The sequence below is a fragment of the Aegilops tauschii genome, chromosome 3 (genome assembly GCF_002575655.3).
Source record: "Aegilops tauschii subsp. strangulata cultivar AL8/78 chromosome 3, Aet v6.0, whole genome shotgun sequence".
In the NCBI taxonomy this organism is placed as follows: domain Eukaryota; kingdom Viridiplantae; phylum Streptophyta; class Magnoliopsida; order Poales; family Poaceae; genus Aegilops; species Aegilops tauschii.
This window is the reverse complement of record NC_053037.3, coordinates 5,829,760-5,970,975: the sequence shown is the minus strand read 5'-3', so window position 1 is coordinate 5,970,975 and position 141,216 is coordinate 5,829,760. Positions and strand designations below refer to the sequence as shown.

Below are 141,216 nucleotides of genomic sequence, written 5' to 3'. Positions count from 1 at the left end.
CGCCGCACTCCGTCTGTTTCCCGTCTACTACCTTCGGTTTCACACTAAAGGTCTTGAGTCATAAGCCGAAGTGTGGGGGAATACGGAGGAAAGCCTCCTACATGATGATAAACGCCGAGACGTGGAGGAAAGAATCTGGGGCTAGATCGTGAAAATCTAGTCCGTAATAAAACATACCCCTCGGACGAAGGGATGAAGGGTGAATCCTAGCCCTCGGAGGAAGTGAGAGATAAATACGACCCTCTCGCCGGATCTGGGAGCTAGAATAACCTATCCTTGAGTAGGAAGCCTATGAGGGATCTCTGCGGTCAGGTATCTGGCCGCCCGGAGTTTTGCAATGTCCTCCTCTGTAACAGCGGAAGCCACCCATCGGCCTTGTGGGATGGGTTCGGACATGATTGGGAAGCTGGAAGCGATGAAGTCGAACCTTGGGTGCTGGAACTCAAGGATGGAAGGGCTTGGCGTAAAAGAAAGAGACGGCCCTTAGCCCCTTTATAAAGGCGATGGATATCAAATGCCTCCTCCTAAACCCAGGAACCTGCCTATTCCTAAGGAATCATGCCGTTGGACGGTAGGGTTACCCACGTTCGTGTTGATAAGAATCCCGTAATAAGGGGACATGATCTCTGCATTGACAAGACGTGCCAATCAAACCGCGTCTCAAAACGTGGAGCGGCAGGCCAAGAAACGGTTCGAAATAATGACCGCGTGGTGACGTGGCATCACACTGCAAAAAGTTGTCAGCAGATTGGACTCATGAAATATTATACTCTCTGCGGTTGTGTCTGGTACTTGTGTTGCAGATCCGGACACGTTCGTCCGAAGACTATCTTGGAGTATTCGGAAAGGGGAACCCGCCTTGCAATGCCGAAGAAAATCTGCGCGCCGGACACCTCGTCACTGAAGCCTGGTTCCGGGGCTACTGAGGGAGTCCTGGATTAAGGGGTCCTCGGACGTCCGGCCTGTTGGACATGGGCCGGACTAATGGGCTGTGAAGATACAAGACCGAAGACTCTCTCCAGTGTCCGGATGGGACTCTCCTTGGCGTGGAAGGCAAGCTTGGCGTCCAAATATGAAGATTCTTTCCTCTGTAACCGACCTTATGTAACCCCAGATCCCTCCGGTGTCTATATAAACCGGAGGGCTAGGTCCGTAGAGACCAATACTGATCATAGTCATAGTCATACAGGCTAGACTTCTAGGGTTTTAGCGATTACGATCTCGTGGTAGATCAACTCTTGTAACACTCATATTCATCAAGATCAATCAAGCAGGAAGTAGGGTATTACCTCCATAGAGAGGGCCCGAACCTGGGTAAACATTGTGTCCCCTGTCTCCTGTTACCATCAACCTTAGGCGCACAGTTCGGGACCCCCTACCTGAGATCTGCCGGTTTTGACACCGACACTTCCCGGTTGCAATGTTGTATGGAAATTGCACCAATCCTATGAGCTATTTGAAAGCAGTCTGCAAGATTAGCTGAGTAGGGGATCCAAACTTGGATGGTTCCAGTAAAAGCTTGAACAATCTCCAATGAATCCGATTCTACAATGACAGGAACACATCCCAAGCCGTCAACAAGATTCAGGCCATACTGTAATGCTTTTGCTTCAGCCGTTGTCGCATCAAGCAAGTTTTGTAAAGGCATGCATGCTCCAGCTATAGATAGCTTCTCCGTTGCAGTTTCGCACCACTGCTCCTACTCCACCCGAACCATCACCCATGTATGCAGCATAAATATTCAATTTATAAGTGTCCTTTGTAGGTTTGCACCATTTAGTTTCCTTTGAACAGTACGTGAACATGCTGCCCCAAAATTACTCGTCAAGGCCTGAATTGCAAAAGCCGTGCGTGGTGGCTTAGCCACATGATTTCCTTTTACAAACTCCCTCCGCTCCCACCAAATATACCAATCTCCGACGATAACTAATTCTTTCAGACCAACATGACCAAGGACAGGAGATTTATTACATGGTCGTCGCAAAAGCTCCTCCAACACAATAGATCCTGATCTATCAATGTTTGCAGCATCTTGAATTACATCCGAAATGCCCAAAGAACTCCATACTTGTTTTGCTCGAGCACATGAAAACATCAAGTGTTTGACATCTTCAGGACCCATAGAGCAAACCGGACATTGTGATGTAGTGGGGATATGTCTATTTACTAGAACTGCCAATCCCGGTACTATTCCATGTAGAGCCTTCCATGCAAAAAATTTAACTTTACTAGGCACTTGTAGCTTCCATAAAATTTCCCAAACAGGATTGCATGTAGATGCTCCTTCACCATCAACCCTAGTAAGTTGGTGTCGATGAGAATGATCCCATTCAACATAGTAAGCCGAACGGACAGAGAAAGAATATGATCTAGTGTAATGCCAAACCACGAAATCATCTTCTTGATATTCACTGAGAGGTATTCGAAGAATTCTATCCACATCAATCCCATAAAAAATATCAAGAATTAGGACCTCATCCCAGTTACCTGTCATCGGATCAATGAGCTCATTTACTGTTTGCAGTAGTATTTGTCCCTTCAGGGTTAGTACCATACGTGATGCGCTTCTTGGGATCCAATGGTCCTCCCAAATATTTATCATATGACCCGAGCCCACTCTCCAAATGTGACCTCTTCGAAAAGTGTTCAGACCATTCACAATACTTTGCCAAGTGAAAGAGGAACCCTTCTTCGGACCAGCCTTGAGTAAATTACAGTTGGATAATATTTGGCTTTAAGAACTTGTGCACACAGAGAATCTGGAGTAGAGATCAATCTCCAGGATTGTTTTGCCAACATAGCCAAATTAAAAGAGTGTAAGTCACGGAATCCCATACCTCCATCTTTCTTAGGGATACACATTCTCCACCACGCCATCCAGTGCATGCGTTTCATTTCATCTGTATCACCCAACCAAAACTCAGTCATTGCATCAGTCATTTCCTTACAAAGTTTTTTGGGAATATTAAAGACTGACATAGCAAACACAGGAACAGATTGTATAACTGCCTACAATAAGATTTCTTTTCCTCCAATTGATAAAAACTATTCCTTCCAGCTTTTCAATCTCTTTATAATTCTCTCCAAGAGATGGACAAAACTATCACTTCTGTCGATCCCAACCATGGCAGGTAATCCTAAGTATTTATCTGATAATGCTTCAGACATGATGTTAAGCTCCATACAAATATTAGATTTTGTCTCAACACTTACATTTGGACTGAAATAGATGCTGCACTTTGCTTCACTTTCCAACTATCCAGAACCTGCACAGTATTGGTCTAGAACCTGTCTCAACGAGGTTGCATTAGTCATATCAGCTTTCATAAGGATAAGGGAATCATCAGCAAATAGTAAATGCGAGACTGATGGTGCATTTCTGCAAACCCTAACACCTTCAATGCCACGAACCTCCTCACTATGAGCCAGGAGACTAGACAGTCCTTCTGCACAGATCAAGAACAAATATGGGGATAAGGGGTCGCCCTGCCGGAGGCCCCTTTCAGGTGCGAAAGCATCCGTTTCTTGATTATTGAATCTGACTTTGTATGTAACAGACTGGATACAGGCCATCAAGAGATTTACAAAATCAGTATGAAATCCCAAGCAAGTCATCATACTACGCAAAAACCTCCACTCCACACGGTCATATGCCTTGTGCATGTCCAATTTAACGGCACAGTAACCCCACTTGCCTTTCTTCTTATTCTTTATAGCATGGATGCTTTCATAAGCCAACAAAATATTATCTGTGATGAGCCTACCCGGAACGAAAGCACTTTGTACAGGGGATATAATATCATCTAAAACCAATTTCAAGCCGAGGGCTATCATTTTTGAGATTACCTTATACTGGACATTACACAAGCTGATGGGTCTATACTGAGTGATTGACTCTGGAGTTTCCACCTTTGGTATAAGCACAATTATCGTATCATTCCAACCTTCTGGGATCATCTTATTATTAATAGCTTCAAGAACCTCCGATGTCAAAGTGTCTCCTAATATGTGCCAACACTTCTTAAAGAAAATAGCATGGAGTCCATCAGAACCAGGAGCCTTCATATCTCCAATTGAAAAAAAGCGTTTTCTTCACATCTTCAGCAGAATAAAGTTTCAGCAGGCTATCATTCATATCTTGTGAAACTTTGGGAACCACTTTATTTAGTAGTTCCGGGTCTGGTTCATCAATTTCTGTACTGAACAGCCCCGCAAATTATTGGGAGATGTGTGGGTTCAAGGAGGTGCTACCCTCTAGCCATACACCGTTGTCACCCCTTAGTTTCTTTATCATGTTTCTATTACGTCTCGCTGAAGCAAAGTTTTGGAAATAAGAGGTATTTTTGTCTCCAAATTGCAGCCGGTCAATCCGGCTCCTTTGTGCATGGTGGATTTCCTCTTGTTCTAACAACCACTCAATCTCATGTGCTAATTCTTTTTCTCTCTGAAGACTAGACTCATTCATGGATCCACAAACAGCCTTCTCAAATTCTTTCTGCACTGATCGGATTCTTTTTTTCGTATTTTGGAGCACTGTTCGATCCCACTTGTATAAATGGTCATGGACTATAGCCAGCTTTCCCGCCAAGCTAGTGTTTGAGCTGCGAGCGCTAGCTTGCTCCCATGCTTCCTCTACAACTTGCCGGAAGTGGGCTTCTCTAAGCCATTTTGCTTCAAAGCGAAGAACTGCTGTTCCATGACTCTCTTGGGCACCAGCAGCCTCTAAGTTCAAGAGTATTGGCCGGTGATCAGACCTACTATACTCAAGATTAGTTAGAACAGCATTTGGGAACTTAAGATTCCAGCCTTCATTTGATAGAGCTCGATCAAGTCTCTCCCGAATTGGACCACTGTGCCACGTGAACTTTTCACCCACATATCCAAAATCTGACAAATTGCAGTCATCCAAAACGTCCGGAGATGCAGGTTTTAGATCAATGACTATTGCCACGGGCAGTTCTGGTGTGGTCTGAGGTATTTCTGGAACGGTCTCTAGGAGAAAATGCTATGATAGTTAGAGAAGTTAGAAATATGGCCGTGGCTTTAGATAAAGTCATGTATAAATTTGAGGGCAGAGAACTAATGGAGATGCCCATAGCATGGCTAGATTATTGCTTGATTTAGCTCCAGGTAGACATGGTTGGTTACGGGAGCCTCCGGGCTTTGCAAAATTTCTCTATCACTGATTTATAAAGCTTGGAGTGATGCTAAAAAAGGTAAATAAAAATGCTCCTTAAAAGCTGAAGGAAAGTTCGATCCACGGTCCTAAATGAGGATTGTGATCATTTTAAGTGAAAAAGCTAACGACTGAAATCCTCTGGAGCGGGGAGGGCCTGAGCGTGTTTCCCCGCATGTAACTGAAGGGGATGCAACCCGTTTTTCTAAATAATCTCTACTACTATTAAACAAGTAAACATATTCTTCGCTCCGCGCATTACAACATGTGTACACAGAACAACGAAGATGAATTACCACCACACGATCATCTCTACTACTATTAAACAAGTAAACACATTCTTTACTCCGTGCACCCCAACACGTGTACACAGAACAACGAAGATGAATTACCACCACATGATCAGGCCTACTTAATTAGATCTAACCCTTCACATTTAAACTAACCTTCACCAAAAAGTACGCCTAGCAACTATCACGGGCGGACGAAACTCTGCCAACGAAAGACAAGTTCCGCCCGTCTGCCTCCGGAAAATTCGCGAGGAGGATTCAGCGGGATGATTTTCATACTCTGGGGATTTAGTCATAGAAGAAGAGAGGAAGATTAAACATGATGTTCCGTAATTTTAGGACGTGGGACGCCCGGAACGAATCTGGGTGTTGCGGAGTGCGGATCTGATTTCTTCACACGAATCCCGTCGTTGCGTCCCACCCGCCGTCCCTCTCTTCTGTCATCTCCCAACTACCCTCATCGTCTTCCTTGCACACGCCACCCCATCGTCGCCGCCCAGCAAGCACCCTTGACGCCGTGCACACATGCCCGCTGCTGACCAAGCGCCCCGCCTCCTCGCGCACGTGGCACCGGGGGTCAGGCCTGGCCATACACCTCCACACCCGCAGCTGCCCACGAACAGCCACGCGTGTGCCCGCGGGACGGCGAGGGAAGGAGCCAACGCGGGGGCCACCGGCAGCCGCCCATCATGCTGAAATTTGAGATGGGCTCTAGGCCCATATAGCAATTTCTGAAAAATCTCCAAGGGCCCACGTGGGTTATATGGCACTAGGTCTAGTGCGAAGTTTAGTCCCATCCCGGAAGTGGAAGAGGAGTTGGACCTCCTTATAAGGGTTTCTATTCTACATGCTATTGCAGCTTGAGAAGAGAAGAGGCCCTCGCGCACTCCTCCTCCGCCGCCGCCCGCCTCTCCACGCGATTGAGCCGAGCCGAGCTCACACCTACGCGCTTATTTTTGCCAGTCACTAACGGAGAGTTCTCTGACAGCTGGGCCCCGATCTGAGACGTCGGACGTGGGTCGAGCCCACGTCTCTCCATGCGGCTGCGCCTATATAAGTGTGCGGTGTCTCCTAACCCTAGCCGCCACGGACAGATCACATCTGCTCAACGCGCACGCCCACCGTCGTTCCCTTGCTGCTACTGCCGCCGGTGACTCCATCCCGTCCGCCGTGTACACGGTCGACGGGAGAGCAGGTCTCCGAAACCATGCCCTCCTGGTTTCTATACGGGGTGAGGGGCGAATAGGTTTTTGTGCAGCGATTACGCGACTGCTCACTTCCGATCGTCTACTTCCTCTACGTCCGCGTCGCCTTCATCATCACCATGTCCACCGACGCCAAACGTGCTGCCGCCGAGAAAACTGAAGCCGACAAGAAGGCCGCCGAGGACGCTGTTGCTGCCACCAAAGCCGCGCCCTCTGCATGGCCTACTGGAGGGCATAACTCGTTTATCCCGCTCCTACTGTTTTCTGTTTTAGCCATGCTAGTGTTATACGTAGATCTTTCTGCAATTAGCGTAGTTTGTGCTAGCTTGACTGAATATCAGTATGCGTTTATTTGTGTCAATGACATGCTAGTGATTTACTCGTGGATTAATTTAATTCAGAAATTGCCTATTTACTCAACAATCCAAAAACCTATTATGTGTAGGAATTTTTCGGCAAGTGGCTTTGCCGCTGCACTGAAACTGGATAAGTTTACCGGTACGTATTTTAAGCGTTGGCAGACTAAGACCACTTTATGGCTCACGGCTATGAACGTGTTCTGGGTCACCGGTGTCTTCACGGGAACGATTGCTCCTGAACAGGAGAAGGCGTTCAAGGAGGCCACCGTTGTGTTCCTCGGAGCAGTTCTTAGGGTGATCGGAGATAAACTGGTCGACGCATATTTACATGTGCATGTCGCCAAGGACTTGTGGGAGGCGCTCGAATCTAAGTTCGGGGCCGCCGATGCTGGGAGCGAGATGTATATTATAGAGCAGTTCCACGATTACAAGATGGTTAAAACCGTCCTGTATTGGAGCAGGCTCATGAGATAATATGCATTGTTAAGAATCTTGAGCTTCTTAAGTGCGAGTTACCGGGCAAGTTTGTCGCGGGCTGCATAATCGCTAAGCTCCCTAATTCCTGGAGGAACTTTGCCACCACTCTGAAACATCAGAGGCGTGAATTCTCTATGGAGGATGTCATTGGCCATCTGAGTGTTGAGCAGAATTCAAGGGCAAAGGACTTGCACGGAAAAGGGGCCGAAGGGACTTCTATCGCCAACATGGTGAACCAGAAGAACTTCAACTCCCACAAGCCCAAGGGAAAGAACGGTGTCCAACACAATACCGACTTTAAGAAGAAGGGTAAGAAGACCTTCAAGAAGAACAAGAAGGATGAGTGCTGCTTTAGTTGTGGTTCGGTTGAACATTGGGCCAACAAGTGCCCAAACAAGTACAAGAAGTCAGGACAGGACTCCAAGTCCGTCAACATGATTGTGGGCAATAATGAGAATGGTGCATCTGGGTACGGTAATTTATTTACTGTTTTTTCAGTGTTTAAGCCCACCGATTGGTCGGTGGACACAAGTGCAGGTGTTCATGTGTGTGCTGACATTTCATTGTTGACTTCTTACCAGGTCACAGGCCACGGCTCCGCATTGATGGGGAATGGCGCGAGTGCTTCTGTTCATGGTGTTGGCACGGTCGATCTAAAGTTTACTTCGGGAAGGGTCGTGTAGCTGAAGAACGTGCAGCATGTCCCCGCCATCAAGAAGAACCTCGTTAGTGGCTCCCTTATATGTAGAGAAGGGTTTAAGTTGGTTTTCGAGTCTAATAAATTAGTCATTATGAAATATGGACTCTTTATTGGAAAAGGTTGTGAGAGCGGAGGGATGTTCCGCCTTTCCCTCGCAGATTTTTGTAATAAAGTCGTGAACCATATTCATTCGAATGTTAATGAATCTGAAGTTTGGCATTCTCGTCTTTGTCACATTAGTTTCGGTGTTATGACGCGGCTAGCCAAGTTGGATTTAATCCCGAGTTTCACTTTAGCCAAAGGTTCTAAGTGCCTTTCTTGTGTGCAAGCTAAGCAGCATCGCAAGCCTCACAAGGCCGCGGAGGAGAGACACTTGGCATCATTAGAACTCATACATTCTGATCTTTGTGAGATGAATGGTGTGTTGACTAAAGGTGGAAAGAAATACTTCATGACATTGATAGATGATTCCACTAGATATTGCTGTGTGTATCTGTTAACTACTAAAGATGAGGCTCTACACTACTTTAAAATCTATAAGGCAGAAGTTGAGAATCAACTTGAAAAGAAAATTAAACGAGTCCGGTCAGATCATGGTGGAGAATACTTCTCGAGTGAGTTTGATTCCTTCTGTGCGGAACACGACATTATTCATGAGAGGACGCCTCCCTATTCACCCCAGTCAAACGGGGTTGCCAAGCGGAAAAATGGTACTCTAACTGATTTGGTTAACGCCATGTTAGATACATCGGGTTTATCCAAGGCATGGTGGGGGGAGGCTATATTGACGGCATGTCATGTCCTGAATAAAGTTCCGACAAAGGATAATGAGATCACTCCCTATGAGAAATGGGCAAAGAGAAGGACAACACTCTCATACTTGCGTACTTCGGGCTGTTTGGCGAAAGTCAATGTGCCGATCCCAAAAAAGCGTAAGCTTGGACCAAAGACTGTGGACTGCGTTAATTTGGGCTACGCTAAGAACAGCGTTGGCTATAGATTTCTAGTAGTGAAATCTGAGGTACCTGACCAGAAGGTCGGTACAATTATGGAGTCTAAGGATGCTACATTCTTTGAGGATATTTTTCCTATGAGAGATATGCAAAGCACTTTTGGACAGGAATCTAAGGAGACTCCTGAGCCTGCCATTCCTATGGATTATTATGAACAAACACATGATGAAAATCCTGAGGAGGATGACGAGGAAACCCTGGGTAGGGGCAAGAGACAAAGGACTACAAAGACCTTTGGTGATGATTTCTTCGTGTACCTCGTGGATGATACTCCCACTTCTATTTCAGAAGCGTATGCCTCTCGAGAAACTGACTACTGGAAGGATGCGGTCCGTAGCGAGATGGATTCCATCATGGCTAACGGGACATGGGAGGTCACTGAGCGTCCCTATGGTTCCAAACCATTGGGATGTAAGTGGGTGTTCAAAAAGAAGCTTAGGCCCGATGGTATGATTGAAAAGTACAAGGCTAGGCTTGTGGCCAAGGGTTATGACCAGAAAGAAGAGGAAGATTTCTTCGACACCTATTCACCTATGGCTAGATTGACCACCATTAGAGTATTACTCTCGTTGGCAGCCTCGCATGGTCTTCTCATCCACCAGATGGATGTTAAGACAGCTTTTCTGAATGGAGAGCTAAATGAGGAAATCTATATGCAACAGCCAGATGGCTTTGTGATAGATGGTCAGGAAAGAAAGGTGTGTAGGTTGCTGAAATCTTTATATGGCCTGAAGAAAGCACCTAAGCAATGGCATGATAAGTTTAATACAACTCTAACATCTGTTGGTTTCGTTGTTAATGAGGCCAAAAATGTGTATACTATCGCCATGGTGGGGCCGAAGGAGTTATAATGTGCTTGTATGTTGATGACATACTGATATTCGGAACAAACCTCAAAGTCATTGAGGAGGTCAAATCGTTTCTATCTCAGAACTTTGAGATGAAAGACCTTGGTGTGGCTGATGTTATCTTGAACATCAAGCTACCGAGAGATAATGAGGGTGGGATTACACTTCTGCAATCCCACTATGTTGAGAAGGTGTTGAGTCGTTTTGGATATTCGGACTGCGCACCATCTCAAACACCACATGATCCTAGCGTGTTGATTCGAAAGTCCAAAGGCATGGCTAAAGATCAATTGAGATACTCAAATCATTGGTTCACTGATGTACCTAGCGAGCGCAACGAGGCCTGGCATTGCGTTTGCTGTGAGCAAATTAAGCCGGTTTGTTTCCAAACCGGGTGATGTACATTGGCATGCTGTTGAAAGAGTTATGCGCTATCTGAAAGGTACTATGAACTATGGACTTCACTATACTAGAGACCCATCGGTACTTGAAGGGTATAGTGATGCGAATTGGATCTCTGATGCTGATGAGATGAAGGCCACAACTGGGTATATGTTTACTCTTGGAGGTGGCACTGTTTCCTGGAAGTCTTGCAAGCAAACGATCTTAACAAGATCGACAATGGGAGCAGAATTAACAGCATTAGACACATCTGGTGTTGAAGCAGGATGGCTTCGAGATCTTTTGATGGACTTGCCATTGGTTGATAAACCAGTTCCGGCTATCCTTATGAACTGTGACAATCAGACTGTCATCACCAAGGTGAAGAGTTCACAGGACAACATGAGGTCCAACAAACACATAAGAATGAGATTAAAAGCGATCAGAAAATTAAGAAACTCCGGAGTGATAGCGTTGGACTATGTCCATACGGCTAAGAATCTGGCAGATCCCTTTACGAAAGGGCTATCACGTGTTGTGATAGATAATGCATCGAGGGAGATGGGTATGAGACCCACATGAGTTGCCATGGTGGTAACCCAACCTATGTGATCAGAGATCCCGTGAAGTAGGACCTGGGAAAACAAGCCAGTGGTGAACTGAGGAGAGTAACTATACTAACCCACTCCGTTGGAGATGCAATACTCTCGATACTGTATGGTAGGATGACTACTGTCTCAATATGTTCCAAAGCTTATGAAAGCAAGATGCTATCCTACAGAGCAATCTTTGGAGGAACACACCTATATGAGCCCGACTGCTGGTCACAGTCTATGGGATTGGGGTGATCTCCAATAAGTTCATGAATAGGCCAGGAGTGTGGCTTATATGCTCCACCCGAGGGGTCAGCCTTCAGCAGCCTAGTACTAGTAAGACATGTAGTGACATTTCTTTACGCCAAACTGACAATTCAAGGCATAGTCCATTGTTCAGTTGTCAAGGAGTGTAGCTACTTGCTCTAGGTGAAGTTCAACCTTAACAGGTCTCCACTGAAACACTGGTATATCGAAACGGCAATTGGAACAGAGGACACAATGGGCCCTCGAGATCTGGTGGGGGATTGCTGAAATTTGAGATGGGCTCTAGGCCCATATAGCAATTTCTGAAAAATCTCTAAGGGCCCATGTGGGTTATATGGCACTAGGTGTAGTGGGAAGTTTAGTCCCACCCCGGAAGTGGAAGAGGAGTTGGACCTCCTTATAAGGGTTTCTATTCTACATGCTATTGGAGCTTGAGAAGAGAAGAGGCCCTCGCGCACTTCTCCTCCGCCGCCCGCCTCGTCACGACGCGCCGCGCCGCGGGTTGCGGGATTGAGCCGAGCCGAGCTCACACCTACGCGCTTATTTTTGCCAGTCACTAACGGAGAGTTCTCTTACAGCTGGGCCACGATCTGAGACGTCGGATCGTGGGCTGTCACGGACTCGGACGTGGGTCGAGCCCACGTCTCTCCACGCGGCTGCGCCTATATAAGTGTGCGGTGTCTCCTAACCCTAGCCGCCACGATACAGATCACATCTGCTCCACGCGCACGCCCACCGTCGTTCCCTTGCTACTGTTGCCGCCGGTGACTCCATCCCGTCCGTCGCGTACACGGTCGACGGGAGAGCATGTCTCCGAAACCACACCCTTCTGGTTCCTGTACGGGGCGAGGGGCGAATAGGTTTTTGAGCAGCGATTACGCGACTGCTCACTTCCGATCGTCTACTTCCTCTACGTCCGCGTCGCCTTCATCATCACCATGTCCGCCAATGCCGAACGTGCTGCCGCCGAGAAAGCCGAAGCCGACAAGAAGGCCGCCGAACGTGCTGCCACCAAAGCCGCGGCCTCTGCATGGCCTACTGGAGGGTATAACTCGTTTATCCCGCTCCTACTGTTTTCTGTTTTAGCCATGCTAGCGTTATACGTAGATCTTTCTGCAATTAGCATAGTATGTGATAGCTTGACTGAATATCAGTATGCCTTTATTTGTGTCAATACCATGCTAGTGATTTACTCGTGGATTAATTTAATCAAGAAATTGCCTATTTACTCAATAGATCAGCAGCACAACGGCTGCAGCAGTGCATGTTCGCCCGCAGCTGGGGCACTAAGGTGGGAACGTAGATCCTTGGTGGGAAGGAAGATGGATTTCGGCGGTGATGGTCCGCATGGCCGAGGTATTCCAGCCTTCTATGTCTGTCATTCACGCAGTTCAACCTCGCCTTCCTCACTACCTCGCTTTTGCTTCTGTGCACCACTTCTCCATTTGTGCAGTAACATGTTGTGCTGCAGCCGTGGTGCTCCAGGGACACCCCTCCGCTGATCAAATGCATAGATGCATGACGCTATCTTTATTAGCGCAAACACAAAGGTTAAATCCTATATGCACTTTATTTCTACTTGCAGACATCAAGTTCAGTCAAATATTGTCTCGCCCTCACATTTAAGCTCACAAAATACTTTTTGATTTTTTTGTCTATTTACATGCTTGGAATACAATTTCAGTTACCTTCATTCAAATGCTCAAGGCTTTGGGTCGAATACAATTTACATGAATAACTCAAACAGTGTCAAATAGACAAAGTACATGAATAAATTTCAAATTTACATGAATCAAGGATTCACACAGGTCGTCCGCCAAGAAAAGGCATTAACACTGAACCCTATTTAAATACTTGCCAAATACTTTATCCGAAATTCTAAATACTTGCTTAATATGTGTCTGACCGCTATCATCAAGATTATATTTCCCCTCTTGCAGAATCCTTCTACAAAAATATATGAGAAATTTCATTTCTATCTAACTTCTGGTTTTGCACACATTTATTTTATCACAGTCTGGCGAGTAAGGCTCAGAGTCGTGCCGGACAAAGGGACGTCAAGTATCCTCAGCCTAAACTAAAGATTGGGTCTGTGGCATTTTTGAGGATCCATAGTGGCGCTTATCCCCAGCTTGTTGCTTTTGACTGAGTGGCTGCAGGCAACATTTTGGCCAATAAATGCAGCACAGAAGTAAGGTCTGGGATTTGGATGACACTCATTTCTTTAGTTAGTTAGATGGAGCGTTCTAGCTGTAGGAACTAACCAAGGGAAAGCTCAGGTTATACCCTGTTATTTTGTCACTGTTTTTAATTGATTATTGTTTGATAGACTTCCTGTTTATTTTTTTGTTTTATGGAAGTTCATTACCATACACATGAAATATTAAATGATGGATACATGGAGGTATGTGGGTAACTGTAATTACTGTACATTTTCTCCTTTTCAGCTTTTTGTTTCGAATCAACATTCAGTACAAATGCTGCTGAAGTATATGGAGGAACACAACTTCTAAAGCCTTCATCTGTTTTTCGTGCTTTGTTGGATGTTCTGCGAAAGGATGACATGCAACTAATGTATCTTGTAGTTAGGGAGATTTTGTATATTTGAACATTACTGTTTTCTTGCAATGAAGATTAGCACTTTTTTGACACGCCCTCCAAAGTAAGTTGTCATATTTGATTAGTTGTTGGAGTAACGTGAGCATGAACTTGACAAAGATAGCGATGATTGATCCAGTTTGTCCATGTGATTTAGTTTGTCTTCCAGCCCGACAAAAAATAATGAGACTGCTTGTTATCTGTGTGACTCGGAAGCTTCCTACAAACTAGGAATCTGAAGCTTTTGATCTTTTTTAGAGATGTGAACTAGTTCAGTTATGTGAACGAGCGTATGAGTTCTTTTTTGCAAGGCTTTGATCAGATTAACCCATTTGTCACTGAAGGGAAACTGTAAATCAGTTTTCACAAACAAAAAGAGTCATGTAAATCGTTGTCTGACCTGCTGCTTGTTGACGAAAAAGGTTCTGGATTGCAAGGTTCCATGTATGTATATATTATCCCTGGAATGCCACATGATTCTGCAATGTATTTGAAATTTATATCAGTATCTGAAAAATTAAGACCTAGAATGACTAGGAATGTACTCCCTCCGTTTCGAATTACTCGTCGCAGAAATGGATGTATCTAGAACTAAAATACATCTAGATACATCCATACCTGCGACAAGTAATTCGGAACGGAGGAAGTAGTAATCTGCAAGCAAGAAGCAAGTTATGTTTTTTGCTTGCTACTGAAACTTAATATCATTTAGTCCATGTGGTACTTTAGACGTGCGTTGCACGTGCAAACTTACTACTCTTCTATACAAACCAACATTGAAGCTAGCATCATGTTGAAGTACCAAATTATTTTGTTTCGAAATCAACCAAATAATGTGCTGACAAAAAAGAGCATGGACAAGACGATGCCTCTGACAGCCAATCCTCTTTGATTGAGGCAACACACTGCAGAACTCTTCTCTAGTTATCAGTATATTCTATTTATATATACAGGGTAATTGTATACATTTGTTGTAAGATGTTACTATCAAAATAAATGGCAGAGTGACAGGATAAAACAAAGGTAATTTACATGCTAAATGGTCTTTCTAACGTAAGTAACTGACATATATATGGCTGATCAACATGGAGGCTAACAACTAGGATTTTCTTGAAGGATATCATGACCTCCGCACACTAAATACTTCACTGAAGGTCTCTGAAATATCTTTGTCTTCTAAAAATAATTGAAATCAACTATATGATTCCACGTTGTGGAGCCCCCCTGTCGGTGTCAAAACCGTCAGATCTCTGGTAGGGGGTCCCAAGCTATGGATCTCGGATCGATGGGTAACAGGAGACAAGGGACACGGTGTTTACCCAGGTTCGGGCCCTCTTAATGGAGGTAATGCCCTACTTCCTGCTTGATTGATCTTGATGAATATAAAGATTACAAGAGTTGATCTACCTCGAGATCATATGTTGTGGTCTAAAACCTAAGGGCATGATGAATAATGTCATAATGATCTAGCATATCCCTATCGACTAGCCCGGCCTCGGCTTATATAATGTACCAGAGGCCTAGGATAACAAGAGTCCTAGTCGAATACGTCGGTAGAGAGGAGTCCTTGTCTTGATCACCAAGTCTTGTGGAATCTTCCTCGTGTATACATCAGTTGTCCGAACTGGCCCATGAGTAAACAGCCATGGGGGTCCTCGGCCCAATCCAACTGATCGGGAGACAACGTGGTGAGTACCCATAGTTCAGGACACCGTCAGTAGCCCCCTGAATCGGTCTTCAAGTTGGGGACGCTCCTCGGTTCTTCCGAACTAATCTTCGTCTTCGGTCGTTGGCCTTGAAAACTGGTTCAACAAATCTTCCCATCTTCTATCCTGAGGATTGCCGAGCCAAATATGAAGATCTCACCCGCGGGTATCCGAGGAGCCCTTTAAGTCTGCGGCCTTTATCGATGCCTTGTTATTTTTATGCCACAACTCGGGTTTGAAGTGTTTGTCGTGCGGCAGTGTCCTCTTGCATCCAAGCTCCAACGTCGGACTGCTTCCGAGCTCCAACGCCGGAATGTATCCGAGCTCCAACGCCGGACTATGTCCAAGCTCCAACGCCGGACTGTATCCGAGCTCCAACGCCGGACTATATCCGAGGTGTCATAGATCACCTTGGTTCAAAAAAGTTGAAGGAGTTTAGCCGAGATTAATGCCGGAAATGTCCTCTATGGAACCAGCCACTTGCATCCGAGCTATATCCTGAAATTCTTTCGAGGTGGTTCAACACCTCGGTCATGGGCTGATTGTTTGCGGATTTTATTTCTGATGCGTGTAAATTTATTTGATGTCAATATGTGTAACCAGTAGCCCTCAAGGTGTGTATCGGTCAAAAACCCGAGATGCACATGAAGCAAAACATGAAACCGCTGATCCTAGTAGCCCCTGAGACTCAGGTCAATTCGCGAAATCGGCCCGAGGATCAACTCCTAGCTCGGCCGCATACGTAGGAATAGAAACGCAGTGTAATATATTAGAGGTAATAGTGATCGGCAGACGGGCCCCTGAGAGAGGGTCATGAGAAGTCGCCGTGATATATTACCTTGATGCCGGATAAGTCCCAGATGGTACTTATTGTTGTTTGAAGACGCGCTTGTCCATAGTTCGGTCATGCCGAAAACTAAGACTTTGATTTTTCTGCATTGAATAGGCAATGCAGTAGCCCCCGAGACACTGGTCGGGTGGCAACACAAGATCAGAGGATCGTTGTGCCTCTTTTAATATTTATAAATAATGAGCGCAAAGCCCAGTAGCCCCCGAGTCTTAATGTGGACACGGGTGGCCGAATTAAGGATCGATATCCGTTTGACAGAAAAATTTGTTGTGTTTAACACAAACTTCTCAAAAAGAGAATAAGATCTCTTAAAGGATCTTAGAGCTGGTCGAAATCTGAGCTCGCCAAGGTAGGCCCCAAGTGGTTTAAAAGATGGGTTGCAGTAAATGGATTTTACTCGCAATTTTTTTGTGTAATGATTCTAGGTATCCAAGTACTTTGACATCATTAATGCTCGGATCCGTATTGTATAAAACTTTGTTGACCGACCATCGGCTTCAACCTCCTCAGCCAGTAGCGGGGGAGTGTTTGTCCTACTTTATAAAGCCTTTATGAGGGCAAAGATTTACGACAAACAAGGCAATCCGGCCATACGGTTTTATAAACAAAGGTACACGGAGAGATATGTTATGTTACTATTAACGTAAGAAACATCTTCCAAAGAAAATAGTCCCGCTATCGGTTCCTTTCTATGGGTTGTCATGCTGAACATGATCATGAAACCTGACCTCCGATCAATGTGGGAGGAAAATATTGAGGATTTAGTTTGGGGAAAGTTCCCGAACTCTATGGTCTAATGAAAAAAAAATCACTTCCGTCGTTGCCGACCAATTATATCCTTTAAGATGGCTAGATTTCGGCTTCACCCAGTCTGAGGTACTAATTCGGATGACCCGGTAGTAACAATCACAGAAGTGCTTCCTTTATCGCCTAGCCGAACAATCAAGAACGTAGGGGTAAGCACAGGAGCCAGGCAACCTAGCTTGGCCAAAATCTTAAGTCAAATTGATGCATATTTATGGCTTTATAACGATGATTACGGAAGGCCGCACTTGTATACTGAATACAAATGCTTATGATATGTTCATTTAGACTCCGTTGCGACCGTTTATCAGTTGAAAGTGGCCCATCGTCGGCTTCTACCCCTTTGTAGATACTACGCAGGGTGCTTCCGCAATAACAAGACAACCCTTAGCCGAGGTCTCGGTGCCCGGAGGTGGTTGTGTTAGCGGAAACGAGGCAATCAGATATGCAGGCTTTATAACCTTCACTTAGTCATAGGAGTTTAAAGTTGGGAGGCCAGCTACTAGCCCCTGGTAGTGTTCGGCAACAGCCGAGGACAAGCCGTGAACAATTCGGCTATGTTATGAACGGCCCGTCATTTAACACGGGGTGACCTCTATTGATCTTATAGTTTAATACAATCATCGGATCGCTGACCAGTTTACGCTTATTGTGACAGTCAATTTTCGACTTTCTCCACTGAGGTGCTTAACCATGCGAGCTGGAAGCACAATCGAAGTGGTTCTCCCTTTGCACTCCTAGCCGAACAAAGCGGAACAAAGGAGGCAAGCACAGCAGCCGGGCAACCCAACTATTGACCGAAGACACAATTCGAAACCGATGCATATATAGCAATATCCGAGAATGTTTTTACCGAATCTCTAAAGGTGTCCGGCGTTGCACTGCGAGACTTATGCTAGAAACACACAAATAGTTTAAAAGTGACATAGGCTTGGAAAACCAAAAAACTTCAGTAAAAACTTGACGTCCGAACTAGATCAAGTGTTCGGTGCCAATCTGAAAATTGGTCTTAAAAAAATTGTGCTTCTGTCGTGCTTTAACATGACACATCCTATCTCAAGACTTCAAGCGGGTCAGCCTATGGTTTCAACCTCCTATCCCGAAGACGGAGTACTTCTCGTTAGGCCAGTTTAGCAAACTAAACTCTAGCGGCTTTGAGAGAGAAATTAGGCTCCTCGGCTATTGACCACACACTCGTTTCAAAAAATGGAGTGATAGAAAAAAACTTTGCAACGACTAAGAAGAAGAGGACTTATTATAAAACAACTCACATGAATTTAAGAGCCCCCAGTTAACATGGGAAAGGAAGTGTATTTAACAACCAAAGTTTGTTGACAAAATATGTTTTTAACACAAATATAATGTTTGGTCGAACAGAACAAGAATTAAAAAAAACTGAGCATGGAAGCGACTTAGCTGGTTAATGTGCTCGGTGTCGATGCGCGGCCCGAGCTTTCAGCGGGACGAGGTCCCATCCCCCAAGCCGGTCCCGAGGAGGCAGAGCGAAGGGCTCGGCGCTCCGAAGTGACGACATAGCACGGCCGATGCAGGCCGGCACTGTGACGCCGAAGTACCCAGCGTGGGTTAATGAAGTGATTACGAAGCCCCCGGTCCAGCCAAGGTGACGCAGTATGTCAATACGTCGAAGTGACAGCGCTGCCCAACCCGGATCATTTACCTGAGCACAGAAAATAGTGCAAGCCGGAGATAATAGTAATAATAATATTTTTTTTAAAGTTGCATGATTAATAATTTATGCAAAGTGAGTGATAAAAGAAATATGGCCCATGCGCCGAGCACCCGACGAGCTAGGACCCTCTTGATGATGTCGAAGTCCCCGAGGCAACAGAACATGTCGGTATGGCAATTCAATCAACAAGGTGATCATGCCAGCCGATTTATGCCAATTGAGACGACGACGTTGGCTTGCTGAAGAGACCGCGTGACACAATCGAAGTTGATCACCTACATACATAAAATAGTGCGGTCCAAAAAGAATAATATAAAATCCTTGCATAATTGCTTTTCGCAAAAAAAATTATTTAAAGGGATGTGGCCTGGCGCCGAAGTCAATGTCGATGCAGAGCGTCGGCGCGACGCTGTGAAGGCGTGGCAAATCCTGAATTCACAGGCTGGTCCGAGTTCCGGATGCGGCGTTTCGCCGAATTGTGTATGGAAACTGACCGAACCACCACGCGGCCGTCGTTAATGCGGCCACCATTTGATAGACCTGTGTACAGATGATGGAACAAACCAGAGTAATAATTCCTCAGGAAAAATAAACCTAAGCAAGAAAAAATCATTAGGATTAATAGCACCTGGTTTATCTGTTGTAGCAATATGAATAAAGGTTAGTCCAAAATTGGGACTCGATCCGCACACCCATTGCCTGATGGGCGATGAAGCGACGACATGGCGATGCTGGCAAAGGTTGACTCTCCGAGGCAAAGCCCCCGGTCCAGCTAACGTGATGAAGCTGGTCGGCTGGTGACGCCGAAGTCTCCGGAGTAGGCTGATGAAGAGATGGAGAAGCCCCCGGTCTAGGCTGAGGTAGCGGAGCGGGTCGGTAAGGAGACGTTGCCGCTGCCATGTCAGCTGAGGTGTTGAAGCAGTTCGGCGTGATGGGCACCAGCTTGAAGAAGCAACAGTGCGGCCATGCCGACGCTCATCATAACTTGTGACGCGATCAAAGCCGGATTGATGAAGTGACCGAGCGGCGATGTCGGCGCGCCTGACCCATGCAATCCGTGGGGCGATGATGTTGGTGATAATTTAGACTTCGCTATGCCGAACTCTTGTTCGGCTTGCCGAGCTGATGATCCGATAAGGCTGAGCTCGGCTCGATGAAGCAACGATCTGTCTAGTGCAGGTCGGCAGACGTGGAGTAAGGGCTGGTTTGACAGCGGCGTGACGGTGAAGATTGCCTCCGAAAAGGAGCAAATTTTGTGAGCATGTGTTCGGAAACAGAACACAATAATCTACAAAGAGATTCTTCCAAAAAGGTTGTCTAATATACCGTTCGTGGAGAAGGATGAACTCAGATCGGATTCGTATTCGCGCAGAAAACATATCCGAAAAGTGATTCGGAAGGTTTCCGGAGTTTGGACGGTCGGATCGAGCTGAAATTTTTAGAGGTGGTAGATATGGGAATTCCGCAGCCGATCAATGGTTGGATCTTCCAAAGGACGTCCGAGCTAGATGCTGGAGACGTTGCTCCAAACTCGTCCAGATTCCCGTCCAGATTCGACAGGGTTCCGATATATCGGAGATCGGCGGAGATTGCTCCACCGGAACGCGACGAAATTTTACAGTGTTGTTGTAGACTCAATTCCACACAATTCCACCGAAGGAATCGTCAAAGCAATGCTCGAGGCAGTGGTGGCAGCGGATACAAGTTCACCGTCCGGAAAAACAGCACGGTGGCTTGAGGGCAATGATGACGTTGAGCCCCCGAGCTACATGGATGATTCCTCCATGATCTTGATAGAGATCGGAGTTGCTGTTGATAAAGGCCCTCGCCCGAACATGATGATCTGACGTGGAGCACAGTTCTCGGCCGAACCAAGGTGACCAGTCGGGCTGGTGACGAAGATGCCGACGTCGAAGTTAATCTGCGGACGAGCCATTGATCCTTTGTCGATCTCACAGCGGAACTCTCAATGAAAGCACCATTGTCGGTGTCAAAATAGGCAGATCTCGGGTAGGGGGTCCCAAGCTATGGATCTGGTATCGATGGGTAACAGGAGACAAGGGACACGGTGTTTACCCAGGTTCGGACCCTCTTAATGGAGGTAATACCCTACTTCCTACTTGATTGATCTTGATGAATATAAAGATTACAAGAGTTGATCTACCTCGAGATCATATGTTGTGGTCTAAGACCTAAGGGTATGACGAATAATGTCATAATGATCTAGCATCTCCCTATTGACTAGCCCGGCCTCGGCTTATATAATGTACCAGAGGCCTGGGATAACAAGAGTCCTAGTCGAATACGTCGGTGGAGAGGAGTCCTTGTCTTGATCACCAAGTCTTGTGGAATCTTCCTCGTGTATACATCGGTTGTCCGAACTGGCCCGTGAGTAAATGGCCATGGGGGTCCTCGGCCCAATCCAACTTATCGGGAGACGACGTGGTGAGTACCCCCCTAGTCCAAGACACTGTCACCCCCTCCCCCCCGGCTCCCTCGCGTCGCCCTTTCAAGTGCGCCGCGGGGGCGACCAACCCCTCCGGCTGCCTCCCCCCTCCCACTCGATCCCATCCCTCGCCGGTGTCGGGTCCCCCGCGCGGCAGTCGATGAGGGTGGCGGGCGAGGCCGTCGGCCGCCACGCCGCTCAAGCTCGAACCTAGGGTTTGAGGCGGCGGCTTCTTCTATTGAGGGCGGCATCGTCCTAGCGGTGGGCGGTGCGTGCCGGTGCTGTGGGCCGCCTCCACTCGGTCGCGTGGGCGACGAGACGGCGGTGGATGCGGGGGTCGCGTGGAGAGCTTGCCTGCAGCCTCACCTTCGCAAGATGTGAAGACAACGCCTTCGTGTTGTAGCGTCCTCCTTGTCAGTTCGGTTGGATCCGGTGGCTGGCTGCGCGGATTTTGGGCAGGGAGCTCTGGATCGGAGTGATTTCTTTGCCGACTGCGGTGGCCATTACGTCGGCAGCGCTCTGGGCGATGTTCCCTTTTTGAAGGCGACTTTGAGGTCCAGCTACCTCCCCCTCGTCCCCCCCCCCCCCCCCCCCCCCCCGCACCCGGGTGAAATCCCACATCCTTGGCTGGGCGGCGGCAGTGCCATGGCTCCGTCACCTTCTTGAAGGTGCCGCTTTGGGTTTGCAGGGAGGTGGGTCGGCTGCAGCGCTTTTTTCGGCGTTCTTGGTGGCGGTGGTTCTTTCTTCAGTGGTGACGCTTCGCCGTGCTCGGCCGGCTTCCTCTTCATGATGGCGTGTCCTTCTCACTACGTGGCCCGGTCTCTCTGGTGGGTTGACGCCCTCGGCTTAGGCGAGAGGGGATAGTGGTCCCCTTGACGGCGAGTTGGACGCATCGAGAATTGAGGGATGGTTTCCTTGCGGAGGTATGGCTCTCCCGAGGCACTCATGTTCAGTGGCTAGTGTCTTTGTCGTGCTTCTTGCTATGGGTTGTGGCTTGTGTCTCCGGTAGCTTGCTTGGTGTGGTGGTCCTGATCGGTGCCTCTTTCTTCCTGCTTGCTCTCGAGGGAGCAAGCCCCCTTTCCTATGACGCGACCGCATCAAGCCCCCTTTCCTATGACGCGACCGCATCAAGCCCTCTTTTAGGTCCCAAGCTGTAGCCTGTCTTCTTTGGCCGTAGCATTTTAGTCTTCCTCCAGCGCCATGTATCTGCTGCTTTGGGGTTGCATCCCCAATTCCTTTGCTTGTTTATGTTTTTGGTATTTCGTTGTAATCCCGACTGGTTGAGGGCTCTTTGTTAATTTAACGCCAGGCAAGGTTCGAGCCTTTTTTTGGGCTTGGCCTGTGGCTTTCCTATAAAAAATGCAACTATATGTAGCTTAAAATATATAAGACTGTCTCTATCTAAAGCATTGTGCAAATTTGAAATCTAACTATATAGAGTTTTGGGTGCCTACACACTGAGTATCACGTGTTTTTTTTTTGCATGAACACAGTCCAAACGAAGTCGCTCACATACACGAGCATATATTTACCCATATGAACACACGCACACACACCCTACCACTATGAGCTCCTCCGAGAGACTGAACCGGCATAACATGTTGAGATTTTACAAAGTCAGCACAGGTGCCTCGTAGTCGACCTGTACGTCTCCTCCCACTGAACGAGCATCGCCGAAAGTCTGAAATAAATTCAGAAAAATGCGGGCACCAATGTCAAGTTTAAGACTTGAATCTTGGTGGTCTGAGGATCAGATATCATTGTCCTCCTAACCATTCAACCACAAGTTTGTTAAAAAAAATCATGTGCTTGAAAATGCTCAACGTGTATACAAAAAGTTACACAAGTATATAAAAAATGTACAGCGTGTATTAAAAAACTGACATGTATTTGAGAAAAAGAAAAAAAGAAATCGATAAAGAAACACGTAGAAAAATATATAAGAAAAAACAAAAAAGGTTCTAAAGCGGTACATAGAACCATGGGAATAAAAGCGGTACATAAATGAATAAAAAAAAGGTTCACATGAAAAATGAATAAAAAAGGTTCTAAAAGGTAGAAAAAGATATAAGAAACACGTAGAAAAAGATATAAGAAAAAAACAAAAGGTTCTAAAAGCGGTACATATGCTTGTTTCGTTCATATGTACCGCTTTTAGAACCTGTTAGAATCATTTATTCATGTAAATTTGAAATTTGGTGGCGAAATTGGGTATGTACTATAAAAAACTTAGCAAAATATTTCAAAAAAATTTGGAAATTTTGTGGATGTGATTTTGACCAAATGTTTCAGGTGCTTGCAAAATTTGGTGGTGAAATGACATCCGAGGAGCGTTGTACAAAAAAAACAAAGTTTGTGTTGGAAACATGTGAATAGTAACATGGGTGCAGTGCATCATTTGCATTTCATTTTGGATGGAGATCATTTGATGTTTTTAGTGACCAAAGTTTGCAAGCATCTAAAACATTTGCTCGTAATCACATCCACGAAGTTTCAGGATTTTTTTATTTAACTTTTAATTTTTCAAATTTACTGTTCACTCCGTGGGTGCACCGAAGGTGGGTGCAACCACTACTTTCCTATTGATAAAATAGATCAAATGTATTCTGTTGTACTGGCCACATGTAAGGAAACATTTTTTATTGATTGTGAGTGTCTGAGCTTCTCTCTCTCCTCGGGCCTGTGCAAGAAAAAAGATTGAGGCACATCTTATCTTAGGTTTACTGTTTGCATTTCCTTCATTCCGAACGGGTCGATGGGGAGAAAAACTATAGGAACTTGATTCCTTTGCTTTTTCCTGTAAACCGAACGGGGCCTAAATGCAAACTTCCTGCTGGAAGTTCCAGTTTGTGGCAGTTTGCATGCACTGCCACAGACTGATTTGCAACATATTCTGTAAAGTCTACTTAGGTATTTATGATGCAATGTAGATGCTGTCTCATATGGCACAGGTGACATAAACTGAAGAAACATGACATTTCTCAATCTTTAGTGAAACATCCCTATCTTTATTTCTGCCAGCTGTGCGGATTTTCCAGAGATGATACGATTCTTCATCACCGTGACATACTCCTTAAGTACATCTCCATATAACTGAACCATACCACTAACTTTTCCTGGATGGAATGCTATTTCAAACAATAGTTGGAACATTCTGTTTATATTCAACAACGTCCGTAGTAGAAGAAAAGGAGTGTTCTTCCTTCTCTTTGTATTGCATTGTATAGTTCTTACTTTATTAATGTTCGATTTGATGACGGCAAATGAAATCAGAAATGCAGTTCAATCTCTCTTAGCAGAAGAGAGAACAGCTACCAGGCATAAACATGTAAAGAAATTGAGCAAAAGAGAGGCCCCCCTCTCCGATTTCATATAATTAAACCCACTGGTCTTAGTTACAAGTAGCATTGTTTTAACTAAGACCAGTTACAAGAATAAACAAAATCAAACTTGTAATAAAAGAGGATAGATGAAATCAAACTTGGGGAAACTGAAACCCCTAGGATTGTAGGTATTCAAAAGCTTCTTGCTCTTAGCTAGACCAAGAACACATTATGTCGGTGTACAAAAGTAGGGGCACTCCTTTGTACCCCTTTACTTGTGCACGGGCATTCGGAGCCACGCGCCACGGCCACACTTTGCAGGGCAGGGGAGGGAAGCCGGAGAGAAGCCCAAGCCCAGGACAAACAAGGCAACGCCAAGACCAGAAACGCCAAAGAGCAAGAGGGCAAGGGGGACACCCCCGGCAAGGCCCTTGGCGGGCAGGCCTCTGCGGCCCCGGCAAGAGCCTTGCCGGGGCAACTAGCCCAACACCAACAGAGTGAGCCACCCTTGAGCCCACGGGTTCCGACCCAACCAACTACGTTGGAACCAAGGCTCAGGAGGCACCTCTGTGGTGACATGCAAATCTTTGTCAAGATCATAAACATGTGAGATCAGATGAGGACCAGAAGACGGCGACCCTCAGCGGGAACCCAGCCGAGGGAATCCACAAGACCCCCCGGCAAGCGCCTTGCCGGGGACGACTGCGATGCCACGGCAAGACCCTTGCCGAGGACATCAGCGGGGCCACTGCCAGACCCGCACCAGCCAAGGCTCCACCGCCGTCCCCAAGCAGCTGCTAGCTCAACGAGCTGGGCAGGCACCTACGTGGCGACGGGCGGCCTCTACGCCAACTCAGCAAGCACCTGCGTGGTGGCATGCAGATCTTCGTGAAGGCTCCACCACCGTGCTACCTCAGCTGCCTCCCTGCCTACATGGCACCGCACGCACCGCTGGCCTGTGCGCGTGTCGAAGCGAGGCGGAGCGGCGACGGACGGGACGGGCCTCGTTCCCGTCCCCGATAAAGCTCAGGGATACCTAAGCGATGCATTAAATGCGTCTTGTCCTGTAATACGGGCGATAAGCTCGCAGCAATGTACACCTTTCCACCTCCTGTGTGCCACTGTGGCGACCCCTTTTGCCTATAAAAGGAGGCCCGAGGCGACCAGGAGAGGGATTCGGCTCTTTTGGGCAAGTTGCGCCCCGTAGCTAGCTCAAGAACACAAGAACACTCAAGTACATCCACCAAAGTAGGACTAGGGTATTACGCATCCTCGCGGCCCGAACCAGGGTAAATGATCCGTGTGCTTCCTGTTAGACCTGCTCTTCTCATGACCCTGCGCCCCGCCAACCATAGTAGGGATTCATGTGATCCCATGGGTGTCGTTTTCCACTGACATCTTTGGCGCGCCAGGTAGGGGGCACAGTCATGAGAATCCGATCTAGCAGTTAGCCTAGCGGTTCTTCATCGCCATGGCTCCCAAGAAGAAGACGATCACAGCGATCGGCTCGTCGGGAGCCGAACGGCCTGTGCCAGTGCGGACGAGCAGCGGGCCGGTTGCGGACAGAACCCGAGCCGCAGCCCGTGAGCACCAGCACCGCTCTGGCAGTCAGAGCCTGGCGAGCGGCGTCGTTCGTGCGCCAGACGACGGGCCGCGCCAAGTTCTTCGGGAACGGGCCCACGAAGATGCTCGAACTACCATCGAGCGCCGGCGCGATACACGCCACCAATCGGAAGCGGGCGGGACCCGCTATGGACCACCCAACACCGGGGGGCTCCGGCGGCCTACCTTACGAGGTGGGTTGCCCAGCTTTTACCCGTGAGCTGCGGCAGTTCCAGTGGCCGTCCCACCGCACGTTCAAGCCCGACGTCGGCGAGAAGTACAATGGCAAGACCCATCCGTCAGAGTTCCTCAGCATCTACACCATCGCAATGCAAGCTGCCGGAGCTCGCGACAACAAGGTGCTTGCCAATTACTTCCCGTTCGCACTAAAGCCCAACGTCATGTCTTGGTTGATGCACTTGCCGGCGGATTCCATTTCTTCTTGGTCGGATTTGTGCCATGAGTTCGTTGGTGCCTTCACCGGGGGCCACCAAGCTCATGGCCAGGCCAGTGATTTGCATATCATTCCCCAGAAGGAAGGGGAAACCCTGCACAAGTACATCCAGAGGTTCAGCCGAGTGCAGTACAACCTCCCTGATGTTCATCCTGCCGCCGTGATTAGCGCGTTCCATCAGAACATGCGCAACCACAAGATGCACGAAGAGCTAGCGATGAACAAGGTTAAGGATGTGGCCGAACTTTATGTTCTGGCCGATAGGTGCGCCCGGGCTGAAGAGGGAAGGAAGTACCCCGGCGAAGACGCCGGCGCGGAAACCGACTCTACTGATGAAGACACCGCTGCCCCGACGAAGAAGGGTCGGCGTCGCAACAGGAAACGCAAGGGCAAGACCGTGCTTGCCGGTGAGGGATCCGACAGCACCGGCGCCGCCAAGAAGGCTAAGGCAGACGACCCCGACAAGGAAATTGCTGGGTGCGCCGCTTGCCGGGCCTTGGCAGCTGCCGACAAGCCGGGGGGCTCCGACAAGCAGTATTTCAAGATCCATCGCACCAAGGGCCACGACCTCCAGAACTGCCGACAAGTCGAGCTGCTTGCTGAGAAGCAAAAGGCCGAGTATGAGAGGCGGGACAAGGAGAAGGGTCAGGATGGTGCCGAAGGATCCGGCAAAAAGCGTGGCGGCCAAGGAGGCCGCCGCGGCAAGGACAACCAACAAGAGAGGCCCACTCGGGGCCGCGACAAGAAGCAAGAAGACGATGATCATGACGAGGACGACGAGTCCGGCAAGCAAGAGTTTCAGAAGGCTACAGAGGCCATGTGCGTCGATGGTGGCGCCTCGCTGCATACTTCTCACCGCCAGCTCAAGCAGTGGGCGCGTGAGATCACAGCAGCGGAGCCTTCATTCGACGCTCAGAAGCCGCTGAAGTGGTCCAGCACGCCCCTCATCTTTGACGCCGAGGACCACCCTGACCACACAACTGCGGTCGGGTGATTGCCGTTGTTGGTCTCACCAACGATACGCAACCTCAAGGTGAACAAGATGCTGGTTGACGGCGGGGCCGGTCTGAATTTGATCTCACCCGTTGTGATCAAGAGGCTGCAAATTCCTGATGGAGACCTCGAGGAAATGGGCACGTTTCAAGGGGTCAACCCGGGAAGGAGCCAGCCAAAGGGAAAGGTCACATTGCCTGTGACGTTTGGAGGCTAGTTGAACTACAGGACGGAGAGGATTGTCTTCGATGTAGCCGAGACCCCCTTGCCCTAAAATGGGATCCTCGGCCGCCCGGCACTAGCCAAGTTCATGGCAGCGTCGCATTACGCCTACAACACACTGAAGATGCCTGGGCCGATGAACATCATCACCATCCCCTCCGACAAGAAGGACGCACTGATCTGCGCCGATCTACTCTACCGGGAAGGAGTTGCAGCAGCTGCCGCCAAGGCACTTGCTCCTGCCGTTGAAGCCCCGGGAGGGAAGAAGAAGACTGGCAAGACCTCTTGCACCCACTCCGGCAAGCGCACCTCTTTGGAGTGTTGTGCTACCGTTGAGGACGTGCCAGAGAGCTCCACCGGCAAGAGCAAGAAATCCAGAGCTACTCCACCAGAGACCAAGAAGGTATCCATCGGGGAGGATGGCACGGGAGGGGCTTTCACCATAAGCTCCACCCTTGACAGCAAATAGGAAAGTGCGCTCGTCGCTTTCCTGCGGGCGAATGTCGATGTGTTTGCGTGGCAAGCATCTGACATCCCCGGCGTTCCCAGGCAAGTGATTGAGCACCATCTTGCTGTCTGTCCCCATGCGCGACCCGTCAAGCAGAAGGTCAGGAAGCAAGCTTTGGAACGGCAGGAATTCATCACAGAGGAGATTAGAAAGTTGGAAGCAGCAGGCCTGGTGAGGGGAGTGCTCCATTCGACGTGGTTGGACAATCCGGTGGTGGTGCGCAAGGCAAACGGGAAGTGGAGGCTGTGTATTGACTACACAGATATCAATAAGGCTTGTCCTAAGGACCCCTTCCCGTTGCCGCGCATCGACCAGATTGTTGACTCCACGGCCGGGTGTGATCTGTTATCATTCCTCGACGCCTACTCAGGCTACCACCAGATCTTCATGACAAGAGAAGACGAAGAGAAGACAGCATTCATCACCCCCATGTGGTACGTATTGCTTTTTACGGATGCCTTTCGGGTTGAAGAGTGCTGGTTCCAACAAGTTCTTCGGTGCATTCAGTCGGCCAAGAATTCCAACAAGTTGACGCCGAAGTGGGAAGGCCCTTATCGGGTAATACGAGTCACCAGGCCCGGCGCAGTCCACCTGGAGACCGAAGATGCTGTCCTAGTGAGCAACTCCTGGAACATCGAGCATCTTCGCAAGTTTTACCCATAAGGCGCGTCTTGCCGGGCCTCCCGGCAAGCCACCTTTTGTACAAGCTTTGCCGACAAGGCACGTAACCCTCTGTACAAAGCCAGGCGCAGACCCTGAGCATAAATAAACGAAGCACTGGCGTCCTAAGTTATAGCATGCATGCTAGGTTGTGTCTCTCCCTCGGTTAGGGTTGATAGTGCTTAGCGGCGACTAACCCTAGCCTAGAGATCGAGTGTGCGTCTTTCTGTCCTCTTTGGTTCGCAGGGCACGTGGACACTTCTGCTGAGCCACTTGGAAGAAAGAGAACGAACTGGCGCTCCGGCCCCGGCAAGCCAAGGCTGCCGGGGGCTGAAGACACAAGGATCCAACCACGGCAAGCCAAGGTTGTCGGGGGCTGCGGATTCAGATAAGTCTTTCATCCCCTGTTATGCATTTCCGTATGGAACTGGGACATGTGAAACCTTGTTTATATTCTTAACCCACCGTGCTCCCCTTTTCCTGTACCCAAGGGCTATCCCCTGGGTCGGAACTTGGTCGTAGTCGCGGTGGCAAGGAAATGAACGAGGAGCCTAGCTCTACTTCGCCCTGCCTCCGCCGAGAGCGCGAGAATGGTCGACCGAAGTGGGGGGACGGCAAGGCCTGTTACTGGGCGACAATGTTTATCTTAGAAATAACAAGGACTCGTTCCTTGGCATGGGCCTCGCTCACGCACAAAGAACCCGGCAAGCACCCTTTTTCATTAAAAACGTCCCATACATGTACAGTTCGTACGGAATAAAAAACATGACCAAGGGGATTACAAGCTTTAAATCTAACAAGTGCCCGCAGGCTTACAAACTAAAAAGAGATAAGGTGCCCGTAATCCCTTTCTTGTCCCTCTCAACAGAAGGTGGAACAAGGCAGCAGCAGGGCAAAAGGGCGCCTAGGCGAGGTGCGAGGAGCAGAAGGCACCAAGAGAACATCTTGGTGTCGGGAAAGGAGCTGGAAGACGAGGCAGCGGGCCGGCAGTACGCGTTGAAGGCGTCGGTGCCCGCGTACTCCGACTTGACGGCCGCCACCCACCTTCTTCGCCTTCTCCGGCCCTCCTACGCCAGCCGCCCAAGGAGACGACAGGGAGCGCCCCGATGGATAGCTTGGCGAGGAAGGCCCTCGGCAGGGCGCGAGGCCGAGGGAGGGGCGGCGCGGTCAGTCGAAGTCGGCATCGGCATCCTGCCGCCCGACTCCCTCGTCGTCGCTGTCGCTGTCCTCCTCGTCACTCCCGCCCGAGGAGGAATCTTCATCGTTGGAGGAGCTCTCCACGCAGCACTTCAGGTGAGTTCCAAGATCTCCGAAGACCTTGACGGAGAGCAGGCCGCCCTCCATTAACTTGAAGTAGAGGGAGAGCCCAACCGTCAGGCTATGGATGCGAGCAAATGTCTTTCATCCACGACGGAGATACATGATGTGAGGAGCAGGGAAGTCAACATCGACCCGCGTGCCGCCGGTCCCGCAGCCCCTCATGTGCAATCTGAGGGTCTGGGGCGGATCGAGCTCCATCTCCTGAGCGAAGGGGGTGGGGAGACGGAGACGACGACGCGGTGGCCGGCGCAGCCTGATGAAGAGCTCGCGGGGCTGGTCCCCGACGTGACCCTCCATCGCGGGAGGCACCGCTGGCGGAGGCACGACCATCGCACCGCCTCGTCCCCCTCTCCCCTGACTGCCGCGGCGACCTCGGCCACGCCCCCTCCCCCTTCCTCTCGTGGCCGGCTCCGCCGCCCCGGGCTCGTGGAAAGGAGGGACACGCTGACGAGCAGCAACCCTCGCCGCCACCGTCGAAGGCCCAGCAACTCCTCTCGCCATGGCAAGTGGAAAAAAGGAGCGGAGGTGGAGGAGGATGGATACTGAAGGAATATGAGACGACGCCCCCCTCCCCCTCCTTATAAAGGGGCGGGGTTGAGGGTCGGCCGCCCCACTCAGCCAATCCAGCCATCGGAGGCGCAGGGAATCAGGACCGACCCGCTGCCCCAATCAGCGACGGCCCGGTTTCCCGCCTCCACCACCTGCCACTTGCATGGAGGACGCATGGCGAGCGAGCAGGATCGAAAGGACGGGTGAGGCGACCATTCCCCGCCCCGTGATTATGGGGCGTGGGCGCCTTGAAGACTGCGACCCGAGTCCATCCAGTAAATGAGCCGCGCCTCCACGCCTCCCTCTTTTTATGGGGAAGGCGCGAGCCGCCTCTTTACCATGATGTGACGCATGCATGCGGAAACCGCATCGCGCATGACCCCCATGTCACGCACGCCCCTCCACGTCGCGCGTTCAGCGTGGGTCATGGGGAAGCGCAGCGGACGGAACAGTTACTGCGGTAAAATCCGCCCCATCTGCCCGCGCACCGTTCTGGGCCTGGCCCAACAACGTGTCGCGCTTATGTGTGGCCCAGGCCCAGGGCTCCTGTCGGTGTACAAAAGTAGGGGCACTCCTTTGTACCCCTTTACTTGTGCACGGGCAGTCGGAGCCACGCCCCACGGCCACACTTAGCAGGGCAAGGGAGGGAAGCCGGAGAGAAGCCGAAGCCCAGTACAAACAAGGCAACGCCAAGACCAGAAACGCCAAAGAGCAAGAGGGCGAGGGGGACGCCCCGGACAGGCCCTTGCCGGGACAGCCTCCGCGGCCCCGGCAAGAGCCTTGCTGGGGCAACTTCCCCAACACCAACAGAGCGAGCCACCCTTGAGCCCACGGGTTCCGACCCAACCAACTACGTTGGAACCAAGGCTCGGGAGGCACCTCTGTGGTGACATGCAGATCTTTGTCAAGATCATAAACATGTGAGATCAGATGAGGACCAGAAGACGGCGACCCTCAGCGGGATCCCAGCCGAGGGAATCCACAAGACCCCTCGGCAAGCGCCTTGTCGGGGACGACTGCGACGCCACGGCAAGACCCTTGCCGGGCCCCCAGCAAGGCCCTTACCGAGGAGATCAGCGGGGCCACTGCCAGGCCCGCACCAGCCAAGACTCCACCGCCGTCCCCAAGCAGCTGCTAGCTCAACCAGCTGGGCAGGCACCTGCGCGGCGACGGGTGGCCTCTACGCCAACTCAGCAAGCACCTGCGTGGTGGCATGCAGATCTTCGTGAAGGCTCCACCACCGCGCCACCTCAGCTGCCTGCCTGCCTACATGGCACCGCACGCACCGCTGGCCTGTGCGCGTGTCGAAGCGAGGCGGAGCGGCGACGGACGGGACGGGCCTCGTTCCCGTCCCCGATAAAGCTAAGGCACACCTAAGCGATGCATTAAATGCATCTTGTCCTGTAATACGGGCGATAAGCTCGCAACACGGTACACCTTTCCACCTCCTGTGTGCCACTGTGGCGACCCCTTTTGCCTATAAAAGGAGGCCCGAGGCGACCAGGAGAGGGATTCGGCTCTTTTGGGCAAGTTGCGCCCCGTAGCTAGCTCAAGAACACAAGAACACTCAAATACATCCACCAAAGCAGGACTAGGGTATTACGCATCCTCGCGGCCCGAACCTGTGTAAATGATCCGTGTGCTTCCTATTAGACCTGCTCTTCTCACGATCCCGCGCCCCGCCAACCGTAGTAGGGATTCCTGTGATCCCATAGGTGTCGTTTTCTACCGACACATTATGTGTACAAGATTACGTCAACTTAAAAGGCGAGGCTTAAAAAAGGAACGACCCATAGTCAAGGAAATATTTCACATATTAACGTTCCAAACAGCAGTTACAAACCCAAATACATTCAAAAGTTGAACCACGAAACCAGATACGATAGAGTATTCAAGGCGACATAAGCAATTTTCTGGTTTTCAGATAAAATATAAAGTAGGTCTTCCAATACATCCCGTGAATTAAGTAACATTGCTAGACTAGGGCACATACTTAGTAAGTTCATTTTTGCAGATAATATATAAACAGCCAACCACATTGATGCCACACAACAAACTTGATGGAAATGCAGCAACCATTCCTTCACCTCGACAAAACAAAATGGTCAATCTGTTAGTAACCTGGTAATAAAACACAAATTCCAATTGTCGAACCTATGGAGTATACGTGGTTTAACCATAGTGTGTGAACAGTACATATATGCAAACTCATAATGAGCTCAACAACATAAAGAAGATCTTTAAAAGAAAAATAATATCCATGGCAATATCTCCTAGGATTACCAACAATAACAAAGGAAATCTTTGAAACGCTTTGACACTGCAGTTTATTGGGTTGGGAGAGTTGAATGCCACATAGTTCACAAAAATTAGATGAATTCTATTGCTGATGTTTGTAATAACAACGTGCACTACTCTTATACTACCTTCAGCTTATCTATTCTGGAGCAGCCAAACCAAGGAGAACTCTAGAGATGGCCAGGTAGGCACACACTACCAATATCAACACCAACACTATATTCCACAGTTGGATATCATTTATAATTAAAAAAAGAGACATTTTGCCTCGGCACCGTCATCATTTTAATTGTTGCCAGTGTTGTACACATTTGTGAATTATTATATCCAAATGGAAAGGAATTTGGGGCTGAACGCTACCCACATTGGCAGCTGGAAATTCTTCATTATAAAATTAAATAATCAAAGTCAGAGAAACTATATTCAGACGATATTCTCACCGGTTGGACAAGGACACTCGATTGAGAGTTGTCCCACTAAAGCTGTGCACTTTTAGCGCTAAACTAAAACAACGATAGCCCGCTATTTCCCGCTATAACGCTAAATTTGGAGTCATTTTGCCCACTAAGATGCTATACAATACCACGCTTCTGTATTATTTTGTATTATCATTTCTGGTATTTATGATACATTGATGCGATGCATGGTCCTTAAACTAGGACACCCGATTGGTGCTTGGACTTTGATGTGCGAACATGTGTATATGTCAAGTATATGCAATATATCATATATAATGCCTTATTGTATAATTATTTTTTCAAGTTTTCATGATTTCATTATTTAAGGAAAACGCTAAATGGATCTTAGCTTTGCTATAGCTCTGTTGTAGCTTTTCATAGCTTCTGGCTGAGACGCCGCTAAATGGCATAGCCTGCTATTTAAAACGTTGATCGAAGCAACATATGAACAAGGAGTACGGGCATACAAGCTCATGATCAGCTCAGCAACATAATGTTGATCTATATCATAACTATTTAAAACATTGATCGAAACAACATGTAAGAGCAATATAAAATTACTGGCTACGTAGGAAATAACAATAAACCCTTCAGCCTTTTTCACACAAATGTTTTAGGGGATGAAGCTAAAGGAGGTGACTGATTTTTATAATACCAAAATGGGCCGCTAATATATTGCTTTCAGCTTATAGATTGTGAAACAACAAAACGTAGGTACAACTTTGGGCAGGCAACATGTGGATCATCTGCATATCATTTATGATCCAACATGAGTTTGTATTACTAAGCCTGTCCACCATTTTAATTGTTTCTTTATGTAATTAGCATGTGTGAATCTCTAGAGCCGAATATACAGTAGTTTGAGGGTGCATGCTACCCAAACTATCCACCACATATCAGGAGAAAATCATCATTGTCCAAATCTCAAAAACTATATTCACAGGATCTTCTTACCCGTTAGCCTGTTTCAGCACATCAAACTAGACAATGACCCTACATATTGTGCAATATTTCTGCTTCATTAGTTCCACCAGAAATAGTTGTGCCTAGAAGCATAAGAACTCCAGCAATCAACAACAGCTCCACATGAAAGAAAAATGGATAGGAGAAGACAATATGATACAATTAGAAAGATGAGCTGACAAATATAACTTGGGCAAAACAATTCACTTATGCATCTTATTTCTGCAGATGTGTTGTAAGTCACTCTTGATACTAGCAGTAGATAAAAGAACACATCTGTTGTAATGCAAGGAATATTCATACATGCAGTATACTTAACTACCTCTTAGTGGAGAATTTAGCTTGCCAACAAACATGACCAATGATGCCAACAAAGTTTGATATTTGATTTGGTATCTTCAAATAAAGAAGACAAACACATTGTAATATAGCATATGTCAAAATAGTACACTATAAGTCCATCTAGCAAAGGTGCAATTGCTAACTAAGTTCTATCGAAGGAAATTGCTTACTAAGTTCAAGCTGTATATGTAACATTTAAGAGTCACAATTACCGTATGCGAGCAATCGTGTAGAAAACATAACAAGATATGATTACTTCCTAAGATATAATGACCAAAGATGAGAAATCACCTGGTGGGTAGAAACTCGTGAAAGGATAACAGCGATATGGAGAATGGGTCACATTTAGTTTCCTGGTTTGCATTGACTTGCGTTGAACCATATAGACACTGTCGTGGGTACCTAAAAAGATTACATCGGTAGCCTCATCATACCCCACCAATCGAAGACATTCCCTCTTTCTCCCAGTTCGAGGAGGGATGTTAATAAGGTTACGCAATGGAACAATCTTGCACGACAACCATATGGCATCACCTCGATGATTGACCATTCGCTGCCATAGTTGAAGGGTATTGTAAGACAACACGGCAATACCAACGGCGCCATCTTCTGCCTGGATGATTTGGAAATTGTCGGAATAATTCACACCAGGAGGCCCCTTTATCACGGTAAGGTTCTGCGTGTCCAAATCAAACTCAAGTATCTTGTCGCCCTAATTGTGTGAAGGCCAGTAAAGGACACTACCAACAAGGGTGCTAGGACCAAAATAAACACAGTTATTACGTGAAGCCTCTATAGAGATGAGACCACTCCATGTGTTAGTCTCCGAGGAATAAACACGGGCGATGGGCGAGCCATAAATAGATCCGTATTTTCTGTACATGGGCACCAAAACCACCTTAAAGGGGCTCGAATGACATGTGCCGTGTATGTGGCCCTGATCGCGGGCAGCGCATAGCACGGCCCCGTTGTACCACTCCCTCTGTAACTCCAAAGGGATGGCCACAGGGCACTGCTTGCCAGTGATGGGGTCACACACAATGACCTCTCTCCGGAAATGGTCTCCAATGAGAACAAGGCCGTGGCGGCACCCGAGCACATAGTTCTCAATGGGGAAGCGGAGCACGCTGTCATCGTCGTGGTAGCCGTCATATCGTAAAAGTTCGAAGCGGACGGGATGGATACAGTCGCGAGGGTCCAGAACTGGAGTGAAGATGATGCCTTCGCGGTACTCGAAGAAGCCAAGTAGGGGCGGCTTCCGATGATGCTGATAGAACTGGCGGAGGAACCTAGGATCAGCGGCGAGGTGCCGCCACCGCTTACAAACGATGGAGGTACGCAGGAGGGAGGACGGCTGCGACCGGAGGTGGAGGAGTATCTCCCAGAGGAGATCGTCGTCTTCCAGCACGGCCAGCACGGAGCGGCTGCGGCGGTGGCGGGCCATGCCGGCGCCCTCGCTCTCGCCCGATCGAAGACGCTTGGGGCAAACGTAAGGGTGGGTTTCTTTTGGGGCCCGATCCCTGGTGTCCTTTCTTTTCTTTGTGTACTGGATTTGATCTCTTGTTGCAGTCTGGTTTAAAAAAATAATCTCTTGTTGCAGTCGGAAACTAACTTGAACGTGGTAGGTAGACTCCTGCTCGTAGCTTCCTTAATTACACCGCGAGCTATATATTGTATTTGCTCGTCCCCAAAAAATCACTTCGTCCAGGAGCAGCCATGCATCGATGAACAAGCATTAGATGGATGCTGAAAAATGACTGTTCAATTCGGTGGTAACTCTGCATCTCAAGAAAAGACGGTTAGGAAATTCAGAACCACTATGTGGGGACCCGCCTGATCGGAGCCAACCGCAGCTCACTAGAGAATCATGCTCGGTCATACACTCGAGAATCGCCGCCTTTCAGCTCACAACAACAGTTTGTGGAATCGTCGCCTCTTGGCAAGAACTCGATAACAGTCCAGTGGTTATTGTAATTGAGTTGGGATTTCAGTCAGAGTCATGGCGTACTGATAAGCTATGTACTGTCCCGTATCTCTGGAAATTCAGTCAGTGTTCATGTGTTGTAGACCTGCACATTCCAGTGCCGCATATATATATATATGGACCAAACTAGTTGACAGTATATGTTCTTGCAGTTTTGAGTATTAATGTGGACCCGCTGCCGTCCATTCCCATATCTTTTTTTTTCAAGAATACGCGAATCGTGTACCTTAACTTTATATAAGAAAAGCAACAAGATTACAAGAGATGGCAATGAGGAGATGCCCGCATCCCTCCTTGGCAACACCCGAACACACCCTACACCATTACAAAGCATACTCTCTCACAAAGCGTGACAACCCTCCTACCCCTAGACCTTGCATCCCTCCACTCGCGAATTTCTCTTAAGATCACTTCCACCAGCTCCGATGGGGCTAGCTGTTGGGCCGTTCTATTGAAGACACGCGCTTTGCGTTGTTTCCACAAGGCCCAAGTCACCGCTATCAGCAGCGAATCAAAACCTCTCTTGAGATCTTTCCGGAACCCTCTCCTTGCCTCCAACGACCAGTGCAGTAACTCATCCTCTCTGGTCGGTCGTGCCACGGTCAAGTTAAGCTCATGGAAGCAACCGTGCCACACTTCCCTAGCATAAACACATTGGACCAATATGTGTTCAGCGTTGTCTTCGTCCTGTAAGCATGTGAAGCAGTTTGAAGGGCGGTCCTGCAGCCCATGCCTAGCTCTCCGGTCCGAAGTCCAGATGCGGTGCTGAATAGCCAACCAGCTGAAGATTTTGCACTTGAGGGGTGCCCAACTCTTCCAAATGCAAGAAGCATACGCCACCCGCTCAATCCCCTGGCACAAACGGTAGTACGTCGATCTTGCAGTATACATCCCCGACGGATCGGCCGGCCAAGAGAAACAGTCTGCCCTGGCTGCCTCCCTGGGCACTGTGCTAATGGCCAGATTGAGGTGAACTAGCTGCATATGTCCCATGAATGTGAGAACGCCATCCATATCTTGCAGCCATCTCCAACGCGTCTCTCACCGTGCGCCGGTTCCTGGTACGGGTATCAACCATGCTATGCAGCAGAGGCGCGATGTCAACTACCGCAAAGCCATGGATCCATCTATCCCTCCAGAATAGGACCTTACTGCCATCTCCCACATCGATCTTGACTAGGCTGTCAAAAACCTCTCTGGCATCTCTATCCTCCATCATGGTCAGACCCTGCCAGGGCCTCGTGGGATCCGTCCGCTTAAGCCATTCCCATCTCACTCTCAACGCAAGTCCTTGCAATTCCAAATCTCTGACAGCCAACCCACCCAAATATGTGGGTCTGCAAATCGTACTCCAGGCCACCAAGCACTGTCCACCGTTTACTTTATCCTTCCCTGCCCAAAAGAACGCACGCATCCATTGATTGATCTCTTCCAACAGCCACTTAGGAGCTTCCGCACTCATGAAATGGTGAATGGGTTTAGCTGCAATCACTGACTTGGCCAGAACCAGCCGGCCCGACCTCTGGATCAGACCCCGTTGCCACGCTGGGGCTGCCTTCTTCGCTTGATCGAGCAGGGGCTGCCACTCCGCCCTAGTAAGCTGGTGGATCGCCAACTGCAGGCCGAGGTATCTACAAGGGAAACTCCCCACCTCACATTGCAGAATAGCCTCCACACGCCTCCTGTCCTGAGCATCTCCTTGAATCAAAACCGCCAAAGATTTTTGATAGTTGATCTTCAGCCCCGACGCCTCCCCAAACACCCACAGTGCTTCCTTCACGAACCTCAAATCCATCACCGTGGGCTTAACGAACAGCGCCACATCGTCCGCATAGATAGAAATGCTTTGTTCCGCCGAGATCCCCGTGAATTTGCTCATCACTCCCATACTCGCAGCCTTGAACATGATCCTGGACAACACGTCCATCGCGATGCCAAACAACAACGGTGACACTGGGTCCCCTTGCCTTAGTCCTTGCACATGAGCGAAACTTCTTCCCGGACACCCATTCACCAAAACTTTCGTGTTAGCTGTCTTGAGAAGTATGGAAACCTATGCCATCCATTTGTCACCAAAACCCTTGTGAGCCAAAACCTTGAACAAGAATGGCCAAGCGAGCGAATCAAACGCTCTGGAAATGTCTAGTTTTAGGAACACTCCCGCCTCCTTCCGTGCATGGATCTTCCTCGCCACTTGCCGCACCAAGATGAAATTGTCATGTAGGTGTCTCCCACAAATAAAGGCCGATTGGTTCGCCGTCACGATCTCCTTCATCCTCCTCCTAACTCTATTCGCGAGCAGCTTAGTGAAGATTTTCGCAACACTGTGGGTGAGACTGATGGGACGAAAATCACCCACTTCCTCTGCTTCCGGCTTCTTCGGGATGAGCACAATGTGCGCTCGGTTAAGCTTGTTGAAACCTCTTTCGTCCCCCACAAACAACTTCAGAAGCACTGCCATGACATCATTCTTGATAATGTGCCACGCCTTCTGGTAAAAAGCCGCAATAAAGCCATCCGGTCCTGGGGCTCGATTCGGAGGCAACTCTTTAATGGTATTCCACACTTCCTCCTCGGTAAAGATCTCCTCGAGCTCCGACAAATCGTGGGTCTCCATGTCTAAGAACTCAAGATCCACATCTGCCTCCCTCGCGTGAGCTGTGCCTAGTAGCTGCTTGTAGGCCTCCGAAAAGATGTCTTCCTTCCTCCTCTGATCCACAATCAACTCGCCATTGTGTCTCACATGAGGGATAAAATTCTTGGAGCGACGGCCATTTGCCACCGCCTGGAAAAGTTTCGTATTGGCGTCCCCCTCCCTGATCCACTTAAGGCGCGATCGCTGCCTCTCAATGGTCCGCTGCAAAGAGGCCAGGCCCAACAGCGCATGCTTTAAACTGCCCCGAAGCCATCTCTCTTCTGCCGAAAGATCACGATCTTCCATTGCCCGATCCATCTTCAGGATAATGTAGTTTGCAATGGCTAACTGGATTCTAATGTTGCCCATCTTCTTCTGACCCCATGCCTGAAGAGCGGTCGCCGTGTTGCGAAGTAAGAAATCGAGTCTCTTAAACGGGTCAAAGATCTCTTCAGGGCACACCCAGGCATCCCGAACCGTTTGCTCGAACCCCTCCAACTTGAGCCAGCACAACTCAAATCGAAATCTCTTCTTCGCGCAGAAAGGCGCCGAGGTTGTTAAGTGCAATGGTGCGTGATCAGATATGTTAGAGCTCAGCCTTGAAGCAACATCTCCGGGTAGGCAAGCTCCCAATCCACCGATACCAATACCCGATCGATTTTCGTGAGCACTGGTTGCTCTCTTTCATTAGACCACGTAAATCTCCTTCCATGCAGATAAGGTTCCTTGAGCTCGCAATCGTCCACGAATTCCCTGAAACTTCTCATAATCCTACGGTTCAAGTTGTTGTTGCTCTTCTCGTCCGCTCTTAAGATCATGTTAAAATTGCCAAGCAACATCCATGGCCCCGGACACATCACCCGTCTATTGTGCAGTTCAACAAGAAACTGCATCTTCGCCTCGTCACCTTGGGGGCCGTAGACCACCGTCACCCACCGATCGAAGCCATCCTTGGAGTGAACCCTCCCCGTGAGCGCGTGAGAGTCCACGGCAATGTTATCAATGCTCAACACCGTCGAGTCCCACCCCAAAAGAATACCCCCTCGGGTCTCCACCGCCGGCACGTAAGCGAAGCCATCAAAAGATGGCCCCAAACTTTGCATAGCTATATATGAGTCAATTACATCAAGCTTCGTCTCTTGAAGACCTACTATGTTAACCTTTGCCTCTCCCACAAACTCCCTCACCGCGTTCCTTTTGGCCGGATTATTCAGCCCCCGCACGTTCCAACAAAGTACCTTAGGGTTCCAATCCATCGATACCCATTAGGCACCACCCAACAGAACTCATGCCGCTCCCAAAACTACCGAAGATCCAGCGGCCATGTCTCTCACCGGTGGCATCTCCTTCCCGAACAAAGCAGCGATGACCCGGATGTGCTGCTCCTTTAATGGCGAATCAAAGATCTCAGCCAACTCGGCAATGTTATCCTCATTGCCATCCAAATCCTCCGGAACGATGCCAAGCACCCGCATGAGCACGTTCTCCGCCTGGGTCGCCTTGCACAATTTACTTGCTGGAGCCCTCCTGGATCCCCTGGTTGTACGAAGAGGGGTGAAAGGTTCAGCATCTGGCCTGAGCGACGACTGCACCTCCATGAGAAGCGGGGGAGCCAACTTGCGCACTAATGCGTTACAGAACCACTTGAGCTTGCCGTAAGCCACCGCCTCCTGGGGTGTCATCCCTGTCGTGCGTGCCTGAATCTGATTTTGCATGTCCAAACCAACGTGCCGATCAGCCTCAATCACCCTGCCCCCTTGAAAGGCCGCCACTTGTCCCAGCTCCAAATCCCGCTCCTCGCTCCCCGGGATCTGATCCTCAATCATTGGCAAAATCCGATCCGTAATCAGTGGCGGGGCCACCTGCCGGGTCCATTCCCATATCATCAGCACGAAATATCTTAGTTGCCGTGAGAACGACAAGTACTCTGGGTCATATATGAACCACTACAAATAACAGGACAGCAGCAGCAACCTCACTCCCAGGGCAAAAAAGTCCTGTTGCTGGCGACCAGATTTCTGCAGCATTATTGTTTCAGTCGAGTAAATACCAAAAGCAAAACCACACAAGGGAAAACTTATGCAGGCCACAGTTCTCTTCCTCAGCAACAATAAACATGTGGAATTTTTCCGATCCAACATTTGCTGCTTTTTAGAAAATCCAGAGCAACTCCCTGGAATACAGTTAGTTCAGACCAAATAACATTTTTTTTCTCTCCCTCGTCTGGTACTGTGCAGCAGTTATCCCATTAATTTCCTGCTATTCATCTCAGGGCAAATGAAAAAACAAAACGGAGCACGGCTGGAAGATGACCACATTACATCTGACAGAGATGGCATGCTTTTCAAACAAAAGCTGAGAAGCACACTCAGAATAGACACACCTTTTGGCGATACTTGGGGCTGAAATTGTCATGGCCGAAGAGATATGAGCTCCCAAGCGCAAGCCCGTACATAAGCAACAGATAACAAAAACCAACTTGCATTAATACTAGGGTATTCAAAAGCGTCTTGCTACATTAGAAACATAGCTATACCAAGGCATATATGCATTCACTAAGCTTCTTCAGATAACATGTTTTTAACATTGCCAACCACACTGATGCGCACAAACTCAATGACAACAAAAAACTGCATCATCCGTTTCTTCATCTTGAGAACACAAAAGTATTAACTTGCAAGTAACCCAATACAGATAAAGATAATATTATCTAACAGAAGCACCTGTGTACAAAGTACAAAGTACAAACTGATGATCAGTTTAACATTACAAAATCATTAATCTACAAATAACCTGGTGGGAAGAAACTCGTGAATGGGTAACAATAATTTGGAGAACGGGTCACATTTTGTTTCTTGGTTTGCATTGACTTGAGTTGAACCATATAGACACCACCGCTCATACCTAAAAGGATTACATCATTATCCTCATCATACCCTACCAATCCAAGCCATTCCCTCTTTCTCCTAGTTCGAGGAGGGATGTTAAGTAGGTTACCCAATGCAACCATCTTGCGTGACAACCAGTTGGCAACGCCCCGATGATTGACCTTCCTCTGCCACAATTGAAGGGTATGGGAAGACAACACGGCGAGACCAACAGTGCCATGCATCCTCTGTCTGGATGATCTAGAAGTTGCCGGAATCCTTCATACCAGGAGGCCCGTTGATCACGGTAAGGTTCTGCGTGTCCAAATCAAACTCAAGTATGTTGTCTCCCCAATTATGTAAAGGCCAGTAAAGGACATTACCAACAAGGGTGCTAGGACCAATATGAGAACACTTATTATGTGAAGCCTCTATAGAGATGAGACCACTCCATGTGCTAGTCTCCGAGGAGTAAACACGGGCAATGGGTTGTCCATAATTATCTGTGTATTCTCTGTACATGGACACCAACACCACCTTAACGGGGGAGGGGCTCGAATGGCATGCGCCGTGCACGTGGCCCTTATCGCGGTCGACACAGAGCACCGCCCCGTTGAAGCACTCACCATGGAACTCAAAAGGGACGGCCATGCGGCACTGCTCGCTGGTGATGGGGTCACACACAATGAATTTTCTCCACAAATAGTCCCCGACGAGGACGAGGCCGTGGCGGCACCCGAGCACATTGTTCTCAATGGGGAAACGGAGCATGCTGTCGTCATCGTTGCGGTGGCCGCCATATCGTACAAGGTCGAAGAGGACGGGAGGGATACGGTCAGGATGGTCCAGAACTGGAGTGAACACGATGTCTTCACGGTACTCGAAGAAGCCAAGGAGGGGCGGCTTCTGGTGATGCTTGTAGAACTGGTGGAGGAACCTGGGATCGGTGGCGAGGCGCCGCCACCGCTTACAAACGAAGGAGGCACGCGGGAGGGAGGACGGCTGCGGCGGGAGGCGTAGGAGTATCTCCCATAGGAGGTCATCGTCTGTCAGCACGGCGAGCACAGAGCGGCTGCGGCAGTGGCGGGTCATGCCGGCGCCCTCGCTCTCGCCCGATCGAAGACGCTGCCACGCTGGGGGCAAGGGTAAAGTTTCTTTTGGAGGCCGATCCCTGGTGTCCTTTCTTTTCTAGGAGTAGTTAGCATTTGATCTCTTGTTGCAGAGTCGGAAACTAACTTGAGCGTGGTAGCTAGACTCCTACTCGTAGCTTCCTTCCTGAAGTTAGGATCTGTTTCCTTAGTTTTTTTGTTTCCTGATAGGCAACCTTTAATTACAACGTAGTACAGAGGGTGACGGCAACAAAGCAGGGAGCTGCTACTATAATGAGCAAAGCGTTCTACAGAGGGTGACGTGCAGATTTATGTTGGATTCGAATGTGTGCAAAACAGATCCTCTTCTTGGAGCAAGAGCAACTGCACGTACCCAAGGAACTGACGCCAAGATAGTGATGGTGAATTTCTAAGGGCAACTCACACGCACGAAGCCAAACGGACGTCCGTTTTGTCCGGATTATGTCCGTTTGGGGCGACAAAAACTGCTAACTGAATGCCAGAAAGCTGCTTTAGATTTTTTTACAAATTCTGGATCTGTTGCATATTAAAACAGATCTGGACCCATTCGACCAAAACAAGCGTTTGTAGGCATAGTTTCGGTCTTTTTTTTTAAGTTTCGGTCTTGGACTACAAGTTATTTCGACGTTTACATGACACACTAGATTTTCTTGCCCTGGTAGTGAGGTAGGTTGGCACTGCTGCCCAGTACCTTGTAGTTGTTCTTATGAGCCAGAGGACTCTATTCTCGCAGCAGCTGTTAACTGCTGAAGATGCTGGACTGGACGGCAGAAAAGTGAGGTTGCATTCTTATCTTGTAATTTTCTGCTGGACTTCCAGGTCATTCAAAAAATTTACATGGCTGAAATTAACGCAGGTAAAATCAGAATGTTGTGGTAGTAAGAAATTTGACTTAGTTTTCTTACCCTGGGACTGAGGGCTACGATCTCGGACATCCTTTTGGTGACCACTACACTGCAACTGGGTAATGATCCGACCCCTCCTCCCGCTAGGGTGTTCGCCGCAGCCGGCAGCCCTCCAGCCCCTTCCCGCCGCCGCCGGCCGCTCGGCGCGCTCACCCCGGCCCGCCCCGCCCCCCTCTCCCCTCCTCCCCGTCCCGCCGCTTCCGCCGTCTCCCCGGGAGGCGGCCGGGGCGGCGCGCGCCCCCTTTCCCCTCGTCCAACCCCCTCCTTCCTTCCTCCTCGCCGCCGCCGGCGGTCGCCCCCGGATCTGGTCGGGTAGTGTCGGCGGCGGGTCCTCCCATTCCCGCGTGTGCTCCTCCTTCACGGGGCGGGGGCAGGCGGCGGTGGTGCTCGGCCGGTGGCGGTCCGGCGTCTTGGTGGCGGCGGCCGACGGCGCACGTAGTGGTAGTGCCTCCACCTGGCGGCGGGGCGGTCCGGTGGTGCTGAGCGGTCGGCGGCGTGACCCCGGCCCAGATCTGGGCCCATAGGGCCCCATCTGGGTCCTCGTGGCTTGGGGGTCGCAAAACAGAGAGCAAGGCACCCAAAGCAAAATGTTCTTGGCTTGCGCCCTCGCCGGCGTCGATTTGTCCCCAAGCTGTGTGTGCCACGAGGACCCAGATGGGGCCCTACGGGCCCAGATCTAGCATGTGGGTACGTCTACATGCTGGAGCTATCGGACGTCGGGTACGTCTACATGCTAGTGGACTTGGTGTGTTACGACGCCGGTGTTCGTGATTGACTCAAGCATGTAGACGTACCCGACGTCCGATGGCTCCAGCATCTCCTAAAGCCCTTCCCAGCCCTCCTCCTGACGGTGCTTGTACTTCCGCTCGGAGTCCTCCATGACGGCCTACACCAGCCGCTCCTCCTCCTCGGCCGTCACGGTGGAAGAATGCGGGGACAGTGGAGACAGGGAGGGAAAGGGCATCGGGGTCAGACCACGCACCCGCATGCGGCCACGCCACTCTGGGTGGCCTCGGTGTGCAGACGAGACACACTTTGGGGCATATGAGGAGGGCTATGAGCACGGCCGGCAAAAAATGTTTCCCGGTGCATGTCGTGCTCGTCCTGGAACCATGTGTCCCCGAGGGCCGAGTCGACGTCGTACCTGCGATCGGTGCGGTGCTGGCGCGGGATCATGGCAGCACGACGAGCGATCTCCTGGAGGCGGCGCGATGAGCAACCTCCCTCGCCGCGACAGCTACCTCCGCAACCACACCGATCCGCCCCAGAACTATGAAACGTCTACAGCTGCTCTAGGTAGCCATCTACCGTGGAAACCATTTTATGTTTAAGTGGAAACAACGTTAATTGGTGTCCATTGATGCAAATTTAATTTTCGGTGGAAGCAAAAAAAAATTGACGACCCGAAACAAATTATTGCTTCATTGGGGATGCAAGGTAAACATTCATAATGGACGCATCTTTCAAAATTACTGAGTTTATGGAAGCACATATATGAGTTATAAATTGGTGAAGAAAAGAAAGTATCAATCCTGGAAGGTCTCATAGATGGAAGCACTAAATTGGAAGTAAACCTTTTTTACGTGAATTGAAATCGATTTTTTTAGGTTGAATTGGAATCAAATTTCTTTCCTGAATAGGTAATTGGAATCAAACTTTTATGGGAAACACTCCTTATGTTAACTCTAGGGAAGTTTCTTCATGTTACTTAATTAGCTCCTTCACTTGTCTACTTGCTACCATGAACACACATATTGTCCTACTTCTAAAATGTTTATGTTCTCTTCCAGCTCAGACATTGAGCGGATCCTGAACAACTGTGTATATTCTCTCCACGAAATAGAATATTTTTCTAAAATAATTGTTGAACCATGCAACCGAGTGTACATCTTGCTGTGCTAGTTCATGCGGGGGTGTGGGGCCAACCTTGGCGCTGACCTCAAGGCCGCAAAAGGTCCTATGGGGAGGCTGATAGGGCCGATGATTGGCTTTGACAGTGCGTACTCCCTTGAATCTTCGCTAATGGAGATATTCAAGGATGAAAAACCATGTTGGAAATGTCGTTGGGGCCAGAAGTGGCTCCTCCAAGCAGATGTCAATACCGCATACTTCCAGGCGATTGCCAACGGGCGACATTGGTATTGCTCTATTCCATGTCTCTGGGAGAGTGACACACTCTTGGAACACCCGGATGAGATTAGGTCCCACATCTAATCCTTCTTTAAGACGCTCTTTACAATGGAAGCCATGGTGGGGTGTCTTTGGCGAAGGACTTCGGGCCGGCTACGGATAGACTCTCCGACACTGAGAATGCATAATTATTTCTCCCATTCTCGCCAGAAGAGGTGGGTAGGGCTATCGCCTCTATGAAGCCGAGTTTAGCCCTCGAGCCAGATGGCTGTCGGTGGCCTTCTTCCAGAAATTCTGGAATGTCCTGAAGCGGGTGATCATGTCGATGTTCCATGAATTTTACATTTGGACATTTGACATGTCCCAAATAAATTTTTTGTGTCATCACCTGATCCCAAAGTAGTTGGGGCTACGGGCATTAGACACTTTAGACCTATCACGGTGATTAATGTCCTCAAACATATTTTTGCTAAAGTCTACGCGACACGACTAGCTCCTCTGGCGGAGCGGCTGGCTCATCCCCTCCAGATGGCGTTTATGAAGGGCCTGCAGATCCATGATGGGATCCTGGCCCTTCACGATATTTCTCATGAAGTGAGGACGCGAGGCTATATGGGCGTCTTCCTAAAGTTGGGCTTCCAGAAGGCTTACGACGACCTGGATTGGTCCTTCTTGCGATTAGTGCTTCAACGTCGAGGCTTTCATGACAGATGCTGCCCTTGGATCATGTAGTTGGACCAGTCAGGTGATACGACAATTAATATTAACGGCAAGGTGGGACCATTCTTTAGGGTCGAGTTGGATTTAGGGTCGAGCCGTGGTGTGGGCTGTTTACCTCCAACGGGAGCAAATCGGTCCTTATTAGCTCTAACCTTGCGAGCCTCCCCATCTACATGATGTGGTTGTCTATCCTACCGGAGGGCGTCCATAGCTTGTTCCTTAAGGATGTCACTAGGTTCTTCTGGCTGGCCGCCAATGGCCGCCAGAAGTACCACATTGTCAAGTGGGAAGACATCTGTATGCCCAAGGACTGGGGAGGGGGGGTGCTGGGTATTATGGCTTCCCGGCGTATGAACATCGCGCTCATTTTACGATGGGTTTGGCGGATCGTGTGAGGCAAGGGAGGCTTGTGGCTACAACGTATTCTCACAAAATACCTTAGGGGTGGCATGTTCCCGCTCGGGGCTTCCCAGGTTTGGAGATCCATCCAAAGGCAAGGAGGACATTGGTCTAGGAATCTTCTTCACTATAGGAAATGGGGATGGGACCCAATTTTCTCTAGATCCTTGGGTGAGTGACGAGCCACTTAGGGTCAGCTTTCCTAGTCTATTCTCAATCTGCGCGGACCCGCTACTACTCGTCTCCGCCGCTTCCGATCTGGGCAATGGAATATCATGTTCCGTCACACATTTGGGCAGGCGGAGGATGAGGAGTACACTAGACTACGGACAACCCTACCGCCGGTGCTACCGGACACCGTGTCCTGGCATTTCTCACCTTCGGGTGAGTTCTCGATGAATTCATTATGCCATTCACCCACCATCTCCTGGATTTCTCCCAGTGGAAGGCCCCTTTGCCCTTGAAGATTATGATTTTTTGTGCGGCAACTAGTACGAGATCGCATCCCTTGAAGGACCAAGGTGTTTAGGCGGCATAGCAGGGGTGACGGCATGTGCTTCCTGTGCGCGGTACCGGAGACAAGGACTCACATCCTATTCTCATGTACGGCAGCACGGGTCCTATGGATGTTCGTCCGCGAGGCACTCGGGCCCGACTGGGAGGCCCTGGACCTCACGGAGTTCCTCCAGATCAGAGCTACCCATCCTGGGCGTTATCACCGCTTATTCTGGATTATCTTTGCAGCGATGTCGTGGACTCTATGAACGACACGTAATAAAATGATGATTGAGCGTGTCTTTCCATGGCAGGCGTGTGACTCCTTCGAATTCCTTGCTTTTCTGCAGCACTGGCACCTGCTCTCTAGGTAGCACGACCGCGATCGACTTCGGCTCATGCTGGATACACTTTTGTTTACCACGTGGACTATCATCTTTGTAGGGCCGCAAGTCGGCAGCCACTAGGTGGCGTTTTTCCTATTTCCCTTATGTTCTTTGGGTATGATTGTGTTGTTGGCCAAGCCGTCGTTTATGATTCGGAATTTGAATGTTGGTTGTATGGATCGTTGCTATATTTATAATAAAGCGTGACAAAAGTCTGTTTCGAGAAGTAAAAGTGGTACAACTACTACTGTTTTGCAATCTATTTTTTGCCACATGTTGCACAATCCAATATAAGCTTTCTATCTTTCGTAGGGTGGCACAGTGAAGGGAACAATTCCCAAAAGAAAAAATCCACATCTTTAATAACAGGCTTCACGAAGGAGTGGTCTTAGAAAGAGATGCAGGCAAGATTGTATTCTGTAAAATTATAATCCCAACTTCATATATGTGTCATAAACATTCAAATGTACTCTTGTAGTGATCTAAACACTCTTACATTTTTTCTAGGAGGGATTAATTAATAAGTTCACTGTTATCATTGGTTGTATATCTATATATTCACTATCCAAACATGCAATGTAAGCTATCAACCTTCCTCCCCTACTTGCAAACATGCTCTGAGACAAAACAAACAATTGTATAAATCATAACCGACGGAACGATGGGCACTGGTGCTGGTGCGGTGTGACGCCACGCTTCCGGTGCTAGTACAAATTCACAGTCCCACATACTCGCCATCCCAGAATATCCATCTATGAGTTGTTGTGGTTCGACTAACGTCCGGGTCAACATCAAGTAAGTTGTGTTGGGACAAACCCTAGACGAACCCTGGCTAGCTCACTATCACTTGCTGCCGAATGGAGGTGAAAGTAGGAGAGGTGGGCAATGTAATTTTCCGGTGACAAACGCCTCGCCGATGAACAGCGCCACACCGACAAATGGCCTCACTATTTTTTTAACCTGGGCACATACCACCCTGCCAAACAGCACACCGGGAGAACATATACGCAGGCTAATCACCCTTCCGCTGCGCAACATCTGTTCTGCTTGGCCGCGCGCATGACACAGGCCTGGCCAACAGACCCTACGTGCATGCAGCTCCACTCAACAGCTCGGCCAGCACACACAGCTAACTACGGCCACGCTACGGACGCCAACGAATGGCGACTCAAACTCGAGCACAAACGCAGCCACGCACCTGCGTCACGGTTTATTCATAAGAAATTACTGCGAAAATGTTGATTCCTTTGGCACATATGGACCGTTACAAATCAGTGAGCAGCTGTAGACCTGTAGTAACCTTAGTCTCAGCCTCCCAGGGAAGAAATTGAGTTGGAATTTCAGTCCAGCTCTCTGGAACTTCAGTCGGCGCTTAATTTCAGCCAACGCTATATATGGACCAAAGGAGTGGACAGCATGAGTAGCACTAGCAAACCCAGTCTCATGTAAAAATATTAAGTCCGATTTCTTGCTGCTACATCTTGCAATTGTAGTTCAGTAGAAAACTACAAGATAAGAATGCAACCTCCTCGGCTGTGTGTTTCTTGCAGTTATGAGTACTATTGTAGACTCGCTACCATCCAGCCGCGCATCGTGAGCAGTAAACATCTGCAGCGAGAATGACTTGTAGTTCAACACAGAATGCCCTCTGGCTCAACATTACAAATAACTGAACAGCAGCCGCAATCTCTCCCAGGGCAAAGAAAGTCCCGTATCTTTCATCCAAATTTCAGTTGGTAAACATCGAAATGACTTGTAGACCAAGACCAGGACCAAAACAAATGCTTATGAAGGTTGGTCTTGATCCGAGACCGGGACCAAAACAATTTTAGGTGACACATGATGCTGAAACTCTCATGGCTCAAGAGAAGTGCTATATCAAGCACAAGCACGGAGCAAAAACAAGCCACAATGGAATCGGACTAGAGTATTATAATAATAGGGTAAGCTCAAATTCCCTGGATTATGTATTCAAAAGCATCTTCCTACGTTAGAGACTTGGCAAGATTAAGGCACAGTTGGCTGATTTTTCCTTTTAGGTAAAATATAAACACTGGTGAACATAGTGACAACTAAAACCGCAACAATCCTTTCTTCACCTGGAGAAAACAAAACCATCAAACTTGTTAGTAGCCTGATACAGATACCGGCAGAAACTAACATATATCAGCACAATCTTGTTAGTAACATTGTATGAACAAGCCATGCGTACAGACTCATGATCAGCTCAGCAACATAAGTAGAACTATATCAATATCGCCTAAAAAAAGAGTCATATTTCATATTACTGGCTATATATGAAAAAAATCCTTTAGCCTTTTAACACGGTTTGTTTAGGTGATGAAATTGAATGAAGTGACTAAGGTGTAATAGAAAAATGAGCTACTAATATGTTGCTTTGAACATACAGATTATGGAAAACTTGACCAAGGGAGAATTCTGGACATACGGCATTTGGATCATCTGCCTATCATTTATGATTCAACATGAATCGTTTCTTACTTAGCCTCACCACCATTTTAGTTGTTTCTGTGTTATCAGCATGTGGAAATCCATATAGCCAAATGGACAGTAGTTTGAGGGTGCATGCTACCCACACTGGCCACCACATATCTTCCAAAGAGAAAATCAAACAGTCCAAATCTCACAAAATATATTGAGAAGATCTTACCCCTTGAACCATTTCAGCACATTAGCACATCAAACCAGAGTCATCCTGACATTTCAGCTCCATTAGTTCCATCGTCAATGCTTGTGCCTAGAAGCATAAGAATTACAACAATTAACAACAAATGCACAATAAGGACAAATGGACAAGAGAATGCAACATGAGACAGATAGAAAGATGAGCTAAAAAGTATGTCTTGAGCAAAATAATCACCTATATAACTTATTTCTACAAATGTGTTATAAGTCACTCTTGAGTCTTGGCACTAGATAAACAAAACCACATCTCTTGTAAAAGGCAAGGAACAATCATACAAGCAGAATACTTAGCTACCTCATAATGTAGGAAAAAAAAACTAGATATGTAAATTTTCTCATGTGAACTCAAATCCTCGTAATGTCAACCCGACAAAATTATGTCAAAACAAACTCCAGAAACAAAAGTGTTTTTTGGCTATTCTGTTTTAAATGAATGGATTCCAAGACAAGAAATGCAATTTATTTCTATGTGCTACAAACATAACAATCACCTCTAGAAGGGGTCATGAACAAATGAGAAATCAAAATGATTTATGGAAGTATGAATTCAACAGAACAATAGAGAAACTATCTAGGGTGCTAAAAACTAGCAAACTAAGTAAATCATTTCACATTTGATTTGGTACCTTCCAATACAAAAGACAAGCAAATTGAATACATAACATATAATAAAGTAATATGTTGATAAATTTGTCCATCTAGGAAAGGTACGTAACATGTACAGAAGATAACTAGATTGGGTTACTCAAAACTCGCAAGATATAAAGACCAAGTATGAGCAATCACCTAGTGGATAGAAACTTGTGAAAGTATAGCAGCGACATGTAAAGCGGGTTCCATCAAGTTTTCTGGCTTGCATTGACTTGGGCTGAACCATATAGATAACATCGTGCACATCAAATAAGATTACATTATTATCCTCATCATACCCTACCACTTTGAGCCATTGCCTTTTCTTAGTGATTTTAAGAAGTTTACGCCATGAAATGGTCTTCCACAAAAACCATATGGGAATACCCTGACAATCAATCTTCCTCTGCCACAATAGAAGCTTAAGGCAAGACACTCCAGCAAGACCAACAGCGCCATCCTCTGCCTCAATAATATGAAAGTTATGTAAATCAATCATATGCATGTCAGGAGGCCCCTTAATCACAGTAAGATTCTGCGTGTCCAAATCAAACTCAAGTATGTTGTGTCCTCGCATATTTAATGGCCAGTAAAGAACATTACCAACAAGGGTGCCACGACCATTAAGAAAACACCCATCATGTGGAGGCTCTGTAGAGATGAGACCACTCCATGTGGCAGTCTCTGAGGAGTAAACGGAGGCAATAGGTTGGCCCTCACTGTATATCATTACCAAGACCACCTTGAAGGGGCACAAGTGGCAGCCGCCGTGCACATGGCCCTGGTTGCTAGCAGCACAAAGCACTGCTGCCTTAAAGAGGCGCCCGTTGAACTCGGGCGGAATGGACACGCGGTGATGTTTGCTGGTGATAGGGTCACACACAGCGACCTCTCCAAGCTGCAAGCCTTTGACGAGGACGCGGCCGTGGCGTGAATCAAGCAGAATGTGGTTGCTGTAGTGCCCAAGGGAGAAGCGCCCAGGGGTGATGCAGTCTGGAGGGGCCAGGACGGGCTTGAACACTATCTGTTTGCTGCTGTAATGGAAGAAGCCGAGGAGGGGTGGCTTGCGGTGGTGCGCATGGAACAGACAGAGGAACCTGGGGTCGACAAGGATGCCTCGCCACTGCTTGCAGACGGCGGAGGCGCGGTGAAGCGAGTATAGGTCCTGGGGGAGGCGGAGAAGGATCTCCCAGAGCATATCTTGGTTGTCCGGCAGGGAGGCAGGCTGCTCCGGCGAGGTGCCGCGGAGGCCGGACATGTCGTCGCCGTCCTTGCTGGCACGGGTCTGGGGACGGAGGCGCTTACCGCGGCGATGGGAGGTCACTCCGGCGCCATCCTCATTGGCGTGGATCTGGGGACGGAGGCGCGTGGTGCGTGGGTGGGCCAGTCCGGATCGCTCGTCGCCCGCGTGGATCTGGGAGCGGAGGCGCCCGCTGCGGCGGCGGGAGGGCATCCCGGCGCCACCCTCGTCGGGGTGGAGGTGGCTCATGCCGACGCCGCCAATCCTCTTTTTTTTTGAATCTTGCCGAGACCTAGCTATCTGGTTTTTTCAAGAGAAAGTTATCTGGGTGGAGGAACGCACGAGACTCTCTGGGGTTTCTTTCTGTCCGCGGCTGGATTGGGTTGGGCTTCTAGAGGACCGGCCCGGTTGGTTCTCGTCCTGCTAGACCCAGTGAACAACTACTCTTCTACCTTCTTCTTATTCTTCTTCTTATTCCTCTTATTCTTCTTCTGGTGTGCTAAAAAAATTCTTCTTCTTTATCTAATAATAAAGGACGGAAGCTTTCATAGTTCTCCATACGTCATTCTTTTATATCCGTTAATTTTATGTTAATCATAAGACTTGATGGTTAAGATTTAAAAGGATTTATACTATCTTCTTTTATAAAAAAAAAGTAGCAGAGAACGATCGATCTTTCCATGCTGCAGGGGATCTCGTCTCTTTTTCCATCTAACGGATTGCAGGCAACCATTAATCTCTCGATGCCCCTCGATCGATCTCTCAATTTTTTTTATCAACCCACAGTAGCCCAGCCAGCTTTGAGTCCTTACCAGCCCACAGGAGCCCAGCAGAGTCCTTTTCTTTTCATCCGTAGAACAAACCAAGGGCTATCTGAGTTGGACAGGGAACAACCAAGTAGCTTTATGCCTTATGTACGTGTATTTAGGTAGTCAATTCAGATCACTACTAATAGCCATCTAATGTGTCCTTTCGTTATATACGTGTATTTATATACGTTTAGGGAAGCATGGGCAATGATATCTCTTACCTAACATTCACTACTAATAGCCATCTAATGTGTCCTTTGCTTATATACTCCTTCTGTAAAAAAATATAAAAGCGTTTAGATCACTACTTTAATGATCTAAACGCTCTTATATTTCATTACGAGGGAGTACATATTAGTTGCGAGCATGTGGTTGGGAAGGTCCAGGAGGTATGCGGGGACACGAACAGGACCTGCCCTTCACGTTCAAAGTTGACCAAAGTATAAGGCAGTGAGGGTGGTCAAATCAAGAGATTAGTTGAAATCAAATACTCGACCTGTATGACCCAAAGCCGCCAAGTCGCTCCTCCTCCTCCAAGAAAGAAAGCTAGGGTTTCTGCCTCTCGCCTGCGCCGCCGCAGGTCCTCCTCGTCTCCGGTGGCGCCATGGGGCGCGGTGGATCCTGCCAAGGGCCGGCGGGAGGGCTCCGTTTTCAGTGTTTTTTTCTGTCTTGTTAGGGTCTGTGTCATGCTCAGGAAGGCGAGACGGCGGCGGCTCCCTGAAGATGGAATAAAGGTCTCCCCGTCTAGCCCCCGTTCCGGCGGTGCATCTAGCATCGTTGGTGGGCGTGTGGAGGTGTGTCTCCGGCGGATCTATCTTTGGTGGATTTGCTCGGATCTCGTCGTTGTTCCTCTACGTTAGTGTGTCTTCGGGTTGAATCCTTCCAACCTACGTTATTCTTCATCGGCGGTGGTTGCTGTTCTGGTGCGCTGGTCCTATGGGGCCTTAGCACGACGACTTCCCGACTGTCTACTACAACAAATTGTGCCCGACTCCGGCGATGGAGGGGTGATGACGGCGGCGCGCCTTCGGCTCGCTTCAGTGCTTGTAGTCGTCGCTAGGTGGTCTACGGATCTGGATGTAATTTTTATTTCTGGTGTTCGTTGTACTGCCATGATTGAAGATGAATAGATTGGAAGTTTTTCGCAAAAAATAGAAATTAGTTGAAACATCCCAGTGCCCTGCCGCGGTTCAGTGATACGTGTCATGAGGTGGCCAAGCTCATCACCTTCAATGGATCACGTCTGCACACTTGTGACCTGGTGGACAAAACCGCCATCTTCGGTAAGGGCGGAAAGATGGACGAATGGGGTGCTGATAAAATAGAGGACGCGGACTGGGTTGGGGGGGGGGGGGGGGGGGGGGAGGGGTCATTGAGGCATGCTTATTAGATAGTGGCGTATAATTTATTTTTTCTCGTTGCAACGCATGGGCATATTGACTAGTCTGGTGTAAAGGAGAGAAGTTTTCCTAAGAAAAGGAAAAGAACGAGTGAACAACGATGTAAAAAATTACTCAACAATTGGATTTTCAGTTTCCTGTCAGACTATACACCGGCATCTTACCCTCTCCATTCTTCTTTTTTTAATGAGGGAGATGAAAATTTGCTTCCAAATAATCAACCAATAGTACCCAACCAGTAATAAAATGCGTGTGCAAGAGAGAGAAAAATATTGGAACGAGTACCTTCTTCTTCTGTTGTCTCGAAACCTTATCTATGTGCATGCATGTCTACGTATTTTTTTCCCGCATAAATAGAACACACCAGTTGAATATAATCTCAATTGTACTAGTGGGTCATGTACAAATTCCTCACTAGTTGTTTTTTCTTTTATTTTGCTATTTTTTATAAAGGATGTATTTTATTAACTCAATATGAAGTATCAAATGAATACAAAACACAATAAGTACACAGCTAGCACCAACGCACACACGCAAAACACGCTGGCAAAAAGCAAAGTCATACAAGACCAAAGCTATGCCTAAGCGAGGAAAAAAACAAGTGACCAAAACAGCGATTGACAAAGCATATTAATTCTAGGGAACTTTCTTCATGTCGCTTAATTACCTCATTCACTTCTTCATTAAGGGAAAGTTGAACAACTGTGTATGTTCACCTACAGCATAGAACATTTTTCTGTAAATAACTGTTGAACAATACAACATCCGTGGCAAATACATCTTGTCCAGCCACGAACGGGTTTTCGACTCACTCGGTCCGTCCACCCTGAGCCGCTACCCTGGAGTGGAGGGAGCAAGTGACTGTTAGAGCATCTACAACGCGGCTCCTCAAACTCCCCTCAAACCGACGGGCGAACCGGTACGGTCAGAAAAAAGACCCAGATGGCGCCTCAAAACGGCCTTAAACGCTCGAGTTGGCCGGCACCTCACATACTAGCCCAAATGTAGGGCAGATATGGGGAGGCCCGGGCGCAATCGGCGTGTTCTCAATGTCGGACCCGGCCCACGCTAGCCCATCCAGCCCCACATATATCCGTACCCATTCGCTCCCAGACCAAATCCTAGCTTAGCCACTCAACTCCACTGTGTCCCCCAAGCTCTCGTCCAGCAAGTTCCGGCCTTCCTCAACATGGTGGGCAGCGGATTTGACTCCGACCAGTCCAGATCCGTCGACTCGGGTGTCGTCCCGTGCAGGGTTGGAGGACGCAAAGGCCGTCTGCATTACCCTCCTCCACTACCGGTAGGACTGCACCCGACCGACGGCGAGATTTGTCGGTGTGAATCCATTGCATTGGCGAAACGGACGATGAGATCCTCCGGGGCTGGATCATCGCGGTCACTTTAGCTTCCCCGTCTTCGCCGGGGGTGGGGGGAGGGGGCAGAGTATGAGAGCAATCTGGATCGGTGGGGCGCGGTGGGAAGGAGTAAGTCAGGGTGGCCTAGGTCCGCCTTGCGTGCCCTCGCCCGGCAGCAGAATCGGAAGGTTCATGCCATGCCCGGACCCCCCCCCCCCCCCCAAGAGGAGAAGGAAGACAAAGACGGGTCGGACAACTATGGCGGTGAGCAGATCCGGCTTGATCCATATTACGTTTTTTACCGCTACTTCCTCGAGAAGGACGACAAGGGTGTCGATAAGGGCAAGGGCAGTTGTGGATGATCTTCTTCATAGCTAGTATGTAGGTAGAACATGCCAAATTTTGGTAGTCCGATGGCATGTTCTGAAGTAGTAGCCGGACGATGTGTGTTGCATTGTTTACGTACATTGCATGACTTCGTATGGATTTGAGGTATATGCTAATTGAGATGTCCGACTGTGAGAAGGAAAATTTCAAGGTGTGACCGGTTAGTGTCCGCAGACGCGTCGAGCGCATCTGCAGGCTTTTAAGAGGCTGGATTTGCCAAGTCTGGCTGTAAATGCTCTTACTACCTCATGACTCCTTTTTTTGAATGATTGACCTATATTTTTCTTCTTCCACCATTCTCTGCTCTTTATGGTTTGTACTACTAGTATCAAACAATAGAAAAATCACACATGGCTTTGTATGAACGACTCACTATCTCATGACGGGTTGTACTAGTATCAAACAATATAAAAGACACAGTTTGTACTACCTCATGACGGGTTGTACTAGACAAAGCAGTAGTGGCAATTAGTTCAACTAAAATAAGGAATTAGATCGGCATTAGTCATTGACAGAATTGCTAACTGAGTAATACTCAATATCTCAAATGAATGATATTTTCTTAGCTGGCAATTTTTTCGTCCTTGTTATTTGTCATTGTCATATAAGGCACTAAATTCCATGTTACTGCGACTAGGATAGGCTTGGAACACTAAAGGATGACATTGTAGTACACGACTCTTCCGTTAATCAAGTGGTCCGGAGTGAAGAACATCACATCACATAGATGGGCCAGTAGCCGGTATGTAATCAGTTAATCACCCAACTTAAATTGGCAGCAAATATCTAAGTCTCCCAGCCAGCAACATCACAGTCATGTAGAGGCACTAGTTGGCATTCAATGGCTCTCCTTTGGAGTTTTATTTTTAACTTTGACAGTCACTCCCTTATCTGGCCATTCATTTGCACGTCTGTGCTTTTGTGAACCAGTCTGCCAGGGCGATGCCTGCTGCTCTCAGGGCCTTAACTGTCTTGTATGTGCTTGCAGTTCTTGCTGGAAATCAGGCGGAAGGGCGGCACCATCAGCCTGATTGTCCTTCTTTCTCGTGCGGTCTTCTTGGAAACATATCGTCTCCATTTCGTCGGGCAAGTGATCCACCTAGGTGCGGCTATCGATCTTACGAGCTGGTTTGCAGTGATACCAAGGCTACGATATGCATCGGCGGTGCAACTTACTATGTGTCTGGTATCAACTACAGTAATTTTTCCTTCTGGGTTGTTGATGCCGACTTGGATTTACACAACAGCTGCCCTCTACCTCGGTGGAATCCTCCATACCCACACGACAACATGGAAGTCGAATTGGACCCCCTTGTAGATACTCGGGCTTGCTTTGTAAAATGCTCTCAGGAAGTAAAGGGCACTGGTACGTACATGCATGTTGCTTGCCTAAGCACCAACGATTCTTTTGTTTACGTGCTAACTGGCCTCAGATCTACATACATGGAGTACCTTCAACCTTCTTGTGGGTACTTGGCCGTGACTCCTCGACCTTGGGACAGTCCGACGCTAGAAAATGCAAGTTATGCAGATGTTGTGAAATCCATGAGGACTGGATTTGCTGTTTATTTTCCTTTGAGATATACTAGGGAGACCATCAAGGGATGCCTAAGAGACATTGTTCGGTGAGTTCGGGATTTTGAGATATGTATATACCATGGTTGTATTTGTTTCCCGTACCTGGCTATCTTATCCCAAAACTGATGAGCCCCTCTTTCATTCCCTTTATTGTATTGGTATTGCAGCCCCTTCTATGAAGTGCCAGTGTCGAGTGAGGGCATCAAGCGACTTATTACATACAGTCTTCTGGCTGATGGATTTTCTTGGATTATTGTGTATTTAATACAGGTGTTCCCGGTTACATCATAATAATCATCTTTTGGATTCTGAAGTGGCTAGCAGGTAACTCAGAGTTTGTGCTCTTTATTGCAGTTTGTTCATCATCACATCTATGCAATCATGTACCCACTAAACCCTATATAAACTTGTTTATTCAGTGTTATGCAGGTTCGTGTTGGCACCACTGGCTGTGTTGATCTTCCTCGCCCACAAGTATTGGAAAACGAGGATCACGATCGATGCTGTCGAGAAGTTCCTCCGAAAGCAACAAATGCTAGGTCCAATGAGGTATGCCTACACCGACATCACAGCAATTACAAGCCATTTCAGAGATAAGCTGGGCCAGGGAGGCTACGGCTCTGTGTTCAAGGGTGTGCTATTGCCAGGCAATGTTCATGTCGCTGTCACGATGCTAGAGGGCAATCCTAACTACAATGGAGAAGATTTCATCAATGAAGTCTCCATCATCGGTAGGATCCATCACGTTAATGTGGTGCGCCTCATGGGATTCTGCTCAGAGGAAATGAGGAGAGCACTAGTTTATGAGTACATGCCTCAAGGTTCTCTGGACAAGTACATCTTCTCAGCCAAGAAGAGTTTCTCCTGGGACAAGCTAGCCGATATAGCAGATCCGGCTTGATCCATATTACGTTTTTTACCGCTACTTCCTCGAGAAGGACGACAAGGGTGTCGATAAGGGCAAGGGCAGTTGTGGATGATCTTCTTCATAGCTAGTATGTAGGTAGAACATGCCAAATTTTGGTAGTCCGATGGCATTTTCTGAACTAGTAGCCGGACGATGTGTGTTGCATTGTTTACGTACATTGCATGACTTCGTATGGATTTGATGTATATGCTAATTGAGATGTCCAACTGTGAGAAGGAAAATTTCAAGGTGTGACCGGTTAGTGCCCGCAGACGCGTTGAGCGCATCTGCAGGCTTTTAAGAGGCTGGATTTGCCAAGTCTGGCTGTAAATGCTCTTACTACCTCATGACTCCGTTTTTTGTATGATTGACCTATATTTTTCTTCTTCCACCATTCTCTGCTCTTTATGGTTTGTACTACTAGTATCAAACAATATAAAAATCACACATGGCTTTGTATGAACGACTCACTATCTCATGACGGGTTGTACTAGTATCAAACAATATAAAAGACACAGTTTGTACTACCTCATGACGGGTTGTACTAGACAAAGCAGTAGTGGTAGTTTTTATATAGGAGGGGTTTAGGCAATTAGTTCAACTAAAATAAGGAATTAGATCGGCATTAGTCATTGACAGAATTGCTAACTGAGTAATACTCAATATCTCAAATGAATGATATTTTCTTAGCTGCCAATTTTTTCGTCCTTGTTATTTGTCATTGTCATATAAGGCACTAAATTCCATGTTACTGTGACTAGGATAGGCTTGGACCACTAAAGGATGACATTGTAGTACACGACTCTTCCGTTAATCAAGTGGTCCGGAGTGAAGAACATCACATCACATAGATGGGCCAGTAGCCGGTATGTAATCAGTTAATCACCCAACTTTAATTGGCAGCAAATATCTAACTCTCCCAGCCAGCAACATCACAGTCATGTAGAGGCACTAGTTGGCATTCAATGGCTCTCCTTTGGAGTTTTATTTTTAACTTTGACAGTCACTCCCTTATCTGGCCATTCATTTGCACGTCTGTGCTTTTGTGAACCAGTCTGCCAGGGCGATGCCTGCTGCTCTCAGGGCCTTAACTGTCTTGTATGTGCTTGCAGTTCTTGCTGGAAATCAGGTGGAAGGGCGGCACCATCAGCCTGATTGTCCTTCTTTCTCGTGCGGTCTTCTTGGAAACATATCGTCTCCATTTCGTCGGGCAAGTGATCCACCTGGGTGCGGCTATCGATCTTACAAGCTGGTTTGCAGTGATACCAAGGCTACGATATGCATCGGCGGTGCAACTTACTATGTGTCTGGTATCAACTACAGTAATTTTTCCTTCTGGGTTGTTGATGCCGACTTGGATTTACACAACAGCTGCCCTCTACCTCGGTGGAATCCTCCATACCCACACGACAGCATGGAAGTCGAATTGGACCCCCTTGTAGATACTCGGGCTTGCTTTGTAAAATGCTCTCAGGAAGTAAAGGGCACTGGTACGTACATGCATGTTGCTTGCCTAAGCACCAACGATTCTTTTGTTTACGTGCTAACTGGCCTCAGATCTACATACATGGAGTACCTTCAACCTTCTTGTGGGTACTTGGCCGTGACTCCTCGACCTTGGGACAGTCCGACGCTAGAAAATGCAAGTTATGCAGATGTTGTGAAATCCATGAGGACTGGATTTGCTGTTTATTTTCCTTTGAGATATACTAGGGAGACCATCAAGGGATGCCTAAGAGACATTGTTCGGTGAGTTCGGGATTTTGAGATATGTATATACCATGGTTGTATTTGTTTCCCGTACCTGGCTATCTTATCCCAAAACTGATGAGCCCCTCTTTCATTCCCTTTATTGTATTGGTATTGCAGCCCCTTCTATGAAGTGCCAGTGTTGAGTGAGGGCATCAAGCGACTTATTACATACAGTCTTCTGGCTGATGGATTTTCTTGGATTATTGTGTATTTAATACAGGTGTTCCCGGTTACATCATAATAATCATCTTCTGGATTCTGAAGTGGCTAGCAGGTAACTCAGAGTTTGTGCTCTTTATTGCAGTTTGTTCATCATCACATCTATGCAATCATGTACCCACTAAACCCTATATAAACTTGTTTATTCAGTGTTATGCAGGTTCGTGTTGGCACCACTGGCTGTGTTGATCTTCCTCGCCCACAAGTATTGGAAAACGAGGATCACGATCGATGCTGTCGAGAAGTTCCTCCGAAAGCAACAAATGCTAGGTCCAATGAGGTATGCCTACACCGACATCACAGCAATTACAAGCCATTTCAGAGATAAGCTGGGCCAGGGAGGCTACGGCTCTGTGTTCAAGGGTGTGCTATTGCCAGGCAATGTTCATGTCGCTGTCAAGATGCTAGAGGGCAATCCTAACTGCAATGGAGAAGATTTCATCAATGAAGTCTCCATCATCGGTAGGATCCATCACGTTAATGTGGTGCGCCTCATGGGATTCTGCTCAGAGGAAATGAGGAGAGCACTAGTTTATGAGTACATGCCTCAAGGTTCTCTGGACAAGTACATCTTCTCAGCCAAGAAGAGTTTCTCCTGGGACAAGCTAGCCGATATAGCAGATCCGGCTTGATCCATATGACGTTTTTTACCGCTACTTCCTCGAGAAGGACGACAAGGGTGTCGATAAGGGCAAGGGCAGTTGTGGATGATCTTCTTCATAGCTAGTATGTAGGTAGAACATGCCAAATTTTGGTAGTCCGATGGCATGTTCTGAACTAGTAGCCGGACGATGTGTGTTGCATTGTTTACGTACATTGCATGACTTCGTATGGATTTGAGGTATATGCTAATTGAGATGTCCGACTGTGAGAAGGAAAATTTCAAGGTGTGACCGTTTAGTGTCCGCAGACGCGTCGAGGGCATCTGCAGGCTTTTAAGAGGCTGGATTTGCCAAGTCTGGCTGTAAATGCTCTTACTACCTCATGACTCCGTTTTTTGAATGATTGACCTATATTTTTCTTCTTCCACCATTCTCTGCTCTTTATGGTTTGTACTACTAGTATCAAACAATATAAAAATCACACATGGCTTTGTATGAACGACTCACTATCTCATGACGGGTTGTACTAGTATCAAACAATATAAAAGACACAGTTTGTACTACCTCATGACGGGTTGTACTAGACAAAGCAGTAGTGGTAGTTTTTATATAGGAGGGGTTTAGGCAATTAGTTCAACTAAAATAAGGAATTAGATCGGCATTAGTCATTGACAGAATTGCTAACTGAGTAATACTCAATATCTCAAATGAATGATATTTTCTTAGCTGCCAATTTTTTCGTCCTTGTTATTTGTCATTGTCATATAAGGCACTAAATTCCATGTTACTGTGACTAGGATAGGCTTGGACCACTAAAGGATGACATTGTAGTACACGACTCTTCCGTTAATCAAGTGGTCCGGAGTGAAGAACATCACATCACATAGATGGGCCAGTAGCCGGTATGTAATCAGTTAATCACCCAAATTTAATTGGCAGCAAATATCTAAGTCTCCCAGCCAGCAACATCACAGTCATGTAGAGGCACTAGTTGGCATTCAATGGCTCTCCTTTGGAGTTTTATTTTTAACTTTGACAGTCACTCCCTTATCTGGCCATTCATTTGCACGTCTGTGCTTTTGTGAACCAGTCTGCCAGGGCGATGCCTGCTGCTCTCAGGGCCTTAACTGTCTTGTATGTGCTTGCAGTTCTTGCTGGAAATCAGGTGGAAGGGCGGCACCATCAGCCTGATTGTCCTTCTTTCTCGTGCGGTCTTCTTGGAAACATATCGTCTCCATTTCGTCGGGCAAGTGATCCACCTGGGTGCGGCTATCGATCTTACGAGCTGGTTTGCAGTGATACCAAGGCTACGATATGCATCGGCGGTGCAACTTACTATGTGTCTGGTATCAACTACAGTAATTTTTCCTTCTGGGTTGTTGATGCCGACTTGGATTTACACAACAGCTGCCCTCTACCTCGGTGGAATCCTCCATACCCACACGACAACATGGAAGTCGAATTGGACCCCCTTGTAGATACTCGGGCTTGCTTTGTAAAATGCTCTCAGGAAGTAAAGGGCACTGGTACGTACATGCCTGTTGCTTGCCTAAGCACCAACAATTCTTTTGTTTACGTGCTAACTGGCCTCAGATCTACATACATGGAGTACCTTCAACCTTCTTGTGGGTACTTGGCCGTGACTCCTCGACCTTGGGACAGTCCGACGCTAGAAAATGCAAGTTATGCAGATGTTGTGAAATCCATGAGGACTGGATTTGCTGTTTATTTTCCTTTGAGATATACTAGGGAGACCATCAAGGGATGCCTAAGAGACATTGTTCGGTGAGTTCAGGATTTTGAGATATGTATATACCATGGTTGTATTTGTTTCCCGTACCTGGCTATCTTATCCCAAAACTGATGAGCCCCTCTTTCATTCCCTTTATTGTATTGGTATTGCAGCCCCTTCTATGAAGTGCCAGTGTTGAGTGAGGGCATCAAGCGACTTATTACATACAGTCTTCTGGCTGATGGATTTTCTTGGATTATTGTGTATTTAATACAGGTGTTCCCGGTTACATCATAATAATCATCTTCTGGATTCTGAAGTGGCTAGCAGGTAACTCAGAGTTTGTGCTCTTTATTGCAGTTTGTTCATCATCACATCTATGCAATCATGTACCCACTAAACCCTATATAAACTTGTTTATTCAGTGTTATGCAGGTTCGTGTTGGCACCACTGGCTGTGTTGATCTTCCTCGCCCACAAGTATTGGAAAACGAGGATCACGATCGATGCTGTCGAGAAGTTCCTCCGAAAGCAACAAATGCTAGGTCCAATGAGGTATGCCTACACCGACATCACAGCAATTACAAGCCATTTCAGAGATAAGCTGGGCCAGGGAGGCTACGGCTCTGTGTTCAAGGGTGTTCTATTGCCAGGCAATGTTCATGTCGCTGTCAAGATGCTAGAGGGCAATCCTAACTGCAATGGAGAAGATTTCATCAATGAAGTCTCCATCATCGGTAGGATCCATCACGTTAATGTGGTGCGCCTCATGGGATTCTGCTCAGAGGAAATGAGGAGAGCACTAGTTTATGAGTACATGCCTCAAGGTTCTCTGGACAAGGACATCTTCTCAGCCAAGAAGAGTTTCTCCTGGGACAAGCTAGCCGATATAGCAGATCCGGCTTGATCCATATTACGTTTTTTACCGCTACTTCCTCGAGAAGGACGACAAGGGTGTCGATAAGGGCAAGGGCAGTTGTGGATGATCTTCTTCATAGCTAGTATGTAGGTAGAACATGCCAAATTTTGGTAGTCCGATGGCATGTTCTGAACTAGTAGCCGGACGATGTGTGTTGCATTGTTTACGTACATTGCATGACTTCGTATGGATTTGAGGTATATGCTAATTGAGATGTCCGACTGTGAGAAGGAAAATTTCAAGGTGTGACCGGTTAGTGTCCACAGACGCGTCGAGCGCATCTGCAGGCTTTTAAGAGGCTGGATTTGCCAAGTCTGGCTGTAAATGCTCTTACTACCTCATGACTCCGTTTTTTGAATGATTGACCTATATTTTTCTTCTTCCACCATTCTCTGCTCTTTATGGTTTGTACTACTAGTATCAAACAATATAAAAATCACACATGGCTTTGTATGAACGACTCACTATCTCATGACGGGTTGTACTAGTATCAAACAATATAAAAGACACAGTTTGTACTACCTCATGACGGGTTGTACTAGACAAAGCAGTAGTGGCAATTAGTTCAACTAAAATAAGGAATTAGATCGGCATTAGTCATTGACAGAATTGCTAACTGAGTAATACTCAATATCTCAAATGAATGATATTTTCTTAGCTGGCAATTTTTTCGTCCTTGTTATTTGTCATTGTCATATAAGGCACTAAATTCCATGTTACTGCGACTAGGATAGGCTTGGAACACTAAAGGATGACATTGTAGTACACGACTCTTCCGTTAATCAAGTGGTCCGGAGTGAAGAACATCACATCACATAGATGGGCCAGTAGCCGTTATGTAATCAGTTAATCACCCAACTTTAATTGGCAGCAAATATCTAAGTCTCCCAGCCAGCAACATCACAGTCATGTAGAGGCACTAGTTGGCATTCAATGGCTCTCCTTTGGAGTTTTATTTTTAACTTTGACAGTCACTCCCTTATCTGGCCATTCATTTGCACGTCTGTGCTTTTGTGAACCAGTCTGCCAGGGCGATGCCTTCTGCTCTCAGGGCCTTAACTGTCTTGTATGTGCTTGCAGTTCTTGCTGGAAATCAGGTGGAAGGGCGGCACCATCAGCCTGATTGTCCTTCTTTCTCGTGCGGTCTTCTTGGAAACATATCGTCTCCATTTCGTCAGGCAAGTGATCCACCTGGGTGCGGCTATCGATCTTACGAGCTGGTTTGCAGTGATACCAAGGCTACGATATGCATCGGCGGTGCAACTTACTATGTGTCTGGTATCAACTACAGTAATTTTTCCTTCTGGGTTGTTGATGCCGACTTGGATTTACACAACAGCTGCCCTCTACCTCGGGAATCCTCCATACCCACACGACAACATGGAAGTCGAATTGGACCCCCTTGTAGATACTCAGGCTTGCTTTGTAAACTGCTCTCAGGAAGTAAAGGGCACTGGTACGTACATGCCTGTTGCTTGCCTAAGCACCAACAATTCTTTTGTTTACGTGCTAACTGGCCTCAGATCTACATACATGGAGTACCTTCAACCTTCTTGTGGGTACTTGGCCGTGACTCCTCGACCTTGGGACAGTCCGACGCTAGAAAATGCAAGTTATGCAGATGTTGTGAAATCCATGAGGACTGGATTTGCTGTTTATTTTCCTTTGAGATATACTAGGGAGACCATCAAGGGATGCCTAAGAGACATTGTTCGGTGAGTTCAGGATTTTGAGATATGTATATACCATGGTTGTATTTGTTTCCCGTACCTGGCTATCTTATCCCAAAACTGATGAGCCCCTCTTTCATTCCCTTTATTGTATTGGTATTGCAGCCCCTTCTATGAAGTGCCAGTGTCGAGTGAGGGCATCAAGCGACTTATTACATACAGTCTTCTGGCTGATGGATTTTCTTGGATTATTGTGTATTTAATACAGGTGTTCCCGGTTACATCATAATAATCATCTTCTGGATTCTGAAGTGGCTAGCAGGTAACTCAGAGTTTGTGCTCTTTATTGCAGTTTGTTCATCATCACATCTATGCAATCATGTACCCACTAAACCCTATATAAACTTGTTTATTCAGTGTTATGCAGGTTCGTGTTGGCACCACTGGCTGTGTTGATCTTCCTCGCCCACAAGTATTGGAAAACGAGGATCACGATCGATGCTGTCGAGAAGTTCCTCCGAAAGCAACAAATGCTAGGTCCAATGAGGTATGCCTACACCGACATCACAGCAATTACAAGCCATTTCAGAGATAAGCTGGGCCAGGGAGGCTACGGCTCTGTGTTCAAGGGTGTGCTATTGCCAGGCAATGTTCATGTCGCTGTCAAGATGCTAGAGGGCAATCCTAACTGCAATGGAGAAGATTTCATCAATGAAGTCTCCATCATCGGTAGGATCCATCACGTTAATGTGGTGCGCCTCATGGGATTCTGCTCAGAGGAAATGAGGAGAGCACTAGTTTATGAGTACATGCCTCAAGGTTCTCTGGACAAGTACATCTTCTCAGCCAAGAAGAGTTTCTCCTGGGACAAGCTAGCCGATATAGCAGATCGGGCTTGATCCATATGACGTTTTTTACCGCTACTTCCTCGAGAAGGACGACAAGGGTGTCGATAAGGGCAAGGGCAGTTGTGGATGATCTTCTTCATAGCTAGTATGTAGGTAGAACATGCCAAATTTTGGTAGTCCGATGGCATGTTCTGAACTAGTAGCCGGACGATGTGTGTTGCATTGTTTACGTACATTGCATGACTTCGTATGGATTTGAGGTATATGCTAATTGAGATGTCCGACTGTGAGAAGGAAAATTTCAAGGTGTGACCGGTTAGTGTCCGCAGACGCGTCGAGGGCATCTGCAGGCTTTTAAGAGGCTGGATTTGCCAAGTCCGGCTGTAAATGATCTTACTACCTCATGACTCCGTTTTTTGAATGATTGACCTATATTTTTCTTCTTCCACCATTCTCTGCTCTTTATGGTTTGTACTACTAGTATCAAACAATATAAAAATCACACATGGCTTTGTATGAACGACTCACTATCTCATGACGGGTTGTACTAGTATCAAACAATATAAAAGACACAGTTTGTACTACCTCATGACGGGTTGTACTAGACAAAGCAGTAGTGGTAGTTTTTATATAGGAGGGGTTTAGGCAATTAGTTCAACTAAAATAAGGAATTAGATCGGCATTAGTCATTGACAGAATTGCTAACTGAGTAATACTCAATATCTCAAATGAATGATATTTTCTTAGCTTCCAATTTTTTCGTCCTTGTTATTTGTCATTGTCATATAAGGCACTAAATTCCATGTTACTGTGACTAGGATAGGCTTGGACCACTAAAGGATGACATTGTAGTACACGACTCTTCCGTTAATCAAGTGGTCCGGAGTGAAGAACATCACATCACATAGATGGGCCAGTAGCCGGTATGTAATCAGTTAATCACCCAACTTTAATTGGCAGCAAATATCTAAGTCTCCCAGCCAGCAACATCACAGTCATGTAGAGGCACTAGTTGGCATTCAATGGCTCTCCTTTGGAGTTTTATTTTTAACTTTGACAGTCACTCCCTTATCTGGCCATTCATTTGCACGTCTGTGCTTTTGTGAACCAGTCTGCCAGGGCGATGCCTGCTGCTCTCAGGGCCTTAACTGCCTTGTATGTGCTTGCAGTTCTTGCTGGAAATCAGGTGGAAGGGCGGCACCATCAGCCTGATTGTCCTTCTTTCTCGTGCGGTCTTCTTGGAAACATATCGTCTCCATTTCGTCGGGCAAGTGATCCACCTGGGTGCGGCTATCGATCTTACGAGCTGGTTTGCAGTGATACCAAGGCTACGATATGCATCGGCGGTGCAACTTACTATGTGTCTGGTATCAACTACAGTAATTTTTCCTTCTGGGTTGTTGATGCCGACTTGGATTTACACAACAGCTGCCCTCTACCTCGGTGGAATCCTCCATACCCACACGACAACATGGAAGTCGAATTGGACCCCCTTGTAGATACTCGGGCTTGCTTTGTAAAATGCTCTCAGGAAGTAAAGGGCACTGGTACGTACATGCCTGTTGCTTGCCTAAGCACCAACGATTCTTTTGTTTACGTGCTAACTGGCCTCAGATCTACATACATGGAGTACCTTCAACCTTCTTGTGGGTACTTGGCCGTGACTCCTCGACCTTGGGACAGTCCGACGCTAGAAAATGCAAGTTATGCAGATGTTGTGAAATCCATGAGGACTGGATTTGCTGTTTATTTTCCTTTGAGATATACTAGGGAGACCATCAAGGGATGCCTAAGAGACATTGTTCGGTGAGTTCAGGATTTTGAGATATGTATATACCATGGTTGTATTTGTTTCCCGTACCTGGCTATCTTATCCCAAAACTGATGAGCCCCTCTTTCATTCCCTTTATTGTATTGGTATTGCAGCCCCTTCTATGAAGTGCCAGTGTCGAGTGAGGGCATCAAGCGACTTATTACATACAGTCTTCTGGCTGATGGATTTTCTTGGATTATTGTGTATTTAATACAGGTGTTCCCGGTTACATCATAATAATCATCTTCTGGATTCTGAAGTGGCTAGCAGGTAACTCAGAGTTTGTGCTCTTTATTGCAGTTTGTTCATCATCACATCTATGCAATCATGTACCCACTAAACCCTATATAAACTTGTTTATTCAGTGTTATGCAGGTTCGTGTTGGCACCACTGGCTGTGTTGATCTTCCTCGCCCACAAGTATTGGAAAACGAGGATCACGATCGATGCTGTCGAGAAGTTCCTCCGAAAGCAACAAATGCTAGGTCCAATGAGGTATGCCTACACCGACATCACAGCAATTACAAGCCATTTCAGAGATAAGCTGGGCCAGGGAGGCTACGGCTCTGTGTTCAAGGGTGTGCTATTGCCAGGCAATGTTCATGTCGCTGTCAAGATGCTAGAGGGCAATCCTAACTGCAATGGAGAAGATTTCATCAATGAAGTCTCCATCATCGGTAGGATCCATCACGTTAATGTGGTGCGCCTCATGGGATTCTGCTCAGAGGAAATGAGGAGAGCACTAGTTTATGAGTACATGCCTCAAGGTTCTCTGGACAAGTACATCTTCTCAGCCAAGAAGAATTTCTCCTGGGACAAGCTAGCCGATATAGCAGATCCGGCTTGATCCATATTACGTTTTTACCGCTACTTCCTCGAGAAGGACGACAAGGGTGTCGATAAGGGCAAGGGCAGTTGTGGATGATCTTCTTCATAGCTAGTATGTAGGTAGAACATGCCAAATTTTGGTAGTCCGATGGCATGTTCTGAACTAGTAGCCGGACGATGTGTGTTGCATTGTTTACGTACATTGCATGACTTCGTATGGATTTGAGGTATATGCTAATTGAGATGTCCGACTGTGAGAAGGAAAATTTCAAGGTGTGACCGGTTAGTGTCCGCAGACGCGTCGAGCGCATCTGCAGGCTTTTAAGAGGCTGGATTTGCCAAGTCTGGCTGTAAATGCTCTTACTACCTCATGACTCCGTTTTTTGAATGATTGACCTATATTTTTCTTCTTCCACCATTCCCTGCTCTTTATGGTTTGTACTACTAGTATCAAACAATATAAAAATCACACATGGCTTTGTATGAACGACTCACTATCTCATGACGGGTTGTACTAGTATCAAACAATATAAAAGACACAGTTTATACTACCTCATGACGGGTTGTACTAGACAAAGCAGTAGTGGTAGTTTTTATATAGGAGGGGTTTAGGCAATTAGTTCAACTAAAATAAGGAATTAGATCGGCATTAGTCATTGACAGAATTGCTAACTGAGTAATACTCAATATCTCAAATGAATGATATTTTCTTAGCTGGCAATTTTTTCGTCCTTGTTATTTGTCATTGTCATATAAGGCACTAAATTCCATGTTACTGCGACTAGGATAGGCTTGGAACACTAAAGGATGACATTGTAGTACACGACTCTTCCGTTAATCAAGTGGTCCGGAGTGAAGAACATCACATCACATAGATGGGCCAGTAGCCGTTATGTAATCAGTTAATCACCCAACTTTAATTGGCAGCAAATATCTAAGTCTCCCAGCCAGCAACATCACAGTCATGTAGAGGCACTAGTTGGCATTCAATGGCTCTCCTTTGGAGTTTTATTTTTAACTTTGACAGTCACTCCCTTATCTGGCCATTCATTTGCACGTCTGTGCTTTTGTGAACCAGTCTACCAGGGCGATGCCTTCTGCTCTCAGGGCCTTAACTGTCTTGTATGTGCTTGCAGTTCTTGCTGGAAATCAGGTGGAAGGGCGGCACCATCAGCCTGATTGTCCTTCTTTCTCGTGCGGTCTTCTTGGAAACATATCGTCTCCATTTCGTCGGGCAAGTGATCCACCTGGGTGCGGCTATCGATCTTACGAGCTGGTTTGCAGTGATACCAAGGCTACGATATGCATCGGGAGTGCAACTTACTATGTGTCTGGTATCAACTACAGTAATTTTTCCTTCTGGGTTGTTGATGCCAACTTGGATTTACACAACAGCTGCCCTCTACCTCGGTGGAATCCTCCATACCCACACGACAACATGGAAGTCGAATTGGACCCCCTTGTAGATGCTCGGGCTTGCTTTGTAAAATGCTCTCAGGAAGTAAAGGGCACTGGTACGTACATGCCTGTTGCTTGCCTAAGCACCAACGATTCTTTTGTTTACGTGCTAACTGGCCTCAGATCTACATACATGGAGTACCTTCAACCTTCTTGTGGGTACTTGGCCGTGACTCCTCGACCTTGGGACAGTCCGACGCTAGAAAATGCAAGTTATGCAGATGTTGTGAAATCCATGAGGACTGGATTTGCTGTTTATTTTCCTTTGAGATATACTAGGGAGACCATCAAGGGATGCCTAAGAGACATTGTTCGGTGAGTTCAGGATTTTGAGATATGTATATACCATGGTTGTATTTGTTTCCCGTACCTGGCTATCTTATCCCAAAACTGATGAGCCCCTCTTTCATTCCCTTTATTGTATTGGTATTGCAGCCCCTTCTATGAAGTGCCAGTGTCGAGTGAGGGCATCAAGCGACTTATTACATACAGTCTTCTGGCTGATGGATTTTCTTGGATTATTGTGTATTTAATACAGGTGTTCCCGGTTACATCATAATAATCATCTTCTGGATTCTGAAGTGGCTAGCAGGTAACTCAGAGTTTGTGCTCTTTATTGCAGTTTGTTCATCATCACATCTATGCAATCATGTACCCACTAAACCCTATATAAACTTGTTTATTCAGTGTTATGCAGGTTCGTGTTGGCACCACTGGCTGTGTTGATCTTCCTCGCCCACAAGTATTGGAAAACGAGGATCACGATCGATGCTGTCGAGAAGTTCCTCCGAAAGCAACAAATGCTAGGTCCAATGAGGTATGCCTACACCGACATCACAGCAATTACAAGCCATTTCAGAGATAAGCTGGGCCAGGGAGGCTACGGCTCTGTGTTCAAGGGTGTGCTATTGCCAGGCAATGTTCATGTCGCTGTCAAGATGCTAGAGGGCAATCCTAACTGCAATGGAGAAGATTTCATCAATGAAGTCTCCATCATCGGTAGGATCCATCACGTTAATGTGGTGCGCCTCATGGGATTCTGCTCAGAGGAAATGAGGAGAGCACTAGTTTATGAGTACATGCCTCAAGGTTCTCTGGACAAGTACATCTTCTCAGCCAAGAAGAGTTTCTCCTGGGACAAGCTAGCCGATATAGCAGATCCGGCTTGATCCATATTACGTTTTTTACCGCTACTTCCTCGAGAAGGACGACAAGGGTGTCGATAAGGGCAAGGGCAGTTGTGGATGATCTTCTTCATAGCTAGTATGTAGGTAGAACATGCCAAATTTTGGTAGTCCGATGGCATGTTCTGAACTAGTAGCCGGACGATGTGTGTTGCATTGTTTACGTACATTGCATGACTTCGTATGGATTTGAGGTATATGCTAATTGAGATGTCCGACTGTGAGAAGGAAAATTTCAAGGTGTGACCGGTTAGTGTCCGCAGACGCGTCGAGCGCATCTGCAGGCTTTTAAGAGGCTGGATTTGCCAAGTCTGGCTGTAAATGCTCTTACTACCTCATGACTCCGTTTTTTGAATGATTGACCTATATTTTTCTTCTTCCACCATTCCCTGCTCTTTATGGTTTGTACTACTAGTATCAAACAATATAAAAATCACACATGGCTTTGTATGAACGACTCACTATCTCATGACGGGTTGTACTAGTATCAAACAATATAAAAGACACAGTTTGTACTACCTCATGACGGGTTGTACTAGACAAAGCAGTAGTGGTAGTTTTTATATAGGAGGGGTTTAGGCAATTAGTTCAACTAAAATAAGGAATTAGATCGGCATTAGTCATTGACAGAATTGCTAACTGAGTAATACTCAATATCTCAAATGAATGATATTTTCTTAGCTGCCAATTTTTTCGTCCTTGTTATTTGTCATTGTCATATAAGGCACTAAATTCCATGTTACTGTGACTAGGATAGGCTTGGACCACTAAAGGATGACATTGTAGTACACGACTCTTCCGTTAATCAAGTGGTCCGGAGTGAAGAACATCACATCACATAGATGGGCCAGTAGCCGGTATGTAATCAGTTAATCACCCAACTTTAATTGGCAGCAAATATCTAACTCTCCCAGCCAGCAACATCACAGTCATGTAGAGGCACTAGTTGGCATTCAATGGCTCTCCTTTGGAGTTTTATTTTTAACTTTGACAGTCACTCCCTTATCTGGCCATTCATTTGCACGTCTGTGCTTCTGTGAACCAGTCTGCCATGGCGATGCCTGCTGCTCTCAGGGCCTTAAGTGTCTTGTATGTGCTTGCAGTTCTTGCTGGAAATCAGGTGGAAGGGCGGCACCATCAGCCTGACTGTCCTTCTTTCTCGTGCGGTCTTCTTGGAAACATATCGTCTCCATTTCGTCGGGCAAGTGATCCACCTGGGTGCGGCTATCGATCTTACGAGCTGGTTTGCAGTGATACCAAGGCTACGATATGCATCGGCGGTGCAACTTACTATGTGTCTGGTATCAACTACAGTAATTTTTCCTTCTGGGTTGTTGATGCCGACTTGGATTTACACAACAGCTGTCCTCTACCTCGGTGGAATCCTCCATACCCACACGACAACATGGAAGTCGAATTGGACCCCCTTGTAGATACTCGGGCTTGCTTTGTAAAATGCTCTCAGGAAGTAAAGGGCACTGGTACGTACATGCCTGTTGCTTGCCTAAGCACCAACGATTCTTTTGTTTACGTGCTAACTGGCCTCAGATCTACATACATGGAGTACCTTCAACCTTCTTGTGGGTACTTGGCCGTGACTCCTCGACCTTGGGACAGTCCGACGCTAGAAAATGCAAGTTATGCAGATGTTGTGAAATCCATGAGGACTGGATTTGCTGTTTATTTTCCTTTGAGATATACTAGGGAGACCATCAAGGGATGCCTAAGAGACATTGTTCGGTGAGTTCAGGATTTTGAGATATGTATATACCATGGTTGTATTTGTTTCCCGTACCTGGCTATCTTATCCCAAAACTGATGAGCCCCTCTTTCATTCCCTTTATTGTATTGGTATTGCAGCCCCTTCTATGAAGTGCCAGTGTCGAGTGAGGGCATCAAGCGACTTATTACATACAGTCTTCTGGCTGATGGATTTTCTTGGATTATTGTGTATTTAATACAGGTGTTCCCGGTTACATCATAATAATCATCTTCTGGATTCTGAAGTGGCTAGCAGGTAACTCAGAGTTTGTGCTCTTTATTGCAGTTTGTTCATCATCACATCTATGCAATCATGTACCCACTAAACCCTATATAAACTTGTTTATTCAGTGTTATGCAGGTTCGTGTTGGCACCACTGGCTGTGTTGATCTTCCTCGCCCACAAGTATTGGAAAACGAGGATCACGATCGATGCTGTCGAGAAGTTCCTCCGAAAGCAACAAATGCTAGGTCCAATGAGGTATGCCTACACCGACATCACAGCAATTACAAGCCATTTCAGAGATAAGCTGGGCCAGGGAGGCTACGGCTCTGTGTTCAAGGGTGTGCTATTGCCAGGCAATGTTCATGTCGCTGTCAAGATGCTAGAGGGCAATCCTAACTGCAATGGAGAAGATTTCATCAATGAAGTCTCCATCATCGGTAGGATCCATCACGTTAATGTGGTGCGCCTCATGGGATTCTGCTCAGAGGAAATGAGGAGAGCACTAGTTTATGAGTACATGCCTCAAGGTTCTCTGGACAAGTACATCTTCTCAGCCAAGAAGAGTTTCTCCTGGGACAAGCTAGCCGATATAGCAGATCCGGCTTGATCCATATTACGTTTTTTACCGCTACTTCCTCGAGAAGGACGACAAGGGTGTCGATAAGGGCAAGGGCAGTTGTGGATGATCTTCTTCATAGCTAGTATGTAGGTAGAACATGCCAAATTTTGGTAGTCTGATGGCATGTTCTGAACTAGTAGCCGGACGATGTGTGTTGCATTGTTTACGTACATTGCATGACTTCGTATGGATTTGAGGTATATGCTAATTGAGATGTCCGACTGTGAGAAGGAAAATTTCAAGGTGTGACCGGTTAGTGTCCGCAGACGCGTCGAGCGCATCTGCAGGCTTTTAAGAGGCTGGATTTGCCAAGTCTGGCTGTAAATGCTCTTACTACCTCATGACTCCGTTTTTTGAATGATTGACCTATATTTTTCTTCTTCCACCATTCCCTGCTCTTTATGGTTTGTACTACTAGTATCAAACAATATAAAAATCACACATGGCTTTGTATGAACGACTCACTATCTCATGACGGGTTGTACTAGTATCAAACAATATAAAAGACACAGTTTGTACTACCTCATGACGGGTTGTACTAGACAAAGCAGTAGTGGTAGTTTTTATATAGGAGGGGTTTAGGCAATTAGTTCAACTAAAATAAGGAATTAGATCGGCATTAGTCATTGACAGAATTGCTAACTGAGTAATACTCAATATCTCAAATGAATGGTATTTTCTTAGCTGCCAATTTTTTCGTCCTTGTTATTTGTCATTGTCATATAAGGCACTAAATTCCATGTTACTGTGACTAGGATAGGCTTGGACCACTAAAGGATGACATTGTAGTACACGACTCTTCCGTTAATCAAGTGGTCCGGAGTGAAGAACATCACATCACATAGATGGGCCAGTAGCCGGTATGTAATCAGTTAATCACCCAACTTTAATTGGCAGCAAATATCTAACTCTCCCAGCCAGCAACATCACAGTCATGTAGAGGCACTAGTTGGCATTCAATGGCTCTCCTTTGGAGTTTTATTTTTAACTTTGACAGTCACTCCCTTATCTGGCCATTCATTTGCACGTCTATGCTTCTGTGAACCAGTCTGCCATGGCGATGCCTGCTGCTCTCAGGGCCTTAAGTGTCTTGTATGTGCTTGCAGTTCTTGCTGGAAATCAGGTGGAAGGGCGGCACCATCAGCCTGATTGTCCTTCTTTCTCGTGTGGTCTTCTTGGAAACATATCGTCTCCATTTCGTCGGGCAAGTGATCCACCTGGGTGCGGCTATCGATCTTACGAGCTGGTTTGAAGTGATACCAAGGCTACGATATGCATCGGTGGTGCAACTTACTATGTGTCTGGTATCAACTACAGTAATTTTTCCTTCTGGGTTGTTGATGCCGACTTGGATTTACACAACAGCTGCCCTCTACCTCGGTGGAATCCTCCATACCCACACGACAACATGGAAGTCGAATTGGACCCCCTTGTAGATGCTCGGGCTTGCTTTGTAAAATGCTCTCAGGAAGTAAAGGGTACTGGTACGTACATGCCTGTTGCTTGCCTAAGCACCAACGATTCTTTTGTTTACGTGCTAACTGGCCTCAGATCTACATACATGGAGTACCTTCAACCTTCTTGTGGGTACTTGGCCGTGACTCCTCGACCTTGGGACAGTCCGACGCTAGAAAATGCAAGTTATGCAGATGTTGTGAAATCCATGAGGACTGGATTTGTTGTTTATTTTCCTTTGAGATATACTAGGGAGACCATCAAGGGATGCCTAAGAGACATTGTTCGGTGAGTTCAGGATTTTGAGATATGTATATACCATGGTTGTATTTGTTTCCCGTACCTGGCTATCTTATCCCAAAACTGATGAGCCCCTCTTTCATTCCCTTTATTGTATTGGTATTGCAGCCCCTTCTATGAAGTGCCAGTGTCGAGTGAGGGCATCAAGCGACTTATTACATACAGTCTTCTGGCTGATGGATTTTCTTGGATTATTGTGTATTTAATACAGGTGTTCCCGGTTACATCATAATAATCATCTTCTGGATTCTGAAGTGGCTAGCAGGTAACTCAGAGTTTGTGCTCTTTATTGCAGTTTGTTCATCATCACATCTATGCAATCATGTACCCACTAAACCCTATATAAACTTGTTTATTCAGTGTTATGCAGGTTCGTGTTGGCACCACTGGCTGTGTTGATCTTCCTCGCCCACAAGTATTGGAAAACGAGGATCACGATCGATGCTGTCGAGAAGTTCCTCCGAAAGCAACAAATGCTAGGTCCAATGAGGTATGCCTACACCGACATCACAGCAATTACAAGCCATTTCAGAGATAAGCTGGGCCAGGGAGGCTACGGCTCTGTGTTCAAGGGTGTGCTATTGCCAGGCAATGTTCATGTCGCTGTCAAGATGCTAGAGGGCAATCCTAACTGCAATGGAGAAGATTTCATCAATGAAGTCTCCATCATCGGTAGGATCCATCACGTTAATGTGGTGCGCCTCATGGGATTCTGCTCAGAGGAAATGAGGAGAGCACTAGTTTATGAGTACATGCCTCAAGGTTCTCTGGACAAGTACATCTTCTCAGCCAAGAAGAATTTCTCCTGGGACAAGCTAGCCGATATAGCAGATCCGGCTTGATCCATATTACGTTTTTTACCGCTACTTCCTCGAGAAGGACGACAAGGGTGTCGATAAGGGCAAGGGCAGTTGTGGATGATCTTCTTCATAGCTAGTATGTAGGTAGAACATGCCAAATTTTGGTAGTCCGATGGCATGTTCTGAACTAGTAGCCGGACGATGTGTGTTGCATTGTTTACGTACATTGCATGACTTCGTATGGATTTGAGGTATATGCTAATTGAGATGTCCGACTGTGAGAAGGAAAATTTCAAGGTGTGACCGGTTAGTGTCCGCAGACGCGTCGAGCGCATCTGCAGGCTTTTAAGAGGCTGGATTTGCCAAGTCTGGCTGTAAATGCTCTTACTACCTCATGACTCCGTTTTTTGAATGATTGACCTATATTTTTCTTCTTCCACCATTCCCTGCTCTTTATGGTTTGTACTACTAGTATCAAACAATATAAAAATCACACATGGCTTTGTATGAACGACTCACTATCTCATGACGGGTTGTACTAGTATCAAACAATATAAAAGACACAGTTTGTACTACCTCATGACGGGTTGTACTAGACAAAGCAGTAGTGGTAGTTTTTATATAGGAGGGGTTTAGGCAATTAGTTCAACTAAAATAAGGAATTAGATCGGCATTAGTCATTGACAGAATTGCTAACTGAGTAATACTCAATATCTCAAATGAATGATATTTTCTTAGCTGCCAATTTTTTCGTCCTTGTTATTTGTCATTGTCATATAAGGCACTAAATTCCATGTTACTGTGACTAGGATAGGCTTGGACCACTAAAGGATGACATTGTAGTACACGACTCTTCCGTTAATCAAGTGGTCCGGAGTGAAGAACATCACATCACATAGATGGGCCAGTAGCCGGTATGTAATCAGTTAATCACCCAACTTTAATTGGCAGCAAATATCTAACTCTCCCAGCCAGCAACATCACAGTCATGTAGAGGCACTAGTTGGCATTCAATGGCTCTCCTTTGGAGTTTTATTTTTAACTTTGACAGTCACTCCCTTATCTGGCCATTCATTTGCACGTCTGTGCTTTTGTGAACCAGTCTGCCAGGGCGATGCCTGCTGCTCTCAGGGCCTTAACTGTCTTGTATGTGCTTGCAGTTCTTGCTGGAAATCAGGTGGAAGGGCGGCACCATAAGCCTGATTGTCCTTCTTTCTCGTGCGGTCTTCTTGGAAACATATCGTCTCCATTTCGTCGGGCAAGTGATCCACCTGGGTGCGGCTATCGATCTTACGAGCTGGTTTGCAGTGATACCAAGGCTACTTAGTATGCATCGGCTGTGCAACTTACTATGTGTCTGGTATCAACTACAGTAATTTTTCCTTCTGGGTTGTTGATGCCGACTTGGATTTACACAACAGCTGCCCTCTACCTCGGTGGAATCCTCCATACCCACACGACAACATGGAAGTCGAATTGGACCCCCTTGTAGATACTCGGGCTTGCTTTGTAAAATGCTCTCAGGAAGTAAAGGGCACTGGTACGTACATGCCTGTTGCTTGCCTAAGCACCAACGATTCTTTTGTTTACGTGCTAACTGGCCTCAGATCTACATACATGGAGTACCTTCAACCTTCTTGTGGGTACTTGGCCGTGACTCCTCGACCTTGGGACAGTCCGACGCTAGAAAATGCAAGTTATGCAGATGTTGTGAAATCCATGAGGACTGGATTTGCTGTTTATTTTCCTTTGAGATATACTAGGGAGACCATCAAGGGATGCCTAAGAGACATTGTTCGGTGAGTTCAGGATTTTGAGATATGTATATACCATGGTTGTATTTGTTTCCCGTACCTGGCTATCTTATCCCAAAACTGATGAGCCCCTCTTTCATTCCCTTTATTGTATTGGTATTGCAGCCCCTTCTATGAAGTGCCAGTGTCGAGTGAGGGCATCAAGCGACTTATTACATACAGTCTTCTGGCTGATGGATTTTCTTGGATTATTGTGTATTTAATACAGGTGTTCCCGGTTACATCATAATAATCATCTTCTGGATTCTGAAGTGGCTAGCAGGTAACTCAGAGTTTGTGCTCTTTATTGCAGTTTGTTCATCATCACATCTATGCAATCATGTACCCACTAAACCCTATATAAACTTGTTTATTCAGTGTTATGCAGGTTCGTGTTGGCACCACTGGCTGTGTTGATCTTCCTCGCCCACAAGTATTGGAAAACGAGGATCACGATCGATGCTGTCGAGAAGTTCCTCCGAAAGCAACAAATGCTAGGTCCAATGAGGTATGCCTACACCGACATCACAGCAATTACAAGCCATTTCAGAGATAAGCTGGGCCAGGGAGGCTACGGCTCTGTGTTCAAGGGTGTGCTATTGCCAGGCAATGTTCATGTCGCTGTCAAGATGCTAGAGGGCAATCCTAACTGCAATGGAGAAGATTTCATCAATGAAGTCTCCATCATCGGTAGGATCCATCACGTTAATGTGGTGCGCCTCATGGGATTCTGCTCAGAGGAAATGAGGAGAGCACTAGTTTATGAGTACATGCCTCAAGGTTCTCTGGACAAGTACATCTTCTCAGCCAAGAAGAGTTTCTCCTGGGACAAGCTAGCCGATATAGCAGATCCGGCTTGATCCATATTACGTTTTTTACCGCTACTTCCTCGAGAAGGACGACAAGGGTGTCGATAAGGGCAAGGGCAGTTGTGGATGATCTTCTTCATAGCTAGTATGTAGGTAGAACATGCCAAATTTTGGTAGTCCGATGGCATGTTCTGAACTAGTAGCCGGACGATGTGTGTTGCATTGTTTACGTACATTGCATGACTTCGTATGGATTTGAGTTATATGCCAATTCAGATGTCCGACTGTGAGAAGGAAAATTTCAAGGTGTGACCGGTTAGTGTCCGCAGACGCGTCGAGCGCATATGCAGGCTTTTAAGAGGCTGGATTTGCCAAGTCTGGCTGTAAATGCTCTTACTACCTCATGACTCCGTTTTTTGAATGATTGACCTATATTTTTCTTCTTCCACCATTCCCTGCTCTTTATGGTTTGTACTACTAGTATCAAACAATATAAAAATCACACATGGCTTTGTATGAACGACTCACTATCTCATGACGGGTTGTACTAGTATCAAACAATATAAAAGACACAGTTTGTACTACCTCATGACGGGTTGTACTAGACAAAGCAGTAGTGGTAGTTTTTATATAGGAAGGGTTTAGGCAATTAGTTCAACTAAAATAAGGAATTAGATCGGCATTAGTCATTGACAGAATTGCTAACTGAGTAATACTCAATATCTCAAATGAATGGTATTTTCTTAGCTGCCAATTTTTTCGTCCTTGTTATTTGTCATTGTCATATAAGGCACTAAATTCCATGTTACTGTGACTAGGATAGGCTTGGACCACTAAAGGATGACATTGTAGTACACGACTCTTCCGTTAATCAAGTGGTCCGGAGTGAAGAACATCACATCACATAGATGGGCCAGTAGCCGGTATGTAATCAGTTAATCACCCAACTTTAATTGGCAGCAAATATCTAAGTCTCCCAGCCAGCAACATCACAGTCATGTAGAGGCACTAGTTGGCATTCAATGGCTCTCCTTTGGAGTTTTATTTTTAACTTTGACAGTCACTCCCTTATCTGGCCATTCATTTGCACGTCTATGCTTCTGTGAACCAGTCTGCCATGGCGATGCCTGCTGCTCTCAGGGCCTTAAGTGTCTTGTATGTGCTTGCAGTTCTTGCTGGAAATCAGGTGGAAGGGCGGCACCATCAGCCTGATTGTCCATCTTTCTCGTGTGGTCTTCTTGGAAACATATCGTCTCCATTTCGTCGGGCAAGTGATCCACCTGGGTGCGGCTATCGATCTTACGAGCTGGTTTGCAGTGATACCAAGGCTACGATATGCATCGGCGGTGCAACTTACTATGTGTCTGGTATCAACTACAGTAATTTTTCCTTCTGGGTTGTTGATGCCGACTTGGATTTACACAACAGCTGCCCTCTACCTCGGTGGAATCCTCCATACCCACACGACAACATGGAAGTCGAATTGGACCCCCTTGTAGATACTCGGGCTTGCTTTGTAAAATGCTCTCAGGAAGTAAAGGGCACTGGTACGTACATGCCTGTTGCTTGCCTAAGCACCAACGATTCTTTTGTTTACGTGCTAACTGGCCTCAGATCTACATACATGGAGTACCTTCAACCTTCTTGTGGGTACTTGGCCGTGACTCCTCGACCTTGGGACAGTCCGACGCTAGAAAATGCAAGTTATGCAGATGTTGTGAAATCCATGAGGACTGGATTTGCTGTTTATTTTCCTTTGAGATATACTAGGGAGACCATCAAGGGATGCCTAAGAGACATTGTTCGGTGAGTTCAGGATTTTGAGATATGTATATACCATGGTTGTATTTGTTTCCCGTACCTGGCTATCTTATCCCAAAACTGATGAGCCCCTCTTTCATTCCCTTTATTGTATTGGTATTGCAGCCCCTTCTATGAAGTGCCAGTGTCGAGTGAGGGCAGCAAGCGACTTATTACATACAGTCTTCTGGCTGATGGATTTTCTTGGATTATTGTGTATTTAATACAGGTGTTCCCGGTTACATCATAATAATCATCTTCTGGATTCTGAAGTGGCTAGCAGGTAACTCAGAGTTTGTGCTCTTTATTGCAGTTTGTTCATCATCACATCTATGCAATCATGTACCCACTAAACCCTATATAAACTTGTTTATTCAGTGTTATGCAGGTTCGTGTTGGCACCACTGGCTGTGTTGATCTTCCTCGCCCACAAGTATTGGAAAACGAGGATCACGATCGATGCTGTCGAGAAGTTCCTCCGAAAGCAACAAATGCTAGGTCCAATGAGGTATGCCTACACCGACATCACAGCAATTACAAGCCATTTCAGAGATAAGCTGGGCCAGGGAGGCTACGGCTCTGTGTTCAAGGGTGTGCTATTGCCAGGCAATGTTCATGTCGCTGTCAAGATGCTAGAGGGCAATCCTAACTGCAATGGAGAAGATTTCATCAATGAAGTCTCCATCATCGGTAGGATCCATCACGTTAATGTGGTGCGCCTCATGGGATTCTGCTCAGAGGAAATGAGGAGAGCACTAGTTTATGAGTACATGCCTCAAGGTTCTCTGGACAAGTACATCTTCTCAGCCAAGAAGAGTTTCTCTTGGGACAAGCTAGCCGATATAGCAGATCCGGCTTGATCCATATTACGTTTTTACCGCTACTTCCTCGAGAAGGACGACAAGGGTGTCAATAAGGGCAAGGGCAGTTGTGGATGATCTTCTTCATAGCTAGTATGTAGGTAGAACATGCCAAATTTTGGTAGTCCGATGGCATGTTCTGAACTAGTAGCCGGACGATGTGTGTTGCATTGTTTACGTACATTGCATGACTTCGTATGGATTTGAGGTATATGCTAATTGAGATGTCCGACTGTGAGAAGGAAAATTTCAAGGTGTGACCGGTTAGTGTCCGCAGACGCGTCGAGCGCATCTGCAGGCTTTTAAGAGGCTGGATTTGCCAAGTCTGGCTGTAAATGCTCTTACTACCTCATGACTCTGTTTTTTGAATGATTGACCTATATTTTTCTTCTTCCACCATTCCCTGCTCTTTATGGTTTGTACTACTAGTATCAAACAATATAAAAATCACACATGGCTTTGTATGAACGACTCACTATCTCATGACGGGTTGTACTAGTATCAAACAATATAAAAGACACAGTTTGTACTACCTCATGACGGGTTGTACTAGACAAAGCAGTAGTGGTAGTTTTTATATAGGAGGGGTTTAGGCAATTAGTTCAACTAAAATAAGGAATTAGATCGGCATTAGTCATTGACAGAATTGCTAACTGAGTAATATTCAATATCTCAAATGAATGATATTTTCTTAGCTGCCAATTTTTTCGTCCTTGTTATTTGTCATTGTCATATAAGGCACTAAATTCCATGTTACTGTGACTAGGATAGGCTTGGACCACTAAAGGATGACATTGTAGTACACGACTCTTCCGTTAATCAAGTGGTCCGGAGTGAAGAACATCACATCACATAGATGGGCCAGTAGCCGGTATGTAATCAGTTAATCACCCAACTTTAATTGGCAGCAAATATCTAACTCTCCCAGCCAGCAACATCACAGTCATGTAGAGGCACTAGTTGGCATTCAATGGCTCTCCTTTGGAGTTTTATTTTTAACTTTGACAGTCACTCCCTTATCTGGCCATTCATTTGCACGTCTGTGCTTTTGTGAACCAGTCTGCCAGGGCGATGCCTGCTGCTCTCAGGGCCTTAACTGCCTTGTATGTGCTTGCAGTTCTTGCTGGAAATCAGGTGGAAGGGCGGCACCATCAGCCTGATTGTCCTTCTTTGTCGTGCGGTCTTCTTGGAAACATATCGTCTCCATTTCGTCGGGCAAGTGATCCACCTGGGTGCGGCTATCGATCTTACGAGCTGGTTTGCAGTGATACCAAGGCTACGATATGCATCGGCGGTGCAACTTACTATGTGTCTGGTATCAACTACAGTAATTTTTCCTTCTGGGTTGTTGATGCCGACTTGGATTTACACAACAGCTGCCCTCTACCTCGGTGGAATCCTCCATACCCATACGACAACATGGAAGTCGAATTGGACCCCCTTGTAGATACTCGGGCTTGCTTTGTAAAATGCTCTCAGGAAGTAAAGGGCACTGGTACGTACATGCCTGTTGCTTGCCTAAGCACCAACGATTCTTTTGTTTACGTGCTAACTGGCCTCAGATCTACATACATGGAGTACCTTCAACCTTCTTGTGGGTACTTGGCCGTGACTCCTCGACCTTGGGACAGTCCGACGCTAGAAAATGCAAGTTATGCAGATGTTGTGAAATCCATGAGGACTGGATTTGCTGTTTATTTTCCTTTGAGATATACTAGGGAGACCATCAAGGGATGCCTAAGAGACATTGTTCGGTGAGTTCAGGATTTTGAGATATGTATATACCATGGTTGTATTTGTTTCCCGTACCTGGCTATCTTATCCCAAAACTGATGAGCCCCTCTTTCATTCCCTTTATTGTATTGGTATTGCAGCCCCTTCTATGAAGTGCCAGTGTCGAGTGAGGGCATCAAGCGACTTATTACATACAGTCTTCTGGCTGATGGATTTTCTTGGATTATTGTGTATTTAATACAGGTGTTCCCGGTTACATCATAATAATCATCTTCTGGATTCTGAAGTGGCTAGCAGGTAACTCAGAGTTGTTGCTCTTTATTGCAGTTTGTTCATCATCACATCTATGCAATCATGTACCCACTAAACCCTATATAAACTTGTTTATTCAGTGTTATGCAGGTTCGTGTTGGCACCACTGGCTGTGTTGATCTTCCTCGCCCACAAGTATTGGAAAACGAGGATCACGATCGATGCTGTCGAGAAGTTCCTCCGAAAGCAACAAATGCTAGGTCCAATGAGGTATGCCTACACCGACATCACAGCAATTACAAGCCATTTCAGAGATAAGCTGGGCCAGGGAGGCTACGGCTCTGTCTTCAAGGGTGTGCTATTGCCAGGCAATGTTCATGTCGCTGTCAAGATGCTAGAGGGCAATCCTAACTGCAATGGAGAAGATTTCATCAATGAAGTCTCCATCATCGGTAGGATCCATCACGTTAATGTGGTGCGCCTCATGGGATTCTGCTCAGAGGAAATGAGGAGAGCACTAGTTTATGAGTACATGCCTCAAGGTTCTCTGGACAAGTACATCTTCTCAGCCAAGAAGAGTTTCTCTTGGGACAAGCTAGCCGATATAGCAGATCCGGCTTGATCCATATTACGTTTTTACCGCTACTTCCTCGAGAAGGACGACAAGGGTGTCAATAAGGGCAAGGGCAGTTGTGGATGATCTTCTTCATAGCTAGTATGTAGGTAGAACATGCCAAATTTTGGTAGTCCGATGGCATGTTCTGAACTAGTAGCCGGACGATGTGTGTTGCATTGTTTACGTACATTGCATGACTTCGTATGGATTTGAGGTATATGCTAATTGAGATGTCCGACTGTGAGAAGGAAAATTTCAAGGTGTGACCGGTTAGTGTCTGCAGACGCGTCGAGCGCATCTGCAGGCTTTTAAGAGGCTGGATTTGCCAAGTCTGGTTGTAAATGCTCTTACTACCTCATGACTCTGTTTTTTGAATGATTGACCTATATTTTTCTTCTTCCACCATTCCCTGCTCTTTATGGTTTGTACTACTAGTATCAAACAATATAAAAATCACACATGGCTTTGTATGAACGACTCACTATCTTATGACGGGTTGTACTAGTATCAAACAATATAAAAGACACAGTTTGTACTACCTCATGACGGGTTGTACTAGACAAAGCAGTAGTGGTAGTTTTTATATAGGAGGGGTTTAGGCAATTAGTTCAACTAAAATAAGGAATTAGATCGGCATTAGTCATTGACAGAATTGCTAACTGAGTAATACTCAATATCTCAAATGAATGATATTTTCTTAGCTGCCAATTTTTTCGTCCTTGTTATTTGTCATTGTCATATAAGGCACTAAATTCCATGTTACTGTGACTAGGATAGGCTTGGACCACTAAAGGATGACATTGTAGTACACGACTCTTCCGTTAATCAAGTGGTCCGGAGTGAAGAACATCACATCACATAGATGGGCCAGTAGCCGGTATGTAATCAGTTAATCACCCAACTTTAATTGGCAGCAAATATCTAAGTCTCCCAGCCAGCAACATCACAGTCATGTAGAGGCACTAGTTGGCATTCAATGGCTCTCCTTTGGAGTTTTATTTTTAACTTTGACAGTCACTCCCTTATCTGGCCATTCATTTGCACGTCTATGCTTCTGTGAACCAGTCTGCCATGCCGATGCCTGCTGCTCTCAGGGCCTTAAGTGTCTTGTATGTGCTTGCAGTTCTTGCTGGAAATCAGGTGGAAGGGCGGCACCATCAGCCTGATTGTCCTTCTTTCTCGTGTGGTCTTCTTGGAAACATATCGTCTCCATTTCGTCGGGCAAGTGATCCACCTGGGTGCGGCTATCGATCTTACGAGCTGGTTTGCAGTGATACCAAGGCTACGATATGCATCGGCGGTGCAACTTACTATGTGTCTGGTATCAACTACAGTAATTTTTCCTTCTGGTTTGTTGATGCCGACTTGGATTTACACAACAGCTGCCCTCTACCTCGGTGGAATCCTCCATACCCACACGACAACATGGAAGTCGAATTGGACCCCCTTGTAGATACTCGGGCTTGCTTTGTAAAATGCTCTCAGGAAGTAAAGGGCACTGGTACGTACATGCCTGTTGCTTGCCTAAGCACCAACGATTCTTTTGTTTACGTGCTAACTGGCCTCAGATCTACATACATGGAGTACCTTCAACCTTCTTGTGGGTACTTGGCCGTGACTCCTCGACCTTGGGACAGTCCGACGCTAGAAAATGCAAGTTATGCAGATGTTGTGAAATCCATGAGGACTGGATTTGCTGTTTATTTTCCTTTGAGATATACTAGGGAGACCATCAAGGGATGCCTAAGAGACATTGTTCGGTGAGTTCAGGATTTTGAGATATGTATATACCATGGTTGTATTTGTTTCCCGTACCTGGCTATCTTATCCCAAAACTGATGAGCCCCTCTTTCATTCCCTTTATTGTATTGGTATTGCAGCCCCTTCTATGAAGTGCCAGTGTCGAGTGAGGGCATCAAGCGACTTATTACATACAGTCTTCTGGCTGATGGATTTTCTTGGATTATTGTGTATTTAATACAGGTGTTCCCGGTTACATCATAATAATCATCTTCTGGATTCTGAAGTGGCTAGCAGGTAACTCAGAGTTGTTGCTCTTTATTGCAGTTTGTTCATCATCACATCTATGCAATCATGTACCCACTAAACCCTATATAAACTTGTTTATTCAGTGTTATGCAGGTTCGTGTTGGCACCACTGGCTGTGTTGATCTTCCTCGCCCACAAGTATTGGAAAACGAGGATCACGATCGATGCTGTCGAGAAGTTCCTCCGAAAGCAACAAATGCTAGGTCCAATGAGGTATGCCTACACCGACATCACAGCAATTACAAGCCATTTCAGAGATAAGCTGGGCCAGGGAGGCTACGGCTCTGTCTTCAAGGGTGTGCTATTGCCAGGCAATGTTCATGTCGCTGTCAAGATGCTAGAGGGCAATCCTAACTGCAATGGAGAAGATTTCATCAATGAAGTCTCCATCATCGGTAGGATCCATCACGTTAATGTGGTGCGCCTCATGGGATTCTGCTCAGAGGAAATGAGGAGAGCACTAGTTTATGAGTACATGCCTCAAGGTTCTCTGGACAAGTACATCTTCTCAGCCAAGAAGAGTTTCTCTTGGGACAAGCTAGCCGATATAGCAGATCCGGCTTGATCCATATTACGTTTTTACCGCTACTTCCTCGAGAAGGACGACAAGGGTGTCAATAAGGGCAAGGGCAGTTGTGGATGATCTTCTTCATAGCTAGTATGTAGGTAGAACATGCCAAATTTTGGTAGTCCGATGGCATGTTCTGAACTAGTAGCCGGACGATGTGTGTTGCATTGTTTACGTACATTGCATGACTTCGTATGGATTTGAGGTATATGCTAATTGAGATGTCCGACTGTGAGAAGGAAAATTTCAAGGTGTGACCGGTTAGTGTCTGCAGACGCGTCGAGCGCATCTGCAGGCTTTTAAGAGGCTGGATTTGCCAAGTCTGGTTGTAAATGCTCTTACTACCTCATGACTCTGTTTTTTGAATGATTGACCTATATTTTTCTTCTTCCACCATTCTCTGCTCTTTATGGTTTGTACTACTAGTATCAAACAATATAAAAATCACACATGGCTTTGTATGAACGACTCACTATCTCATGACGGGTTGTACTAGTATCAAACAATATAAAAGACACAGTTTGTACTACCTCATGACGGGTTGTACTAGACAAAGCAGTAGTGGTAGTTTTTATATAGGAGGGGTTTAGGAAATTAGTTCAACTAAAATAAGGAATTAGATCGGCATTAGTCATTGACAGAATTGCTAACTGAGTAATACTCAATATCTCAAATGAATGATATTTTCTTAGCTGCCAATTTTTTCGTCCTTGTTATTTGTCATTGTCATATAAGGCACTAAATTCCATGTTACTGTGACTAGGATAGGCTTGGACCACTAAAGGATGACATTGTAGTACACGACTCTTCCATTAATCAAGTGGTCCAGAGTGAAGAACATCACATCACATAGATGGGCCAGTAGCCGGTATGTAATCAGTTAATCACCCAACTTTAATTGGCAGCAAATATCTAAGTCTCCCAGCCAGCAACATCACAGTCATGTAGAGGCACTAGTTGGCATTCAATGGCTCTCCTTTGGAGTTTTATTTTTAACTTTGACAGTCACTCCCTTATCTGGCCATTCATTTGCACGTCTGTGCTTCTGTGAACCAGTCTGCCATGGCGATGCCTGCTGCTCTCAGGGCCTTAAGTGTCTTGTATGTGCTTGAAGTTCTTGCTGGAAATCAGGTGGAAGGGCGGCACCATCAGCCTGATTGTCCTTCTTTCTCGTGCGGTCTTCTTGGAAACATATCGTCTCCATTTCGTCGGGCAAGTGATCCACCTGGGTGCGGCTATCGATCTTATGAGCTGGTTTGCAGTGATACCAAGGCTACGATATGCATCGGCGGTGCAACTTACTATGTGTCTGGTATCAACTACAGCAATTTTTCCTTCTGGGTTGTTGATGCCGACTTGGATTTACACAACAGCTGCCCTCTACCTCGGTGGAATCCTCCATACCCACACGACAACATGGAAGTCGAATTGGACCCCCTTGTAGATACTCGGGCTTGCTTTGTAAAATGCTCTCAGGAAGTAAAGGGCATTGGTACGTACATGCCTGTTGCTTGCCTAAGCACCAACGATTCTTTGTTACGTACATGTCTGTAAATCTGGGTTGTTCCCTTGTTGGACTACTAGACCTTGAAAGCGTGCGTTGCTGCGCCCATCCATTCTATAAAAAATATGATAGAAAGTTTACACAATAATAATTACAATATGATATATTTGTATTTTTCAAGTTATTGTTCACAGATACAAATATTTTGGGCATACTCACTCACAAATTTTGATATGATCATAAAAGGAGAAATCAGACGGCTGATGTCCACAATTGTAACATAACAACTGTTGCCAAATTATGAATACCATATTAGAACAAGGTTAGAATTCATTTTGGTTATCAAATCAAAATCAACAAACCCCATGTCTACGTTTACGTCAAGGGGAAGTTACAAACACTGGAAACAGAGGAAATAGAGTTGATCAACTGAGAAAAACAGAGGAGCATTCACACCTCATGGGAGTGCAATGGGAACCGCCATGGATTTCATGGAAATGATCTTTATGTTGTTATCATGTTCAGTCCTGTGCGATGGCGGAAAGAGTCGTACCTCTACTCGAGGGGACGTCGTACTTGTTTATAGGCAGGGGCGCACCTCCCTAATAGCGCATACAGTTGAGATACGATTACATCTTGGAGAGGAAGCTAGATAGAGATAAGATTACAATGAGAAGATAAACTCTAGCTAACAACCTACCAACTACGTAAGATATGGTGCGGCAGCCTCCTTGTCACGTACATATCAATATGTTGTTTGACACCCTCCCTTAATCACAATTTCATCAAGTTGAGATTATATTTGAATTTCTCAAAGCTTCGTATGGGCAAGGCTTTTGTAAACCCATCTGCAATATAATCTGGTCCTTGGAATGTATGAACCGAATGTCTAGGAGTTTATTAGCAACTCTCTCTCTGACAAAATGAAAGTCTATCTCAATATGTTGTGTTCTTGCATGAAAGACTGGATTTGCTGAGAGATAAGTTGCACCCAAATTATCACACCACAGACATGGAGCTTGAGTAGTTTTCACACCAAGCTCCTTAAGAATGGATTGAACCCATATAATTTCTGCCGTAGCATTGGCCAGTGCCTTGTACTCTGCCTCAGTACTGGACCTGGAAACAGTAGCTTGCTTTCTGGCACACCAAGAAATCACATTAGGTCCAAGAAATACTGCAAAGCCACCAGTAGAGCGTCTATCATCCAAACATCTTGCCTAATCTGAGTCAGAGAAGGCACTAACAAGAGTGGAAGATGACTTGCTAAAATTAAGACCAATGCTCATAGTATCTTTCACATATCTGACTATACGTTTTGCGGCAGTCAAATGAACTGTGGTTGGCGCATGAAGGAATTGACACACTTTGTTGACAGCAAAAGTAATATCAGGTCGTGTGAGTGTCAAATATTAAAGTGCACCCATAAGACTTCTGTACCTTGTACTGTCTTCTGAACTCAAAGGTGTTCCTTCTGTGAGAGACAATTTTTCCGTACTAGACAAAGCAGTAGTGGTACGTTTGCAACCTTGCAGCCCAACTTTTCTTACCAAATCATTTGCATATTTTTCCTGGGAGAGATGAAGTCCATCCTTGTGCTTCTTTACTTCAATCCCTAGGAAATAGTGCAAATCTCCAAGGTCCTTTAGGGCAAACTCAGTGCTTAAGTCCTTCAACAGTCCTGTTATTTCCTCATCAGATGAACTTGTGACAATGATATCATCAACATATATAAGAACAAATATTGATGTGTTGGACTTATTGTAAATAAACAGTGAGGTGTCATACTTTGAAGGACAAAGCCAAGCATCTACATCTTTTTAGTGAGACAAGAATACCATGCCCTAGGAGCCTGTTTCAATCCATACAATGCTTTATCAAGCTTGCATACATGAGAGGGTGCATGTTTGTTTTCAAACCCAGGAGGTTGTTTCATGTAGACCTCCTCTTCCAGAACACCATGAAGAAACGTGTTCTGTGCGTCTAATTGTCGAAGACTCCATCCCCTGGAAACAACAATAGACAAAACAAGACGGATGGTGGCAGCTTTTACAACTGGACTAAAGGTGTCCTCGTAGTCTATGCCATACCATTGTTTAAAGCCTTTAGCAACTAGCCTTGCCTTATAACGATCAACTGTTCCATCAGACTTCCTTTTGATCCTAAAGACCCACTTGCAGTCAATAAGATTTTTACCTTGTCTTGGAGGAACCAAATGACATGTTTTGTTTTTCTGTAGTGCCACATATTCCTCATGCATTGCCTTTCTCCACTTCTCATCACCAAGGGCCTCCTCAAGCGGCAACCTGGCACGTGGCAGTTGCAGATTCGCGCGGGCTGGTGGAGCCACCGCTGCCAACCACAGCTGGTCGCGTGGCCGACGCGGAGACGGGAGCCACTGGCGCGCCTGACGCAGCACCGGGCGCTGTCGCTGCTGACGCGCCGGATCCCGAGGCAGATCCTCCTGCCGCTGCTGGTGCACCGGATCCCGAGGCTGATCCACCTGCCGCTGCCGACATGCCGGATCTCGAGGAGGATTTGCTCCCTCCACCGTGACACATATGATATGGGCAGACTGTTGCACTGTTTTCTTCATTGTTTTCACAGTTTTCTTTGCTGTTTTCACCGCTATGATCTCCTGTGTCATCACAAGGCTCATGCATGTGGTTAGGAGGATTAGTCAACAAATGATCATCACAGTTATCTTGTCCCCCTTGATCATGACCGGAGAGGTGAGGTGGAAGAAGAAGGATCTCTTTGCGAAGTAAGGCGCCGGCATTAGGGTGTAGATCAGCGAAAGGGAATTTTATCTCATAAAAACGACATCTCTGGAGATGTAGACACGACCAGTAGAGATGTCAAGGAATTTTAAACCTTTATGCTGAGCGCTATACCCAAGAAACACACACTGTTTGGAGCGAAACATAAGCTTGCGGTTGTTGTAGGGCGGAGATTCGGCCAGCAAGCGAATCCAAAAACACGAAGAGATTTATAATTTGGTTTTGTGTGGAGAAGCCTTTCTATGGGAGTTTCATTATTGATGACCCGACTAGGAAGCATGTTTATGATGTGTACGGCAGTGAGGAATGCTTCGTCCCAAAATTTTAAGGGCATAGAAGCTCCGGCCAAGAGAGCAAGGCCAACCTTAATGATGTGTCTATGCTTACGTTCCGCAGACCCATTTTGTTGGTGAGCGTGAGGGCATGACACATGATGGGAAATCCCTAGCGTTTGGAAGAAGGAGTTTAATTTTTCGTACTCCCCTCCCCGGTCGGATTGGACAGCAAGAATTTTTCTGTCAAACTGGCGTTCAACAAGAGCTTGGAAGTTTTTAAAGACCTGGAACACTCCTAACCTCTTTTTTAGAAGGTAGAGCCAAGAAAACTTGCTATAGTCATCAATGAAGCTTACGTAGTATGTGTGTCTACCAACGGAGCTTGGGGCAGGGCCCCACACATCAGAAAAAAATAATTGCAACGGTTGAGAAGAAAGTGGAAACAGGGTAAGGAAGTTGATGACTTTTTGCTCTCTGACAAGAATCACAAATGGTTTCAATATTGCGCTCACCAACAAACGGGAGCTTATTTTTTTAAGTAAACGATCAACTAAGGAAAATGAAGCACGCCCTAAACGGTCGTGCCAACGTGTGGCTGAAAGCTTGATAGCACCACAAGCTTGTTTATTGTATCTTCGAAGCTCCGGAATCAACGTGTAAAGGCCTCGAACACATCTACCTCGATAGGGAGTTTTCCTCGTGACCTGATCCTTGATCAAAAAGAAGAAGGGATGAAATTCAATATAAACATGATTATCAAGGGTGACTCGATGGACTGGTAGAAGATTTTTGTCAGTGCTAGGGACATGCAAAATTTTCCTAAGATGAAATTTTTGACGTGGGGTACGAAAAACTGAATGACCAATGTGACGTATCCTCATACCTGCACCACTTGCGGTGTGGATCTGGTCCTTGCCATGATATTTCTCCTTGAGTGTCACCTTCTCTAGTTCGCCGGTGAGATGGTTCGTTGCGCCGCTATCAAGATATCAATTGGTATCGACGCCGTATGAGCCGTCAGCAGCAGCAGCAGCAACCTTTTCTTCATCTTCAGAAGAGGCCTCATCCTCATCGAACCGGTACCAGCAGTCCCTCGCCGTGTGACCCGGCTTGCCGCAGATCTGGCAACGCACCGCGTCCGAGCGCGATCTGGAAGACCCGCCGTGGCGGCCCCTGGTGTTGGCGGAGTTGGGTCGTCCGTTGCGGGAGTTGGACCCGCCGTTGCTGCTGCTACTCCCCTGCTTGCCCTTGTAGCGAGGAGGGCCACGATGATGTGAGTAGCCGTCGCGCCCGCACGTCACGGCCTTAGCCGACGACTTGAAGCCGCCCGATCCCTGGTACTGCACCACCCTCTGATCAAAGTTGCTAAGCATTGAAAAAGCTCATCGAGGGATACCGGGGTGATGCGGGCATCGAGGGCGGAGACGAGTGGCTGGTAGTCCATGTCGAGGCCTTGCAGGATGTAGGAGATGAGTTCATCATGAGCACCTCCTTGATGAGGTTGTTCAGCAGGTACCCGAGCACCTGCTGGTCCTCTCACACCCAGATGGAGTAGAGAGGATTCAACTTAGTTGATTCCTTCCCATCTTTGTCCTTGGTGGGGAGGATCCTGGCCGGCTCCAGTGTAGTGTCGTCGACGTAACTGAAGACACCCGCGCCCCTCAGCTACGGCGTGATCTGCGTGCGCCAGAGGACATAGTTGGTGCGGGAGAGCCTCTCCGTGACTTGGCCGTTGGGACCAGCCTGGGAGGTACCGGAGGAGGACGACATGGTTGCACTGGATGGAGTTTTAGGGTTTAGACATTGTGGAAGAGAAGGGCTCTGATTACCATGTGCTATGGCGGAAAACGTCGTACCTCTACTCGAGGGGACGCCGTACGTGTTTATAGGCAGGGGCACACCTCCCTCATAGCGCATACAGTTGAGATATGATTACATCTTGGAGAGAAAGCTAGATAGAGATAAGATTACAATGAGAAGATAAACTCTACCTAACAACCTACCAACTACCTAAGATATGGTGCGGCAGCCTCCTTGTCACGTACATATCAATATGTTGTTTGACAAGTCCCACAACTAAAATTACCCCCCTCGGCATGCTACAACAATTTAGCAGTTGTGTTAATGTCGGTCTGTTGACCTAGCATAGAACAAGTAATGACAAATGGTAAAACCTGGAATAAATTATAATAGCTGAGAAGTATGTCACTTAATACACCCTCTGTTCTTAAATGTAAAATGTTTTGATAGCTCAATTTAAAATGTCAAGACATCTTATATTTAAAAACAGAGGTAGTAGGTACTATTATTTTTTTTATTAGAACTATTATCACTTGCAGACTTAAACTTTACGATGTAAGCCAAACCAATATTTCACAGAAAGTACATGTTTATTACTTACTTCCTGGATTATTGCCACAAAAATACAACAACCGAGGTTATTTGTAGGTTTGATTAACAAGTGATGAATGAGTAACTGGGGAAATCCAGAATTGGTATTCGGCCTAAAATTATGCCGTTGTGATACATACCATGACACATGTATCTATACCTGAATGATAATTCTCAACCTTAGAAGTAATAATAATAATGTACTTGCGATCCGAATATGCTTAAGAGAGCTAACATTATCTAGATTGTCATAGCACACCGTAATGGTACCAACAGATGAATGCGGTCTCATCACATGTTTTCAACTAATCATGAACATGCTACAACACCAAATCACGAATAATAGGGACATGGCAATACAGATGAGGGGAAGCGAGGCGAGACATAACCTAGGTGTTCTCATCTCCTTTTCTAAAAAAAGGTGTTCTCATCTAAATCCAGATCAATCGTCTGCTGCAGATCAACGAAGCCTTATTGGGCCGCTAGGCTAACTAAGAATAGCACCCACAAAAAAAACTAAGAACAGGCCATCGAGATCACACGTGCACGCTAAGCTAGATACACCGTGATCCCGGTTCTTTTGGGAAGGAACTGATATCAAGCGGAAATATCACCTGGTAAAGTGGGCGGCTGTCTGTAGGCCAAAAAAATTCGGAGGTTTGGGGATCCTAAACTCCAAACTTATGAACGTAGCCCTACTGTCCAAATGGTGGTGGCGGCTTGCCCAAAACGAGACGAGTCTCTGGGCTCAGCTGCTAAAGGCTAAGTATTTCCCAAATGGGAATCCTTTCAGTGCCCCGGCCAACGGATCCGTGTTTTGGAAAGGGATCCAAGCGGTCCGACCAGCTTTTGCTATCGGGGCCAAATTCCACATTCAAAATGGACAATCCACTCGCTTTTGGCTGGATCATTGGCTGGGAGCCTCTCCCCTTTGGCAAAGTCACCCCAATCTTTTTCGGATCGCCACTGACATCAACATCTTAGTGGGAGAGGCAGCCCGTACTGACCCTCCAGCGATCCATTTTATGAGGGCCCTTTCCAATGCCGAACGGGAGGCATGGGACGACCTAGTGCATCAAATTGGTGACAACCGTATAGGGCCGGGCGACGATTTGGTCGAATGGAGCTTGACAGCGTCCCGGAAATTCTCGGTTAAATCTTTATACAACAAGCTTACTGAAGGGACAGCGCTTGATATAGCTAGGGGGCTGTGGAAGGCAGGCCTGCCCTTGAAAATTAAAATCTTCATGTGGCAAATGCTCAGGAATAGGCTGCCCACGTCGGATAATGTGGCAAAACGTAACGGTCCGGCTGACGGTACCTGCACTGTGTGCGGTCTAGGTGAAGATGCTAATCACGTCTTTTTTAGATGCCACCTAGCCAGGTTCGCGTGGAGTGCAGTTAGGGAAGCCTTCCACTCGAACTGGAACCCAGCCTCGGGGAACGACTTGATTGCCATCCTTAAAACCACGAGAGGGACCAGTAGTAGAATCGCTTGGCGTTGCGTAGGGGCGCTACTATGGGCTATTTGGACGACGCGCAATAAAATTACGATTGAGAAAAAATTCCCTAACCACCCTGCGGATGTGATCTTCAAATGTCACCTTTTCTTACAGACATGGACTCCGCTGGGGAAGGAGCGCGATGCTGAGCGTATGTCGGAGGCCATGACGCGCATCAAGACTATCCAGGTGATGGCTAGACAAGACACGACGACTCGATGATGCTTTTGGTGCCTTCGGTGGATGTTTCATGTTAGATAGGTCTTCTGCGTTGGATGATTTGTATGATGTAATGTTGCCTTCGCGTGGAACCTTTGTGCTGTTTCGACGTCCTCGTGGACTGAACCTGTTTTCTGCTTTTCTGGGTTGTATCCTGCTGAACTGGTGCTTGAGGGCTTTATTAATTTAAAGCCGGACGCGTCTAGCGTCTTCGTTCCAAAAAAAAACAAGGCCCAGTGAACCATATGACAACTAAATTGGTTTTCGGAGCAGCAACCCATTTATGTGTGGCCGGGCGGGACTCGCGAAACAACGCGTGAAAATGGTCACAAGGTCGGCTCGGTGGGACGACCGGCAGATCTGAGACGTCCACAGTGTGATCGTATGGCTGAGAGTGCCAAATTGCTGTGGATGGCTGTAGGTGGCTCCGTTATACAGTTTCTTAATAGATCCTACCCTATAACGACGGTAACACTACACAACTAAAACTAACTCCACATGAAGGGTAGTCGATAAGCCTTCTTCTTAATTGAACAGCACAGCGTGATTTTGGCAACACCGTATGTGTTTGAGATGCGTTATGGGCCCAGTATGTAACTGGGCACCGTATGTGTTTGAGATGCGTTATGGGCCCAGTATGTAACTGGGCACCGTATGTGTTTGAGATGCGTTATGGGCCCAGTATGTAACTGGGCACACATATGTGATACTGTACTCAGTTTTTAACATGAGGTTGTTGGCGGCGTCGATTCACAAGATTATACCAACTACGACTAGCTACATCACAAGAGCACGTGGTAACTGAATTCTCGATCCTTCCCAAGCCCAATGGAATACTGAATACATGTATGCCCCCAGTTGGTACTTGGTAGCCAACCTGACACACAATGCTCCCCGTTGTATTTTCTCTGCCTATACTGCATCAAAGTGCTAGTGCATGATAGCTCATTTATATGCCATTTTGGATTAGGATGGACGTATTTACCTGCGCCTTAAATACGAAGATCCGCATTGGTGGCCGTCATCATAGTTGATATGTTGAGTAAAGTGATTTTGTCCTTGTGCAGGCCACACTTGAAAATAGTCAATAGTGCTACCACCATTTTCTATTTTGGATCACCGTTTTGTGTGCAGGCCACACTTGAAAATAGTTTTCTATGAAATCTACCAAATTTACGGTGCATTCTACCATGATAAATTTTCTAGCCCCATGGAAACATAAGTTCGGCAAATGTCTTCTTTCCTCAAGAAAATGTTAACTAGAAACTGGAGACTTCTCAAGCTGTCCATCACATATCTTCTCGGTGATCCGATATCCTAATCTAATCGGTTAATTGTCAGCAGATATTGAATTCGTATGAACTTCAAAGTATAGGCTTATATTCTAAAATTGAAGTATAATATAGGAAAATTACGAGCATGTCTTATTCTACAACTTCTTCATATAATTGCAAAGCAGGGTTGCCCATCATTAGGCCTTCACACACACCATTGGCATAGGCTCCAATATGAGATGCACATTTTATTACATATATGGACATCATATCAAGACACCCGGCCATTTTTTGGTTTTAAAAAATATATTTTTACTTATTCATAGAAATATATTTTTTGCAAAAATGTATTTTCTTTGTTATTAAATTTCCTAAAACATAGAGTACAATAACAAAAAGACAAGTTAATGAATAGGAGCTCTCTGTGTTCTCTCCGCCGTTTCACAACCGACCGTACAACTTCTGCGGTGAGCGGCGATGTTTTTTTTTTGAGAATCACGAGCGGCGATGCAATGCAAAAGGGGAGCAACTAGTTAACGAGCGCTCCTTCGGGAGCCTCGCAACGATCAGCGCCACTTGGCGCGCTCTCAGCCATTCGCCACGTGTCGCGCTCGGGACGCTCCCTCCAGATTTTGTTTTTTATTTATTTTTCCACACGCGTTTTCGGCTTTTTAAACGGTTTTTTTCCTGGGGTTTTTCGACGTTTTGGTTTTTCCCCGGTCTTCCTTAGCGTCTCGACCAAAAAAATTTGAAAAAAAAAATTTTTTGCGCGGAAAAACGCGTTTACTTTTTTTTTCTTTCGTGAAAAGTCACGTTTTTTTTCGCGAGAGGCACGGTTGTGCTTTAGCGAGAGTCACGGCCATGCCTTTCGGAAACGAAAAAAATGCATTTTCTGTTTTTTTTTCTTTCGCGAGAGTCACGGTTTTACTTCCGCGAGAGGCACGGTTGTGCTTTCGTGAGAGTCACGGCCGTGCCTCTCGGAAAGGAAAAAAACGCGTTTTCTGTTTTTTTTTTCTTTCGCGAGAGTCACGGTTTTGCTTCCGCGAGAGGCACGGTTGTGCTTTTGCGAGAGTCACGGCCGTGCCTCTCGAAAAGGGAAAAAATGCGCGTTTTCTGTTTTTTTTTCTTTCGCGAGAGTCACGGTTTTGCTTTTGCCAGAGGCACGGTTGTGCTTTCGCGAGGGTCACAGGCGTGCCTCTTTCGGAAAGGGAAAAAAACGCGTTTTCTGTTTCTTTCTTTCCACGAGAGTCACGGTTTTGCTTTCACGAGAGGCACGGTTGTGATTTCGTGAGAGGCACGGGCGTGCCTCTTTCGGAAAGGGAAAAAACCGTGCTCCCGGTTTGGTTTTTTCGTTCGTTTTTTTCGTGAAAAAAAATTTCATCAAAACCTATCAACATGGGATCTAGTTTTGAAGATCTCGACGCGAGGAATCCAATGGTGAAAACGGTTTGAGATTTGGACGCACGGTTTAAGAGATAAAACGTTTTGAATAAACAAATCTACGAAACAAGGGAAAACTCCCAGGTTACGACAAGTGGCGCGCTGCATGTGCGCCACTTGTCGTGACTGGCAAGATGGAGTGTTCTTTGCAACGAGTACTCCTTAATTAGTGATTTCGATGCAAGAGCACGACCTGGGTGCCGCTCGGCCCGGGGAGTTTGAACGCTGACCCAGCCCAGCAATCCAGACTCCGGCCCATCTGAAAATCTGATTTCTTGCAGGGGAGCCCGAGCCATAAGCCCAACTCTGGCTTATCCACAATTTTTGCAACGGGGCCCGTTTATACCCCTGGTGGCTGCCGGCGAGCGATTCCCTGTGTTGCCTAGTACCCCGCCTCCTCCCTCAAAAAAAAATACCCCGCCTCCCTCGCGTCTCAGCTAAGCGCCCCCAATCATCTGCTCTGGTGAGGGACTCCGGTGGAAGCTCTCTGCTATGCCATGGTGAGTAATGCCCTTCGGTTTTGGTAGTAACTGGTCCAGTGGCATGCTTAGTTATAGGATACTCTTTTTTTTTCTAGAGTAAGCAGGGGATCTGCGCATCTCCGTGTTAGAAAGAGCTTACAGTATCTCTGCATTGTGATTCCGACAAGGAAATGGCTACTACTCTACTCGTACTACACTACAAAATGGAGTATGTATGAGGGAAAGGGGGAAATACTGAAGCGTTGAACCACAGAATAAAGCTCCATTTGAATGTTAAACTGTCAAAATGCAAAAAATAAAGCTCCATTTGATTTCGGAATGCTGCAAATAGCTACTAGTACTTCATGCATCAGTTGGCAGGTGCTAGTAGAGGGGGGAGGTCGAAACATACTCCATTCTAGTGCTATGGATATGGATTGCTGGGATTTTAAGGAACAGGGCAATGTACATTTCAGTATCTTCAGAAATGGCAATCAAAGGGCGTAATCATGTTTCCTCAGCAGTTATGTGAGGAGCAATGCACTGCAGGAGATTCTTGAAATGGAGATAAATCAGATGGCGTAATCATGCTTCTTGAGGGGTTCTGTGAGGAGCAATCCACTGCAGGAAATACTGAAATGGATATAAATCACTGGAACAGCAGACCAAGGTAACCAGCAGATCACTGTATTTTTAACTATTACAGTTTCCAAATAAAGTTCGATGTGGTTCTCAAATGTTCTTGCATATACCTAGTAGTAATATTAATTGCATCGGGACGGACGATTTTTCATACAATCAGGTGCTGCTAATACAGTGAATAGGTGGAAATATACTGCATGCTATATAGTGCTATGCATTGCTGTGCAGCACATGGACTAAGTGCATGTCTGCAATATGTACCAAATCATGGCAGCATGTTCTCCGTGCTTTAGGGCATAGGATGATTTCCAGATGAGATGAACGGCTTAGGTGGGATCTGTAGATTCTGCAGCCTCCCGGTTAACATGTTTACCACCTTTGTCATTGAAGGCCGGTTCTTCGGGTTCCACTGGATACACCACAGGGCCACAATAGTCAGCTGCCTCATCTTTTCTTTGTCTTCTGCTGTCATATCTAAAATGAGCTCACATTCATGCCCACTGATTACTCTCTCGTAGATCCACTCCGGGAGATATACCTCGTCCTGGTTCTCAACACTTGGATCTGAGTTCCTCCTTCCACTGACCATTTCCAACACAAGCATGCCGAAACTGTACACATCTGACTTGTACGAAACCCCTCCAAAGTTCCGAGAGTATAGCTCTGGTGCGATGTATCCCATGGTGCCTCTTGCTGCAGTTAAGGTAATGATGCTCTGGTCCCTTGCACACAGCTTTGCAAGGCCAAAGTCTGAGATCTTTGGGTTGAAGTTGTAGTCCAGCAGGATGTTATGTGGCTTGATGTCAAAGTGGAGGATGCGCTGGTTGCAGCCTTGGTGCAGGTATTCCATCCCTCGGGCAATGCCTAAAGCAATATCTAGCATTTTTTTTGGTGATAGGAGTTGTCGAGAAATATTGGAAACATGTGGGAATATGTATTTCTCCAGTGACTCGTTAGGCATGAATTCGTAAATAAGAGCCCGTCTCATTCCTTCGGAGCAAAAGCCCAAAAGACGGACGATATTTGCATGGTGGATCAGTCCAATGGTTGCAACTTCATTGATGAATTCCTCCCCCTCTCCTGTAGAGCTCTCTAGCATCTTGACTGCCACAGGAACTCCATTTTGTAGCTCGCCTTTGTATACACTTCCAAATCCACCCTGGCCGAGTTTATCCTTGAACCGTCTTGCTATCTTCTTAACTTCGGGGAAAGTGTACCTTGTGGGTTTCGATGTGCCATATGCCTTGAGAAACATTTCGACCTTGTTATTTATCTCTTCATTATACCTTGACTTTAAGGAGAGGTAGAGCGTTGCGGCTACCACCAATGAAAGAGCTATAAATGCAGCTACAGATGATGCTGCTGATTAAAAAGAAATGAAACTAGTGAGCTGCATTCAGATAAGAAGTCATGGGTTCCTAACGCTTATAGCAATGAGAAAACACAATAAGAATGTCATTTATACTTTGAAACAAATAAGAGTTGCATCATTACCTGCAATTGGGATGACATGCGTGCCTGCATGTAGGAAGAATATCATTAGTTTTGCCATGACTTAATGTAGAGAAAAACAGAAGAACTACTTCATTACTTGTACAGTGTATGTTTGGAACAACTAATTTCTGATTCCTGTTGACATAAGAAGGACATATATATGTGTTGGCCTCCAGTTGGCTTCATGTACATTGGACCTCAGACATAGGGTGTTATATTGATTAGTGCATCCCCTTGTTATGTGATAGCTCTACAATTGTTTATTCATCTTCAGTACTAAAATACTAAAGCAATCTGAAAAATGGTCAATTAAGGTTTATCTCTTACTGTTTTATGAGAATTTTACAAATTAGTCAACCGTCATAAGTTTCCCCATATAATTTGCCACTTGCATCTCTAAATGAATGTTTTTTTGGGGGAACTTTCATGGATGTGAACCAAGAGACTGTATGTGCTTGAACAAGTTAACAATTTCTATGATTTGCATTACAATTTTGTTTGTAAAATAATTGAGCTATAGGTGAAAATCCTGTTGAAAGATTTAAAACAGTTAACCCGGAATATAAGAGATTGATTTTTTGTTCCGAAATAAATTGAAACGCCAAGCAAAAGAAAGAATACCACGGGGCTGGCAGAATGCTTGACGGCTGCGTGAACTGAATCCACAGTGTCGACCTTCATGTTCACATTGTTGGCAGACATCGGTAAGGTTACTGAGGTGCCAAGTGAATGTTGTTTCACCAAAATTGATGACTGTACTCGCTTTTTTGTTGAAGACAAACTCGTTTCCTATGTTTGGGCCATCTACATCATAGCTGTAGGGTATTGGAATGCCTCTAAAAACGGCCTCACAGTCACGTGGTAGATCATATATGTATGCATAAGCTGCCGCCGCCAAATACCAGAACTGGGTTGCGTTGTTACTGAGACAAGCAGCTGGGCCAGCTACACTGTGTGGATCTGCAGGTATGAATTCGCTTGAACAACGTACCAGGGTCGTTGGTGATGGAGGTAGTTCGTACACATCAGTTGCTAAATTTGTTGAGATGAGCTTCTGAAGTGGGCACTGTGTCGCTGGTTCCACAAGCGGGGTGACGTTGATGACACGGTGTCTGTAATAGATCTCGGTCACTTTGCAGGAGCCAAGAACAGGGTGATCCAGGATTGTGTCATCCCCGGAGCACGATAACTGCATACCTGGTGCGCCACATGATGGTGGGTGAGTTGACAGCCGGAACGGGAACCGGATCTCAGGTCCATGTTTGCTGCACATGTGAGATGAACATTGTTTGGAGAAATCTTCATCATCTGATGCTCCGCCCACATAGGTTTGATGGGTGAGAAGAGATAGCAGTAGCGGCGTGACAAGAAATTTAAGCAAGTCCATGGGATGTATTGCATATGAAGATGGAAGAAGAGAAAGACAGGAGTATTAAAAATGGTTGTTTGCTTTAACCTCTGGTGAGGAGTGGGGTGGCGCTTGTCATACGTGTTTCAGCTGCCACCAAAACCTGAGCCATACGTGTTCTATGGCTCAGAAAGTTCCATGGTTCTATTGCTGTTTAGACCACACATATATGCATAATTATCATCTAAAAAACAAACTCGTGAAGTTGACATGGTAAATAAAGCATAAAAAATATGTGCATCCATGTAGCTTTTATAATTATCATTTCGGCCTGGACCACCAATTGTTTCTTTTTAGTCTCCATGTAGTACTTCCCTTCCTTCTGATTACATTCTACCATTTTATTCCTGATAGGTCGTTTTCCATTGCTATTTACAAGTTGTCCTTTGAAAAGGAAGAGTTTGCCGGATATTCGAGTCAAGCAACAAAAACAAGAGGAGGAGAGGAGAAGAGTACAGGGTACTGGGAGTGGCGAATACTAAGTCTTGTTGTTACTGGAGCCACAAAAAAACTACCGGACATGGAAGGTTGTCAAGGACGTGCCTGAATGCACAACCAATTTTTCCAGGGCCCCATGGTTGCAATGATTAAGTTTTTCCATACTTCCATGTAACGAAGATCAGAAGGGATAACTTTGATAGAGCACCCACCGGTTCGTCAAGAGATCCTGTCCAACCACGTCACAGACATGCAGAGTCTGTAGCTGGTATGCAGTTACCATTCCCTTGCTATCAAGTGAAAACTATTTACCATCAAAATGCAAATAGAAGTGAAAACCAGTTAATATAAAATAGGCATATATCAAAAAACAAATCAGACTCACCTTAGTAATTCTCGTGAATTTGGCATGGTAAAGCACCTAGTGTTGAGTTTTGCATTACGATAAGGCTTGTTGATTTTTTTTGTGATACCTGAATGAGTGATGAGGAGCGGTTGCAGCTTTAGTGTGGTCATCGCTGGAATTAGCCATATACTACGGAAATGCTTTCTGCTTCTCCTGCAAAGAAAAAGCCTTCCACATATTTGTTTATTTTAGTATTTTATCAGTGGTGCGCAGTTGAAATGCTATCCATTCTGACTTATAATTTGCAGACAATAGAAACCAGGGGAAATATCAAATGCATCGGCGCATATAATGTACACTTAGTGGTAAAGATATTAAGCAAAATTTGGTTCGTAGGTAGGGGGACTTGGGCTTGAACCCCTGGGCTTATGCCATTATTTTCAGGTCTGGCAGTTGGTTCGCAGGGTGCAGCTATCTACCTTGACTGATATTCTGGCGTTGGACGTCAGATGACCAGTACACGTCCAAGAGCTGCTACGGCACCCTCTTTCAAGGAGCAGTTGGTTCGAGCTCTTGGAAGCTAAAGTGGAAGTCTTGGGCTCCCCCCAGGATCAAGTTCTTCATGTGGCTCGCCTGCCATGATCGTTGCTGGACTGCTGAGCGACTGACGCGACATGACGGTGGGTCTGTCGAGAGCCGGAATGGGAACCGGAGCTCAGGTTAGTTCATTTGATTTCACCAGCTGGTCGTCCAAGAGCAGCGGCGAGTTCCTACGAAATCTTGTTCTACCTATGATGTGTCTACATGGAGAAGTCATCCCGCCCCCGCGTCGCTCCAACAGGGGCGACACGGGCGGCTAACCCTAGCCGCCGCCGGCGGCCTCCCCTCCCCTTCCTCTCCTCCTCGTCGCCACCAGAGGAGCCCCCGATGCGTCGCGCGGCTGCCAAGGAAGGTGGCGGCGGGGCCTTCGTCATCCCTTCGCGGAGATCCGGATCCACGGGGCGGCGGCCCCTGCTGGTTCGGCGCCGCCGTTCGCGCCCTGGACGGTGTGCGCGGGGACTCTGCCCGGCGTCCTCGACCGCTCGGGTGGTGGGGAGTCGGCGCTTGGCGGCGGTAGTTTGGGGGCCTTCGTCCTCGCCAGATCTGGAGGCCTGTTGCTCCCTCGTTCCCGCTCCTTCCCCTTTGCGCTTGAGGCCGGTGGATGCTGCTGGTTCCGGTGCTTCTGGGGATGGTGGTGCAGATTGGGACCGGGGGAAACCCTAGGCCGGCTAGTTCGGCTCGACAGCGGCGTCGGCTTTGGGCGACGCATCCTTCCTGAAGGCGGTGTCGTGGTCCTTATTCTTGCCACCTCCGGTCCTCTCCCGGGTGAAAACCCAAAATCCGGCCTGGATTGGGCAGCGGTGGCGCCATGGGCGTCATCTCCTCCTTGGAGGCGTTGCCTGGGGAGCTAGGACTCGGGTGTGGGCTCATGAAGGTGGGGGCTTTGGCCGCCGGCTGGTTCTCTGCAGCTGCTCGCGGCGGCTTCATGTTGTGCAGAGTGCCCCTTGTATCTTTAGGGCGTTTCTTGTTTTTGGTGTTCGCGTCGGAGGAGCGGCGTGGCATCTGGCACGTTGACAACGGCGATTCTCAGCGGCATGGAGCAGTGGGGGTTTCGCCGGTGGGCGTGTGATGATGGACGAGCGCAGGATGGTGGCGCTGTCTGGCGTCGTGGCGGCGTCGATGGTAGAGAGACCTGGCACGGTTCATGCAACAGTACAGCTCTGAAGATGGATTGATGGTACGTGGCTGCGGCGGCCTCATACCCGGCAGGGGTCCTGGTTGAAGAGCACGCCGGACTGGTGGGTGCCCATACCCGGCAGGTGTCCTGGTTGGGACCTCAGGTCTTAGATGTTAGGTTTGACTGTGAGGTCTGTTTGGTATTAGGCCCAGACTATCAGCGCCCCTTCATCAGTTAGATAGGAGTAGCGACAGAGGTTGCGAAGATGGTGGCTTTGGTCTTACTGTTGTACGACTTTGTAAGGTCTTGTGTTAATAATTAATAAATTGGCCGTACGCATCGTCCAGATGCAGAGGCCGGGGGTCTTCCTCCTTTTCGAAAAAAAAATGATGTGTCTACATAGGATTCATAGGTTAGAAGATAGATCAGCAGCAGAATGACAAGAGGCAAGTCCATGAAATATACTGTAGAAGAAGGGAAGGCAGGGAGTATAAAAAGTTGCTAAGATGCCTCCTTGTCTGCTTTAACCTCCAATGAGATATGACATGATAGTTCTGCGTCCAAGTGGGAATAACAGCTACCACTGAAACGTTTGCCTTGTTCTGTGGCTTAGAAAATTCTGTGGTCTCTGGAAATAAATGGTTAGACTATTCTTCTGATTTCACCAGCTAGACGTCCTCATTTTTCTTCAATCCTAAATAACTTGTCTTTGACAGAATTGTACACATCTAAATAGATGAAACTTGCAATAAACGCATGAGCCATTTGCAGAGGTTTGAATTGTATAAGACTTGTTGACTTGTTGTGATAACAGCAAAATTGTACCTGCCGACATAATCTGCACGTGGTTTGAAGATATTCCGGGGATTGGTTTCATATTAGAGGGGTTTTGGAAGTTTTTCAACTAGAACTAGATACAAATGAGGAATTCGATCAGACTTAGCTTTTCCTCTCTGCAAAACATGCCTTGCTAACCGGTAAACTCAATATCTCAACTGAATGATATTTTCTTATTTTCCGTTTTTTGGTCCCTGTTATTTGTCATTTTCTCAAGGCACCGAATTGCATGTTCCATGACTTGGACATGATTGGACCAGTACAAGATGCTATGGTAACACAATTGGACTCTTCTGTATAATTACTTAGATGAGCCAGTAGATGGTATGCACCCAACTTTAGTTAGCGGCTAGTAGCCAAGTGTCCTAGCCAGAAACATCACGGTCATGTAGAGGTACTAGCTGGCATGTATAATTACCATCCTTTGGAGTTCTATTTTTTTTACTTTGGCAGCCACTCACTTATTCAGCCAGTCATCTGCGCGTCTGTGTGTATGCCATGGCGATGCCCACTGCTCTCAAGGCCTTAACTTTCTTGTTTGTGCTTGCAGTTCTTGCACCAGATCAGTCAGAAGGGCAGCATCATCAGCCTTATTGTCCTTCTTTCTCGTGCGGCCCTTTCAGAAACATATCATCTCCATTTCGTCAGGCAAGTGATCCACCTGGGTGCGGCTATCCATCTTATGAGCTGGTTTGCAGTGATACGAAGGCTACAATTCACATCGACAACGTGACATACCATGTCTCTGCCATCAACGACAGTGGTTCTTACTTCTGGCTCTGGGTAGTCGATGCCGACATGGATTTGTACAGCAGCTGCCCTCTACCTCGGTGGAATCGGCCTCCCTATTCCTTCAGGGTAGTCAATGACGAAATGGAAGTCGAATTGGACCCCCTTTCACGTAGACAGACTTGCTTTCTTAAATGCTCTCGGGAAGTAAAGGACAATGGTATGTACATGCCTGTTGCTTGCCTTAGCAGCAATGATACTTATGTTTACGTGTTAACTGGTTATGGATCTTGTTCTATGGAGTATCTCGAGCCTTCTTGTGGGTACTTGGCCATGACTCCTTGGCCTTGTCACAGTCCATCTTGTTGGGACTACGAGCCGCTAGAAAATGCAAGTTATGTAGATGTTGTGAAATCCATGAGGATCGGATTTGCCGTTCAATTCCCTTTCAGATATGATAGGATGAGCAGAAGCATCAAAGAGTGCCTAATACTCCAGTTTCGGTGAGTTCCGAATTTTGATGTATCTATATAAGTGGTTCTACTTGTTGCCTGTATAAGTGGTTTTGATATATTTTATCCCAAAACCGTTGAGCCCCTCTTTCATTCCTTTTATGTCTCGTTGGATGGTATTGCAGCTTCCTCTCACGATTCTATAGTGAAGACGCCATCAGTTGTGTTTTGCAAATTATTGTGGTCGATGGAAACTTCTGGCGCTGCTTACTGGATTCTAGAGTTGGTGATGATGCCTTGTCAGTCGTACCATTCGTCTTCTTGTCTGTGAAGTGGCTAGCTGGTAATTCAGAATGTTGTGCTCTTAATTGCAGTTTCTTGATCATCACATCTACGCATGCGTGTACCCACCTAACCTTTATAAACTTGTTTATGCAGTGCTATGCAGGTTCGTGTTGGCACCACTGGCTGTGTTGATCCTCCTCGCCCACAAGTATTGGAAAACGAGGATCACGATCGATGCCGTCGAGAAGTTCCTCCGAATGCAACAAATGCTTGGTCCGATGAGATATGCCTACACTGACATCACAACAATCACAAGCCATTTCAGAGATAAGCTGGGTCAGGGTGGCTACGGTTCTGTGTTCAAGGGTGTGATATTGCCAGGCAAGGTTCATGTCGCTGTCAAGATGCTAGAGGGCAATCCTAACTGCAATGGAGAAGATTTCATCAATGAAGTCTCCACCATCGGTAGGATCCATCATGTTAATGTGGTGCGCCTCATGGGATTCTGCTCAGAGGAAATGAGGAGAGCACTGGTTTATGAGTACATGCCTCAAGGTTCTCTGGACAAGTACATCTTCTTAGCTAAGAAGAGTTTCTCCTAGGACAAGCTCGCCGAGATAGCTTTGGGCATTGCCAGGGGGATCGACTACCTTCATCAGGGTTGTGACATGCAGATTCTGCACTTCGACATCAAGCCACACAACATCCTTCTCGACAACAATTTTGTTCCCAAAGTTGCTGATTTTGGCCTCGCCAAACTATACCCAAGGGACAAGAGTTTTGTGCCATCAAGAGCCCTACGTGGAACTATTGGGTACATAGCTCCTGAGATGATATCACGGAGCTTTGGCATCATATCGAGCAAGTCTGATGTTTACAGCTTTGGGATGCTGCTTCTGGAGATGGCTGGAGGAAGAAGGAACACCAATCCGAACACAGCAAATTCGAGCCAAGCGTACTATCCGTCATGGGTATATGACCGGCTAACTCAACAAGACCACGTGGGTGAGATTTCTGCTCATGTTGATACTGAGATGCATGAGTTGGAGAGGAAGTTGTGCATCATCGGACTATGGTGCATCCAGATGAAATCTCATGACAGGCCGACGATGAGCGAGGTTATAGAGATGCTGGAAGGAGGCGTCGGTACCTTGCAGATGCCCTCGAGGCCGTTCTTCTGTGACGAAGGGCATGTTCATACCGAGGATACTTACCATTTGTCGTCCGAGCTAACTGAAATCTCGGAGGACATGAGTGAAAATATTGATGTGTGATGTAATGCACGAGATGATGCACTCTCGTAAAAAAAATGAAGTAATGGTTGTATAGTTGTACTGAGTCCTATGTACTTCGAGCCAGAAGCATGTAATAGCTAGCAGAGTAGCAGTACTACCACTGCTTTGTCTCTTACATATGATATTTTGCTCAAACCTTTGTGCTGGGGACTCCAGTTTCCCTCATAAGAACTCTTGCCATGGATTTCATGAAAAAGAATAAAAGATGGGGCATGCCGCCTACAAATTCCTAAAGCTAAGTTTCTTACAAACGTGTATATTACTAGATTTTTTTTTTTGCCGAAACACATTTTTTTAAACCTGGTAGAATCTTCAGGTGCAGGTTTGGAAGATAGAGAGCCTGAACTGCCGGACATATGTTTATGCATTTGCTGCAGTTCATCTTTAAGCAATGGGTAACTTTGTGTAGTAAAACCGAACGACTTAATTTGCTAATCCTTCCTTTCAACTTTTATTAAGTAGTCACCAGCGATGATGACGAAGGTGACACCCCAGAGTCGTGCTGCAGTAGTATGTGACAGCTGCTGCAGTGCCTCAATTATCATAGAAGAATTCCACCTCTGAATGCAACATCACGCCGTGTGAGATTGCGGTCCAATCCTTCACATCAGCAGCAGTAAACATACCAAAGACTTGGTAAATGCACACGATCATCAGTAGGAAGGTGGAAGATCTGGTCCATGGTACCGGTGCTACTTGTATAAATGCTGAAAGAAATGTCATTGAATCTGAAAGCAACACAATCTCCCTTACATTGCATCCATAAGTTAGAGGATCTCAGTCATTCTATTAATATGAAATGTCGACTGCGTCTATGGTTTTAAGTCACAGAAATGATAGCTGGAACAAAGGAGTCATTTAAACCCGGGCTCATCTCAAGCCTTTTGCCTAAATTTTCCTTACTAGTCTTTAGTTCTTTATGCGGTCCTGAGCTTTGGTAAAGATTGGCCTAGTCGTCGGCGATGAAGGCAACATTGCATTTGGAAATGAGAGAGAAGAGATGGAAGCTCATTCCTATCTCTATCTGTAGGTTAGATGTCAGTGTCATTTTGCATTATGTGATAGCTGTGGAAAGGCATTTCTCAGTTATCGTGGACGAATTCCAACTCTGAATGGGAAATCTGAGCCTGAACGGTACAGAATAAGTAAATAGCCATCAACATTAGTAGGGATATAGTGACCAGGTCTATAGTTTCAGTCCTAATCATATTAATGTTGAAATGTTCTATTTTTGTGTGGTTGCCAAAATAACCTTACCAATTATTTACACATGACCAAAGTTTAGTCTTTGTGCAGATGATTGCAATACCTTCTTATGCAAAGTAATTCATTTCTCTAACCAGATTCTTGTAGATGTTTTATGGCTGGTCTTGATACTAGCAATAGATAAACGAAACCCCCATCTGCTGTAAAATGCACTGGCTGTTCAGGAAAGTAGTATGCTAAGCTACTAGTATATCCCAAAATGAAGAATTTAGCTGATAAGAATGGAAAATATGTAAATATCCTAGTATTTTACCATGCAAATTATTCATCACTAGCCATGAGAAGGAGAAAATTTAAACATGCCAAAACCAATAAACCATAACAAGAAAACCAATCTTGTGTATTCGGTTTTAAATAAACATAGTCCAAGAGATAAGAAATTCAATTTTTTTATGTGCACCAAGAATGTACTAGTCACCAGGGGGATGGGTGATCGACAAGTGACAAAAACATATATAAATATTACGTCAGTATCCTCATCATACCCTAGCATCCGACCCGTAAATCTTTTAAACCAAGGAGAGATTCCAAGAATGTTATAGATGCCAACAGTCTTCCACAACAACCAGTGGCGTAGTCAGGACCAGGCTAGGCCCCAAGTGGAACATGTTCTACAGTGTCAACAGTATAAAAAATGCTACAATCAACAAAGGAATCCGGTGCTACGAGCCTACGACCCGGGCCATGGCCCCTGGGTCTTGTCTACACAAATGACAATAACCATGTGGTAACACCCTGAGAACTGACCTTCAACCACAACATTTGAAAGCTAGTTGTAATATATAATACAACGATACCAATATCATTATCCTCTACCTTGATGATCTGGTGTCAGCGCGGTTCACAGTTAGGATCCGCCTATCCAAATCAAACTCAAGTACGTTCTCCATATTACTGTCTCCAAATAAAGGCAATTAATTACCAATAAGGGTCCCTGGCATGGAGCTAATGTTGAGACCTGATTGCCCCATATTCCTGTCTCCGAGGAGTAAAAACATATGATTGGTCGAAATACGGTTGTGCCTACAGGCATATTCATTAAGACCACCTAAGTGTCAGCTACCATGCACGTGGTCATGGGAAGGGGCAGCAGTGCAGAGCACCGCCCCCATTAAGGTAGCCCCTATGAAGCCCGGGCGGAATGGGCAAGCTGCACTGCGCCGGTGATGGGGTCACATGCAACGACCTCTTCCCGCAAGAAGTCTTCGAGGAAGACATGGTTGTAACGGGAATCGAGCACAATGTTAGCTGCACGGCTGACATAATGTCCACGGCGGCTATAGTATCCATGGTCGAAGCGCTCGGGAGGGATACAGTCCGGAGATTCTAGGATCAGGGCAAACTTGATGTACTGATCACCACACGTGCACATTAAGGCTCGCAGGAAGGGCGGCCCCTCCTTCTGGTGCTTGGTGCGGAAGCCATGAAGGAAGCTCGACTCGGTAACAAGTCATCACCAGCGCTTGCACACTGCAGAGGCGCGGGAGATGGAGGATGGCTGCGGCAGGAGACAGCGAAGGATCTGTGTTGTCCAACAGAGAGGCAAGCACCTCCGGTGAGGTGGCGTGGTGGCGTACTGACGGATCATCGCGGCTCCCTCCTAGCTCGTGCGGGTTTGAGGATGGAGGCGTGTGGGCAGTCTGTCTTCCTCGCCTGTGGCATGGATTAGTGGATGGAGCTGCGCCATTGCAGCCCCCTCTTCAATGTAGGGCCGACATGACCTTTCTGTTTTTAAGGGTGTTCCTTCTTTGTTCTTCGTGCTCCTATTTAGCGCGCTAGCGAACGAGCCAGCACGCACCCCCTCGCCTCCCGCGCGGCCTGTTGGGCCGACCCAGGAGGGGCGAGATGCCCCCCTGTGTTTTATTATTTATTTTTGCTTTTTTCTTTAAAAGAATTCAGGATTCGAAAAATATCCAAATTTCAAAACAAAAGTCAATTTAGGAAAAATGTTCCGAAAATCATAAAATGGTCGTGCATTAAAAACTGTCCGCATTTAGAAAAAAGGTTAGTGAATTTGAACAAAATTTTTGCAAATTCAAAAAATGTTCAAGATTTTCTGGAAAAAAGATCAAAAAACAAAAAAATGATCGTGAACTACAAAAAATTCACCGATTCAAAAAATGTTCGTCAAACAAAAAATGTTCATCGATTAAATAAATGTTTGTGATACAAAAAATGTTCACCAATTCAAAAAAATGCTCATGGAATGAAAAAATGTTCGCCGATTGAAATAATGTTCACTGATTCAAACAAAATCTTTATCGATTCAAAAAATGTTCACCGATTCAATGTTGACCAATTCAACAAAGTTCACCGATTTAAAAAATGTTTGCCAATTCAAAAGAATGTTCAAGATTTCAAAAACAAATGTTCACAAAAATTAATAAAATGTTCATGAATTTTGAAAATGTACACGGTTTCATAAAAATATTCGTAAATTCAAAAAATGTTTGCTCGTGGCATTAATTGGGCCCTGACCGCCTGAGAAAGTAAAGTGGTAGTGGGCCTCCGTACATTGTTGGTTGGTCCTGCGTCTGCTGCTATGAAGTTTCAGTTTCGTTCTTGCTGCCATTTAGTGGAAGAATGCTGTTTGGCAAGGCGGTGCTGATTTTGAACAGCAAAACTGAAGTACCCCATATCTCTAGTCCTCTCTGCAAGGAAGTCAAGATCACTCGCACTAGTAAAACCTACAGCAACAACAAAAATCAGTATTATTTCCCTGCTTTTGCGGAGCTAGGAGCATTCTGAAACATGCTTTTGTTTGAGCTACAAAACACTAGCTAGTAACAGATTTGTGGTAGGGAAATAAATCTGAACAAAGGAGTAAACCTGAGTTCCTCACTCTGTTGCAACAAAGTCATGATGCACAACAAAGTTTGTCAGGATCATAAAGCCCTCTCCAAACCACATGAAAACAGGCAGATGTAGCTCATCGATCCAGACTTAAATTCCAGCAAACCAGCAACACATTCAAACATTCAGAAGTGTATTCTCCAATCATGCCAATATATATACACCACTTCACCAGCGTATGTTGGTAACCAGATCTCAGCGTATGACAGAGAGCAAAGCATATGCAGTTCTAGTATAAAAAATGCATATATTTTCAGTCCGTGTATTGTGGGTTAGATCAGGCAGTAGTACTGATCAACATCCCATATCTCATTCTTTAGTTGACCACCTCCAAGTATATACTACACTGATAATAGATAGCAGATTTCTTCAGGCTGTCAGAACAGAATCAGATTCAACAAAGCCTACCGAAGTTGAAGCCTCCGGGTCGCTCACCACCATTACAGAAAACTACAGCCAAAGACTTGCTGCCGTCCAGAGCCGCATCTTTAGCAGAAAATAGCTGCTGCTAGGATGACAGAGTCCTCTAGCACATAAACCACTACAAAGTACTCCCACTGAACCTCATTCCCAGTGTAAGAAAGCCGCGCCTCTGCCATTCAAACTTCTACATCACTAATTTCAGTCATGTTAACAACAATATCACTTCTTTACCGACACCGTGCCGACGAGGGTTCACTCTAGTCGAAGGGATGCACATTTGATTCGATCTAACTCTCTGCCATGCAAACGATCTAGAATTTGTAAAAAATGTAAAAATCTAGAACAACTTCCTGGCATTCCCAAGAGCTGCCAAGCACATGCTACATATATTTTCAAACCAGAGCTGACGAGAGCTACCAAGCACAAGCATGTGGAAAAGGCAAGACAGGATGAGATCCGACTTGAAATAATACTAGAATAATTAAGCTAAAATTATATGGATTAGATAATCAAAAACATATTGCTACATTACATACTTAGCTCGGTTAAGGCATGATAATTTTTTGCAGATAATAACTTATAAACACCACCGACCACGAGGGTATGCGATGCGACAAACTCGCTGACAACTAACAACTGCAGCAGCCCTTTCTTCACCTGGGGAAAACAAAAGCATCAAGTTGTTAGTAACTTGACGCAGATACCGGCAAAACCTAGTAGTAGCACCTAGGAGTATGTAACATCATATGAACAAGGCTTGCATACAGACTCATGATCAACTCAGCAACATAAAGTAGAGCTATATCATATCTCCTCAAAAAAGGAAGAGTCGTTTCATATTGCTCTCTACATATGACAACAAAATATATCCTTCAGCCTTTCCACACAGATTTCTTATGTGATGGAGTTGAATGAGGTGACTGATGTTTGTAATAGCAAAATGGGCTAGTAATATATTGCTTTCAACTTATGGATCAAGAAACAGCAAAACCAACGGAAAACTCTGGGCATACAACATGTGGATCATCTGCATATCGTTTATGATCTAACATGAGTCGTTTTTTTTACTTAGCCTCACCACCATTTTAATTGTTATTAGCATGTGCGGATCCCTATAGCCAAATGGGCAATATTTTCAGGGTGCATGCTACCCACACCGGCCGCCACATATATTCCAAAGAGAAAATCAAACAGTTGAAATCTCACTAATTACATTCAGAGGATCTTACCTGTTGAACCGTCTCACCACAGTAGCACATCAAAACCAGAGTCATCCTAACATTTCAGCTCCATTAGCTCCACCTTCAATGGTTGTGCCTAGAAGCATAAGAACTCCGGCAATTAACAACAGTTTCACAATAAAGACAAATGGATAAGAGAAGGCAACATGAGAGAGTTACACATATGAGCTGACAAATATAACTTGAGCAAAATAATTCACTTATATAGCTTATTTCTACAGATGTGGTATTAGTTACTCTTGACAGTAGAAATAGATAAAACAAAACAACATATGTTGTAAAATGCGAGGAATATTCATACAAGCAGTATACTTAGAGACCTCATAATGGAGAACCTAGCTTGTAAGAAAAGAAAACATGTCCTACAAATTTTCTCATGTGAACTCCTTACTCGTAATGTCAACCAGACAAAATTATGCCAAAACAACAAACTCTAGAAACAAAAGTATTATTGGGTATTCTGTTTTAACTAAATGGATCCCAAGAGAAGAAATGCAATTTATTTCTACGTGATATATGAATGTAACAATCACCTACGGAAGGGTTCATGAACAAATGAGAAAATCTAAATTATTTCAAAAAGTATGAATTCAACAGAAATTTTTTATGGAGTTAAATGAAAAAGATCATAACAAATATTAGTAATAATAATTGGTAAAGAATATAACTAGCCTGGGCACTCAAACTTGCCAGCTAAGTTAATCATTCGACATTTGATTTTGGTATCTTCCAGTAGAAAAGAAAAGCACATTGGAACATAACACATAATGAAGTAACACGACGATAAATTCCTCCATCTAGCAAAGGTGCAATTACTAAATCAATTCTATCATAGGAAATTGCTTACTAAGTGCAAGTTGTGTGTGGACATTTAAGAATTACAATAACTGTATGTGAGAAAACATGTACAGAACATAATTAGATTGGGTTACTCCTAAGATATAAAGACCAAGGATGAGCAATTACCTAGTGGATATGAACTCGTGAAAGTATAGCAGTAATATGTAGAACCAGTTCCATTAAGTTTCCTGGCTTGCATTGACTTGGGCTGAACCATATATATACCGTCGTACCTAGCTAAAAAGATTACATCGGTATCCTCATCATACCCCACCACTTTGAGCCATTCATTCCTTGTCAGTGTCTGAGGAGGGATCTTAAGAAGTTTACGCAATGAAACGGTCTTCCCTTTCAACCACATGGCAACACCCCGACAATCGAGCTTCCTCTGCCACATTTGAAGCTTAAGTTGAGACACCGCGGCAAGACCAACAACACCACCCTCTGCCTCAATGATATGAAAGTGGTTGGAATCATACATATTCGTACCGCAAGGCCCCTTGATCACGGTAAGTTTCTGCGTGCCCAAATCAAACTCAAGTATGGCGTCTGCCATATGCATAGCCGGCCAGTAAAGGGCATTACCTACAAGGGTGCTAGGACAAGGAACAAAAAGAGTATGATCTAAAGCCCCTGTTGAGATGGAACTGCCCCATGTGTTAGTTTCAGAGGAGTAAACTCGGGCGGTGAGTAGTCGATAATCTTGTGTGTAGTACATGGACACGAAGACCAGCTTGAAGGGCGTGGAGTGGCAGGCGCCATGCACATGGTTCTGGTCACTGGCAGAGCAGAGCACCGCCGCATTGACATAGCCTTTGTTGAACTCCGGCGGAATAGACACGCGGTGCTGATTGTTGGTGATAGGATCACACACAATGAGCTCTTCCAGCACCCAGTCATAGAGGAGGACGCGGCCGTGGCGGCAATCGAGCATCTCGGAGTTGCTGTAGCATTGTCCAAGGAAGAAGCTCCCAGGGGAGATGCGGTCGGGAGAGGGGGGCAGTACGGAGGTGAACGTGAAGTGTCGACCGCCTCGCGGGAAGAAGCCGAGGAGGGGCGGCTTGCGGTGGTGCGCATAGAACCGGCGGAGGAACTTGGGGTCGACGAGGATGCCTCTCCATTGCTTGCAGACGGCGGAGGCGCGGGGGAGCGAGCATAGGTCCAGTGGGATGCGGAGGAAGATTTCCCAGAGCATATCTTCGTTGTCCGGCAGGGAGGCAGCCGGCTCCGGCGATGTGCGGCGGCTGGTCATTTCGGCACCATCATCGCTGGCCTGGATCTGGGGACGGAGAAGCTTGCCGCTGCCGCGGCGGCGGGTCACTCGGTCGGCCCCCTCTCTCGCCTGGATCTGGGTGCTCCGGCGCTTACTGCTGCGGCGGTGGCTGGCCACCCCGGCGCCATCCTCATTGGCGTCGATTTGGGGACGGAGGCGCGCGCTGCGGGGGCGGGCGTGTACCTCACTCGCGTGGATCTGGGAACGGAGACGCGCGCTGCGGCGGCGGGCGGGCATTCCGGCGGCGTCCTCGCCGGGGTGGAGGTGGCTCATGCCGGCGGCGCGCTCGCTGGCGTTGGTTTCTTCCTGTCTGCAGCTATGCTTTTGAGTGGGCTTTTTTCCTTCACTACCCCGCAGCAGTGGACTGGGTTGGGCCACCATGTTCATGCAAGTGGCCCGCTTCGTTCAACCAGGGAGAACAAGCGAGTGAACAATGAGACATGCATACAATTGGATTTTCAGTTTCGTCAGAGCTCAGCTCAGACTATGCAGTTCAGTTCAGCAAGCATTGTTAGCCTTTCTTTTATTCTCTCTTTCTTCAACCAGGGAGAACAAAATTTTGTTCTCGGAGAGAGTAATTATTTATGCAGAGGCAGTAATTAAGCAGTGATACTGGAATAAGTACCCTGCTGTTGTTGTCTGGAAACCCTATCTATGTGCATGCTTCTCTACATATTTGTCTCGGTATAAATAAACCCATCTAGGTTAGTTAAATCTCAATTGTGCAGTTTCCTCGCCAGATGTTTGACAGTAATTTTCTCACCATATGTTAATTCTAGGAAAGCTTCTTCATGTCGCTTAGTTCGCTACTTCACTTCTCCACCCCCGCTCCGGATCTCGAGGGAGCAACTAACTAGGCCTATGGGCTATCTGGGGTTCGCCCTGGATCTTGGGGGAGCAACTAACTGAAGACCGCTCGTTCTCAACCTTTCCAAGAATCACTTGGGCTAAGAGCATGCCACTTGGCGCGTTCTCAGTCACTCTCACGTGTCGCGCTCTGGACGCTTTCTTCGGATTTTTTTTCACATGTTTTTGTCTTTTTAGATGGTTTTTCTCGGTTTTCTCGGCTTTTTACCGGTCTGCCTTAACTTTTGAAACCAAAAAAAAATCAATTTTTTTACACGAAAAAATGCATTTTCTTATTTGTCATTCGTGAGAGGCACGGCCATGCCTCTCGAAAACAGGAAAAAAACACGTTTTTTTCTTTTTTCCTACAGGGAGAGGCACGGTTTTTGCTTCGGTGAGAGGCATATTTTTGATTCCGCGAGAGGCATGCTTTTGCTTCCGTGCCTTTCGGAAATGCAAAAAAATGTATTTTCTCTCCTGTGAGAAGCACCGTTTTGCTTCCGCGAGAGGCACGGCCGTTCCTCCCGAAAATGGAAAAAACGATTTTTTTTTCTTCTTTTTTTCCCTTCCGCGAGAGGCATGTTTTTGCTTCCGTGCTTCTTGGAAATGAAAAAAAAATCGCTTTTCCCTTTCGTGAGAAGCACGGTTTTGCTTCCACGAGAGGCATGGTTTTGCTTATGCGAGAGGCACAGTCGTGTCTCTCGAAAAAAAAATGTGTTTTGTTTTTTTCCGTGAGAGGCACGATTTTTTTCCACGCGAGATAAGGTCGTGCCTCTTGGAAATGACTTTCGCAAAGAAAGAAAATGTCTTCCCGATCTTTTTTTCCATGATTTTTTTGTCAAAACTTATCAATATGGGATATAGTTTTGAAGGTCTCGACGCGAGGGATCCAACGGTGAAAACGGTTCGAGATTTGGACGCATGATTTATAAGAGATAAATAGTTTTTGAACAAACGGATATACGAAAAAAGGAAAAACTCACAGGTTGCGACAAGTGACGCATGTGGAGCGCCCACTTGTCACATCCCGGGGAGGTGGAAGTGATATTTGAAAGGAGTACTCATCAATTAGTGATTTTGGGATCTCGGTCGATCCTAGCTTCCCTCGAAATGAAAACATTCGATGTGATCTTCTCCCTGAGGAACGTTCCCCCAGATATTAAGGTCTATTATTTTACCTTTCCGTTCACATATCTTTTGATAATTGCCCAATTTTGTAGTATTGAAGATTTACTTTTTGAATCGTTATTTTTGTGAACAGAGTTTTGAAAAACGGGATACCAGACACAATTGCCGACGGCGTGCAGTCTTCTCTGGCAAACGGCGGTGCCGAACAATCCAATTTTCGTGAACTAATTTTTTTGAGTAAATTTTGGAATAATTTTATTTCTGTCAGCTAAATTTGTTGAGTAAATTTTGAATAATTGGTGTGAACTAAATTTTGAATAGTTTTATTTTTGTGAACTAATTTTTTTCTCTGAGTAGCCGATACCGGGGCCCAACAATCCCAGTGCGATCAAATTTCTGACCAACTCGGTCGTATTGTAAGTTAGCATGGCCCGCTCATTTTTTTGCAGGGGAGCCCGACCCATCTCACGCAAAGGCCCAACTCTTGTTTATCCATTTCTCAGAAAAAAGAACTCTGGTTTATCCAAAGGGGAAACAGGTGGCAGTTTGTACCCTAGGCGGCGGCCGGCGGTCGGCGCCGCAGTCGAGCCGTGCCTGCCAGCCGGAGGCCGTCGAGCTCGCCCAGGTACCGCTCACATTATCCGCCGGCTGGGCGAGCTCCTCGTCTTACTCCGGCACACCGCCTCGCTCGCGTCTCACCGGGACTCCAGCGGAAGCTATCTGCCACGGTAATCCCCTTTGCTCTCCTTTTGATTTCCGAACAGGAATGCTGAGTTTCTACTAGTAAGTAATCATGGAAGTCTTTTTCTAGAATAAGCAGCCTATATGCGCATCTCTGTATTAGAAAGAGCTTACGGTATCATTTATGGGGAAAAGGGGATAAAATCACAGCAATGACTGGGTAAGATTTACTATATCACATCACTGTCAGGAAATGGCTGCAAGATCCGGTGCCGTATGTTTCTAATTAATAGCATTACAATATGGTAAGGTACAGATGCAGTATTGCCAGTACCGTAGAATCCCATGTAGTTCAGTATGTAATCGAACACTGGGCAAGCTAGTGGCAAGGCATTACGCTTTACGACGCAGATCCGAGTTATGTTCCCTCAAACGTGTAATGATACACACAATAACACACAATGCGTGTTCATGTGTTCGTTGTGTTTTGTGGCATGGGACGATTATCAGACGACACAAAGGGCTTGGGGGGAATATGCAGGTTCTGCAGCCTCCCAGTTAACATGTTTACCACCTTCGTCATCGACGGCCTATTCTTTGGGTTCCACTGGATGCACCACAGCCCCACGATACTCAGCTGTCTAATCTTGTCTTTGTCTTCTGCTGTCATTTCCAGAGTAAGCTCCCATTCCCGCCAAGAAATCACTTTCTCGTAGATCCACTCAGGGAGGTATACCTCGTCCTGGATCTCAACACTTGGGTCTGAGTTCCTCCTTCCACTCACCATTTCCAACACCAGCATGCCAAAACTGTACACATCTGACTTGTATGACACCCCTCCAAAGTTCCGAGAGTATAGCTCCGGTGCGATGTATCCCATAGTTCCTCTGGCTGCTGTGAGCGTAACAATGCTTTGGTCCCTTGCACACAGCTTTGCAAGGCCAAAGTCTGAGATCTTTGGATTGAAGTTGTAGTCCAGCAAGATGTTGTGTGGCTTGATGTCAAAGTGGAGAATCCGCTGGTTGCAGCCTTGATGCATGTATTCCATTCCTCGGGTAATGCCTAAAGCAATATGTAGCATTTTGTTGGGTGCTAGGAGTTGTCGAGAAATATTAGAAACATGTGTGAATATGTATTTCTCCAGTGACTCATTAGGCATGAATTCATAAATAAGGGCCCGTCTCATTCCTCCGGAGCAAAAGCCCAAGAGGCGTACGATATTTTCATGGTGGATTAGTCCAATGGTTGCAACTTCATTGATGAATTCCCCCCCCACCCCTCTCCTGTAGAACTCTCTAGCATCTTGACTGCCACAGGCTATGTTTTGATTTTCGGTTTGAGATTTTTTTCGCCCTAGGCCGAGATGGCTGAATTTCGGCCATTTTCAAAAATTTCGGCCAAAATTTGACCAGAATTTGACTGAAATTTGACACAATTTTGACCAAAATTTGTCAAATTTGACCAATTTCGGCCAAGGATAGATTTCGCCCAAGGCCGAGATGGCCGAAATTCGGCCGAAATCCGTTTTTCTCGGCCGAAATTCAAAACACAGGCCATGATAAATGAAAATAGTTTTGTTATTGTTTTAAAAGTACTAAAACACTACTTAAACTTTAGTTTTATCAATATTAAGATAACAAATAAAAAATGAAAGGAGTTTTTTTACACACTCCATAAAATTGCATCATTGTTTTGCAACGTTTGTCTATCTTTTTGTGGGCAAACTGCACTGACAATAATATATTTGCACTTAAATTCCACGTGATGTCTTTACTCCCGATGAATAAACATCAACTGGTTGGTGGGGAAGGATGACACCATCCGACAATGGGAGGTTGATGGCATCCACCATACACTTTACACAATCTCACTAACTTTGATGGCATCCATCAATGCCCATCTCCATATTAAAGGCGGACAGGTAAATGTGTCCACCCTAAAGGAAGTTATATAGACAAGCTCTCATGAGAACACTTTGGTATAGTCTAGGTAGGGAAAACACCGTGCAGGGCACTATGTGCCAGGATGGCTGCCAACCGGGGGTGTGCATGTATGCTTAGGCTTGAGAAGGATCGAGAACTGATAACTCATACTTAGCAGCCCAATTGTATAACCCGGTTTGAGCAGCACACCAGGAGGCCTAGGAATAGTCTTTGACGGCGGCATGCCAAATGAGCTACCAGACTACCAAGGCAAGCACATAAGAACGAAATGCAACGATGCATGAATAGTCCTAGTTGAGACTCTCTTGAACATTGAATGTGTCCACACGCTGCAAACTCGAGGTATTATGTTGTGCCAGTCTTTGTAGTATCATCGACCACATGAAAGATGGATGATAACTGAGAGTATTTGTAGTAGAAGATGGTCCATTCCTGATGGAGGGCAAGTATCAAAATATGCTGATACAAAGTGTCCTTTTGTTAGTAATGCCCTGCATAATTTCTTTTGGTTAATAAATCTAGTTTGGCAACCCTTTTCCAATGTACTTCATATTGTCGATTAACCTGCACCCAAACAATCAAAGCAAATCAAACGAAGTAGCATGTAATTAACAACAGGTATCAACTAAAAAAACATGCATGCACCAGCTAGAAGAGAGAGGGGTGGAGGAAGGCAGGGAGGAGAAAGTGAGCACCTGCAAGCTACTACATGCCTCAGCCATGTCACCTCAACCATCAGCAGGAAAATCCACTATGCGAACACAACGCCTGTGAATTCTAAAACTTTCTCTGTTGAGAAGTCAACTATGAATCTCCATCTGTTGCCATGATACACTATTTCTGTACCCAATCAAAATTAAGATACTTGTCTTGCTTCAATAGATCTCAAGTCCAAGTTTTCAGTTTCCGGTTTGCATTTTTCCGGGCACAGGATACCCAAGAAATGGCGAACTTGGTTAATTTGTAAAAAAAAAAGTCAAAACATCATGGGTAATTGATGTAAATGTTACACACTAATGAATAAAAGTTGCCTAGCTGTATTTTCGTATGGTAGAGAACAACCTTTTGTACATGTGACCCATTTCAATGTACTTGACACACCTCCAGTAAATTAAGTCAGAGTCATCATATCACATGTTTGGGATTTCCTTGAGGCTGAGACATACCCAGTAGCAGCCTGCATTGTTTCATATTAGTTGCTGGTTGACTTGAGGAGTTGGGTTGAGACGTTAAGCAGCCTAAGATCACTTTGCAATGTGCCTTTTTTTGGTTAATTTTTTCGGAAGGTCCACGGGGTGTGTCATCCCAGCTTATAAATTTCCATTACACTGCTTGGTGACAAGAGCAAGTTTTTACAGGGGAAGGGGAGGTGAGGGGGTCGACATTCAAGGTCGATAGAGAGGAGCGCTTAGCAACACTTGCTAGCTCTTTATAACGTGAAAAGCAAACACAACCAGATTAAGAGGGGCAAGGAAACATGCGACTATAGCGATTGAGGTCGTGAAGCTTTGCACCAAGCCTGAGGTTCATCTTGCAAATCGACCAGAAATAGCGCCAACGCCAAAGAAGAAGATCAATGACGATGTTGCGAGCAACAGACCAAGGTAGCATCAGTTCAAACTTGAACACACTCACATTCCCGCTCTTCCAAACCATCACATAATGGGCTAGGGTAACTGTAGATCGAAGCTTGGGCTCATAAGGTAGTTATGTTAATATAAAGGCATAAAAGCCTGAAGTACCCTAGAAATTAAGAAGATGACACGTTTGTCTCATTATTAACTATACTAGTTATTACCAAGTCCTGAACTTGCAGAGTTCAATTAGCAATTGACAAATAAAAAGGAGAAAGATAATTATTCAAGTAAGAACTGATATTTTGAGTTTGAAGTAAACATTATTAAAGAGGGCCTAAGAGAAACTCTAGCAGAGTGGCCATTTGGCCCCGATTGCTATATATATGGAGCTTGATCCAAACCCGAGCTCCTAGCCTACATATTTGGAGGTTGTGGAGATCCAGTATGGAGCTTGCTCCAAACTCAGCCGCTAGCCCGGGAGGAAAGTTTCATCTTCTTCCTCCTCACACCATGGCCGGTTATTCTTAGTTGTGCGGCCTCCCATAAACCAGTTGTGAGCAACCAGCCAACCATTAATGCTACGACCGCTCCCTTAGATTCCTATGGCCACATGTCGCATGGCCGCCACATGGCATCATCTACTGCCTTGCATGTGAGCAGACCGAGAGGAGGCGTGTGAGCGCAACCGCGTTTCTCACGAGGAAGCATTGTGCGGCCAGCCACCTCCCCAACGACCCTATTTAATGGAGACCGTGGTGGACTACAAAAGGCCACCGTCCTCCCCTCTATCCCTTACCCATTGCCCTCTTCCACGCCTCCCAAATCTCCCTCGCCCGCCTTCATTCCACCTCCTCCTCTTCAAATATTTGGGAGTAGTTGAAAGTGGGTCTTGACAAGCTCGCAAAGGATGAGGCCAAAAGAGAGCGACGGATTTCGACCACGCGCCCGCCCCTGCCTCCTCGGTCGCCACGGATGCAAGGACAGCATGGGACGGCCACGCCGTTGCCATCTTCTGGGGCATCGGATACCGCTATGTCACCGTTGTCGACACTGCGCGAAACCATGGCCGGCTTGGGACGTGGGTACTGAGGCCATCTTCGAGGGCACCAAGGCCTACATTTTGCCGCATCTCCACTTCCAACTAACGAGCGTGGTGGCGGTGGTGGCCGTGGCCGCAACTAGCCCCGTTGGCGAATCCAGTGGCTGCCCCCGCAACTATTTGCTAATAAAGTTATAGTTTAATTTAAAATAATTAGTTCTTCTATTAATGTACATCATACCGCCAACAATTTTCTACACGGATTATTAGGAATGAAGTCAAATTGAATTGAATGTCTTCTGAATATTAGATTGTTGGGGAAGAACCTTTGTGGCCAATGATAAGCAGGACTTACAAGAAAAAAAATATGGATCCTGCCTCGGCAGCCTCCAAATGCATACGAAGCACGCTCCATATGCGTAATGGAGGCTACCTATATGGCGATTCTACTATAGTTCCTCTAAATACACAAAATGTTTTGGTGCACAAGGCTGCCATCTGAACATGGGTAAACTAGTTAGCCAGCTTACAAGTAAGTATTGAACAATCCAATAGTACCTTAGAAGTACATTATTTGATGCTGTATAGACTTGTAAATTTTGGGCCTAAAACATATTGTGTATCATGCAGCGTCTGCTTAGGCACGTGGATACTCAAAGATTTACTATGTGTCAAGCTTAATTTTTATAACCCACTTGAATACTCCATAAACTACCTTTTTCGAAACTTTTAATTTCTGAAAGGAAGTTGTTTTATTGTTCTGATTCCCTATCAAAGCTCTCATGGTTGTTGGTTGCTATACTCGATCGCACTAACTTTGATGATGGTGACTAATGCCACTATGATGGCGGCTACCAGTGCCATCTTCATACTAAACACACATCTAAATGCGTCCATCTTAAGCCAGTATATTATATAAATGAGCTCTCATGAGAACACTGAGCGTCGTTTAGGTGGAGAACAGCATGGAGGGCACGATGCGCCGAGTTGGCTATCAAGTAGGGGCATGTATGTATGCCACCGGGATTGGGAAGGATCAAGAAATCAGTTGTGATAACCCATACTGATTGGGATGATCGTAACATGTTCATCTGTCTGAACGTTGATCCTGAGACCTGAGGAGAAGCCTAGATCGGCACCATCTCATGGGAGCTATGGGTGTTTCCTCCCCACGTTTGATGCTTCAGTCGCAAGTATAGAGCGTCGAGGCACTGAAGCGAAAGCTTTACATGACCTCGGTTGTTGTCCACAGCCGCGACGCCCTCGGGCATACTTTCATTCATGGAGGCATTGCCCATAAGAGTTCCGCTTCGGTACAACCCCCTTTACAAAACGTATAAAGGGCAATAGGGACATTTCACAGTTCATACACACTTTCGTATGTGTATACGCCATACAACATAGAGAACCCGCTACTGGGCCGGCCCACTAACATGAAGCGATATAAAGAGGCGCAAAAGTAACAAAAAAAAAATGGGACGCGCTGCAAGTATATTCGAAGTCGAGACCATAATGTACTCCCTCCGTTCCTAAATATAAGTCTTTGTAGGTATTTCATTATGGACCACATACGGATGTATATAGATGCATTTTGTGTGTAGATTCACTCATTTTACTCCGTATGTGGTCCATAGTGAAATCTCTTCAAAGACTTATATTTAGGAACGGAGGGAGTAGTTAACTGGAGCTGCTAGCCACTCGATCGGCCAGTTCCATGTGCTAGGAAGGCAGCGCATGCGTTTTATGTACACATTCAGAGGCGGCGTTTTTTGTTATGTACACATTCCAAAGCGGCGTTTTTTGTTTTGAAACAACGTTTACAAAATTCCGCATTTCACTGAAATGTTTTGAATATTTCTTAAATAACGAATATTTTTTAGGTTATGTGAACAAGTTTTTAAAACAGGAAGATTTTCCGAAATTACAAAAAAATTGAGAAGACGAACATTTTCTGAAATCTATGAATTTTTATTAATACAAGAACATTTTCTGAATCTGTGAACAATATATTTAATAAGAGAACATTTTTCTGAAAACACGAAAAATATTTGAAAAACTAGAGCGCATTTTAAAATTCTGAACTCATTTATAAAAAAAGGGAAATAGAAATTATGATTTTCTTAAAAAATTGTTCACATGAGAAAATTTTGAAACACTGAAAAAATTGTTCACATGAGTAAATTGTTCCCCGTGTCGCCAGACGCGGGCGACGCGGGGGACGGGGACGGGTTTCGGCTGTCTGCATAGTGACGCGTGTATTATTTTGGGCGCTCGTAGTGTAGAAATTCGCGGTGGATGTATAATGTTGGTCAAGTTTTGCTTAACGTCATTGCAAAAAAAAAGTTTTGCTTAACATGTGTACATGCCTTGTTGGTGCGCGTAACGAATTTCCTGGTCAACATGCGTTCAGTCCGGCGGTGGTGACAGGATCAGGTTTTGGATTTCGGATTTTTCTATGCATCCATGTTGGATTGATGATGTGATCACGTGCATGCAACTCTTACGACCGCTTAATGCATGCAGTAGGCGGTTGTAAAAATTTGTTGTGTCTGCATGCATGTGTTTATCATTATGACTGTCGACACGTATATATTAACGTGGACGTTTTAGCGCCTTGCTGTTCACCTTGTAATTTCTCGATGGTCCAACAGCTTCGTACTCTCTAGAATTATCGTCCGTCTATAAATATACTGAACTCACCACGGCGAAGGAGCAACAGCCACCACGGAGCAGCATGCGCTACTGTGCTCACCTCCGAGGCAGCATAGATGTGCATGGGTTGCGCCGTGTGTGCGAGTTGGAGGTGCCGTTTTGGCGATAGCTACGCTTATCGGCGTGACGGTGCTACGTTGCCAGGGTGCAGGTACCGGTCGCCGGCAACCACTCTACGGGTCGACTACGCCGTCGCAAGCAGCCGCGGGTGTAGTCACAAACATGCAGAGGAGCTCTGACAGAAGCCGGCGGGAGCAGGAGGGATACAGGAGTGTGTCGTCGCTGAAAAGATGTTATGGATTGGCATAGGAGGCCGTAGCCGACACTCCCCGCTCCCACCTCGCGCCGCCCAAGCCACCCCCACCACCCCCACCCCGTTGGCGGCGAGGTCCTGCTGAATCTGCAAGAGCCACAGGAACGCCCACGTCTTCCGCGGCCTGGACTGGCTCCGCATCACGCAACAGCTGGGTGTGCTTGCTGCTATGCTCTCGAGGTCATCGTGCGCATCACGCCCGAAGCCCTCCTCCATGCCCGCAGGCCTCCCTTCTCTTTAGTTGTCGCCGGTACGACTACGCATGGACGCGGTGTCTTTCGTTCTCTACCCATCACCGGAGCTCTCATCTATGCCTGCATGGCGGCCATGGTGCTCTGATCCGGAGTTCCAGCTCATCGGCTTCGTCCGCTCCCACGGCACGGATCAGACACCCAGCAAGACCACTCCACCTCGGCACTCACGCCGCCGCCGCCACCATGGAAGGGTTGAAGGAGGCGGACGCAGTGCGTGGTCTTCGCACACCACACCAATCACACGTAAGATGACGCTCAACTTCGCGGAGTCGACGTCCGGCGTCCGCTATCGGGCTTTACGCCGGCGACCATGGCGGTGAGGTATTCGGCGGGCCCTAGGCATGTTGGTGTATGCGTTCTCGCCGACTAATGGGCGATTCTACCTGGATGCCTTGGAGGCTTGGGTGCTCTGCGGCTTTGTGTTGCGCGCGTCGCTGGACGCGGCCGTCGATTAGGGATCGGTGGCGGCTGCACGACCTGCTCGGGTTTGTCTACTCCTCGGTGGAGGATGACAATCATGCGCGGACGCGCCTGACTATCACGTCGCGGGAGCTGACCAACAACGACGCCGTCACAGGATCCAGAGCCTGTACGGGAGCAAATCATACATAAATAGATACAGGCTCTTCAAAGAAAATATGATACTCTTGACAAAAATAAAATGATACTCTGAGTTCACTGAGCGATTCATTCCTTCTAGATTTCGTGGGCGATCTCTTCTTTCATCGACGATTTTCTTATCTACTGTACCAATCATCAGGTGGATGCCCAGAGAGAGGGGGAGTTCCCATGCATGCAAGCACATCCAATCAGCTGTATGCAAACTACCTCGATCTATGTATCCGATCCATGCAAAACCAATATGGTAAATAAGTCCTAAATTAACTTAACAGGTCAATTCTTTCTTTTGTATATCTTTTTCTTTATGTCAAGACTTTCCTTGGGTCCTTCCATATGCGTAGAGTAAAAAAAACGGAGGAAGTACAAGCTAACAAGAGAAATAATTTACCACATAGCATATGTGATAAGCTATAAAAAACCAGAAAAATAATTTTGTCCCAGGGGTTCGGTTCCGGGGTATTTAGGATCTGTAATTAACCGCTTTTACACGATAAATGTTGGGAGGTTAACACAAATCCAGAGAAGAAATTGGATGCATGGACTGGCTTAAACTGAACTTTGAAAATCATTTTTAAAATCATTCTTCTTACCTACTGAGACATTATACATCAGTTAGATCAACATGGGTGTACTAATCCTATCTAATAATTTCTGAGACATTATACTACTCCATATACCCACGACACCCATACCCGATGATCCGATAGTACCATACAACAGGCTTAAACCACCTCAGGATCACCTTCAAGAATTGTAATTTTCTAAATGTACCATCTTCTGCCTTAACTCTAAAATAAAATAATAGACTAAATTCATAATTTTTATAAACCTAGATATACGATTATTAGCAAAAAAACTAAAGCATCCATACACAACGATAAACATATCATCCACACATTTACACATATGACCAGATGGTCCTTAAAACTATATTTATTTATACACAAATACGCACCCATGAAAAAGGTTAAGATATCATTTCAAAGTAGTTCCAATCAGCCTTTGTGATAGTATATCTACATGCCTTTCTATCATCTCATTTCGTAGCTCAACACAATAAGGCATATTTTGCATCATAGAAACCATCCCCCCCACCCCAATTTACACCCTCCATTTCAAACTAACCATCTTGCCAAGTGAACATATGATTCTCTCCACAACTTTCTCTGTCTGTTCACGTCAAATATAACACATTGATCCGTTCAACTATATCTTCTATCAAATCGAACATGTTATCGTCTGATACGAGTGCCTTCACACTACAAATGTAACAACTCCAACTATATTTCCCCTCACTGAGATTTCTTTCACAGTAGTTTTCTTCAACATACCCCATATATATCTGTAATCCTCAAAACATATCAATCAGCACAACTATTAGACAAGGAAAAAAAGTTATCCTACAACCATAGTATGATTTGGCGTAGGATAAACTATATGTTTAATTTAGGTTAGTGGCACTGGAATGATTCCATATCGTGGCGAACTTGCAATGTGAGGAGTCAGGACAATGAATTGTTTTATCTACTAAGATTTCAACATTTTAGTTAATGTTTTGTGTCATGATTCTATCCACGACATACAGACAGGTGCGGCGTGCCGCCGCGCAGGTTAATCTAGTTCTGAATAATTTATGAGAATTTTGAACACATATGACAGAACCACGTACTTTTTTAAAAATTTATGAACTTTTTTGAAACACAAACATTTCTTAAATTTGGGAACAAAAAATTAAAAACATGATCATTTATTGAAATTCCAGAACATTTTTAAAATTGTAAACAATATTTGAACGATATTTTTTGGTACTCCAAATTTTCTTTCAAATGTTTGAACTGCTTTTAAAAAGAATAATAATGTTCAAAAATAATAAAATTAAATTAACCAAATAGAAAATAAAAAAAATGCTTAAGCCTTCAGCTAACTAGGCGACGACATCTCCCTTCGGGCTCATGTTGGGGAAAACCCTATTTGCCTCTTATTGCGTCAAACAGTCGCTATTTCTCATAGAACCGATCGATACGAGTGAACATGAGCCAGGCCATTTTAACTTGTTTGTTGCCTCAGCAGATGCCGGTTTTGGAAGCCTTCTAGATGGTTCTAGGCCGGTTTTTACCGGTTTCTATATGTACTTAGTAATTTATTTATTCATATTTTAAAAAAGTTCAAATATTAAAAATAATGGTTGCATTTTTTGGAAAAGTTCATAGTTTCAAAATTGTTTGTGTTTTGATTTTTTTTTCAGGATTTCAAAAAAATTACTCAATTTTCAAAATTTGTTAAGATTTTGAAAATGTGTTCCACTTTTTGAATGTTTCTTTGCATTGTTTCATGTTCAAAAAAAGTCACATTCGAAATTCCAAAAAACATTAAAATTTGTTGCGTTCAAATTGGTTTCGCGTTTATGAAAAGTCGCGTTCAAATTCCTAAAAACATATAGAAAAAATGGTAAACATCCATATCGAAAAAGTTTAGCGTGTATTGAAAAAATGATCAGTGTGTAATTAAAAATCTAAATGTGTGTGTAAATAATTCGTATGTTTTAAAAAGCATATTCAGAAAATATTTAATTTCTTCACGCAGTTTTGAAAGAATGTTTTTTTGCGATACAATTTTGAAAGAATATTCATCCCTGTTTTCACAAAGAAATGAGAAAAAAGAAGAAAAATAATGGAAAACCGAAAAGCAAAAAAACATGAACACTTTTTTTACTTTGCAATGTCATTTTGGGCCTTTGGATTAGCTCAAACTGTGAAGCTGGACGTCGAAAATGTGTACGCTTTTGATTATCCGTAGAAGGAAGGAAACGGCCGCCCAATACCAAAGATCTTAAACAACCGCGCTGCCAGTTGAATAATATAGCGTGGTTGTTCTAGTGGTTCGGTCTCTTTGTATGACAAGAGCACGTGTTGTGTTCGAGTCCGGCTGCATCTAATATTTTTGGATTTTCCACTATTTCACTGCTACAGAGACTGTTTGCTGCTGGGCCGGCCCAGTTGACCTTCCACCTTCCATGTACGCCGGGCGGTACATACTCTGTATAATTCTCAACTAAGAAAACAGAGGCTGTATCGGGCTGGGTGCAAAAAGACCATCTTACCTTTTATTATGAAGGGGTAAGTAGAGATCTCCTCCGTTGATGTGTTTAGGGGGTTGTACCGAAGTAGACCCCTCATCCACTAGAGTCTCAAGGTTTCTGCTTCAACCGGCACATAGGCTGACGTTGTTGTTGTACAAGTGGCATTTCAGTGAGTATTTTTTATTGGAATGAAAGCCGTTCTGCGCATGAAGCCTTTAGCCCGGCAGATCGCCAATGCCCAGAGGCGTCAAGGAGCAACCAAAACTTTTGTATGGCGGAATTGACCGGCCAAAAAATAAAAAGCACTTCGATGTGGCTTGGTACAACACGATAATTGCTCTTCAGACCTAGCAATTTAGATAATTGCACTCAGAAATCACAACCGAGCACTCGAAATAATTGAATACTCCCTCCGTTCTCAAATATAAATCTTTCTAGAGATTCTAATATAGACTAGATACGAAGCAAAATGAGTGAATCTACACTCTAAAATATGTCTATATACATCTGTATGTAGTCCTATTGAAATCTTTAGAAAGACTTATATTTAGGAACAGAGGGAGTAGTTTCCATCCCATCTAACTGTGATCTAAAATTACCTTGGATTTTGAGATTTAGTTTGCACTTAGGAAGTGTATCGCTCAGCTTTTGTCATCAAGACAGCAACTCAGCGGTAGCACAAATATCTAATAGTGGCGTGGCACTTGTCATTGTAATGTCAGTCCCGGTCTCCGTGGTCTTGCACACCTAGTCGCTTAGTGCCCTAGCCGAGTAGGATCGTCACCTCATCGGTTGCTGCATCGCTCTGTATTCCACCCCGCTTGGTATGGGTGTAAAGTTATACACCCAGAATTAATCTACAGGTGTATATTACCGGCTCCCTTTGATTTTCGGCTGGGAACAGAAACGACGACTTGAGGTCTGTATCTTTTATGGGTGTATTTGCTAGCGAACCGACAATCCAAGCGGGGCCTTAGTCTTCATAGCAAAAGTGTGTATAAATGTGTCCTCTCCATCCTAAAACTAGGATGGTATATGAATGAGCTCTCATGAGAACACTTGGTCATATAGATAAGCATGAGTGCACTATGTGTCAACTTGACTGCCAACCGGGGGGCATGCATGCATGCCATTGGGCTCGGGATGGATCAAGGACAATGATTCAGCCATGCCGGCCTAGTCGTAGCCGTATGGTAACTTGGTGAATTCATGACGTCAGCAAACTCATGTTTCAAGCTAGGTATCCATCCCTTGTATATGTCCAATTGGATATTGGACCCATTACGTGTCAACACACAGAATGACGACGCAAGATAAAGAAAATTGTGTTTGGTAGTATAAAAATCCAAAATAAATCCTAGCACGTGCATGCTAGACTGTACCCAAATCTGATGTATTTCATTAAAAAATCAATCATGGACTCCACACTAAAATAGCAAACCATGGATAAAATAAAGATCTAGCAAGTTAGCTGACTCACAGTTAACATACTATTTTTTGTATTTTAAAAATGTGATCAAAGAAATGATAAATGCAAGGATTTATGTAGTCCTTTTAGGAGTGCTACAACACTCCGTAAACTAGCACATCATTATTTTTCAAAACTTTTCATTTCTATGTGCGAGCATGACAATAATATGATTTCACTTAAATCTCACGTGATGTCTACAATCTTGACAAGTAAACATTGGCTGGTTGGTGATAAAGGAAGACACTAGTGTACTTGATCCCTTTGACTTGTGACATCGACCCACAATTGGATATTGAAGGCCCATACATGAAATACTTCCATCTGAAGCTTTCAAGGTGCATAAATAGGCTTCCAGGAGAAGCTTTGGTGCACTATTTTAGCAAGAGATTACTAGTATTTTCATGGAAGTATAAGGAATTTAGTTACGTCTTCTCTCCCATGAAAGCCTAACTAGTAACCCATGTAATTTGACGAACCCATGGCGGATTTGGAGAACTACGTGATGATGTTGCAATTTCAATTTCCATCAGCGTTGAATCATATATTTGGCAGCATGCTTATTTAGTTTTGTGACAAACAAGATGGGAAGGGAAAGGCTCCACTAGTCTCGAAAACAATAGAGTTGCTCATACCTCATGTAACAACCAGTGAAGCGGGAAACACAAAGATATCAAAATGCACGGTCAAAAGTGTGGAGCATGAGAGACATGCTAAGAGAGTGTACACTTTACAATGATGCTATCTTAGCAGTACCACATAAGAAATACGCTAAGGTGGGGGGAAGAGAAAGAAGTAAAAAAGGCTAGCCTTCTAAAGAGATGATCTCTAAGCATAATACCTCTCATCACATTTAGGAATAGATAGTTATCGAAGATAAGACTAAGAGATAAACCACTATACCCATATTTTTATTGTCATATTTGAATTACGTGAAAGACTTAAGATAAGACAATCTTATCAATCATTGTACAAGCCCTAAGTTGCCCAGTTTTACTATCTTCAAATTTGGCATGGGCTTTGCAATGGACCGATAATTCTAGTCTCTGGAAAATTGGTTGGCCGGGCCACCATTAAAAATTCCAAAAACTCATAGATAAATAGTCTTGGATCCTGTATTTCTGGACCATGAATTTGTATGGTTGCAGTTTTCTTGAATCTCTCTGTGTCCATCTTACTTCATATATAACTTACTTAATAAAATTACAAAACATTGTAGTAAAAGTGCATGGTTTTAAAGGGTTCAATTTCAGACGTGTTAGTAATGTGCAATTTAAGGTGACTGATATTTACGAAAATTTGCGAAATCACACACACACACACACACACACACACACACACACACACACACACACACACACACACACACACACACACACACATCACCCTATAATTGGGGGGGGGGGGGGGGGTGCATCATTCAAATTTATTCCAAAACCTTATGACTTTGAGCCAAGTGCATAATACACAAACCTGTTGAGAAGGACATGCCCACTTTACTCAACATGTCACTAACTTTGATGGCAGCCACCAATGCACATCTCCACACTAAAGGCGCATATAAATATGTCCAACGTTGAGATGCTATATAAATGAGTTATCATGAGAACACTTTGGGTGTAGTATAGGCAGAGTGATGGAGTATAGGAAGGAAGAACAGAATAGAGGACATTGTGCACCAAGTTGGGCCAGCAACTGGGGGGCATGAATACATGCCACTAGGCTTGGGAAGGATCGAGAATTTAGTAACTACTGCCACATCTTGATCCCCTAGTTGTAATCGGGCTAATATTGTAAATTCATGATGCCAACAAACTCATGTTAAAAACTAAGTAGGGCATCACTTATATGTGCCCAATTACACACTAGGCCCATCGTCCATCAGAACCCCATATTGCACTACCAAGGTTAAATCGCGGAGTCCAAGGGAGATGAAGGTGCCGAGAAATTGTACCGACATGTGCATAATGAAAAGGTTGAGCAATTGCCCTTTATGTGTAGTTAACTGTAGTCGTGGAGTATTACCATATGGATAGCCATCCTCGGATGTACAATTAAAAATAACTCAGATTTAGTTTTTTCTAGATCAGATTAGTTTTTTGAAGGGCAAATCGGTTACTACTGCTTTTTTTATAGCTTAAAAGCATGTTTTTTTAATAAAATGTCCTATCACTCGCACCACCATAGGAGAGATACACATCGATTCATTCATATTAAAAACCAGTGTAATTCAGCTAGCTAGAAGCGCTCACTGCGTTTTGACGCTCTCAGCGGTCAGATCGCTCAAACGTACGCTCTGGATCAACTCAGCCGTCCTCTGGTCATTCGCTCGCGGCAGGTGCCATTTGGCGGGCCGTTGGTCCATAGAGCTAGCATTCATTTCTGGGCCGCAAAGGCCCAGGTCGAGTCGAACTGCTACCCCCCACCCTGAACTGCTCATTTGTCTTAAAAAGAAACCCAAACTGCTCGTTTTCTATTCCTCGGTCCATGATGCGCCACCATTACCTCGTCTGCGATGTGCCTCTGCCATCCTCCGTCCCGCCAGCGAGGAAGATTAGCCGCACTTTTTTTCTTTCAAGGTTGGCCACTCTCCTGACGTCTGCTCGCGAAACTTAGGGGTTGTTTGGTTCAAGTCACAACTTGCCATACTTTGCTACGTCTCAACTTAGGCATGTCTGATCAAGTTAGGTGTGTGTTTAGTTCTTGGCACAAGTAAGGCAAGATTTTTTTTATTAGCAGTAAGCCTCACATGTCATAGATACAAAAAATGTGGCAAGATTCCCTAAGCCAAACCAAAATGTGGCTAAGAATTTAAGCACCTCAAGTAAGCAAGTGCAAAAAAATAGTGTGACAGTATACGGCGAAGGTAGTCAAAATTCAAACAGGCCCTTAATCGAGCCCTTGCGCTAGCTGGCGGTGGTGGATATATGGCCCACAGATGCCTTGGAATCCTCTCCCCACCTCCCATGGCGGTACGTACGAGCAGTCGTCTCTTCTTTTATCTCGCTGCAGGTTGTGTGTTTGATCCACTGGTATGGCTGCAGTTTACCCAGCAAACAGGTGAACGGGAGTAGCAGCGTCATCTAGTGCTGATTTTTTTTTTCAGTTAAAATGTGCGTAATCGAAGTAGATTTTGGTGATTGATTTTTGTGGTGTTTTGGTTTCGGAGTTTATCTCGCCGCAGCCGTGGGGTACCTAGGAAAGTACGGCCTCTCCATGATGCTCATGCAACGAACAGAGCGTCGAGACACTGATCACCTGTCTTACCTCCCAGCCCGCATGTTCGTTCTCGGGGACAGCTCTCTGCGCCACGTACAAAAATCTGTTTGATTTTGCTCATAACTGTAGACTCGAGGCGGTAAATCAATAACTGATTTATTTTTTGGTTATCATGAGTGATGACATTGCCCGAGATGCTTGAGAAAGGGGTCTAGATTGTCTAAGTTGAATACCCGATCTCGCACCAAAACCTAACATTTAAAACCGGAGGCCCCAACCAAGCCGCATTGTCAGGTCCGGGCACAAAGCGGTCCGACACACTCTCAGAGGTCGCCGACGCCATCTTCACCGATGCATCTTCAGAGCAGGTACTGTCGCATCGACCTTGTCAAGCTTGTCGTCGACGCCACCATGGCGCCAGACAGCGCCACCTCCCTACACACGTCCATCATCACACATCCGTCGGCGAGACCCTGCTGTGCCACATCGTTGACGCGTCACATGGAACGCCGCTCCACCGCTGAAACCGTCCACTGGTCTCTCGAGCCAATGAACACCTTCAAGAATGACGCCCCTAAGGAGGGATCGACACCAGGGCGCCGCCATCATCCGATTGACTGGTCAAGAGTTGCCCCCAGAGGTAGAGGAAGGAGGCGGGAGCTTCACCTCAATTATGCCTCCAAGAAGGAAACCACCTAGGGTGTCACAATCACCGGTTCCGGCCACCGGACGAAGACAAGGTTTTCACCTAGATCTTGTCCCAGATCCAGCGCCCACCCACAACAGCACTACCACCGCCGGAGCCCTAGTGCACCGGCCACTGCGGCCGCCACCGCACATCACCAAACCACGAGAGCTGCCTGGAAAGAGCCACCATCTCCTACTCGTCACCGTCACAGATCCGATCTGATCTGGAGCCAAACCACAAGATCGCCGACACAGTTCCGCCTTGGACAGGGGCACCCCCACGCCATGCCGCCGCGGGCTGCCTGAGCTTCACATGGCACCACCGACCAGGGCCGCCGCCCTGGGATCTTGGACGGATGTTGCCCACTGGCCATGCCTAGCCCCCCCCATCCTCTGGCTGATCTCCACCACGCCACCACAAGCGCCGCCGCCGGGAGCCGGCACACCACCATGGACCAAGGGAGAGGCCACACCCCGCGGAACCAGCGCCCTCGCCGCCGTTAAACCCGGGAAGGAGGATCAACCCTCTGTCGCCGCCGTCGAACGCTCGAGCTTTGCCCGGTGCTGTACCCCGGCGGCGGCGGAGGGGAAGGAGGGGAGGAGTTGGCGCTGTTAGCAGTAATCTTGAGTACTTTAGTAGATGTTCGTACTAGTCTAGCTAGCTGGGTTGAGTCGGTTAAGCTTTGGCCCCGGCAGTCTGCATATATATATATATGCAGGACCTGCGTGAGGTTTTGTAACTGAGAAAAAAGGAGAAAAAAAAATAAAAAGAAGAGAGGCACGACTGCCCGTGTGTTCATCTACTTTGATGTGATTGATCCTGAGGGCGGAGTTCCAACAATTGGTATCAGAGCAAGGTTCGAGATTTGAAGCTGTGCTTGCCCCGGGGAGGCGACCCGCTAGCGCCTCGGGGCGGGCCATGAAGTCGCTTTGTGGTACAACGATGAGGAGGATCAGGTGATCGTCGTTTGTAGAGCGACAAGGAGGGAGGCGACAGGCTGTCATCAGGATGAAGGTGAAAGGAGATCGTTTGATGAGAGAGGTGGTGCCGAGGTGTGGCGCTGGAGCTCATCAAGATCATCGTTCGGGGGGAGTCGGATGAGTCAAGGAGTAGTGCGAGTTTGCACGATCAGTCGTCATTGCGTCTATGAGTTGTCGTCATATCCAAGTGCTCGTTTTGGTGATGATTCGTTTGAGTGGAAGCGGTGTGCACGGTGTTCCGTGAGTCATGGTCATGTCCTCGTGGAGCGTCCTGGTTGCGCCCAACATGGTTTCGTTGTGATGCCGAAGGCGGATGATGGTAGGCGAAGCTATTGTAAAGCGAAGAGGTGTGCAAGTAGTGGAGAGTGGATCTACTGCATGCAAGTACGAGGAGTACGGTGCGGACCGAGTGCAAGGCAAAGGCCAAGCAATGGCGGCGGCACAACATTGTAGAGCAAGGAGGTTCTGCGTGTTTCCAGGCGGGTCATACTCTATGTACATATAAGACAGTTGAGTCGATGAATCGACATATTGTAGATCTCTTATAAGTCAAGACGTGGAAGCACAAGGAGATGGCATGTCAAGACTAGGGGGAGATTGTTAGCAGTAATCTTGAATAGTTTAGTAGATGTCCGTACTAGTCTAGCTAGCTGTGTTGAGTCGGTTAAGCTTTGGCCCAACACATGTAGTGGCGGCTGTCGGTTTTCTAACCCAGCACATGTAGATGCTAGGATCGTGGAAAAGTAGTGGCGATAACACATGCTTGACTTCGATGGTGGTGCTTTTTGAGTACCCGCTCTCGAGCTCCAGGGTGAAAACCTATGTTTGGCCCATGCCGGTTATACCTGGCAATGACGATGTTTTGCCGTCGTTACCTTGTTGAAGGCATTGCTCGGATATGCTCGGATGGTTTCTTCATGGTGAAAACCTAGACTCTACCTTTTGGTGGTTGGTTCCAGTGATGGCGGCGCTCGAGCGTCGTTCCCTTTCTGAAGGCGTTGCTGTTGAAGAATCTCGATGTCCTTGTGGTGTCATGAGATCGTTGGTGCGGATATGATTATTGTTGTAGTTTGTCGATCGTGATTTAGAACGCTTCAAGCCAGTTTTTTTTTCTCTCTTAGGCATAGCTTTGGTCTTTTATGACTTTCCTATTTGCCGGCGGTTTTTGTGTGTGTGTGTGTGAGTTGGTGTTGGCTATGTGCATCGTAGTTATGCAGAGGCCGGGTGTGTGCTCACTATGTTTGTATTATCTTGATGCTTCAGTTTGAGTAATAAATTCCACCCTTGTCGAAAAAATAAATAAAAAAATACTTCTTTTCTTTTCTTAAAAACTGTAATTAGTAATATATGGTGTGCTTGAGAGATTATATATATTCTGCCGGAGAATGCTCCCTCGCCAACTAATTTCATTATATATCAAGCGCTAATATAAGATCAGAAATCTTATTGTCCCATAGAACTAAAATATATGTTCGGGAATCTCATGGCGTTTCTGTTAATGATGGTAAGTTAGCACATTTCGTTTCAAACTGTTTGCCAAACAGAAAATCTGTTCAAACTCCAAATTTAAATGTAAAAAACTAAAGTCTATGGTGCATGATCTCTACTGATAATGTGGAATGGCAGCCTGTTTTTCATTACTATGTAATGGTAAATATTTCACCTTGAGTTTTCTGAATTTTCTTTCTCCTACATGGTGTAATAATGCATCTTTTGTCTATTGGACCTTGCACCTGTTCTGAAACAATGCATCTTTTCACTACATGCTCCGCCCCACCTCGGCCAATGCACACCCGCCACGTAGCCGTCACAGCCTTCATCTGGAACGCGCTGGCAGCGCCGCACTCCGGCCCAGCAGCCCCGGGGCGCACCAAGTCCACCATGTGAGAGGACGATAGATCCCCGCTGGCGCCGTCGGCCGGCCGGGCTTCCCCCGGTCGCGCCATATGGCTGCGGCGAGGGAGGAGGATGGAGAAGGGGAGGCCCCGGCAACGGCTAGGTTTTCCCTCCTGTCGCTCGCGGGAGCGATGGTGGTGGACGACCCCAATCTACTCGATCTCTACTTGCAACAGTGGCCGACAATGGGAGGTTGAAATGCTTTCATGTGAGGATTGGAAGATACATAAATAAATTCCCAAGAAAAGCTTTGGGTGTACTATTATCTAGCGGTGATTTGGATATGGGAGGGTGCATGCTTGTTCGTAGGACTGGTAGGTATAAAAAATTCTGACGTTCATGTGGGCCTAACTACTAGTCCATGTAACTTGACGAATCCATGTGAATTTGGAGAACCTTGTGGTGATTTAGGCAATGTTTCAGCAGTTGTACAGTGAGAACTAGTGATGAATATTAGCAATTACACACCCCTCCCCCCCCGTCGCTCAGAGAAAAAGACGCCCCGCATCGCTCTCGCAAGCGACGAACCCTAGCCCCACCCCGCGGCCGCCTCCTCCAACCTCCCTTCCCCTCGCTGCCGTCGGTGGTTACCGCCGGGCGAAGCCTGTGGCGTCGGCGGCGGCGGGGCTCTCTTCTATTTCCGGCGTGTGGCGACAGCGTGAGATGCGGCGGCGCGACGGGGCCGTGGTGCTAGTGCGGGGCGTGGCGGCGGCTTGGCTCTCCGCCGTGCGGTGCGGGCGGGCGTCCGGGCCATGGTGGCTGCACAGTGCAAGGCCATGGCGTGGCGGAGGGTCGGGGCGGGCACATCGGCGGCGGCGCAGGCGCGGATCTGCCCTGCGGGCGCGGCCTCGGCCTCTCTTTGCTAGCCGGTGGTGAGAGAACTAGTGATGAATGCATGTTTAATGATTATTGCTTCCGGCAGTGTTCTTTATTTTTTTTCTCCCTCTGAACTAGATAGGAAT

General features: G+C 46.1%; 15 protein-coding genes and 11 pseudogenes across 18 annotated transcripts; 20 read left to right on the top strand and 6 right to left on the bottom strand.

Moving 5' to 3' along the window:
• Positions 1–35,807: 35,807 nt before the first annotated feature.
• LOC109786790 (uncharacterized) lies at positions 35,808–36,539 on the bottom strand. The gene has a single exon (XM_020345346.1). It carries the CDS (start codon positions 36,537–36,539, stop codon positions 35,808–35,810), a length of 732 nt encoding a protein of 243 aa, XP_020200935.1.
• Positions 36,540–42,842: 6,303 nt separating this feature from the next.
• On the bottom strand, positions 42,843–43,673 carry LOC109786788 (uncharacterized). Its single transcript, XM_020345345.1, has one exon. It carries the CDS (start codon positions 43,671–43,673, stop codon positions 42,843–42,845), a length of 831 nt encoding a protein of 276 aa, XP_020200934.1.
• Positions 43,674–51,457: 7,784 nt separating this feature from the next.
• LOC120975461 (uncharacterized) lies at positions 51,458–53,571 on the bottom strand. Its single transcript, XM_040402037.1, has 2 exons — positions 52,470–53,571; positions 51,458–51,504 (listed from the first exon to the last, which is right to left on the bottom strand). The coding sequence occupies exons 1-2, from the start codon at positions 53,569–53,571 to the stop codon at positions 51,458–51,460; spliced, it is 1,149 nt and encodes a 382-aa protein (XP_040257971.1).
• A 4,625-nt stretch (positions 53,572–58,196) lies between these two features.
• On the top strand, positions 58,197–59,864 carry LOC109760913 (rust resistance kinase Lr10-like). The gene is made up of 3 exons (XM_073495842.1): positions 58,197–58,898; positions 59,122–59,175; positions 59,281–59,864. The coding sequence occupies exons 1-3, from the start codon at positions 58,216–58,218 to the stop codon at positions 59,750–59,752; spliced, it is 1,209 nt and encodes a 402-aa protein (XP_073351943.1). The 5' UTR covers positions 58,197–58,215; the 3' UTR covers positions 59,753–59,864.
• A 960-nt stretch (positions 59,865–60,824) lies between these two features.
• LOC123497507 (LEAF RUST 10 DISEASE-RESISTANCE LOCUS RECEPTOR-LIKE PROTEIN KINASE-like 2.4) lies at positions 60,825–62,414 on the top strand (annotated as a pseudogene).
• A 914-nt stretch (positions 62,415–63,328) lies between these two features.
• LOC141020892 (uncharacterized) lies at positions 63,329–64,120 on the top strand. Its single transcript, XM_073495841.1, has one exon. It carries the CDS (start codon positions 63,434–63,436, stop codon positions 64,118–64,120), a length of 687 nt encoding a protein of 228 aa, XP_073351942.1. The 5' UTR covers positions 63,329–63,433.
• A 322-nt stretch (positions 64,121–64,442) lies between these two features.
• Positions 64,443–65,220, top strand: LOC141020893 (rust resistance kinase Lr10-like; annotated as a pseudogene).
• Positions 65,221–66,007: 787 nt separating this feature from the next.
• LOC141020891 (uncharacterized) lies at positions 66,008–67,047 on the top strand (annotated as a pseudogene).
• LOC123497508 (rust resistance kinase Lr10-like) lies at positions 67,024–67,819 on the top strand (annotated as a pseudogene).
• On the top strand, positions 67,777–69,656 carry LOC141042587 (uncharacterized; annotated as a pseudogene).
• On the top strand, positions 69,633–70,160 carry LOC141020890 (rust resistance kinase Lr10-like; annotated as a pseudogene).
• A 224-nt stretch (positions 70,161–70,384) lies between these two features.
• LOC141042586 (LEAF RUST 10 DISEASE-RESISTANCE LOCUS RECEPTOR-LIKE PROTEIN KINASE-like 2.4) lies at positions 70,385–73,380 on the top strand (annotated as a pseudogene).
• A 445-nt stretch (positions 73,381–73,825) lies between these two features.
• Positions 73,826–74,873, top strand: LOC141020888 (uncharacterized). The gene has a single exon (XM_073495839.1). The coding sequence runs from the start codon at positions 73,835–73,837 to the stop codon at positions 74,525–74,527; it is 693 nt and encodes a 230-aa protein (XP_073351940.1). The 5' UTR covers positions 73,826–73,834; the 3' UTR covers positions 74,528–74,873.
• LOC141020889 (rust resistance kinase Lr10-like) lies at positions 74,850–75,438 on the top strand (annotated as a pseudogene).
• A 1,359-nt stretch (positions 75,439–76,797) lies between these two features.
• On the top strand, positions 76,798–78,598 carry LOC120976343 (rust resistance kinase Lr10-like). The gene is made up of 3 exons (XM_073495838.1): positions 76,798–77,132; positions 77,356–77,409; positions 77,515–78,598. The coding sequence occupies exons 1-3, from the start codon at positions 76,798–76,800 to the stop codon at positions 77,984–77,986; spliced, it is 861 nt and encodes a 286-aa protein (XP_073351939.1). The 3' UTR covers positions 77,987–78,598.
• Positions 78,599–79,058: 460 nt separating this feature from the next.
• Positions 79,059–80,115, top strand: LOC141020887 (uncharacterized; annotated as a pseudogene).
• LOC141042585 (rust resistance kinase Lr10-like) lies at positions 80,091–80,766 on the top strand (the record flags this gene model as incomplete). Its single annotated transcript, XM_073511428.1, has 1 exon — positions 80,091–80,766. A coding segment is annotated over one exon (507 nt), but the record flags the coding sequence as incomplete, so codon positions are not given.
• Positions 80,767–81,318: 552 nt separating this feature from the next.
• Positions 81,319–82,702, top strand: LOC141020885 (uncharacterized). The gene has a single exon (XM_073495837.1). The coding sequence runs from the start codon at positions 81,664–81,666 to the stop codon at positions 82,354–82,356; it is 693 nt and encodes a 230-aa protein (XP_073351938.1). The 5' UTR covers positions 81,319–81,663; the 3' UTR covers positions 82,357–82,702.
• Positions 82,679–83,206, top strand: LOC141020886 (rust resistance kinase Lr10-like; annotated as a pseudogene).
• Positions 83,207–83,430: 224 nt separating this feature from the next.
• LOC120976342 (LEAF RUST 10 DISEASE-RESISTANCE LOCUS RECEPTOR-LIKE PROTEIN KINASE-like 2.4) lies at positions 83,431–86,062 on the top strand. The gene is given in 5 exon segments (XM_040403177.3): positions 83,431–83,460; positions 84,215–84,983; positions 85,101–85,162; positions 85,165–85,237; positions 85,333–86,062. Coding segments are annotated over 5 exon segments (1,416 nt in total). The 3' UTR covers positions 85,815–86,062.
• An 808-nt stretch (positions 86,063–86,870) lies between these two features.
• On the top strand, positions 86,871–88,670 carry LOC120975460 (LEAF RUST 10 DISEASE-RESISTANCE LOCUS RECEPTOR-LIKE PROTEIN KINASE-like 2.4; annotated as a pseudogene).
• Positions 88,671–100,942: 12,272 nt separating this feature from the next.
• Positions 100,943–103,873, bottom strand: LOC109786782 (rust resistance kinase Lr10). Of its 4 annotated transcripts, none has more exons than XM_073509778.1 (4): positions 103,605–103,860; positions 103,029–103,519; positions 102,408–102,431; positions 100,943–102,275 (listed from the first exon to the last, which is right to left on the bottom strand). In XM_073509778.1, the coding sequence occupies exons 1-4, from the start codon at positions 103,616–103,618 to the stop codon at positions 101,203–101,205; spliced, it is 1,602 nt and encodes a 533-aa protein (XP_073365879.1). In that variant the 5' UTR covers positions 103,619–103,860; the 3' UTR covers positions 100,943–101,202. The 4 variants fall into 4 exon arrangements, with proteins under 4 accessions (XP_073365879.1, XP_073365880.1, XP_020200929.1 ...); XM_073509779.1 differs by having other exon boundaries at positions 100,943–102,272; XM_020345340.4 differs by having other exon boundaries at positions 103,029–103,873.
• A 1,188-nt stretch (positions 103,874–105,061) lies between these two features.
• On the top strand, positions 105,062–110,076 carry LOC109786781 (LEAF RUST 10 DISEASE-RESISTANCE LOCUS RECEPTOR-LIKE PROTEIN KINASE-like 2.4). The gene is made up of 4 exons (XM_073509780.1): positions 105,062–105,318; positions 107,704–108,385; positions 108,520–108,677; positions 108,773–110,076. The coding sequence occupies exons 1-4, from the start codon at positions 105,222–105,224 to the stop codon at positions 109,219–109,221; spliced, it is 1,386 nt and encodes a 461-aa protein (XP_073365881.1). The 5' UTR covers positions 105,062–105,221; the 3' UTR covers positions 109,222–110,076.
• On the top strand, positions 109,288–109,893 carry LOC141042584 (rust resistance kinase Lr10-like). The gene has a single exon (XM_073511427.1). The coding sequence runs from the start codon at positions 109,288–109,290 to the stop codon at positions 109,891–109,893; it is 606 nt and encodes a 201-aa protein (XP_073367528.1).
• Positions 110,077–112,932: 2,856 nt separating the features above from the next.
• Positions 112,933–118,081, bottom strand: LOC141042215 (uncharacterized). Its single transcript, XM_073509782.1, has 2 exons — positions 116,664–118,081; positions 112,933–115,773 (listed from the first exon to the last, which is right to left on the bottom strand). The coding sequence occupies exons 1-2, from the start codon at positions 118,045–118,047 to the stop codon at positions 115,727–115,729; spliced, it is 1,431 nt and encodes a 476-aa protein (XP_073365883.1). The 5' UTR covers positions 118,048–118,081; the 3' UTR covers positions 112,933–115,726.
• A 2,254-nt stretch (positions 118,082–120,335) lies between these two features.
• Positions 120,336–121,756, bottom strand: LOC109786780 (rust resistance kinase Lr10). The gene has a single exon (XM_020345339.4). It carries the CDS (start codon positions 121,649–121,651, stop codon positions 120,935–120,937), a length of 717 nt encoding a protein of 238 aa, XP_020200928.1. The 5' UTR covers positions 121,652–121,756; the 3' UTR covers positions 120,336–120,934.
• Positions 121,757–141,216: the final 19,460 nt, after the last annotated feature.

Coding starts and splice junctions, on each gene's coding strand:
- LOC109786790 (XM_020345346.1), bottom strand. CDS start 36,539: ATGGCCCGCCACCGCCGCAGCCGCTCCGTGCTGGCCGTGCTGGAAGAC.
- LOC109786788 (XM_020345345.1), bottom strand. CDS start 43,673: ATGACCCGCCACTGCCGCAGCCGCTCTGTGCTCGCCGTGCTGACAGAC.
- LOC120975461 (XM_040402037.1), bottom strand. CDS start 53,571: ATGAGCCACCTCCACCCCGACGAGGGTGGCGCCGGGATGCCCTCCCGC. Junction 51,505..52,469: donor GAGGAAGATTGATTGTCAGG/GTATTCCCATAT, acceptor TTATGCTTCTAG/GCACAAGCATTGACGATGGA.
- LOC109760913 (XM_073495842.1), top strand. CDS start 58,216: ATGCCTGCTGCTCTCAGGGCCTTAACTGTCTTGTATGTGCTTGCAGTT. Junction 58,899..59,121: donor TGCCTAAGAGACATTGTTCG/GTGAGTTCGGGA, acceptor TATTTAATACAG/GTGTTCCCGGTTACATCATA. Junction 59,176..59,280: donor GATTCTGAAGTGGCTAGCAG/GTAACTCAGAGT, acceptor AGTGTTATGCAG/GTTCGTGTTGGCACCACTGG.
- LOC141020892 (XM_073495841.1), top strand. CDS start 63,434: ATGCCTGCTGCTCTCAGGGCCTTAACTGTCTTGTATGTGCTTGCAGTT.
- LOC141020888 (XM_073495839.1), top strand. CDS start 73,835: ATGGCGATGCCTGCTGCTCTCAGGGCCTTAAGTGTCTTGTATGTGCTT.
- LOC120976343 (XM_073495838.1), top strand. CDS start 76,798: ATGGAAGTCGAATTGGACCCCCTTGTAGATGCTCGGGCTTGCTTTGTA. Junction 77,133..77,355: donor TGCCTAAGAGACATTGTTCG/GTGAGTTCAGGA, acceptor TATTTAATACAG/GTGTTCCCGGTTACATCATA. Junction 77,410..77,514: donor GATTCTGAAGTGGCTAGCAG/GTAACTCAGAGT, acceptor AGTGTTATGCAG/GTTCGTGTTGGCACCACTGG.
- LOC141020885 (XM_073495837.1), top strand. CDS start 81,664: ATGGCGATGCCTGCTGCTCTCAGGGCCTTAAGTGTCTTGTATGTGCTT.
- LOC109786782 (XM_020345340.4), bottom strand. CDS start 103,794: ATGGACTTGCTTAAATTTCTTGTCACGCCGCTACTGCTATCTCTTCTC. Junction 102,432..103,028: donor AGCATTCTGCCAGCCCCGTG/GTATTCTTTCTT, acceptor TCCTACATGCAG/GCACGCATGTCATCCCAATT. Junction 102,276..102,407: donor GCATGTCATCCCAATTGCAG/GTAATGATGCAA, acceptor CTTTTTAATCAG/CAGCATCATCTGTAGCTGCA.
- LOC109786781 (XM_073509780.1), top strand. CDS start 105,222: ATGTGGCTCGCCTGCCATGATCGTTGCTGGACTGCTGAGCGACTGACG. Junction 105,319..107,703: donor GAATGGGAACCGGAGCTCAG/GTTAGTTCATTT, acceptor TTGTGCTTGCAG/TTCTTGCACCAGATCAGTCA. Junction 108,678..108,772: donor GTCTGTGAAGTGGCTAGCTG/GTAATTCAGAAT, acceptor TTGTTTATGCAG/TGCTATGCAGGTTCGTGTTG.
- LOC141042584 (XM_073511427.1), top strand. CDS start 109,288: ATGCAGATTCTGCACTTCGACATCAAGCCACACAACATCCTTCTCGAC.
- LOC141042215 (XM_073509782.1), bottom strand. CDS start 118,047: ATGCCCGCCCGCCGCCGCAGCGCGCGTCTCCGTTCCCAGATCCACGCG. Junction 115,774..116,663: donor CACGAGTTCATATCCACTAG/GTAATTGCTCAT, acceptor TTATGCTTCTAG/GCACAACCATTGAAGGTGGA.
- LOC109786780 (XM_020345339.4), bottom strand. CDS start 121,651: ATGAGACGGGCCCTTATTTATGAATTCATGCCTAATGAGTCACTGGAG.